Source organism: Strix uralensis, chromosome 3, assembly GCF_047716275.1.
Source record: "Strix uralensis isolate ZFMK-TIS-50842 chromosome 3, bStrUra1, whole genome shotgun sequence".
Taxonomy (NCBI): domain Eukaryota; kingdom Metazoa; phylum Chordata; class Aves; order Strigiformes; family Strigidae; genus Strix; species Strix uralensis.
The window spans coordinates 27,745,389-27,880,357 of record NC_133974.1 but is presented as its reverse complement, the minus strand read 5'-3'; the positions used below and the strand labels follow the sequence as shown (position 1 = coordinate 27,880,357).

Here is a 134,969-nt window from a genome sequence, read left to right as displayed (position 1 = left end):
GGCTAATTCTTAAGCAGAGGGTAAGATGCAAAAAGAATTTCTGGACTTTTTTTAGTAGCACCTTGCTGTGTGACCTTGCGTTAAAAAAATATACTTCCTGGTTGGTCTAGTGCCTGTTGGTGTCAGTAGAGGAACCACCATTCACTACGCTAAATTTTGAATGCAGTTTCAACTAACAAGATCTCTGTGTAAAATGGATTTAAAATTTATCACTTTACTATGGTCACTGATTACTATTGCCTGTTAGATACTGAGGCAGGTAGTTGGACGTAAAGATGCAGAATTGCAAAGTATTACTGAAGGAACTGAATTTCTTAATGAAGGCTTAGTGGTATATGGAGCTCATCAATTTGCACCTCCAAGAATCATGATCTTCTTAGGGAAGTTTGTAGTAAATACATATGGAGTGATGTCTCTATATATACATATAGAATTTAGTAAAAGACCAGATGTCACAGATGGTTTCCACATGTGCAGATTTATTTTGTGAATATATATTTATGTGTATATACAGTATGTGTGTGTATATATGTGTATATGTATAGTTTCCAGTTCTTCATTTGTTTAACTGAAAGATATCATAGTCTTCCAATGAAAAATGAAAAACTAAAAGAATAAAATCTAGTCTTCATGTAAGAACTGAACTATCACTGTCATTGTCAGCTTCAGGTGTAGCCAGTATATTTCAAGGTTTGTTGGCCTCTTAGAGAGGAGCTGAGAATTGTTAGCTCTGCATCTTTCAGAACTAGAGAATCTCATTCGTCAGAAAACTCAAGGTGCATTAAAGTGAAATTCCTTATCAGTGCATCTGATTGTCCTGGCAGTGCAACGCTGTCGGGATCTGTCATTATAGTTCACACAGATTGAATCAAATCCCTGTGAAAAGAGACTGTAATATTTTCCTGTAGGTGGAAAACATAGCTGATGAATCAAAATACGTCTTACTAATGCATATTCAGCAGAGACAGAAAAACATTTTAAGAACTATTGTCTTCTGGGATGCTACTGAAATGTTTAAAACTTGAATTAATATAAAAAAATATTTGTGGGTTATTTTCTTCTTGCATAAGTAAGATTTTCTCATAGAGGACATCATCTATATATCCTAAAGAATCTAAGACCATTTTTACAATGGGGAAATCATTGCTATGTGATTCCTGTTTTTTCTTTACAAACATCTTCCCCCTCCCAGTATTTACTATATTTGCATAAAGTGCTTTTTGGTAACAAAGAAATATTCTGGTGATGTTTCAATATATTGTATTATTCTGTGTTATTCTTTCCTTTCTTGGCAAAAGATGCAACCGTTAGATGTTTTTCCAGAAGTGGTGTCTGGCCACTTGGCTAGCTCTCCAGAAGGTATATTGGCAGGTTGGAGACTCCTTGGTTGTCTGCCATAGGCTTAAAGAACTATTTAAGTGCTCTGTATGTATTTTCTGACACTTTTTGACAAGTTTCCTCTTGTCACTGATAAAAGTACATAGTATTATTCCACTTAAGGAAAAGGTAGGTGAGAATTCATCAGAAGATTTAGCCATGTGACTGTTACATCATCATATGTCCATATTGCCTGCAAAAAGTATCTTTCTCATGTTGGAACCCCTTAAACTCCAGAGAGTGTTCCATTTGTTATTTTCAGTTTTTCCTTTTTTAATGCATGAAAAAAATTCATGGTATCTCTGTGACACATATTAATCACATATTAAATATAATGCAAAAAAGGCAATAATGCCTAGAAACGGTGTTTCAAAGAAATAACTTTCTTGAGCTGTTGAAAAATATGTTACCTGAGAGATGAAAGAAAAAAAAAAAAAAAAGCTCTCTTCTAACTGGGGCATGATTCTTCAAGGTATGTGAAGCTCTTATTGATGTGGGAGTGGATGCTTTAATGTAGACAAGAGAGAGCCTGAAGGAAAAGCTGGCTTAAACAGTACGGTGACCTGGATAGCAAATGAATGAGAAGGAAAAGGTCATTCACTTTATTTCTTCATTCTAATATAATATGTTTTGAATGAATTGTGCTTCTCCTTGTCCTCAAAAAAAATTACGAGAAAGTACACTGTGGGTGTAACACCCCCCCTTGATATGAAGTGACAGACCTCCCAGAGGTGAAAGTTCAAGATGAATGTGTCAGTGCTGAGCACCAGGAATCTCTGGCAGCTGGGACCAAAGTTCTGGATGAGAATCCAAGAGATCATAACAACTGTCCCACCCTGATATTATCTAACTTCTGCTCTGGAAATTGGCAAGCAAATACTAGTACTTAACAGTGTTTGTGTTATGAAAGTTTAAAGAGATTTTTTTGTACACACAGTAAGTCCTTTTACAATGCTGCTTAGAAGAAAACCCCAAACCTAGAACTGAAGAAAAAGAATCTGGCTTTGCGTGTTCTGGTCACATAAATCTTGTACTGAATATCCAAAGCCATCTGGGCCGGGGAACTGAGTTAGTTTGCTTTCACGAGGAAGGGGCTGAACTGGCATTCATAAAATCCCCTCTACTTTCTTTTTTGCCCCTGCACCAGAGCATCTGTTACAGCAGCCAGCAGCTTTCTCAAGGGTAGTTCATTCCTACTCAAGCTAGCAGAAACACAGAGTTCAGTATTCATTTACAGTATTCACTGTAAATAGATCGCTGCTAAATTATAAATCCAACCTTTTGTGTACACTAGTGTTTGTTGGAGGTGCCTGCCATATACCAACAGGCTGATTGATATATATATACACCTCTGAACTGATACACAGACAGCTACTGGCAATACCCACAAAGTACCAACGGACAAATTAAATAGCTATTAAATGTTACTATCAATGCTCCTTTAACAGGTAGTCAGTAATAAATAGGAAAACTCACTTGCTTGGTGGATAAACTCAGGCAGGATCTGCCATGAGAAAGTAAATTTTATAAAGCTTGACATAGAAGTAGATTAATATCATATTTCCTCGCAATTACGTCATTGCCTTAAGGATGCCTTTGCATTACATGCATACTGCCAAAAGCTTGAGAAACCTTGGAATAATACTTCAATAGTAACTCACTAGTGAACCATTATGATAAGTTTTACTGGTTGAAAAGTTGATAGCATAACCCTTACCACTGTAGCATAATTTATTAAAAGTTGGATGAAGAGTAAATGAGCCAATATTTAATGTTTACTTGGTGATCAGCTGACAAGAAGTAACTTGGAGCTATGCTTGTTAAGGAAGTGTGATGTCTGTGAATGTTCTGGTGACTCCTAGGGGTGAGAGTCCAGCTCCTGTCTGTCATGAGCTGGAGCCCTTACTTTCCAACAGTCTGAGGGCTGTTGCTGCTGAAGGTAATGTAGCTGAACTAAGTTCCCAGCCATAATGGAAAAAAGGAGAAAGCAGTAAACTGGAAAATAGGTATCAACTAAGCATTTTGTGATGTTAAACGTTTTTGACAACAAAGAATGGCTCTGTGACAAGGCTATATGTGGAGAGTTTTGATGCATATTTGGCTTATGACAGGTTTGCCTTCAACAAGTGTTCTCTTTGTGGAAGAGTTAGTTTTCACCTGAATTGTTAGCAAACTAGTTGACCTTGTAGACCAACTGAAAAATGGATAACAGCCAATAAATGGTGACTATCTTTCTGCCTCTGTATATATATATGTATTTTATAGATATATGTGTAGCTGGAACAGTAGGCTCTGTATATGTGGGAGTGCTGTGCAGCCATCTAGCCAGGAGCAAAATACCTGGTGTAGAAATGTATGTCCTGCTGACCAAAGTCAACTGGAGAAAAATAACTAAAGACTTCTCGTCTCCTGTCCTAGTTACATGTGGCATAGGAATATGATTAGAGAAGAAGCATTGATGTGATAAAAGAGAACTGCTACCTAGATCATCTCTTTCAGAGATTAACTCATAGCTTTTAAGCAGAGCAGAAGTCAGTAGGGACAATGTTAAAATGAGAGAGGCAAATTCTACTGAAATGATAAATTTAATCCAGTTAATACTGTTACAGTGTGAAGTCTAAGAAAATGGAGATACAGTCTGAATTTTGGGTTGGGATTTTTTTGTATTTTACAATTTAAAGGCTAGATGATATCTGTGTGGTGATCTCCTGCAAAGTGTAATCCATAGAAGTTTCATTATTTTTATTGGCTTTCTCTCTCTTTCTTTCTGCTCTCCTCCCCCAGGTCATACCCATGGCCTATCTACTTTGGCATACGTGTAACTTGTCCATTCACAAGATCCTACAATATATTCTTTCATTTCTTTCATGTGATAGATATTTCTTCTGGTTTTTTCCTCTATCTGCAAATTACTTTTTTTTTAATCTCACTTTCATTTTCTTTTTTTTTTTTAAATTATATTTCTGCCTTCCTTGTGTCACACTGTCTGTGTGTCTTCATCCACATCTTCCTTCTACCTCAGTCTCTTCTGCTGTGCTTACAATGGTCCTGTAGATAGGAGGTGCAAAAGCCAAGTATTTCCTTGGGTCCTGAGGTATAAAGTGAGTTACTGGAAGATGCACAGGCTGTAGCCTGGCTGTTGAGAGTTGCGTTACCATTACCACTATGTGATCGTTCTCCCTGTGACTCATCTGGTTGCTGAGTCGTGTGAGAAGGAGAGAACTGCTTGGACGAGGTGGCGGATGCTGAACAGATCTGCTAGCAGAAGGACTCATATATCCAGTGTTGTAGGGGATCTTTAGCTGTGTGGTGGGAAGGAGCTTTGAGATATCAACAGGGGAAATCTTCACCTTTCTGGGAGTTCTTTTCTACTTTGCAGCTGTTACCAGAGCTGGAAGAATTGGATAGTAAAAATAGTTACTCTCAGGAATAAACTTCTTGCCTGTTTGAACTCAGTTTCCTACATTGTGCATAGAGCGAACACAACTCAAAACCCTTACTGTGTATCCCCTCCTTTACTACTTAACATTTGAGGCTGGGTGTTTCTTTTATTAAGCAAGTTAGAGCTGGTTAGAGATAGAACTAGGTGCAATTTAATGGATTGCAATATATACAACATCCAACAGTGTGTTTATCACTTCAAATCTAAAGACTTTGGCTTGCCTATCTAGTGTAACAAAACAGATGGCGCAAAGAGCTGTAGTTGCCCTCTATAAATAAGATGAGGTAAACAGTAGGGAGGAAAAAGAAATACTTACATCAAAGGACAATGTCACTGTACGAGCTGGTGGCTATAATCTGACCACAGGTGAACTGCAATGGAAAGCAAGTGGAGAATGACAATAGCTTTGCCTCTGTTAGGCAGAAGAGCCTATGGCAGCTGCCGGCACCTCATGTATAACTGTTCTTGTGATGAACACTGCTTGTGGATCCACAAATGCCTGGAACAAACCCAGGAGTGTATGTCATGATCCTACTAATTCCTCGTAGCTCTTTGAGTAAGTCCTGAGCTCTTTGAGTAAATCCTGTGGTTATGTATACAAATACTTCTACTGGTTTTCTCCAGAACTTGTACATTTTGTTTCATTTCTTCTACTAATATTTGTTAACTGAGCTGTACCAAAGTAAACTCCTGAGCAGAGGTAGGCAAATATTTTCAAATGAAAGGTTTTTCTTTGTTTGTTCAAATAAACTCTCTTGTCAAAATGGAAACTGAATGGAAAGGTCTTCAGCAGTTGAAGAATGGTATTGTTCCTCTGTGTGTGTGAGAGAGAGAGAGAGAGAAAGAGAGAGAGCCAGCCACTCTCAGCTGTGTGGGAACTGAGTTCCCATGTGGGTTGTTGAAATTGATGATGATACTCAGTTGATGCAAGGTCTTCTCTGCTTCTCCGTGCCAGTTCCTGGAGTACTGATGAGGCTGCAGTAGGCAAAGGCTGGTGCTTTCAATTTGTAAACTCTTAACTTCAACCTGAAAATGAAACAATTTGTTTTTGAAATATTACATCTCTGTGAAATTAAAAATTTTCACATGCAATTCTATACCTAAGTTCTACTGCTTTTAAACAAATCTTTAGGAATGAGGTCCTAAAATGCTGTCATTTCTGATAATGCAGATGCCTTTCAGATACTGTGGGTTATCTGAGAGATAGTGGGGTGGTTGTTTCTTTTCTTGTCCTCAAATTAAAAAGTCACTATATCAAGCTACTCAAAAAGAGAGATTATTACCATGGGAATGATGGATCACCTGAGTGGAGATCCCAGGTTAAAGAACTCTATAGGTCAATCTCAGTAGTTAATTCTAATATTGAAATGCCTGGGAAGGAGAAACTTTTACTATGTCTGGAGAGTGCTCTGTTATACATCAGTGAAGATAATACGAACATTTATTCCTTGCATAATTATGCAGTGTATGCATTAATGGTATTACGTACCATTGACTTCAAGGAAGTAAAGCAGGAAGATCTTAACATCAGTTCCAAGCTCTTCAAAATTGAAAAGAACCTTTTCTCAGTGTTGTCGCAATTTCTCATATTTACTCCATCTGTTGTACCCATATGCCAAGTAGAGAAATACTGTGTTTGGAAGAAGTGAAATTTCAGTTTCCAGTAAAAATATTTGGATTCTGCAGAAACATATATATACATAACAAAATGTTCCTCTATCTAAATGCTTAAAACAAATGTTTAAACAAATTGTCGTCTGTTAAAGTGCCCTGAGAGCCCTGTGCACTGGTTGTTGACAAATGGAAATTCATTTTTATAGCAAGTATACTAATGGGAATTCCTTTATGGTTATGGGAGGTGTTCCAGAATATCCCTGATGGTCAGCAATCTCATTTTCCATGCTGGATCATCAGAAGAAAGACACATGCTTGTGCACTTCGGCACATTGATTTCAGACAACCTCATCTGCTCATTTTCCTTGTATGTATAATAACAAGGGGACATTTTCTCCACTTGCCCCCTGCTCCAGTTCTTCAGGGTCTTTCTGGAGTCATTTGCCTTAAGACTGTGGGAGAAATTCTAAGCCAAATGAAGGATTTCTCTACCTTCACATCTGTGTTAAAAGTGGGGTCAGCTGATCTGTCTTCTTTGTCAGTCTTAACTTGTTTTGCAATTCTTGTGTGTGTGGGGTGCACCAGCTTGACCTCCAGGAGGTCTTTCACATCTATTTAGCTTCAGAAAGCCATATAGTCCAGGATCCACCTGAGGTTCAATTCACTTGCTGGCATACAATGTCTATATGTATGTGGTATATTGTTGGCTTGCAGATACCTGGATATTGGCCAGTGTGCAGCTGTGTGAGAGGCTGGAACAAGGTCTGTCACTGAGCTATCAGATATGTGAGCCCTCAGAAATTACTTCATTTCCTTATTTTTGTTATTGCTCATCCATCAGATCACTGAATTGGTGAACCACATATGTACATGCAAGTAGTTGAGTAAAGTCCTTGGGGCTATTAGACCTGGAAGTAGTTGTGGGCTTCAAACTAGACGTGTAAGTGTTTTACTTATTTGTGGCCTTCTAAATAGTGGAAAAATATTGCCAAGAGTTGTACGTAGGAAGCAGTGTTTAATAACAGCTTTGTCAAACTTCCAAACTTCTGTGCTGGGATAAAATTATCATGTGATCTTCACTAATAAATTATATTCTATCCATATATAGGCCTTTCTTACATGAAAATATTTAGTTACAGATATAACTGAAACATCACATTTTGCATGAAAATATATTTTTCTTTCAAAATATCAATTTAGATAGCGCAGCTAAGTCCCAGGTCCTTTTCTAAAGGAAAAAAAAAAAAAGCCCTAAACAACCAACAAACATAAAACCATGAACTTCTGGTCAATATAGAGATCACTCAGATCGGTAACAGAAAACTAAATAATTCTAGAATTGAAAAAATCATTTTCAAATGCTTCCATCTTTTACAGATATAATAGCTGTGACCTAGAATATGAGGAGCTGATCTCATATATTTGTATATTAAGTGTTAATGTAAACTTTTACTGTGTTTTTTTTTTTTTAATTTATTTTTTTCAAATTTTGCTTTGAAAGAACTAGGACAAAGTTATTCAATCTTTTCTGAGGAAAGAGCAGTCACTGTCATACTCCTAGTGAACATGGTGCTCAGTAACAGGATTTCAGTGTTGAAGAAAGCTACAAATTCATCAGGCTTCAGTGGGCTTCAGACAAGGTTTCTGAAATAAGTATTGAAATGAAAGAATACAAAAGAGGCAAATAATTTTAGGAATGACTCAACCTTTAACCACCTTTTACTTCTTGCCATATTTATGTACTAATTTTTATAGAAAACACCCTGTATGATAGAACTAAGAATCAAAAAGGTCAGAAACAGTAGGTTTTGACGTTTTGTGAAGAATTTTGTTCATAGATTATTGACATCTGCCTTTGACAAGTTACTTGAAACTAAAGGAGTGAATTTGCGTTCCTACAACATTTCTAAAACAAAGGAAAACATCCTAATGCAGCTATCAGTACTATCTTTTAATGCCATCTTTTTTACTTTCTCACTCTGCCTAAGGCTTAATGTTGCAGGACAATATTCATAGCAAAAAAATTGGTATGGATAAGAAAAAGTGTCAGCGATTTAGATGTCTGAAGGAGCTGCAAAGTTGTTTGATGACATTCCTAGAGAAAGCTAGGAATAGCTTTCTAGTGAGCAATTTTCCATGCAATAGAGAGAAACAAGTTCCTTCCCCTTCTCCCAGAAGTGGTCATGATCTATCTGATTGTGGGGGAAATTCCTTCATGATCTAAACCATGATATTCTGTTTAAAAATACATTCAGACAAAATATAATTCAAGAGACTTTGGTACCATGAGGAGCACTTGTACACATTGCCTGAAAATGATATTTGATGAGGTGGACTTCACCTCTGTCTCCTCTTTACTGTGCTTAAGGTAGTGAATGAGTAGCTCAGCTTCAACTCTATTAAAAGTTCACCTCTTTGTGAATATTCAGCAAATTATGTACTTTGTACTGAAATTAACCTCTCAAACTGTTTAAGATGATTGAAGTTCAGTCCTGCACAGAAGTCAGACAGTATCCTGTGTTTGTACTTTATCTAAGAGTTGATTTCATTCAGAAGAGAAAACAGATTCAGCTCATTAAAGTGCAAGCATTTCTGAGCAGTTCAGCAGTGTTTATTCAGCTCTAAAAAGTATATATTCTGTGCTAATATACATGACCAAGTTCTCTCTGCAATATCTTTCTCGTTTGAAAGCTCATTTAACACAAGATGGCATCCAAATCATAGAATCCAGATTCTCTGGACTCACTCACCACACCACTCTGCGAGTGTGTATAACCATGCAGGGAGCTGACATGAAGGGGTTTTAGGGGTGGAAGGGAATTGAGCCAGATCCAGTATAGCCAGTGGCCTCTAGAGCTGGCTTCAGAGACCTTGGTGAGGTACCTGGATTTCCTGAACTAGTAAATAGCTGTTGAGAGTGAGCTGAGAGGGAAAGGTTTAGGAAGGGATCAGCCTTGGATTTTGCCCTGGAGGCATCTCTCTCAGTGCTGAGGAGGGAAGCAAAGCATCTATCCCATTAGCCACATCTGAAGGTAGGCACATGAAGATTTTCTCTTGATATATATCAACATGATTGTAATTTCCCTTTCCTATAAAGTGGGCTAGTTTTGAAAGCACTCATCCAAAATATAGGTGAGAGCATTTGATTCCTGCTCGAGACTGAAGGGTTTGATTGAGCTTCAAGGAACTGGAGGAAGAGAACTACTGTACACCTCAGGCTACAGGGCACCTACCCAGAAGTTGTGTGTGGGAAAGTGGATATCCTACTCCTGCTCCCAGAGAAGTTTACACATGTTTGAATGCCCGTTGCCTACAGAAACAGGTTTTGAAAGAGACCCGATTGCAGTACTTGCAGTCAAATGTCTTAAAAGTCACACCATGGTGTTGGGCTCCCACCCTGGTGCAAATGGTTACAGAGTAGCATGAGCTAGACAAGGAGTGACAGTGCTCTGGCATAGTCTTTAAGCTGGTGTTTTGGCTGGGACCTTGAGTGTCTTCAAGCCAAGAGGGTTGAAACTTCTTTCTGTTTTCTGGATGTTTCCCCCAGCACCTGGGCTGTGCTGGATGCTGCTGCAGACCTCTTGTAGATGGGCTGCCGCACTTTGAAGGAGATTGTGAGTGGCAGACCTGGCTGCAGTGGCGATCCTGGACTGAGAGTCAAGGCAGGATTTCTGCACAGGACAACCTAGCCCAGGAATCCTGCCTGGATGAGAAATAAGCCATGTGCCAAGTTTCTCTGCTTTGCTGGTGTCAGAGGGCTCCTGGTGTGTCCTCTGCCACTACTGCCCTGCATCCTGGAGCCTGCCGAGCCCTTTGGGCTGAGTCCGCTACTTTTATGCTCCCTCCCAGATGACCAGAATTTGAACTGACAACACATGCAGTCAAGGGGGGGGGAGTTTCTGCCCCACTCCTGAGGCAGAGTGGGGAACTCTGAGAGCATGGTAACCCCCCAGGTGCACCTGAGATGTTTGGAGGTAGCTGGGCCAGGCACAGAGCCTGCTGTGGGGCCAGCAAGGCTGTTTTTACCAAAACCTTCTTCTTGGTATGCCCATGCATGTATGGTGAAGATAGGACTTGAATTCGGGCACCAGATCAACTTCAAAAGAGAAGGTGTGGCAGCGCTGAGGCTGGTCTGGTCTCTGCACCAGGCAGTGGCTGGGGAAGGGTGATTTCAGGATTGTAGGTTTCGACTGAAACATTCAATTAGTTGTTTTGTGGGTTGGGCCAGCTGCAGTCCTGGTCCTGGGCCCAAATAAACTAAATTGTTATACACATAAAAGACAAAAACCTCCACCCTGAGGTTTATAATTGTCCTCCTATAAAATTCCTCCTACGATTTCATCCTGAAGGGCTATTAAATTGTTATGTTTCCTTTGGTTCACAACCTGGTATGTTTTTTCATTCCTGAAAAATCAAACAAAGCTTTTGTAGAAAAAAGATATCAAGGAAAAGGGGGGGTCGCGGGGAAAAGACAACAAGGCAGATAAATCCATTATAATCAAACAAATAAAATGCATAGGTGTATATAAATGGGAGATATTTAAAAAAGGCAGTCAGAAGGCCCAAAGCCTTATTTTTGTTAAATAACATAGCACAAAAACCTAGCTGAGAAATTACATAGATAAATACTTAATTATTACTTATAATGTAATTATGAGACAGAATCTACATGAAATGAAAAACAGTTGGGTTTAGTAGTTGGAGAGGGTTATTTTCTTCCCCTCTTTTTCTTTTCTTCTTTTTTTGGCGAAACGAGAGATGTATGACAATGAAACATATAATTTCTGTGATGTAAACTGCAAAGAGTGTTTTACTTGTGTCTGATTTCTCACTCAGCTGTTTCATTCCCTCATCTAGCTTCCAAATTTTCTCCAAACAGGATATGGATTCCTCATTGAACTTATCTTTTCTACAATCTGTGAGTTAAACTGCTCAACTTTTCCATACTCTTTATGATTTTGTAGATCACTACTACATCCTTCCTCATCTCTTTTTCAGGTTCTAATTTACTTAATGGTCTTTTGTACAGGAGTCTTTTCATATCATTCTCATTGCCTCCTTCCCTGAGCTTTTCCTAGTTGTATGATATCCTGAAAGGCATGATGTCATGGCATGATGCAGTGTTTTACATTTTCTATATTACGTTTACTGTTTTTCAATCTGTTTTCTTCGTTTATTTTAGTAATTCCAAATCATATTTGACTTTTGACTGTGGCTGAGCTTTGAGTTAATGTTTTCACAAATATATTCAAAATAACTATGAGGTCTTTGAGAAGTAATAAGAAATTCAGACGCACATTTCTGTATCTGTCCTTAGGAGTTTTTTCCCCCCTGCATACAGTTTTTCACTTTCTGGATAATGACTTTCATCTTCAGGCAATTTAATTGCCTGGTAACTCTTTCTAGTGAAAACTTTTTATTGCTCTATTCAGCCAGTTTTAGATTTGATGATCCTGAGTACATCTGTGTCATCTGTGAACTTGGCAATATTTGTGAACTCATTATTTATTCCATTTTCCACATAACTTCTGAAAATGTGGAGCAGGAAAAAAGACCTGAGAGCAGATTCTTCCCATTTCAGTGCTTGTTTATTTCTGCCTAGCTTTCTGTCTTAACTAATTTCAAATTTCCTAGAAGACTTTTTCTCTTAGTGCATGATAGTTTCTCTTCTTCAGCTTAGCAAGGAATTTTACTGAGAAGCTTTGAAAAATCAGACATACTACATTCCAATGATCATCCTTATCTGCTATTGATGATTTTTGTTTGCCTTGCTCTGGTTTTACATTTACAATTTAAATATTTTCCTCTGGTTAGATGTTGATTTAGTTATTTAAACTGCTTTCTTACTTTAATTATTTTTATTTTCTCCTTTTCTGCTATTTGTCTATACTTTTTTCTTTCTTTTGCTAAGTTCCTAACTTGCTGTTTAAAATGTCTCTATCATGCCTGCAAACCTCTTTAGTCATTTTTTTTTTTTTTTTTTTTTTTTTTTAGTGAGTCCTCCTGTTTAATTGTTCTCCTCAGTAAAGTTAAAGTAGAAGGAGATCTGGGGGAAAGGGAGAGGGATTTTTCCATTCTACAAGGATGCTGAGTGTACACTGTGCTTGTTACGTTTTTCTGTAGCTGCATTTTGATTTTTGTCCTCTTAATTACTCAGGAAACTCCATAGTTACTTCTTTATGGATTTTCTGCCTAGATTTTGGCAGTCGTGTAGTCATATCTTGTTTTGCTTGAAAGTTCATATTTTTTCTATTTCCTCCCAAAGCCATGCTTTAAGTTATACAAACTTGTTGAAAGCATGACAATAGTAAACAAGATTTTCTCCATGGAGTACTTTGAGACTTCTGTGTTACACAGTCCACATGTACTATAAAGTATTAATGTTATCATCCAAGTCAAACGCATTGAGAGTGTCTCAGAGAACATATTTGAACAATAAACCCTTCATATTTCTTCTGAATTTCAATGTACAGCATAAAATAGCTTAAATGATATATTTAAGACATGTCAATTTTATCTCTAAATATAAGAAGTTTTCTCTGTGCTTTGAAGATACGCCTAATAATATTCTGATGTAGAGGAAAAGGGGAAATATAGTAGGATACAAGAAATATAAAGTATTCTTCAATGACTGGAAAACTAAACAAATCCCACTGAAAGCAGGAACAGACATATTTCTGTGCTCTGAAATGGGGCATGTGTGAGGCATAAGTGTGCAGGTGTAGAATCAGAAAGATGAAGATTTAAATAGACTTAAAATTATCAAGAGACAAAAAGGAAAACTTAGATTAGTAGAAAATTTGGCTAAACCAAAATGTTTTATTACAATCCTTATTATCATTAATGTTAAGAATATGGGACAGGAAAGGAGAAAGGTCATTAGTGAATAGTTAGATAAATTAATATAGGATGATACAAGACTATGGAGTTTACTTAGGGAAAAACATGAATCAATTTCTGAATCATTGTGTGCTTGGGAAACTCATGGAAGGCTAGGGAATCCTTGAGAACTGGCAAAAGGCAAAGAAATTACATTTAACATAGAAGGAAAAGTAGTTTTGAGTGGGGCCTATTTGTTGAGAAAATAGTAAATTGATAAAAATGCAAATCATTGCTTGTCAATAAAATGTCTTCTCAAAGAAAATTAATATCCTTCCTTGTAAGAGCAAGTAGTCTAATGGAAATAGGGAAACAGCATTTATGATACGACTTGTCTTTTGTAGGCTTTTGGTCTGCCCCCCATGGGACTGTCATGAACAAATTAGGAAGTATAGTTGGCTGTGAGGTGGATACAAAACTGTACAGAGAGCTATAGTCAAACAAAAAAGTGTTTCTGGTAGCTGACTCTTAAGGTGACATATCAGTGAGGTGAAACCAGCCTCCCCTTCTAAAACAGCTGGTGCTCTTCTAAATTTTTATGTGTGCTCTGTACTTGGCACTGGAGAAAAACAAGATGTTTGCAGAAGACAGTCAACTGACAGACGTCAGAGAAAACATGACTGCAATTCAATGGCATTGCTAAATTGGAATAGTCTGAAATTGATACAATGAGTGATAACTTGATAATTTCATGGACACCCTAAGAATTGTTTTCTAGCTTCTCATCCTGACTCACTTCTGCCTGTTTTAGGAATCCAATATAAGAGAACAGTCATTCTCTTTTGTATCCAAGAATTGCTCATTACACTTTGATTGCTTCTCCTCTGTGTGAAATTCATGTGACCATATGTAGACATAAACATTGCAGACTTTTATATCTGAACTTGTAGTCCATAGTCAGGAGAGTGGAATAGGCTGTGATTTTTTCTCATTTTAAAGTAAATGTCCAAATTAGGCTAGATTACATCCTTTCTAAAAGTGCCTGGTTTTCTTTACTGAATACTAAGGATTACTATGTTGGGAGTAGCATCTACATTGGAGGTATATTAAAAACTGGCAAGATGAATCCTTCACTCTGGCTGAATCTGTACTAGAAAGTGAAGCAATGCCAGTGAATGTTTCTGTGTCAGTGAATTGTTGGAAAACTCTGTGGCATGATGACTGATCTTCTCCCAGATAATTGCCAGGTACAGTTCAGAAGTGAAAACACTCCAGAGACCTTCTCACTAAGCCGTGTGCATGTAGGCACCATGTTTTAGACACCAAGAGAGCTGATCACATTAGACACAGCCAACTCCATACTGGTTGACCTTGCTGTCTGGGGAAGTCACTAACTCATTTGCCTGGGAAAGTTAATAAGTCATTAGTTTACTAGTATAGAAGTGTTAATTTCCCCTTTCTAATTTAGAGCTCCCAACAGGACCAGCTTTTCTGCTCTGGATATTTATACTGGTTGCCCCCACAAAAGCTTTTGTCCACTTTCTGAACATGAGCCAGCAGTGTGCCCAGGTGGCCAAGAAGGCCAATGGCATCCTGGCTTGCATCAGAAATAGCATGGCCAGCAGGGACAGGGAAGTGATCTTGCCCCTGTACTCGGCACTGGTGAGGCCGCACCTCGATTACTGTGTTCAGTTTTGGGCCCCTCACTACAAAAAGGACATTGAATTACTCGAGCGTGTCCAGAGAAGGGCAACGAAGCTGGTGAAGGGTCTGGAGCACATGTCGTACGAGGAGCAGCTGAGGGAACTGGGGTTGTTTAGTCTGGAGAAGAGGAGGCTGAGGGGAGACCTCATCGCCCTCTACAACTACCTGAAAGGAGGTTGCAGAGAGCTGGGGATGAGTCTCTTTAACCAAGTAATAAGCGACAGAACAAGAGGTAATGGCCTCAAGTTGTGCCAGGGAAGGTTTAGACCAGATATTAAGAAGCATTTCTTTACAGAACGGGTTGTTAGGCGTTGGAATGGGCTGCCCAGGGCAGTGGTGGAGTCTCCATCCCTGGAGGTGTTCAAGAGTAGGATCGACATAGCGCTGAGGGATATGGTGTAGTTGGGAACTGTCAATGTGGGGTTAATGGTTGGACTGGATGATCTTCAATGTCTTTTCCAATCTAGACGATTCTGTGATTCTGTGATTCTTGTTACTGTTTTAGGTATCTATGGACAACCACTGTTGTCCTTACCAGCAGTGTGGTCACTGTTTCCCTCTACCCTAAATCCTACATGAATATGTATCAAGCCATGATTTCCAGGTAACACCTAAATGACCTTCCTACCATATTTTAGTTCTGAACAAGTAAAATCTTCGTGAAAGCTATATCCAGTAAATATCTGTTATTCCAACTGGGTCATAATTTTGATTATATGAAGGCTTCCAGATTTTGCTAGCACTCTTTGCTTTAGGATGAAGTCATGTAAGGTATTCAGCAAGTTGACAAGTGACCTTTTATGTTTTTTCTGATTCTCATGCCACCTTAATCAATAATCCTTAACAACTGGAATTTCTTCAAGAGTTTCAGATGACTATATCTAAAAAGTTTCTTTCCTTTCTTTTTGGGTGTCCCATCTCTATGCAGCAGTCTATCTGCAGCACAGAGAAGGAAGCCAAAGTATATATATCTCCCCTCTGCTAACTGCTTTTATTTTGTCCTTTTGTCCCTGAAAGTGTGTGTATACATCATATTATCCAAAGAGGTCAGTTGTTGTCTAGCTTTTTCATACTTATAAAAGAATTGAGGAGAATATAATCTGAACCTTTGGCTCTAGTAATTTCTGATCTGACCACTTTCAGTCCCAGAGGAACCATCAGTACATATGTGGGTTAGTAATGTGGTGGAGTATTCTGTGATTCAGATGAGGCCTGGCAGCTTTTCTGTAGTGGATTTGGGGCCCTTTGCAGTGGCACTTTCTGATACTTCACAAGTCAGCAGATCCATTCTTCCAGCTTCCTCAGTGCTGAGTCCCAGAAGCACTGCTCTTTGAAATGTATAAGCACTACTACAAAGAAGAAGCAGAGTCCTTAGGGCATTTATCTATTCTTTTTTAAATCTGTAGGGTAGATTCCTTGCCAGTTAGCAAGATAACAACCGGTTATTGGCCTTGACTTTTGGGGGTAAGCAAGCAGCATTTTCTGCCCCAGGAGCAGCCACATTCTCTCCTGGCAGAGTTGCTTCAGATTCCCTAGATAACCTAGAGCCTTCATGCTTCCAGATATCCTTCTGCTTCAGACAAATATGTATTTCTCATGTTTCAGTCTGCCTACTTCCTTCTCAAGCTTTTCTGCTGTTCTTGAGAGGGTCTGCTAACAGCAACTCTTGTAATGGATTTTTTATGTTATTTTCCTACCTACTTTCAGTAGATGTAAGACCCACTCTTTAAAAAATCCTGATCAGTACATGCTTATGTTTGTTGGAACTCCTGTTTGCACACAGCTTTCACAGAAGCAGTGGAAGATCTGCCAAGGGGATGTCTGCAATGAAACATAGAGGATGCATCATTTTTGTCCTTGCATATTACTGTGATCTTCATTTTCCTGTTCTGTAACTGTGACAGGAAACTCCTCTGCAGCTACCTCTTCACTTTCCTTTTTTCTATGGTTTTCTTTAGGTGATTACAGAGAGGGGAATGCTTATTGGAGTCTAGAGTATGTTCCTACAAGATAGTGATTATGGAAATGCATACAAATAAGTGGTTATTATAAATGGATCTCTCCTTTGGGATTTTTAGTGAATGTTAGTAGCCAGGATCTCTTTGCAGGATAGAGAAACATAGAATAATTTACACTAGAAAGGACCTCTGGAGGTCATCTGGTCTCTGCTCAAAGAAGGGCCAGGTTTGATGTTAAATCCACCTTTGAAGCTAGATCAAGTTGCTGATCCATAAGATCAGCATTTTTATTAGGGCCCTTTAGTTGTGGACAATGCTTCCTATTTCATGTGATGGCAGAAGCTATTCTTTCCTATTAATCTTCTGTACCCAAAAAGTATATTTTTATAGATGCTTTATAGATTCCTGTCATTTGATGAAGAGGCTGCAATACTGGGTATGTTAAAAGCATGATGTAGAAGGGACCAGAAACCAAAGCAAAAAAGATGCCCAGGAGCAACTGACAAGGGTAGGAACAGAAAAGCTGAGTTATTGTTATAAAACCACTCATCACCACTGCACCAATCAAAGCAGAAGTAATGGAGATGATAGACTGGGAAAGCTTCCCTTTATTGACCTTTTGCATTGTTGGAGGGCACAGTTCTTTTACACAAATCGAAGTTTCTAGGTGTGGTATTCTTGAGAGAATGGAGAGAAGAGGAAAATAGGAAAGGCTAGACTGAGCCTAGCTCTGGGCAAGTAATAAATAAATTAGAATGGTTCCATGCATGCTGTGCATTCCTGTACAAAATGTGCATCAAAACAGCCTTGGGGTATGTGATCTGCTACAAACATCTATATTTTGTGGCCTTGTACAAACTTATTTGGAGCATGCTCATGTTTGATACTGGTTGATCCAGTTATGCTTTTGGTTGCACTGAATTCTGTAGTTAGTTCCCTTCTACTTTAGCTTTGCTGTTGTCAGATCAGGACATCAAATGAAAATATAGTGGATACTCAGATCTACTTCTGAAACTAATAGCTATTGTTGTCCAAAGCAATAACCGGTATCCTAATAGTAAAATTATTTCCTGGTGACATGGCAGCAGAAAGCTTTGATTTGCTTTTGATACCTCTAATTATTAACCAAAGTGAATCCTACCTAATTTGCAAGAATTTGCATCATAGTCTAGTTCCATCATAGACTATTCCAAAATAACCATGAAGGAGCAAGACAATGTTGTAAGTCTATTGAAATCAAAAGGTGATCTCAGAACACCATTAGAGTCATAGAAGTACTCACAACTTGTAAATAACCTTACTCATCAGAATTGGTTATTAGCTATTACACTGAAAATAATTTTGTAATGTATTCTAATATTTGCTACTATTCCTCTTTTTTTTTTTTTTTCCTTTAATTGTTCAAATACATTGAAGGCAAAACAAACTAGAAAGTTACTTAGCATATGTTCTTCCAAGCACTTAAAATTGCCAGGAACCGTCTAATTTCTAGCCAAAGTATTTGCAGTTTGCTGAGTTGGAAAAAAGTACATGTAGCTGACACAAAATTAAGCAGCTCCTGTGCGCAGCCGATCTTTGGGGATTCTTGTTTGAAAACTCCGAGCTAATAGAAGTACCACATGTGTTGGCTACCAAAATGCATCTTGTTACTTGTTGCTATGGCCATTGCCTATGGAAACTAACTTTTCTGCTTAATGTTAAAATACAGCACTTCTTTCTGTAAACATGGTAAGAAAACCTGGAAATTTGCTTACTAAGATACATTATTATAGCCTTGGGCTGGACTTCAACATGATGTGCTCTAAGTTCACGTATACTGTCCTTTTTAAACATGTAATTATAAATATACTGCTTTGCAGTTGAAACACTCCCTGCAATAATGGTAATATGCAACAAAGTCTGTTTCTTCAGTTTTTTGGCACTCTCCAACATGCATCAGTATTTCATAAGTGTCATCAGGATCTTTGAGGAAAACTTGCTTTTAAAGAAAATTATTTGGATGATGCAATCCATAATGATATAGATAACTTGTCACATCCTTACTACTAGACTGAAAAATGCATACAATACTTTTGGAAGCTGATTATGTGGTATTAGGCAGAGAAATACATAGGTCATTTAAAATGTGCTGCTTCTGAGGAAAACCAATAGGAAAACTGTAACGAAGAAGAAAACTGGAACTCTTCACTCTTCTAGTCATGGTGTTCCAGGGAGCACCAGATCATCATTGTGCACCTCATATTGCCTTTTATCCAATTGGATTTATTTTTAATATTCTACCAAGTCAAAATGGCAATCACTCAGTATTTTCTTTCATATAAATAACAAGCAGAAAAGAACATAAGTAATGCCATACTGAATCAGATCATGTGTCCATCATTCCTGTTATTTTGTGCCTTGCAGTGACCAGTAACTTAATATAAATTTATAGAAATAGACTATGCTTAACCTGCTCGCTTCCCTGGAATGAGCTCTTCATTTATGGCTATCAGTGGTTGTAAGCATTTCCTGAACTGTGGGTCTCATCTGGAGTATCATGCTATGTGGCCTCTGACAGATCTATTCTCCATGAGAAATTTTTAATGCCTTTTAGACCTTTTGGACTTTTGACCTCCACAACATCCTGTGATAATGAGTTCCACAATTTAATTTTGCATGAGATTTAATTATGTGTGAAAAATTACTTCCTTTGTTTGTTTTAAACTTGCTGTCTAGTAAATAAATTGAGTACTCTCTGATTATTTTTCTAGGAAAACAGTGAATAGTGCACTATTCAATTTCTCCACATATTTCATGGTTTGTTGGACCTCTGGCACATCTCCCTTTTGCTATCTCTGTCCAAACTGAAGAGACTATGTCATCTCTTCTTGCATTAAAATGACTTCATATCTTTCTTCAAAGATGTGCAAGGATATATAATGAAGGAACAGTGAAGGTAATAATGCTCTTTATGATAATAATTCACACTAAAATGACTGTGACTCAATTCCTTTTCCAAATTAGTGGGACTTCTGACCAGCCAGTCCTTCTGACTACTGGGCTATGTTAAAGTGAGTCTCTGCTAATATATATACTTTTCTCAACATATCCATAACCATGATGGGTGACTAGCACATGACATTAAATTCAGAGATTCAGGTTAAATTTCCAATCTGGAATTACTCTGTCACCTTTACTTTCCCCTCTTCAGTCTAAAATCAGTGTACCTATCTATGATTTTTTTCTAATCTAAGAATTAAAAAGTGCCATTTAATTGCTAGGTATTCTAGACATCATCTGACCCAGTCACTATTAAAGCTACACTATGTCTTCATGACCTCCTTAGATATTAATGGGTTAGTAATGCAAGTACCTGATTAACAAAATTCACACCTACAGAAAATGAGTTTTCTACATCCGGCAGCTTTGTGTCACACCGCAAAGACATCTGAGTCATTGGATTTGCAGCAGGCAGCTGCTTTGGGCATTGCGGTCACTCAGAGGTGCATGCAGAAGGAGTTGTGGGAACTGATGGAACCAGAACTTCCATTAAAAGTGCTGTGCACAGAGAAGTAACTCAGATCCCAGATGTGCTGTGTTTTCTCGTATTTCCAAACATGGCACTTTCATTCGTAACCAAAATAGTCATAGCTGCAACAAACCCTATTTTTATCACATGAATACTTTTACCCTGTTTTGATTAAACATTATATTTTATGATAAGATTCAGTGATCCTTTTCCATTAATGTTTTTCAGGTGTATACAAATTGCAATCTGTTAAAGAAAGCAAGTATGTGGGGGAGCAGTCACTGTCTTGGTGACATTAAAATGTACTGACACCTTGTCAATGTGAACCTCTCTGGGCTTTGGCTTTTGTTATATTCTCAGGCCAGGTTCCCTAGGTTTTGCCAATCTTTTGGTGATTCTTGGTCATGTTCCATCGAGTTGGGGCCAAGTCTTAAGTACTCTGGAAACTGGACTTGGTTCAAAACTTAGAATAATTTATAGTTTGGGACAATATTTATATAAAACTTACTTTGATTCAGCCAGAAGTTGGTGGACTTCTATGAGTTTTATTTCTAGTTTTATATCCTATTTGAATGGATCTATGTAACTGGAATCTGAAGCTGATGAATGCATATGCTTATGGAAAAACAAAAAAGAAAAAATGCTTAGCTTAACTAAGAGTACTAGCTGGCTTTGCGTATTTCCGTGAAGCAAAGAGTGAGATGAGTAATTTTCTTCCATTCTACATGGTAAAATTAACAAGGTTCAGGGACCCATTGCAATATAATAGTTTTCTGGCAAACTGAGATGATGTTCTAATAAGATCACACTGTGATCTTAAATTGTTCTGTGCCTATAGGGGCAAACATATGTATTGTACACCTACCCTGTCAGTATGAATCTCTCCACGATCCTCCTACATTATCTAGAAATAATATAGCACACATGTTAGAAAACATCTGAGATCTATTTTGGAGTGGAACATGTAGTTCTCTCACACACAACATTTGGAATAGTTTACCTCTTGCATGTTAAAATGTTTCTCACTTAGAGAGGTCAGACCAGCAAAAGACAATTTAACTGAAGGCCTACATCTGAGGGAGGGTGTGCAATTGCAGAAGTTCACAATATTGTCACCTGTGGGTATGTTGCTGAATGACTTCTCACTGGAGGTTTTCAGCTCAGCCTGAAAACAGTTCCTGAAATAACAAATAGACCCCAGAAGTCTAAAATGTAGTCTGTGTAAAAGTCCATGACGTGCCTAGCTTAAGTGAGATGGAAGGGCTTGATGTGAGCAGGCACAAGGATCTGTGGAGCTGGTGCCAGCACACGCTAAAGGATGCTGCTAGTCTAGAGGGAAGACATCAGCTGGTCCAAAGAACGCATAAAGGATCATGAAGGTAGTATAGGCGTTAAGTGATAATTTAGTCCTTCTTTGCCAGTTTAAGTCAGTTTGCAAGATCAGGCTTCTTTGACTTAGCACAGTTTAATTCAGAAACAGACTTAAGACAATGGAAATTCCTCAATAATTTTTTTAAAATGCAAATTTTATCTCTCAGTTTGCTTTTTAAGTTGCCTGTGAAAAATTGTTTTCTCAGATGTAGATACAATACTTATTTAGTAATTTTGTAAAATTAATGTTGATCAGTGGCTTTTGCAAGAATGATTACATTGTGTGATACTAAGCTGCTTCAGTTTAAATTGAGAGGATGACAGGTCTGTTTCTCTGAAAATATATAATTGGATTTTGAGTATTTGGGATTGTAATTAATAAATGTTTTCAATGAATATTCTATAATATTTATTTAAAGTCAATCTTTGGGATGAAAACAAAAAAAAAGAATGCAAGCACAGTTGAAATGAACTGTTATGGTAATTGAAAATAACTATTTCCTTACAAGAGGGACATAAACATTTAGAAGCCTAAAATTCAATGGCATTTAATCTTAGGACAAATTTTGAAAGAGGTTTACATATGCATGCAGGGGTATATATAGGCTTGAATATTTGTATGGAGTCCCATCAGGCTGAAAAATTTCATAATTTATATTTCTTCGCTATTGGTGGAGATGACTTTCCCTTGTTATTCACATATTCATACCCAAACTGTACTTCAGATGACTTTGCCTCAACTGGGTCCTCAGTAATTAACTGAAGATTTCCTGAGGGTGAAATTAAATTGTATTGTAATTGTTGAAGGCATTATCTGATCTGCTGTTTTACGTGAACACAGAGACTAGTTGGGTAAAATTTAATACTTGGCCAGGTAAGTCCAGCAATGAGAGAAGTTTTCTATACTCTAAAACATAGTTTACAAAATCACCTCTGTTGAAATTATCTTTCAGGTTCAGCACTAATACGCTGGAAGGTACAGGTGGCTGGTACCTTCAGTTTTTCTCCGGCATGTGTCTCAGGAAGGTCAGTATTAAATTAATGGTACTTATGATTAGATTACCTATTTATGATAATGCTACTTACTTAAACATTACTCTGACATTTGTTCTTTGTAATTCAGAATTTGATTATCTTAAATGCATTATTTATGCCAAGAGGAACAATACTCCTCTGCTTCCAAGACTACACAATGACTTCTCCATATCCCAAATGGCACCAGATGCCTATGTGAGGACAAATGAATTGAACCATTTGTATTAGTGAAAAGAATGAGAATCTTTTCCTTTATTTTAGAGAGATGTCTTATTTGAGAAACAGAATTACATAAAACTTGTTTACTTTTTGACTTATATATTTTATTGCCATGTCTTCCTCTGCACACTTAACATAAGCCCCTGAAAAATAACTAAGCTGCTATCCTTCAAGCACTTATCAAAAGGAAGCCTTCAACTCACAGTATACACACAGTAGTTACAGCCTTATTGCTGTATCCAAAGTCAGTGGAGTATAGCTGTTGCGATTTCCTAACCAGAGAGCTCTTTGGGGAGAAGAGCTGTGGGAAACTGACTGGAAGCTCATCTGGAGTCCTAGGCAATCTGCCCTAGTGTTACTACCTAGTCACTTCAGTTGATATATTTCATCCCCAGACATATTAAAGCAGTTGGAAAGACTCCAGTAGACTCCAATGGGCTTACATCAGGCAATGATATGATTGTTGGAGAACTGGAAATTGATGGGCTTTTACTTTAAGTAGAAATTCTTTTGAAATCAATGTAAAATTATACAGGACTATTTTAGCAGATATTCATCTTGGCGACATATGTGTGGTTTCCCCTAAGTACTGCCATTGCTGAATATTAAGGAGTGAATAGACATAAGGTTTATTCAAATATTTCTTTCTAACCGAGTCAGACAGGGATGTAAGCTTGTCAGTGTAGAAGTGCGAGCGAGCTGGTACTGGCACAAGACTGCAGCTGTCTGCCCTCTGCACATGTAGTGATACGATCACTGAGCCCTCCAGGCACTGGGATGGTTATTTTCCTAAAATAGTTTCAGTATTGCATTTCCACTGAAAAAAGTTTCCTTTGTATTGACAAATTGGTTGTCTGACGTAGACAATTGCAGATGTAGTTTTCATTACTTTGTTAAAAAAATAATAATTTATTATCTCAAGCAAGTCTTAGCATTCCATATTCCCTGAATATCACATTAGTATCCAGACTCCTCACCTCTCTGTGTCTGAAGCCATGAATTAGTGCAGACTTCCCTGTGGTCAGTTGAGAATAGCCCATAACATGTAAATGATATGTTAGAAACAATTATCCACTCTTCATTTTCCCCAGGGTGTTCTGAGCCTTCGCACTTAAACATATGAACTGCCTTGTTTAAGTAAGTGAGACTACAAGCAAACGTTTCAGGGTTGAGCCGTTTGTAATAAGTTTGGTCTTCAGGGCTTTCTCATTGATTTATTTCCATTTATAAGGTACTGTAAGTTGGGCGGTATACAAAACACTTTTGATGTAATATTAAAAGATGAAATTGTGGTTTTGGACTATTACTGGCCAGAAATTTTCAGATTCAGAAATAAATGTACTGAAGTCAGATTCAATCCAAAAAGCAATCCCATAGGCATGCTTGTTTCCCGGCCAAGCATTGTAGTCTTTCTATACTGATGCTTTGTGTTCAGGTTTAGAGTTTCCCCAATGGGCAATAACTTCTAACAAGACAGATTTTTATTTCTATCCTTTATAGACTCTCTAGCTCTCTGAGGAATGCCATGAAGATTTTTTGCTGGATAAAAGGTTAAGTCATGAACCAGCATTGGCTTTTTCAAATGGTTTTGTCTGTAGTGGTCTGCCATATATATGGTACAACACACAAAGAGTTAATACAATTTCATATCATGTGTGCTGACTATAAGAAATCAGTGTTGACATATATGCATGCTTATTTCTATAAGGAAGTACTTCAGTTATTGCCTTTGTCTCCTATTAGTTTCCTTTCTTTTTTGCCAAGAAACATGTTTTTTTCAAATGAATCACTAATTTTTTTTCCAACACTATTATTTTGTTTAGCTAAATTTTGAGGCCCTCTTAATAATCTGGAAGGAAATCTTGGCAAGAAACAAAACAGATCTTGAATTAGTTGTCTGAGTCCACTTTTACACTCCTTTAAAAAGACCAAGGAAACATTTCAAACGAGTTCAAAGAGAGGGAGTAGAACATTTGGTGCAGATGTGACTTTATGGCACGTGACTAGAAATGAACGGTAATGCAAAATGTACATTTTGACTATCAAATGTAAACAACTTTGTTTCTTATTGGTTTTAAGGGTGGTTTTTCTCCTTTATTTATTTCATGGCATGTATTGATTGCATTTCAGCAGCTGGATTGACTCTGAGTTTTGGATTATTTAGGTTTTTTAATGTGACCTTAAATCTACATTGAGTGTAGATATCCATTATATGCTTCACTACAGTTTTCACTCAATTGCAATTACTTTAATGGGTTATTCAAAATTTATAAATGATAATAGCACATAGCTCTGTGAACAGAGTTTCAATGCAGTCAGATCTCCTACATACTTGTGTCTTGGGTAGATATTTAATAAAAGCTGAGATGATGCTGCAACTTTGAGGCATTAAAAAAACCTGTCTTCTGTTGATCTTCCTATTTCCACCAACTTCATGAGTTCTTTGCCAAATTGGGCTAACTTTTGGTTACCTTGAGATCAAAAGTTTGTGGGTAGGACTGACAGTATGCCATATAACACTGATTTCTTTCTTTTTTTTTTTTTTTTTTAAGTATCCAGACAAAAGAATGACACACCAGTACTGAGCCTTATCTTGCTGTTATATGTCCATTCCTCTCTCCTTGGCTTTTGGCAATCAGTGGCTTAGGGATTTCCTGAGCTAGAGGCAGCATCTGGACCGTCATATTTTAATAGCCACTGGTGGACCCCTTCTCCATGAATTTGTCTGGTCTCTTCTTTGACTCCATTTATGCTTTTGGCCTTAACAACATCCTGTGGCAATGAGTTCCAAAATGTAATTACGTGTTGTGTGAAAAAGTACTTCCTTTTGCTATTCTTAAATACTTGTTATGGGCAAAGTACATTCTCTGCTGAGTGATAACATGGATTTCTGTACTGCACTGGGAAGCAATCGCACCCCGGACAATAGGTGTTCCCAGCAGTAGGCCAATGTGGTTATATGTGGACATCAGTGAGAAGAGTGACAGCAGACAAGAGAAGTGTGTAGTGGCCCCAAGTTTATTTGACTTTGTTCTGTCAGGAGACTATGTGCAATAACATTATACCCTTAAATAGGAACTGCACTGCTGGGTCATTTATTGATGATGTTTAACAAAGTGGACAAGTGTTTATTGTAGGCTCTTCCTCTCCCCTTACTTTTCAAATGAACTGAAATATAAACTCTAATTTACCATACATGGTTAGATGCAAGTTTCCACTGCTCTGTGTTTAACAATGTACAGTTAATATATTATGCACTAAACACTTGTGTTTGCAACATAGAAACGTTGCTGTCTGACCCACAAGATGTACTTAATGTGTCGCAGATTTCAGGGTAATTTTTTTCTGGCCAAGAGTTCAGAACTAGCAGCTGCATCACGGGATGTTGTTATCAAACCATGCCCCTGCGCATCAGGATGAATACTTTTGTTACTAAAGATGTTTTATTTGTTAATAAAATCTTTACCAGATATGCTGATTTAATTGGGATTGCTAATTGCTTAGAATTTAGGCTTTTTACTTATGCAGCAAATTAAGGATATAGGGAACTGTAACCCAACATTACTAAAGAAATCAGTGCCTAAAAGGTAGGAAAAAATTTGGCCAGCTAGATCCTCTTATTCATGTCATCAATGTCCCAAAAGAAGATTAGGACAAATAGAGAGGTTTGGGGTTTTTTCTGTACCACAGTAAGTTAGGTTTTAATTATATCAAGTCATTTGTTGTTTGAGGTTATATCTGGAGAGCAATCCTAAACATTTTTAAGAGGAAGATTCAAGAACTAATATTATTGTAGAAGTAGACGAAGGTCACTCTTTTCACCTGGGTTTTGAAGACTAGAATGAAATTGTTATAGAGATATACCTGACTGCAGTATAATGTGACGTCTTCTTTCACTTTTCATTAAAATGAACATTTATTTAACAATTAATAAAGACAAAAGGTGACCAAAGAAATGCCTTATTTTACCTGTAAAGGGAAATGAGATATTGCTTTACATGATGGTGACAGAATGTCATAATATTTCTAACCAGTGAAAGTGTCTTGAGCTGAAGCCATGAAAATGCAACAGGTAGTCTAAATTACTAGAGTTTCGGGAGGGACATGTGGCTTGTTCCGTGTTGTCAAGTTGTAGGCGTCTAACTCAAATATCTAAGTAAGGGGCAGTCTCCTTATATTCCCATGTATAGGAAACCATAAGAGAAAGGAAGGAATTCAAAGAAAAGCTTAAATTAAATTCAACTCCTATGCCAAAAAAGAGACACTACTATAGGAGTCAGTCCATTGCGCCTATTCAGAACTATGCTGTGGAGGGCCCTGTTTATCTCTATTAGCTGTATACAGATGTTAGTGAAACTGAGATATTTGCTTGAAGTTTGGTGATGTGATTTTCCTCCCTGAAGGTCTCACTTCAGGAAAGCATCATGATCTCTTGCAGGTGCTAAAGGAACTCAGAATAGTGTAGAAATGAAAGGGAGGGAAATTACAACATTCACATGGACTGTGGGATTCAGTTAATGAAGAATTTCACTTCGTACTAGATGTTTTTCAAGCACTTGAATCTACTGCCATGATTTATGCAAACTTAGGAGGTCAGAGTGCAGTAAATTCAGTCAGTATCATTTAAGTTAAATTTCACATGCAAAATAATTTACAACAAAATGTTTTCTTGCTTTGCTTCAAAGGACACTAATAATTTTCTTGTTGGTAAAACATTCAGCAATAAAGTCAGTTGCTTACAGCCTTGCTTTCGAACTGTGCTTACAAACCTTCTCCTTGAAAACACAATGCTTAGAGGAACTGGGACAGATGAACTACAACTCACAGTGTGGTACAGCATAGTCCTCAAATAATTTCCTAAAATTTACTGGGAAAGTAACAGGCTTTCTTAGTGTTAAATATATGACATTGTCTTTCTTGAATATCTGATTTCTGAAATAAATAAAACCTTGCTAATCAGTTAGGAAATGTTACATTGTTTGATCTAAATGTAAATTGCTGAGTATTATTTTCCAGAACTGGCACTGCATACATAGGTCTATTCATTTACCTCATGGTAAACAATTTCACTCTAGTATTAAAATAATGTATTTTAATAATACAATGTTTTCTCTTTTTGCAGACCGTTATCTGATCACCATAAGCTGAGGTAAATTGCCAATTATTGTAATTGCTTTGGTACAGACTAATTACCTAATTACCATCTGCTATAAAATGAAGATACAGGCACGTTCTAAAGGGGCAGCTTCTACCTCTTCTGCAGAGTTTCTCTTTGGGATGACCTAGTAAAAAAAGCCCATATTCTCAGGAGTGATTCATAACCAATTTCAGATCCCTAAAAGGATTGACTTGCAGGGGGAAGAGTGGGTAACTGCACAAAATTTCTGAAAATCAGTATTTTATGATACTCTGCATTGGTTATTCACAAATGGAGGTTACCTGAGCCATAACTCTCTTTAATAATGTCAGCTCACAAGTTTATTTGCCAGAGTATTTTGCTATTTTTAGCAAAGCCTACTCACTGAGAAGAGCTAAATGGAGGAGGCCTGAGAATAAAGAGTGAAATTCAAAAAGGAGAAATGCTATAGCAGGTGGAAACCTGTCAATCTTAGCTTTCTGAAGTTCATTCATCAATTTCTTCAGTTATTCCCCAGTACTTCTAAAATACATGGTCAAACTATTAAAAATCCTCATGCAATTAAAATGTGACCCTATCTGTGCAGGCACAGCTGAGCTTGCTTAGACTAATTGACTTGGGTACTGTTAACAGCCTTAGAAGCAGCAGAGATGGCAGTATGAATCAGTACCAACATTTGTAGGCAGGTTCCCAGCCAGGTTTTGCTGTCTAAGTTAAGTTCCCTGTCTTTATCGTTGAGACTGTAATGAGTACGTGAGTGGTTAAGGTTCAGGAATGTACTACCTGTAGCTGTAAAGGTAGGCATAATAAAAATATACTGTGTGTTATATGGTATTTTTATCCCAATATACTTGCAGCATTGTCTCTGCTTGTTAGGGCTAGATGAAAACAGTTTTCAGGTCAGAAATGTTCCAAAATGGAGGAAAATGTCATTGGTTTGGACTCTGGCTTTTTTATGTAAGTGGTTAATTTTATTTTGGGCTGCTGCAAGTACATAAGGGCAAAGAAGTTAGAGCTGGGTTAAAAATAGTCACAGCTTTTATTTCTTTGACCTAAACTCTTTGTATGTCCTTCACAATCTGTGGAATTGTATTGAATTTGCACACAATGATCACTGTGTGTAACTTGTTTTTTCAGTCTCTGTTAATAGATGTTTATTTCCCTGTTTGGAAAATAACCTAGATAAGTGAATATTACAATGAGTATGATCCCATTAAAATCAAATCTTTGAATAATTGAACTTGTTATTCTGTGAAAACAGAAGCTAGACTCAAGTCTTGGTAGAGTTCTGATTGCCCACCTAAACCCAAAAATGTATCCAAAATCCCTTAAAAATATTGCAGCATAGAGGGACTGGTATGTAAAACTCACATTTAAAAAATATTTCACTTTTAAATAAAAATCAATAAATCCTTGTATCAGGAAGAGTAGGGAGGGTGAATAACACAGAGGATTTATTGGAAAATATTTGTAAGTGTTCAGGACAGGCTTAAAACTTCTAGCCATATGGACAACATATGTATACATTAACTAAAACCAATATGTAGTTTCCACTGTTCAGGCACACAGAATTTATTTCATAAATGCATTTTTAGATCAATAATTGTAAGACATAATTCCTTATATAAATGAAACCTATAGTTATTTGTTTATTGACTGAAATAAGCACGAAGAACCAGCACTTAGATTAGCGAAACTGAGATGGCATCCCATACAACTTGCTTACATAGCGTATAAAACATTGTGGGCAACCCAGAGAACAACCCCACACACAGCCTTAGAACCATGACTATCTACTTTTCGTTAAACATTTTTCTCAAGGGTTTTGGAAAAGAGGTAATTATACATTCTTAGATATAAGAACAGGCCTTGGGAACAAAAATCCAGGTCAATGCAAACACAGACCCATCGTCAGTGAAAGAAGAGTTGGTATGCAAACTATTACAGGAGATTGTCCCCTACAAATTGATAGGCCCTGATGTTACCCACATGAGGCTGTTGAGATCTGGCTGATGTTGTCGTGAGGCCACTCTCCATAATCTTCAAGGAGTCGTGGAGATTAGGGGATATCCCAGAAGACTAGAAGAAGGATAAAGTCACCCCCATCTACAAGAAGGGCATCTACAAGGAGGATCCAGGAAATTATAGGCCCATCAGTCTTACTTCCATCCCTGGAAAAGTTATGGAACGTATCCTCCTGGGGGCTGTCACAAGTCAAATGAAGCACGTGATTGGGAAGAGTCAGCATGGATTCACCAAAAGCAAATCATGTTTGACAAACCTGATCGACATCTATGATAAAGTAACCTGCTCGGTTAATGTCAGGCAAGCAGTGGACATTGTCTACCTGGATTTCTCCAAGGCTTTTGATATTGTCCCCCGCAGTCTCCTCCTAGAGAAACTGATGTGCTACAGTCTAGACAAGAGGTCTGTGTGGTGGGTGGGGAACTGGCTGACAGGCCAACCTGGGGGGTAGTGGTAAATAGCTCCTTTTCAAACTGGCAGCCTGTCACAAGCAGGGTCCCCCGGGGATCGATGTTGGGCCCAACACTATTTAATATCTTCTAAAGTTTGTGGTTTGAACTCGGCTGGCAGCCAAACACTGAAGTTTGCTGATGATACCAAACTGAGTGGGGAAGTGGACACTTTGGAAGGGAGAGCCACCCTGCAGGAAGACCTGAATAGGCTGGAGGAGTGGGCTAACAAAAACCTTATGAAATTCAACAAGGTCAAGTGTAAGGCCTTGTACCTGGGAAAACATAATCCAGGAGTGCAGCACAGACTGGGACCTCCCTGGCTGGGGAGCAGCTCTGTGGAAAGGGACCTGGGGGTCCTGGTGGACAACAAGCTTAATATGAGTGAACAGTGTGCTGCTGCATCAGTGACAGAGAAAGCCAACAGGATGCTGGGTTACATCAACAGGGGCATCAGCAGCAGAGATAAAGGAGTCATTGCCCCACTCTACTCAGCCCTTTTCAGGCCACACCTGAATACTGTGTTCAGTTTTGGTCCCTGCTATACAAAAAAATGTGGACAGACTGGAGAGGGTCCAGAGGAGGGCCACAAAGATGATCAAAGGACTAGGAAGCCTGCCATATGAGGAAAGACTGAGAGATTTGGGTTTGTTCAGCCATGAGAAGAGAAGGCTTAGGGGAGATCTCATCACCATGTTCTGCAATTTAAAGGATGGCTACAAAGAAGATGGAGACTCCCATTCTACAAGGAGTCACATGGAAAAGATGAGGGGTAAGGAGTACAAGTTACTCCTGGGGAGATTCTGATTGGACACAAGAGGAAAATTTTTCATAGTTCACTGGAATAATTTCACCAGGGATGTGGTAGATTCCTCAACATTGGACACTTTTAAGATTCAGCTGGACAGGGTTCTGGGCCATCTTGTCTAGACCATGCTTTTGCCAGAAATGTTGGACCAGATGATGCTTGAGGTCCCTTCCAATCTCGTGGTTCTATGATTCTATGAAGCTGCAAATCTGTGGCAAGCCAGGCTGTGGTCTACCTGGGTGGAGCTGATGAAAGGTAGTGAAAGGCAGGAACCTGAAATTGCACTGAAACAGAGCTGTTATGATAAGCAGGATTAATACTGGCTTCCAGCTGGATGACTAAGATGGGACCTTTGGAAAAGACCATCAGGAAGTTTCCCAGCCATCACTGTAGAAAGCTGAGATCTGACCAAGACCTTGGAAGGGAGGTTGGGTCCACACTGGATATCTGGTGACACATAAGTCCCTGCTACTGGGAGACAAAGATCACATAAACTGTAAGGGAATATTTGTGTCTGGGATGGTGAAACTTCGGTTGCTGGAACAAACATTTATTTGGATCTCTTTCCATGGGGAAGGGTGTAGTTTTTCTTACTATGTTTGAAGACTCATTTCAGTATTCTTCCCTACTGGAATAACAAGACTAAAACCAATTCACTGTATGGAGATGAAGAAAGGAATTTGTATGAGAAACAGTTTTAATTATTATGGTGGTATGCTAAATACTTATATGATTTTTAGGCTTCTATTTCTAGGATTTTAAAACACACAATCACCGTGCAAGTTGTGTGCCACTGTGGCTTAGCTGTTAGCTATGTTACTTCTCAGAAGAAAAGTCTAATAAATACATTCAAGATTTTTTTCTTTCTTACATAGATGGAGATTTTTAGGGTTTCACATATGCCTTGACCTCTTCTTCTATTGAATGTCTCTAGACACCTTTCTTTGACAACTTTATAGAGATGACAAGGTCTAGTACAAGGCTGAATGTTGTCAGATCAACCCCTGTAGACTTGCAGACTTGCACAGCTGAACACTAATGCTGTTTTGCTATGGCTTTTTGTTTTGAGCACACTTTATCATTAGACTGTTTTAGAAATTCTCAAATAAAAAAGTGCCTACAATACAACTATTCATACAAATCTGAAATCTCTACATAAGCTAATTGGAGTATATAATACTAAAAATTGCCCTTTAAAAAGGAAGTGGAAATTCTACCCTGTGGAAAAGAAGGTCTCTGCTGAGAGTTTCAGGTGGAGATTCAGATCTGCTCATCAGAGCAATTGTATCAGTGTCTTCTGGGTTGGTCTCACTTCCAGTGACAGGTTAATCAATACAGTCCTATAGATAAACTACTTGGAAATAAGAAGCAATGATCTAATGATCTCCGTGAAACAGTTCATTCAGCCATTTTTAAGAATACATTGCCATCTGGTGTACAAAATTTTGAATTTGTCTACTATTTAAAATCTAACAGCCCTGAGCAGAAAATCTTGCATCATTTGAAATGAAATTCCTGGAATCAACCTATTGATCTCAATGAACTGAAAACTATTGTACCTTTCAATACTAGTGTGTTATAAAGGTTTTCTGAACCTTTGTGAGTTCATGCAATGGAAATAATACATTTAAATTGTTACAGAGACTAGTCACATTTAGGGGCTATTGGCTCCCTGTGTGACTGAAATATCTCTCTTGTTTTATCTCTAAGCTAAGAGAGGAAAATGAACATAATCTTACAAAAATAAATTGTGCTTATATTAATAAGACAGACACTACACTGAGGTGAAATATCTTTATTGGTTGTACCTTGTGCAAAAACAAGTTTAAAAATCAAGGGGCAGACCTTCATACCAGATTTTATAGATTTTAGGGGACATTTCACTGATTTCAATCAAGTAAAAGTTTGATTTCTAATGTCTAGTTTGATTAAATTGCATCTGTGTCCAAAAAAGTGTGGTCAACAGCAGATTTTGATTACTTACTTTCATTTGGTCTCGTAAGAAGCAACTCTGAGTTTGTATTAGCTCTTTAGAATATGTCTTCAACTCTTCCATAAGGGTTGATCAAGGCTGATCATGGTATTATGAAAGCTAGTAAAACTGACTCTTCACATATTACATTTGTCACATGATAGACATCATACAATAATTTTCCTGCTAAAAATACAGTCAATCTGTTAAAAAAAAGAGGCTTGCTTAAATGCATACATTTTTCTGAAGTGTATATAAAAATCTCAAGTGTCTTAAAAGCAAACAAAAAAAACCACACCACCTCCCACAACCCAGTCTACACCCACCCACAATTACATCCAGTCTGATGAGAAATGGACCAGTCCCTATGTCCAAATTAATTTTGGGATTGGTTCTGAATTTTTAAAATTATGCTAATGAAGTTTTAAAAACTTGCCTTTTTTAAACAGATGATTCCTATTTTGGGTAAATTTTGGGTAAAGTAATAGAGTGACTTTCTGACAATGGTGTTATACTTGCTGCTCTGTGCCTCTGCAGTGTCTGGTACAATGGGGTCCAACTCTCCTTGGTCATGAAAGCCTGCCATGCTAATAAACATGTTTAATACTAATCTTTCTTATCTTGGGTTTCTGAGGACGTCTTTTTCTCTTCTCATGGAATCTGAGGAACAAATACATGAGGTTACCGGGTCAGGCTCTAGTCCTTCTAACAATGAACTTTGATTTGTTTAATTCCTCTGTCAGGATTTGTTTGGCTTTACATAATTACTTCCAGGCTTATCTGTGATAACTTAATGGCTTACTTTTGTTGTGACCTTTTTAGTAAGGTTGTATATAAAAAAAAAGCACTGATTGCTTAAGAGGATGTGGACAGTATTATAGAAGACATTTGTTTGATTAAATGGTAATTAAAAGGAGAATGTAATTAAACATACAGTTATGACCAGCTCTTGTTCAGTATGACTCTTGTGGAGCTTAAAGGTCAGTCTATGCTATTACTTAGAGTGGTTATTACTATTTATTACATGTATGCTAAAGTAAGCACTTCACAAATAAAAAAACTACAAAATATTTCTTGCAGTCCATTTACAAAAAAATATTGTCTAAAGTAAACTTGTAGTGAATTTCGTTTAAAAACTCTTCCTATTTTTCATTCTGAAGTTGTTAGCTGCAGTCAGGTTGAAATTCACCTTAGAAAGCTGACCCTTAAAAAGACAGTAATTTTCAACACAGATAAATATTTTGGCACATGCTGCAGAAAGCTAAGGTTGTTTTGATTTTTCTACATTCTATTTTGGGATATTAATACTTCAAGGGAAGCTAGTCCCTGCTGTGTATGACGATATAAAGATATGGTTGCACAAGTGTGGGAAGACAGTGAATACACCTCCTAATGAAAGAAGGAAGAGTCCCTAGATCCCCATCTCACTAGGACAGCTTTATCTTATCCGTATTAAACTATGCTTTGCACCTGATTGCTGCTGAGTCAGGAAAATAAGGAAAAGACCATGCTACAAATTTGAGAGTTGTTTAATTATAAATGTAAGTAAGAAAAAGCTAAAGCTGTCTGATTAGGCAAAAGAATCAAGAAAAAATGTCAGTTTTAAGATCAGCTATAGACCTTTATTTCTGCTTCTTCATCAGGATGATTTGCAACATTAATTCTATGATCACATTATAATTTTTAAACAAGACAGCAATCTGTGGTTTTCCAATACACCCATGCAGTCATAACAAATTAATCAAAGGATAAAATGATGCATTTTGTTTTCTTGCTGAACTGCCTTTTAGTCTGGGACAGAGGCTAAGGCTGGAAGCCATGAAGTCTTGATTTCTCTTTTGACCCTTTTCTTGTTGGTCAATTTTAATAAATTTTAAAATTATCTTATGAAGCTTTGCAACATATCAGAGATGGTCGCAACACCTATGTTTAACAATGGTCTCAGAGACATAGAAAATTGAAATGACATGTCCATCCAGAATCTTGATGAACACATTTGAAAAAAACATTCCGATCTTGGAATAAACTAGTTGTTTTTATTCTTCGTCTTTTTTTTTTTTTTTTCTTGTTATTATTTTGTTCCTACATAGTTTTCAGGGGGAAAAATATTTTTAATCTATTTGCTTCATTATGTTATCTGTAATAGTGACTGTTCTTCTCTGTCAAAGATTTGTAATCAGCCTTGAATGGCAAGGTGGTTCAGTTAATTTGTGTTTGGATTTTCAATCAAATAAAAGTCTTAATGAGTCTGATAATATTAAAAAGAAAATAATAGTAATTTTTCCTCAGGCTTAATGCTAAACTTGGATTCCCTTTCATGTTTTGCTAGTAGAGTTAGCTGTAAATTCATCTTGGTGTATGTTTTTAAAGAACTTTAATATTGCAGTGCAGTTCCTAATCTGCTGTGCTTGTGCCAGATCCAGATCTCTCGTCATCTATATTTCTTCTTCTGGAGTTAAAATCCTAATTCAGGCCAGCTGCTTAGGTAGCTGATGTCTAGTTTTTTCAGCCAGTGAAAAATGGCAAATACTAGTAAACACTCACTGTGGATGTGGAAGATCGGCAGCTGAGTCTCTGCTCTAAATCAAGCATGAGCTGTACCAGCTGTAGCAGGTATTCACATGCCAGATGCATCTCCCAAATATTTCTGTGCTGACCTTTGGCTGTAATTATGCTCTGAACAAGTCTGTAGGCTTGAGATCAACTAACAAATTGGGTGTTTTCTATGAAGTTACATCTGTAAATGACAGTAACTATAAATTGCTTGAGAAGCTCCTTAGTGGAAAGTGTACCTTCCTGTGTGACTTGAGAGGACAGCAGCTTTGAGACCTAAGCTAATACAACTTTGGCTGTCCCTTCCTTTCTCTCCTGCTCATTTTCTGTTAGGAGAAATATATGATGTGAAGTTCAGATGTGAACACCGAACAGTTTGTTTCATCTCTTTTTTCCGTTTGGCATGCAGGACAGTTGGCTAATCCTCAACTGAATGTTAACTGCTAGCTTTCGAAGCTAACCAAAGCCATCTTCTGGTGTGCCTCCAGTGAATCCGCTTGCCCCACAGCCCTACCTGGCCACCTGAAACAGGATTGCTCCTGGGAGGAACAGCTGTGGCATATACAGGGGAGTTAAGACAAAAGTTCATAAACGGGAGTTTCAGGTGTTTTCTTGTCTCTGTTTCAGGATTAGAGGGAGTTCACAAGATGGCCACAGAGGAGAGGGCTGGATACTGCTTTCATACCCAAGACAGAGATATTTTATCACCCAGTAGAAATTAGGTCAGTGAGTGTGTTTTATTTTGTTGTTGTTTTCACACTTGTTTGCTAGATTTAGTGTAAATGTTTAGACCATTGTGTCACTTGAAAAAGGGTGGGTTTGAGCCAGACAGGAACAGTAAATAAATATTTTCCTGATGCTTTTAGTTACTAGGGACCCTGTGGAGGGAAAACAAATAATGTAACAAACACATGCGTGATTAGCCTTACTCTAGTATTAATTTTATTTTTACTGTAATAAATAATCTTCCAATATAGGATGTATTATTTCCTTTACTGCTACTTTCAATATTATAAAAAATAACTAATTAAAACCTAGATTAATATTAATCTCTAGATCTCAAGCTATACTGGGTGGGGGGTGCCCTTGCGCTGGCAGCGTGGGCTGCAGGGCAGCCTCTGAGAAGCGGCCGGGGCTGCCCCGTGCCGGATACAGCCGGTTCCAGCCGGCTCCAACCCACCCACAGCAGGGCACGGTTGAGCCCCCCGGCCAAGGGGGTGGCGCCTCAGGGAAAATATATTTAAGAATGGGCAAAACCACTGGGGGACACACAGGTGAAGAGAGAGGGGGAGAGAGGAGGATGGAACTGAGTAAGGAACAACAGAGGGAACAGCAAGGTCAGAGGAGCAGAAGGTTCTCCATGGCAGAGCAGGCACACCCCCAGAGGGACTGCAGCCCATGGAGGACACATGCTGGAGCACAGGAAAAGTGAGAGAAGGAAGGAGTGTCAGAGAGAAACCACCATGCACTGACCCCCATCCCCTGTGCCACCCGTCACGTCACCAAAGGGAGTGTGACCTGTGGCAAGAACAAGGAGGGAGGAGAAGTGGCTGGAGGGAAAGAATGAAGTGGAGACCAGATTAAGGAGATGAGATGTGCCTGAAGTGAAGCTGAGCCTGGAAAAGGAGGAGGGGTGGTTTTTTCCCTAAGTGCTTTGGTGTTTATCTTTTTTGTTTCCCAATACCTGTACCAATAATTAAATATTTGTTTTAACTGACAATGAATTAAGTTCCCTAGGTTGTGTCTGTTTTGCCCATGACAGTGCTTGGTAATTGGTCTCCCTGTCTTCATCTCAACCCATGAGCTTTCTCACTTCTGTTTGTCCTCTTTTCTCCCTGGTCCCACTGGAGGGGCGGGGAGGGGGGGGGCGGGGCGGGGAATGATCGAGTGGCTGTGTGGGAGATTAGCTGATAGCAGGGGCCAGCCCACCACACATACCCTTTCCTGATGACCCTTACTGTGACACCAGGGTCTCTTACACCTTGATCCTGAACGTGAGTCCTTGTGGCCGGAATTTGGCCCAGTTCTGAGGTCAGTGAGGGATTTCAGAAGAGTAACACCTACCTAGTCAGTGACATAATGAGGATAAAATGTCCAATTTGGATAGGCCTGAACTGTGATTTTTCATATTCAATGTAGATCAGAACAACCTCTGCTGAATTCAGGGCTCCTGAATCTAGCATTGGCCCTTCTCTGTGCACAGTCTTTGTGAGTTTAAGCTGTAATATCCTTTATGGCTTGACTCTGGGAGTGTGGAGGAACATTGTAGGAGCTCTCTTGGATTCCTGTCACTTTCCTCCAACAAAAGTACCCAGCACAGCTTTCCAAGGTATACTTCAAGGTCAGGATTGTGACTGTGTCTGTAAATACAATAATATATTGCATTTTAGAACTGACAGTTCTGACTTGTTTATGTGAGGTATTAAATTCCTTTGAAGCCCAGCTAAGAGGAAAACCAATGATCAACTACAGTACTCTCAGAGCAGCATGGAAGAACCTTGCCTGAAGACAGCCTATGAGACATGTTGCCCACTAGATGGCAGAAGATACTTTGGACCAGAATATTCAGCCATTTATACAAAAATTACAATTACTGGATTTAAATACTGTGTTTTGCCCACAACTGCAGAGGTTTTATTTATTAAAAGTGTGTCTGGTCATACATTATCCAGATTCTTTTGAGTATGTAGGCCCACTCTCTCTACAAATAAATGTCAAAATTAAATCACAAAGGTTTGATTCCAAAATTCTCCTGTGCATAGGTGACATTGAAATTGTATACGGATTATAGAAATTTCCATGACATAAATACATAGAAAAATCTACTAACCCAAAAGAAGCTGCAAAGGTGAAATGAAACTGATGCAAATACTATTATTATAATATTTCCATTACAATGTGTATCATGTTTTGAGACTGTATGTATAATATACTATATGTATTTTAAGTGCTTTATATTAGGTAGCATATCGAATTGCTGTATGGCAAGCTTTTTACCTAGTAATAATTTTCACTAATATTTTCATGGATGCTCAATTTAATGTGGTTTTGGTACAACACCGTGACAAAGCAGTAATCTTTGTTTTGTCAGCTCTTGCTAGACCGTTTGCAGTTCCAGCAGCTGGAATCTTCACTGAATAATGCAGCAAGTATGCACTGCACATATACATAGAAATCCCCCTCTCTCTAGCGTACACACATGTATGTAAATATGTATCTATGCTTTGACTTATTTTTCCCTAAGTGCTTCTCTGACCATCAGGCAATGCTGCAGTTGCTAATGCCATTGTTTACTGCGAATGTTTTCCATACAAGTTTGGCTTCAATAACATCTGCAGACTGGAAACATTGAAAAACCCAGCTACCTCTCAGGTTGAGGGTGATATAATGTATTCTAAAACATTCAGTGGAAAGAAAAAGGGTGTCAAAGACTCCAGCAAAACTTAACCCTATTGTTTTATATCCACAGAACAGATGAACTGCTGAGTATCAGTAGAAAGTTTCCAAATAAAACAACACTTGGAGCTCAGTTAGTTTGCCTTAATTAGTTACACTTAGTTAACTTGTCCTTGTGACTTGAAATGTTTCCTAGATATTATGTAAATTGTATGTTATTGAGACTAAGAGAAACACCTCTACTTTTAATGTTGCCAGATCTAACCCCCAGTTTTTAGCCCCTTATGATTTTCTGAACTGTAACATTTCTTCAGGGTAGTATTTTATATCCTGGCTGTACCTCAGGCTGAACTTTTTGGAAATTTTTGGCTGAGAAGTTTCAGCCATTTCCAAGAAAGCCTAGAGAAAATGAGTTATTTATTCCATCTTTAAAAAAAAATCTGGGATCTTTTCTTTGAGTGACTCTTGCTGTCTGGTGTTCTGAAGTTAGAATATGAAATTACGCTGGGGAGAAATGGGTAAGAAAAGGCAATTTAGTCAGAATATGACCTTTGCTACTCATGGGAAAATCTGTTACAGACCTTTGCAAAATTGATCCTTGCACATAGGCAGTATGATCTCCCTTAATTTTTGTAGAGAATGTCTCCAGAGAGCACACTTATGCCAGGGAGGGCATGCAGCATCTCTGCATCGTGAATGAGAACGCTACCCTCTGTCACTGTTTCTTCACGTGTCAGGTTGGTCCGTGTAACGTTTCCCAGGTAACTGAGCACATGCCAGTCCACGGGACTGTGGCCAGAGATGGAAAAGGAGCCAGGTGAATTCATCACTTCCCATTTCAGATATCTGCATCTACGTCAGCTGCAGCATGCTGCTCCCTGTATAGGCTTTCTTAGGCACAGTTCTTACCACCTCTTTTAAACTCTTAAAATGAGCTGCTGCCATTGGGTGGGGTAACCTATCTGAGTTATATATATTTCTAGTCTGGATGAATCTGATCTGATGATTCCAGTGAAAGAATAGGATATGCAGTTCTGGAGAAGGAAATGGGCTGGCTGAGCATAAAGAGGGTGCATATTCTCAGCATAAATTGGTTTCAGATACCTTGTTTTGCTTGACAGAGGAGACTTTCTAACAGTACCCAAAAGCACCTCTGTACTTTTGGCATCAGGGACAGTCCCCAGAGTAGCTTCTGCAGCTTAGTAACAAGCCTGTCCCCCAGTTCCCAAAAAAAGCAATTTCCTTGGCATGCTTGGACTATGCTGGCCCACCATGAATAAGAATTCACTGTTCCTTAAGAAATCCTAAATTACCACAAATGTTTAAGAATGGAAGAAGTCTCTTTTATTCTGTTAAGATAAAGAGTTAGTGATTCATTTGGATGAAAGGAAACAGTTACCAAAAGACAGGACAGTGATATGCTGTTGGAATTCAATTAAACTGTTTTCTCTCTAGCTTGTGGTGAGCTTTAGGAAGGAGAATGTGTTCTTGCACAAATTGTCTTGTGCAGAATAAAGCTGAGAAAATTTACCCCAAAACTTCTAAATTCTTACCTTGCCTAAGGAAGAACAGAACACAAATGGTTTTTCAAAAGACACCCTTCTTTCTATTGCATAGTTTGAGGAAGTCTATTGAAACTACAGAAACCATGTGCTGATACAAGCAAATTATTTTTTAACTTATTAGAGCTTGCCCTTTATTTTGGATGTTTGGGGTTTTTTATGCTCTCCTTCATCCTTTTATTAGGCAGAAAGTATAAACATTGTGAAATTTGTTTCCCTTGTTTTAACTGATATCTCTTTTCTTTTATAGAAGCAATATGCTGTCTGTTAAGTATGTTTCTTAAATGAGCTCAACCTTGCCTTCTCAGATAGCATTTTTAGATCTACTGTTTCACAAAGCATATATCTCAAGAAATAATTATTATATTAGAATCTTAATAGCACTGTAGAAATCAACTTTTCCTCAACAGTTCATAGAGACCAATTAGTGTAAATAAACATATTTTATTCCAAAATTGGAAGAAGATTCTCTGGACAGTATAATGCTTCTCTCTACACTGCTTTAGGGAACTGTTCCAGTAGGATCTGTCACACAGAATGGTATCATGGTCTAGAAATATCCTTGTGTATGAAAAGTTGGTTTTATTTATTTATTTATTTACATATCTATCTCAAGAATTTCATTAAAATGATTGCCTAGATGGTTTTTTTTCTACTTTTCATAAAACATAAAACAGAGGGAAAGTTTTAAACAAAGGGAAGTGTTAGTAGTTTCTTCTGAGAAACAGCTTCTTCTTATGACATTTCCAACTGATCTGAGACCCGCTAGAATTCTGGCCAGGTTAGGGTAGCTGGTAATGCTGCTTTGTGGTTGTGGTTCTAAACAGGTTTTAATGCTCTTGCTGATACCATATAAATATTCCAAGAAGACTTACACTTGAAACCAGTTAAAAAATCAGCTGTGTCATTTGGCGGTATATTTGGGTCTATATTCCCTTTGTTGTTGCTGTAAAAGATAACACAGCACTCCTTTAAATATACGTTTCCTGCCTCCCATAAAAATCTTGGCTCTTAGTTTGCTTTCATGTTAACAGAAGAGATTAGTTCCAAATGACATTAAGAATCAAAGAAGCTCAGCAAATAAAGGTGTCTTGAAAAATCTGTCAAATAAATCCAATAAAATTGATTGTTTGGTCTTGATAGCAAAACAAACCAAACAAAAACAACATCCCGTGTCTTCTAAAATTTCAGTATGGTGCTGGAATGGAGGTCAGAGCTTCCTCGATATGAAAAGGAATCCTGTTACGGGGATAAGTAATCAACCACCTGGGAGAATATAAAACTAAAATGAGAGGTGTCCATGGAGACGCAGCAGTGCTGCCAAGTTAGAGATTTAAATCCAAATAAAATATTACAGTAGTCTCAGGTGATAGCATCCATAGAAGTTTGGACCTCATTAGGGGAATTGAAAAGCTTAGAGCTGTTTCCAGTAATAACACTCAATTTAGTTGGTTAAATTAAAGCCAAACTAATCTCCTTTCCATGAAGTGTTTGAGCAAGTTGTAGAAAACTCCCCCATCAGTTTTCTTGTAGAAGAGAAGTCTCATATAAATAGGGCTGCAAGACTGAACTCAAACTCTTTGCACCAACCTGGCAATTCCCATTTACACTTTGGTGTGGTCATATCTCTTCACCTATTAAACAAATCTAAGACCTCACTGTTTCATCCTTCATCAGATCTTATAAAATGAAACTTATGGAGAGTGTTTGGGTTCATGAGTGTCAGCTTTACTCTTGTAAAGAAAGTGGTGAGTTCATGATTTCAACAGAAGCTGATGGAATTTGATTTGAAAGAACTGAAGTAGAGTTTTCCTTTTCATGTGGCATCCTTGGTGTTTTTTCTGGTAGTCCTCAACTGCTTATAAAGATTCTTAGGAAACATTTATCTAGCCAGAATTAAAATGAAGAGATTACTTTAAAGGAACTATTGAAGTAAGAAACAAAACGTGTCCCATGCATTAGAAATCAGTATTAAGCTGAAAATTAACCAAACTAAGCAAAAGCTATACTTAATTCAAGGAATGGCGAATCCCAAAAATGACTCTGTACAGTGTATGTGAATATCCTTCAGCAAAGATTTTTCTATGAACCATGTTCACAATGTGTCAGTCAAGTTATAAATTCCAGTGTTTATCAGTGATTAAACTTAATTAGTGTCCATCTCAGTTTTGGTCTAGTCAGCCTTAAACAGTACTATTTCCTCTCACCCTTTGCAGTTTTCCATGACACTTCTGAAACAAGTGTCAGTGGTACAGCAAATTTGTTTTTCCAGTTTTCCTTGGCATTTTTGAATATATGTATAGCCAGACTGAAAAAATTGTGTGAAGAGCCATGAGCACATTGGAAGCTTAAGGGTAAGAATCAGTGACTGAGGCAACAAAGGGACCTTGTGGTTGGTGTCTACAACAGGCCACCCGATCAAGGGAAGCCTGTTTATGAAGCCTTCTTATTCCAGCTTCAGGAGGCATTGGGCCCACAGGTTCTCATTCAGCTGAAGGACTTTAACCACCCCAACAACTGCTGGAAAAGTATCACAACAAGCTCTAGGCAATCCAGGAGACTCCTTGAATGCATTGAGGATAACTTCTTAAGCCAGCTAATAGACAGACCTACTAGAGGGGATGTGATACTGGACCTACTGGTCACCAGTGCAAGTGAGCTAATCGGTGACATCAAGATTGGAGGCAGCCCGGGCTGCAGTGATCATGCACTGGTGGAGTTTGCAGTCCTGAGGGATATGAGTCAGACAAAGAGTAAAGTCAAGACCCTGAATTTTAGGAAAGCAAACTTCCAGCTCTTCAAGAAGTTAGTCAATAAGATCCCCTGGGAAACTGTCCTCAGGGACAAGGGAGGAGAACAGAACTGGCAGATCTTTAAGGGCACTTTCTCTAGAGTGCAAGAGCTCTCAATCCCTAGGTATAAGAAATCAGGAAAGAAAGACAAGGGACTGGCATGACTAAGTCGAGACTTGCTGGACAAACTAAAGGGCAAGAAGGAAATGCACAGGCAGTGGAAACAGGGACAGGTATCCTGGGAAGAGTATATGGACGCTGCCCAGTTGTGTAGGGGTGGGGTCAGGAAGGCCAAATGCACCGATGGAGGTGAACTTGGCAAGGGATGCAAAGAATAATAAGAAGGGCTTCTACAGGTATGTTAGACAGAAAAGGAAGGTCAAAGAAATCGTACCCCCCCGCCCCATGAGCAAGACTAGCAAACTGATAATAGATGATGAGAAGGCTGAGGTATTCAACAAGATTTTTGCCTCAGTCTTCACTGGAAATCTCTCTTCCCACATCTCTCGAGTGGATGGACTGAAAGACGGGGACTGGAGGAGCAATGTCCCTCCTATTGTAAGAGAAAATCAGGTTCATGACCACCTGAGGAACCTGAGCATATATGTCTATGGGACCTGATGAAATGCATCCCAAAGTCCTGAGAGAATTGGCTGATGTAGTTGCCAAGCCACTCTCCATGATATTTGAAAAGTCATGGCAGTCAGGTGAAGTCCCCTGTGACTGGAAAAAGGAAAACATTGCACCCATTTTCAGAAAGGGTAGAAAGGAGGACTCTGGGAACTACTGACCTGTCAGCCTCACCTCTGTGCCTGAGAAGATCATGGAACAGATCCTCCTAGAAGCTATGCTAAACCACATGGAGGACAGGGACGTGATTGGAGACAGCCAGCAGGGCTTCACCAAGGGTAAGTCCTCCCTGACCAACCTTGTGGCCTTCTATGATGGAGTGACTACATCAGTGGACAAGGGAAGAGCTATGGATGTTGTCTATCTGGACTTCTGTAAGGCCTTTGACATGGTTCCCCACATCATTCTCTCTAAACTGGGGAGATGGATTTGATGGGTGAACTGTTTAGGTGGATGAGGAATTGGTTGGATGGTTGCATCCAGAGGGTAGTGGTCAATGGCTTGATATCCAGATGGAGATTGGTGGCAAGTAGTGTCCCTCAGGGGTCTGTACTGCAACCAGTACTGTTTAATATCTTCATCAATGTCATAGACAGTGGGACTGAGTGCACCCTCAGCAGGTTTGCAGATGACACCAAGCTGAGTGGTGCAGTTGACATGCCTGAGGGATGGGATGGCATCCAGAGGGACCTGGACAAGCTCGAGAAGTGGGCCCATGTGAAGGTCTTGAGTTCAACAAGGCTAAGTGCAGGGTCCTGCACATGAATCGAGGCAACCCCCAGTATCAATACAGGCTGGGGAATGAAGGGTGGATGAAAAGCTTGACATGAGCCAACAATGTGAGCTCACAGCCCAGAAAGCCAACCGTGTCCTGGGCTGCCTGCAAAAGAAACATGACCAGCAGGTTGAGGGAGGTGATTCTGCCCCTCCATTCTGGTGAGAGTACCTGGACTACCTGGAGCACTGTGTTCAGCTCTGGAGCCCTCAGCACAGGAAAGACATGGACCTGTTAGAGCGGGTCCAGAAGAGGCCACAAAAAATATCAGAGGGATGGAATACTCTCCTATGAGGACAGGATGAGAGAGTTAAGGTTGTTCAGCCTGGAGAAGAGAAGGCTCTTGGAGACCTTATTGCAGCTTTTCGGTGCTTAAAGGGGGCTTATAAGAAAGATGGGACAAAGTTTTTAGCAGGGTCTGTTGCAGTAGAAAAAGGGGTAATGGTTTTAAACTAAAAGAGGGCAGATTTAGACTAGATATAAGGAAGAAATTTTTTACATTGAGGGTGGTGAAACACTGAAATAGGTTGCCCATCCCTGGAAACATTAAAGGTCAGGTTGGACGGGTCTCTGAGCAACCTGATCTAGTTGAAGATGTCCCTGCTCATTGCAGGGGGGTCAGACTAGATGACCTTTAAAGGTCCCTTCCAACCCAAACTATTCTATGATTCTATGGTTCTATGTCTATGTTTAGATTTATCAAGAATTTTACTCTAACTAAAATTAGAGCACTACAGCGAATGTGAGCTTGATATCATAATAAATTGAAAGTTGTGGACACCACGAAGGCAAAATCACCTTGTTTTGTATACAGTTTTAGTAAATGCATAGAAATAAATCTTGAAAACATGACATGTCTGTTGGCCTTTTTTGTTACTATATTCTACAACTTATCCTGGATCCAATAAAGTACTTAAGAGGAATTGGCCTCAGTATATTTCAGCATGTGTTTAAAGGTTAGCATATGCTGGAAGGCTTTGCTGAACTAGACATCTTGCTTGTGTCTTGTGATTTATCATGCTTTTATTATGCTTTCTAAGTTTTTCATGCTTGTCACCTTTGCTTTCACAGCTTAGATAATTTCTTACTTTAAAAATTCTCTTTGCTCTTGATAAGTAGTGTAAAATTTCACTTTTCAAAGCAAAAAGTGTCCCATGGAAGCAGTGTACAGCAGGAATGAGAAACAAAAGATGAGATCAATCAGAATTGTTGAATCAAGAGGACCAAAATCAAGAAACTGCTTTCTTACCATCTGAGGGAAGGAGGCATTTTACCATAAACTCTCTCTATCCCTCAGTGTGCTGCCACCATCATGTCAAAAACTCTCCACTGTGGTCCATTTGAAGCTTATTGGGTGGTTTTGGAAATGTGCTAAATGTGCTCAGGGATAAGGATAGAGTTCCACAGACATGCATAAATGAAGACACTGCACCATTAGGGATACAGACCCCCACTGGACTCTTCTTGGCCAAGTTATGGCTACTTTTCTTAGGAGAAATAGATGACATGCACAGAGCATGGGTGCTTCAGACTGATCTGTCCAAGTCTCTGCTCTGCATTTGTCTACAGGATCCACAGGTCATGAAGTTTAGCTAGACTATGTTGTTAATGAGGGCAAAACTGTTGACTTTAGGTTGCAAAACTTCAGCTTGACATGTCAGTCTTGCAGGTATGGTCATAGTCACTGAACAGTGACTTCTGAAAAAACTGCTTCTGCCTCAGATGGGCAACTAAACTGTTGGATTGTGCTGTACAGGTTGGTCATAGAAGCCTGGGGTGTCACAGGAGCAGAAAGACTGTTTCCCATGTCACGGATGTTTCCTTGCTAACCTATGCATGCAGAGCATCACCAAGACATTGCTAATAATATCCGAAGTCTTGAGTAACCTACACATGTGTTTAAAATTTATGATTATAAATGCCTTAATAGCTTGAAAAGTTGTAGAGAAGAAATAAATTAACAGCCTTGTTTAAAAATAAAATAGCAAAAACTAGTGCTAGAAAGTTCAAAGGTTAAGCTGATTTTTCATGTCAGATATACCCTGCTTTTGCAATAGTTGAGGCCATTTACAGTCTTCAAAGCACCTTGTGTAATCTATGTTACCTAACACAGCCTTAAAGAGACAATGATGCTCACCTCACACTGTGTTGTTGATTTAGTGGGGTGTTTAGTCAGTACTCTCTTCCTTTCCATGCCTTTTTCCTCCTTATTAAAGTCTCTTTTTGCCCTTTACTAAGTCCACTGACACACAAATCTAAGTACCATGAGTCAGTTAAATAGATTTTTCTTTCTAAAAAGCAGTTGATCCAACATCTTCTTCAACTCTCATTCTAGATAATAAATATTATAATTAAACTGTACCTATTTAAAAACCACCCTACAAAGAGCCCAAGATAACACTTCTTGTTGAGACAAAATCCAGTGGAAGCTGTGCTGTTGAAAGGAATGCACACTTGGACCTCAAATAATCACAGAATTATAATGTGATTTAATTTTATTCAGTGCTCATGAAATTGCTAATTGAAGAAATTAGATTATAGGAATAAATAGTGCTTGCTGAATACAGCACATTTGTGAAACTAATTTCTCATTTATGCTTTATTCCTATTGTATAGACAGTCTAGAGAGTTTTGGGGTTTTTTTTAATAACCATGTATAGCTCTCTTAAACTGCGAGAGTCTCTTTGGAATATAAGCCTGTTTATTTTATTGTGCTCTGTTTAGTTATTCTAAAAAAAAAAAAAAAGTTACAGACACATAATTGTAGCCATCTGTTGTGTTTTAAGTCCAATCTAGCCCAAAAGTCAAAAAAGTCATGGCAACAACTTATAAAAACAATGGCAATAATATGAACTCACTATGGTTACTGGTGAACCTTTATTTCTCCCCTCAAATGAAGTAAGTTTCCTCAGAGAATTATTTTAATGTTTGATTTATTTCTTTATTAAATTTGCCCACAGTATTACCAACTTCTTTATCAAGATTGTCATATAGCTGTCTTCTTGACAGTAAATCTGTGTTTCTTTAAAAAAGGTGAGTTCAGTTATTATAAAAAATCAAGCTCTAAGGGAAACCCCAGTGCTTGCCATATATTACTTTAGCAAAACCAGCAAGCAGGATTAAGATAGCTTAAGAAAATTTATTAGTGCGGTTGAATAATATTTATCATATAATATATTCAACCCTTAATCTGACAGATTTAAATTTCATTATTTATAGATTTTAGTTATTTCATGTATTTGGTTTAATAATTCACCGAGATATTTAGTGAATAGTTTCTTCAATTAATTTCATTAAAATGTCAGTGACTTTTATGAGAGATTGTTAATTTCCAGTATTATTCTGACTTCCGGACATACTCAGTTTGTAAGTGTACCACAGCTATTTTAGCTAAGCGTGATGCATTGATACTTGTACTGTGAGCAATAAATGGCACATGTGTGTTGAAAATGACCTCTAGATGTATTGGATAAAGTCAGATAGATAGATGCTTTCTGCTACTGCAAATTGTTGACATGGTGTATTTCATTTGTTCCCTTTTCTCTGTATTTATTGAAGAGTCACATGATAGAAATCCATGCACAACTGTTTTTACATAATCATTCACACACCTACCTCCTGTTAAACAAAAAAGCTGAAGAGTGTTTGGGGAGCAGTGCTATCCTTTTAGGAGAATTACAGAGCACAGATTTCTAGTGGCTTGTAATTTCTTGAGAAAGGTGAGGATGCTGGAGGCATGAAATGTATCCTGGTTAGACCTGTTTCTCTATTTTGATTGTGAAAAGCCTAGCCTTATGACAGTCATAATTTGGAGCCTCGTGCAGTGCTTGCCATTAGGCAGGGTGGATATGACTCCAGGCCATTGCCAGAGAGATGGTGGTCCAATGACAAGAATCATCTTTCCCCCAGGTAATGAAGCAGTGGGCATTGTTGTCTGACCTACAAAGTTCTCTAATAGTCACCAACAGGGAACTGGGTTGTTTCTGTCAAACCAAATCGGGCACTGTAATGGTGAAGTTAAGACAAAAAATAACAGAGATCCAATTCCAGTTGTTTAAGCCACCTCCATATGAAACGAGAGGAGATGCTTGTAGATTGCAGATTGGTTTATTTAGCTAACCTAAATAAAATGGCAGGTATTTCACAGTGCTGTAAATGGGAGGTGAAATAAGAAAAGTAAATGATGGTGTCTGTGCAAACTTCATTCACACATATAAATGTAAAAACCAATTGCTTTTCTTTCACTTCTCATTTATGGGGTTAATTAAGATTGTGTGTGGATGTCTTTGCTTTTACTCTTGGTTCTTTTCATAAATATGTCTAGTGAGCATGGAAGTGAACACACTCTCATTAGCATCTGCCTCATACTACCATTAAAAGTGATGGTGGGGACTTGCTTTTACAGGTTATTGCTAACTTTTTTTTTCAAGGGTGCACAAAAAATATTGGTTTGTAATCTAAAGATGACATATTTACAGAGTGATAGTAACCAGAAAGATCTGAGCCAAAAAATCAACTGTGATTTATTTTTTTCCTGAGAAACTTACACTGAACTATTATTTACACAGTCAGACTTTCCCTGTATTTTCTTGAGTTACAATGAAAAACTTTCTACACAATATCATCTTCTCATTTATGTGTCCTTGGAGTCCTTCCCCTTTTTTGCTCTCCTACTTCTGTTTTTATCAGACTTCTGATTCTCTCCCATTTGAGGTAATTTTCCAAGTATTTATCATTATTTCTTGTTTATGTGTGCATTTGTGCAACTGGAACTGTCTGTAGCTACTGTCTTTTGAGTCTTAATGCCTGAAGTTATCTGGTTTGATACATTTAAAAATCAACTTAGCTTATATCATCCATACAAAGCACTCATTTCTTTGCTACTTTATCATACAAATCTCTCTCAGGCTTCTTGTATTATTGCATTAGAAGAAGGTCAATGTGTAAAAGTATGGCATGCCCATGGCTCAGAAGACAGCATGTGGCTGCAAAAAAGAAGGTGTGCCAGACTGGAGTCTCATCAGTAGCGCTGCTGGTAACCTCCCTCAGTCATCACCCACAGGCAGCTGGGACTGCCTTATGCAACTGCAAGTGTTTCTGCTTTTTTGGATACTGTGTCACCCACAGCAAATAAGAGAAATAGTTTTAGAAAAAGGAAAGACCTTAGGACATTCTCAGTATGCAGGTCAGGAAGCTGAAATACTGATGACACCAATTTAAATGCAAGTGGGATGATTTGGGATGACTTAAACCCCAGGTTATTTAAAAAAAAAATAGTATACCTGAAGATCAGAGACTTAAGTTTTTAATCAGAGATCTTATCTGTTAAGCAGGTGGTTGTAGAAACCATTTCAAAAGTATTAGCAAAATCAAAATATCACATTTGTGTGTTGCAGTGCTTGGAATGTCAGTTCGTTCTAAACCTCTCTCCCCCATTTCATCTCTTTCAGTCTCTGCTTAATTTTAATTTGGGCTAAAGGTGCAAACATTTTGGGTGTGATGCAATAAGGCATAAAAGCGTGTTCATAATTTGCAGTAAAATTGAGTCATCCTTTTAACTGATAAGCATATGATTAAGTGTTCTGCTGGAATGGGACCAGAGTACCTTTTACTGCTAGCTAGAATGGGTTTTCTTGCACACTGTAACACACAAATTTAAATCTGACTCCATCCCTACACAGGATGGAGTTTGGTACATCATAGACTGAATTATTATCACATTAAACAGACAGGCAGTGTTCAAACCATTCTCCAGTACTGCACAAAAGAAAAAAAAAAAAAAAAAGATAGGAATCATAATCTGCGAGTGAATAAAGAAACCAGGCCCATTTCCACAGTTTGCATGAAGGGAAAATCTCCCACTGACTTAATTAGGTGCACTGCCTGACTAAAGGCTGCATGATTTGGCCAACATTTCCTATCATTCCAGTGTTATGACAGAAGTCACCACAACAATTCCAGCTGAGAAGCAGTCATGCTCCACAATTCGTTTGGAGAACAAATGGAGGATGACTGCAGAACCTGCACATGGATTGACAATAACTAATGATACCACATAATCCTGTTGCTCAGCTCCTGTTGAGCTCTTAGATTTAATGACCCTTCTATTTACACAATGACATGAGACAGAAAAGGTTTCCTGTCAGGTAAACAAAATTAAGCTTTTGCTCTTAGCTCTCGTTCATTTTGTATAGGAAGTTCTGTTTTGACAAATCCTGTAAAAGTAGCATTTTATTTCCAATAGAAACCCTTAATCTTTTATCCTACTTATTATATTTTTCTGTTATTGATATCTGGTGCAGAGATTTAGTTTCATTAGTTTCCTATTTGTGTATCATTCTTGTGAGACCTAGCAATCACTCCCCATAGTATTTTTGGTTATCTCTCTTTTCTTCTTGAATAGCCTAAATCTTGACAATAATGAGATGCTTCAAGTTGAAAAGCTCTTGGTTTTCAAGGACTTCTGTGTCTGTAGCTTGATCACAGAAGCTTAACCATGAAGTTTCTCCTGTTGACCGTAGAAGACAGAATCATCCTCTTTTATTTGCTTTTTCTTCCACACCTTTTTTGTAATTTTATTTCTGAAATACATCTTCTTTTTCATATTTTTGCTGTTTTAAAAAGGCCTTATTAACTTCCTTTCTACAGCACAGAATAGCAAAGTGCTGCAGTCAAAGACATACTCCTAGGAGATGGACTCCACTAGTTTCTGCTTTCATCTTCATAGGCATCCTTTTCCGGGAATTAGAAAAAGGTCCCAAACCCCCCAAAATATGTGGAATTGATAAGCATGATGTCAAGGCAATCAGTCTAGTCAGTTTGGATAAAAGAGTCAGATGATGGGCTGGTGTTTTCTCTTATTCATTGTCACACACAGTCTGTTTGTTGGTCCCTCTCATTTCCTGTGTGATGAAATATTGCTTGAGCTGTATTTGGAGGATCAGGTAAAGAGGTGTTTTAGCATATAGCCAAGCAGAGAATTTAGGGAACTGAACCTACAGTAGCACTTACTGCAATAATTCTTCATTCTTAGTCCTTTTCATTATCAGGTTTTTCTAAATCCCTGCTGTCGCATCCCACCCTGCTTCCTTGCTTTCACCTCCACAGCTCTGCTTGAGCAGCGCTGGGTACCTCTCCCCTTGGACAACCCGGCCAAGGGTGCTCCTTCCCTGGCATAGCATCAGCTGATTGGAACTTACTTGAAATCTCACCTTAAAAGCTTTTCTCTTTCTCATGATTAAAAGCAGAGTTCAAGTCAACATACAGAAAATGATCCATTGCTCCATCAATTGGATTTTGTTTTTCCTAGGGACTTCACTGGACCTTGGCTAGATGTGGGCATCCTAGGCTCAGACTCCAGCTTTTCTAGTCATCCTATAGATTATTGCTTGTTCACCAGTTTTTCTGCCTGAGCATTATCACTGAAGCATACCTTCCAGCCTTTTTTACTCATGCAGTTGAAATCAATGCCACTTAATAAATAGCTGGTGAAGAGTGATATTTGAGATATTTGAAACCTCAAATATAGATATTTGAGAAAGGCCTGTGGTATAATTTCTGTGAATTTTCTATCAATTTTCTTGCTGTGTATTTTTCCCTTCAATTTCTCTTCACTTTGCATTTGTTCTCCAGGGACACAAAATAAAAACAAATACCCTATTTCCATTTTCATTCAGCTGTTTGGCCATAATTATAACTCTTCACTAACGTAATACTGATAGCTGTTTCAGGACACAAAAGAAAATCACAAGACAATGCCATTATTTTCTTGCCTTTTTTTTTTTTCTGAAAACATGTAGTGGTAGATTGTCTCCTATGCTCTTTATCCTGTGCTCCACTTGGAAAATCCAGAGGCAGCAAAGACTTGATGAAGGTCCTCTTGGCAGGAGGCAAACTTCTGTAGGAGGAAGAAGGGAGAGATCTGCTGGTAAGGCTGACTCCTTTATCTCTTTTCTTAGCCTGGGAGTGTGTTGGAGAAGAGAGAGGAAGTGACATAATTAACTTTGATAATCTCTCCATTTGGTAGATAGTCCTGGGGGAAAATGACTGAATAGTGTTTGTTAGAACAGCATCATTCCAAGGCCAAACAGAGAGAAAGAAAGGGTCTGTGAGCAATGCTTTTAGCTGAGGCTTTGCTGTACCCAGTGCCAGCCAGCAGAGGAAAAAAAAAAAAATAATGAGAAACATATTCTTTTAGTCCTGGACTGCTTCAATTCATGTTTTATTTTTCAGTTAAAAATGTTAAACACTTCTATTGATCTCATTTGTGTATGTGCCTGTGTGGTACTAGTATTACAGTATGTTACATTACACATGTGCTGGTGTGACCTACTTAATTTTGTGCATATCAAGGTCCTTCTCTGAATATCTAATTACCGCCACAGTTTTCCTGTTAAAATTAGATACCCAATGCTTATAGAGCGTACACGTAAAGAGCTGATACCATTTGTCACTGTTGGCTATGGAAGGACACACACTCCAGCAACATGAAGAACAACTGAAAAGAAGTCAAGAAACAAAAGCAAAGCCCAAAAACTGACAGAGGATGTTGGTAGTAGCAACTGCTGCGGAGGGAAAGGGTGAGGGCAAGGCAGGTGGAGGGAGCTGGGAGGTGACAGCATCCCATGCAGCATCACCTCACTGCCCATCCGGCCCTCACCCCCACTGCTGGCTGATGTTTCTTGGGCTACTATGTGCTGTAGCTTTTATTCCAGCCACATATAAAAAAAGGAGCTTGTATGCAAATAGTAAATATGAAATGGTGTCCAGGAACAGAAATTCTCCATAGCATCTCAACAGAGATGTCACACGGCAGGAGCTGCGGTGATGCCTGTGTCAGAGCAGCATAGAGATGGTCTAAGTGTTTCGGTGTCACTGGGTAACAGAGTTGTGGTACCTGCCTAGGGCATTAGGAGAGCATAGCCAGAGAACATGCTTTCCTATGGAAGGCCTGAATGGTACAGATTAAGGCAGATAACAGAGATGCTATAGTGTTATACTTCTCAGAGACCTACACTGTAAACCTCTTCTGGTCACAGATGAGAGGAACAAAAATCTCCATTAAAAAATATAGAACAACTGAAGTCACCAAAAGACAGTTAATGATGACCTATAAAATGCATGTAATCTTCCAGTCAACAATATAAAATGTATTTGAAATATTTAACAAAGAAAGACTACTAGAGGCAAGAGTCTCTTTTACAAGAGTGTCCTGGCAAGAGGGGCGGCATAACAGTCAATTATTACAAACAAAATCCAGGTTTCTTAATTAAAATACAAATACTGGCTCTGCTGCGTAGCCTGTAATAAGTTATGTCTTGAGAAGACTGTAATTACACTGGCGCCTGCTAGTGCCGCCATAGTTAAATCTGTCACCATTTCCATTATAAACCCCATTTTTAAGCAATTTATAATGTAGCCATAAAAAATAATTTTAGATTGAAACTTGGCAAAGAAATTCTTAGACCAAAAAGTTTTGTTTCTTTTTTTTTTAATACAAATAATCTGTTTGGTCATCTTTATGTTTTTTAGGAGAGCACTAAACAAGCCAGAAGTTTTATGGTTTTCAAGCTTTCTGGCCATCTTGTAGTATAAACATATTTTCTTTTTTCGTCTGCTTCAAGAGGATCCTTCATTGCTTGGAAGCAGAGAATTTTAGCTCTTTGAAGGTCCATGAATACAGGAAAACAAACTTCATGATTCTTTACAGAAATAGTGAAGACTGATTAACTTTCACTTACAATGAAGTGAGAACAAATAGAAATTAGTTAACCTTGGGCCTCAGAATAAATCATTGCAAAATGCTTCTGCCATGAGACTGACCTCGGCTTTCCATCCCCCTTCTCATGCCAGGGGAAGATGTGGCCAGAGCTGGAGACAACACGTCTCAAAAGTGGATAACAAAGCTGAGGCCGAAGCTTTCCTGGCAGCCCTTTGTGTCTGCTTCTTCCAGTGACATTCACAGGAGCATACGGAAAATATCTGCCCAGAAGTCATAGAAAATTCTCATTGATTTGTCCCAGTGCACATTTTATCACCAAAGGGTGATAAAGAGGAGAAAATGAGCACAGAAAGTATTGGGCATTTGCTCTGAGAAATTGCCGTGAGGAGGTACACCTGTGTGCTTGGGCTATGCAGAAGTAAACTATACCTATTGACCACTATTGATACAACAGCTGAGTAAACTAAAGAGGTTCCCCATGTATCATCCTAATCTAAGATATGAATGAACAAAATCCAGTTTATTTTTATGATTCAATGTTGAGTTTCTAGAGAGGCAGATACATTTTTTGATGAGTAGCACTGAACAACAAATAATAAAACCTATGAAAATATCATTGAGAATCTGCTTCCCAAAGGAAAAGACTGTTCTGCAGTCCCAGTCTGCATCTGTGGCTGTTTTATAATTTACATGACTTAACTAGAATTCCTCCAGGAAATACCATTTGTTCCAAATTAAAGGTCTGAATGCTAAGGAAGGAGCACTGAAGGTAGTAAAGCTAAAGAATCAGAAATGAAGGACTGTGTGTCTCTGCCATGTTTAGATTACAATGCAGTTTCAGATGCAAAGGTTGCAATGTAAATCATGATCCTCTTGCCTAAGTTTGGTTCACAAGGAACATGGATTACTCTTTTTAACATCATGCAGATCGTGTTTTCAGACCTCTGGTTACATAAAGTTTAGGTTAGCAGCTAAAGTGATCTTTCAACTTCAACATACAGATTTTAGTGCAAAGTAGACATATACCTTCTCCAGTATTTCAGTCTTTCTCAACCACTGTAGTTCTGAAGGAAACAAATGGGTTTTCTAGGCCAGCAGTACAAACTGGCTTTTTGCTTTATTTCTTTGCTTTGCCAGCTTAACAAATTCTGTCTTGAACAGACTGTTGTATTAAATTTTGGCAATGATTACCCATTGTTGATTAAATAATTTTCATCAGCTGTGGCCAATTGTAATCATTTTGCAAGATAAAGGCATTACATGCTAGAAGGGAGTATGTCTAATGAGAGAAATTCAGGAAACCAATATTTTATTTTAAGGACTTTTCCTGACCTGTGTTATGACCATTGCCACCACTGCTACTGCATGTTGGCTAATTGAATAGACTCAGCCCTGGAGAGTTTAAATGATTTCTGTGATGTGTTCACACACTTGCCTGTCTCAATGCAGCTTGTTTGCTACCATCTTTAGGGTTCTTATGATGATAATTTAGTACAAACACACAGGACAAATAATGTCCTTTCTGACTGAGCTAGTATGGAAACAGTGCTAGCAGAACACCATTTGCTAATATTACTGGGCAGTCCACAAAATCCCTGGTTTCGTACTGCTGATTCTTAGCTGACTCTGATGTTGTCTGTTTTCCTGAAAATGCCTTGCGGTAAAAACTTTACAGTATTTTGTAGCTGGGTTGTTTCCAGTTCCTCAGCTGGGACTGGCCTGCCTCCCTGATGGATCCCCACACCTGAAAAAGTCAATATAGAAAGATCAGTCAGCACACATCGAAGATTTTAGGGTGTGCATAGTCTAGCAATGGTCCCATGCACATCTTTTTGTTTCACAATCCTCCTACAACAGCAAGAGATGACTGGTCTCTCAAGGACTGTGTGATTCATGGTAGTGCTCACTTAATTGAAAGTACTGGAGCAGCAGCTCCTCTTTTACTGCCCGAGAGGCCAGCTGATCTCTTACAAAAGGGGAAACTTTGTTAAACAAAGGAAGTAATTTTAAAAGAAGAAAATAACATCTGTCTACAGATATGTGGGGAGGGAAAGAAGAAATGTGAAAATGGAGATGGTGGGGGAAAAAAGTTTAAAAAGCTGAAAAGAAAGTCCATGCGGGATCAGAGACAGCACATCCAAGTGGTAGCCTAAATTATAGCCTCCCTATAATGGGAGGAAGTATAGGAAAGAGAGGGGGGGGGGGGTGTGTAACACAAAACACAGGAAAAAGGTGTAAAACCCCCCAAACTAATTTACAGAGATTGAGAGACTGCTGCATCATCCAGTTGCCAGTAGAGGTGCTAAAGCCACGGCTATAGAACTTAGTAGCAAAATGCTCAAGGGAAGAAATAATTCTTATATTTAGAGATGTACAGTATTTCACGACATGAACAATAGTGCAATGTAGCTACCTAGAAGGCATCCGTTTAGGAATGAATTTCTATACGTATCTGTGGTTGAAAACAAAAAGACGGCCAGCAAGAGGCAGAAGAGATTCCCTGAAAAAGCGCTGGGGCCAGCCCGGGAACACCACAAAATGCTTGAGGCCGTGCTGCAGCCAGAGAAGGAGACCAGCAGGTACCAGTCTGCAGCTGGGGCACAATAAAACCCTTCTACAAGCTGAGCCAAGAATAATCTTCTTAAAAAGTGCTATGCTTTGCTACTTACATATGTTGCTCTTGTCCAAGTGTTTTGTATTTGCCTCAGTTCCTTTTTCCTTTTTTTTTTTCTTTTAAACTAATTAGAATCTTATTGTAAACCAAGGGGGATTTCTGGGAGCTCTTTGGGTTTGTAAATTATGCAAATGACAGCACTCTGATGTTGGATTATATTATTAATTGTATATTTTGCGGTTCATGTATTCTGAGGAGTATGTGTGAAACAAGTTTTTCTTTTTTTTTTTTTCAGTCCTTCAATACAATAAGTTTTAAAAAAAGTCTTCAGGCAGATTACAAAATTATTTTTTCTCTATTTTCTTGATGTTAGAATATATTTTTAATGCTACAGACTATTCTGTGCTGATAGCTTTACAACATTGTGCGTGTACTATGAATAGAACAAACTTCACAGATGATTATACTTAAAGCTGGAGGTCTTTCTGTAAATTTTAAACAAAGTGTTCTATTAAATGCAATCTATAAAATGCTTGATGACTTACCTCCTAGGCTGATTTGTGACTTTGCCTGAGCTTTTGAAATCCTGGATGAAAAACTCTTTTGCTACAGGAAACTGATAGTAACTGAATAAATAGCACGGTAATCTAAGTATTGAACACTTCCACATAGCAAGTAGTATTTTGGAATGCATTCCTCTGCCTGCAGCATAAAATGGAAGTACTCTATATAATGCTTAACAATCCCCAGGAATATGTGTAAAGTGTATAGATGTCGGGTAAAACCCCAGTGGTTACCCTAAAATTTCCCTGTGTCTGAGGAGCACAGTCAGGACAGCTATCTTTCTGTCCTGATACAAAGTTAAATAAAATAATAACATTGAACTAATTTTCTGTTCCAAAAACCATAGTGTTTCTGCATCTGACATGATTCCTGTCTATCAATTGGCAAATGTTGTGAGATTATTCAGAATAAAAGGCGTTTATATGGATATGCAACATTTACAAATATCATACTCGGTTTATGTCTCAAAGGCCAGTTTCTGCAGCTAATTCTACCAATTTTCACATTGTATCCGTTACAAATGGAATTCCCTTTGTATTAGGAGACACATCTTTTATTGATACAGAAAAAGATTTTTGTGTTTCTTTCTTATGTTTGCAGAGTAATACAACTATCATACAACATCCAACTTGATAAAATTTAAAAAAAAAAGAGTGAAAGATGTCATACATGTTTTGTAGATTGGACATTTGGAACATATGAACATATACATACTTAGTCCAAAGGCTTGAATGTACGCCTCATGCAGTCTGTACCATTGTAAATATGACTTGGCTACAGGTATGCCGTGTCTGTGTAATGCTTCTGTCCCAGGAAGAGTTCAGACGACTTGCTTTCTTTTTGCTGGGCAATCTGTAGTTTTAACCTTTAATGATTTTCCTGATTTCATGAAACCTTTTCATAAAAGCATTTCTCCATGTACCTTTTGCAGCAATAGCCTTGCAGAGAGATAACAAGGACAGATTTACACATTTTTAGTGGTGGATCATCTATTTATGCATAATATTGATCTGAATGTCAAATTTAGCTGGTCATTAAAAGGAAAAGGGCCAGCAGAATCATTCAGTGTGCATGTGTAGGTTTCAGATTTAAGCTGAAAATATCTTGGAGATGGTCTGCATTTTAATCTATTTTGTCAGGCAGTTACAAAGAACCATTGTTGTGGAAAATCATTCTCAGTTGACGTGATATTGAGAACCCAGAGGGATTCTGCATTCAGTAGTCATTCACTGATTTTATATATTTTCAAGTAGTGGGCATTGCCCATAAAAACTATTGCAACCTCAGTGATTGCAGTGACCTGCTGGGTAGTTATAACTTTTTTCACTGTTGCAATGTTATGATCCATTGGAATCTGACGTTGGTGAGATCTGGATTCCTGGGTTTCATTACTTCCCTTATGATATTTGCTTTAACGTTGTTTAGGTTAGTACAAACAAAATGAGCCCTGAATTCACTCATCATGTACATATATGCCACAATGTTTAAGAAATTCTTGCAACTACTTCCTCTCTCGTGCTGCCAGGGGTGCCTGCACGGTGCTCTGCTGCTCTCCTGCCCCTGAGACCCTGCTCTCCAGGTGCTCCGCTGACTACATGTTCCACTGTCAGAAATCTGTCCCTAATGGGAGCTCACTTCTGGAGTTATTTCAGTTTTCCTTTTGTTTTTAAAGGACCGGATAAGGGCTGGTTAGGTAATTTCTTATGTTGCTTCCAGGTTAAGAACCTGGGGAAGAAAGAAGATCTATTTGTGTGCAGGTTTTATATTTCAAAATTTCAGTTTTAGAGGCAGGGTAAAACTGGAATCTCTGGGGCATCTTGTTCAAACCCCTGGTTTTGATTTTTGGTCAATACTTTATACTGACCTCAAATGTTATTTAGATTTGACTGCATCTAAAAATGGCATGAACGTGGCATTTCTTTTAAGTTTCAATGTTATGCAAACAGCTCGGAATAATTTTTTGTTGTAAAACTTGAAACTTAGATCTAAGGTGACTTTGAAACTAAACCCTAACCTAAACTACATCCAGATATCTGTGCCAATCTATTTTTATGTATTATCAAATAAAATATCTTGACATGCTGAAATTGTATGTGGTATTTTTTCTTTAGAAGTAAATTGATTCATATTGGAAATATGAAATGGGACCTATCAGATATTACAGATCCTTTTCATTTCTTTAGCAAAGACTTTCATTTTTAGAGCTAGCTATCTCTCCCATGTATGAGATATCCATGTTAACGATTGTTTATGGAACACAGGTTTATTACAAAAGGACATTGTGTTTATATTAATAAAAACTATTTTTATTTTTGTGTTCTAGTTAAGGATGTTTGGTGCCTCTGTGTAGGGTAGGTTAATGTAAAATAAATCCTTTGCATTTATGTTACATGCTTGGTTGTGACTCCATCTGAAAATAACAGAAGCTGTTTTCATCAAACATATGATTACTAGCTTATATGTTTTCTTACTCAGTTTCTGTCTGGAAAAATGTTTATTACATAGAAGCATCCTCAAACTTGAGGGCATTTTTTGCTTTTTAAATGCAAAAGATTAACTAAATGTGGAACTCCAGACACTCTGGTGGGATAATATAGGAAATTTCTATTGCTGGACATACTGATGGGCTGAGGACTTAAATCCCCTGAGCAATCAATCCACTGGCTTTTATGAATGCTTAGGGGAAAAAGGAAAATATATTGCTGGAAAAGAGAAATAAACCTTGTTGCAGGATACATGATGGCCAAATTCAAAAAAGACATATGTATGGTAAAGTCTCATGTATCATTGCAACTGTCTGAGCAGGACAAGTGAAAGAAAAACAAAACTGGGAAATAATGTTTTTCTTACAACAAATGGATTTTGAGGGAAAATCTCAATGACAAGAGAAAACATTCTGATTCTGACTGTTCTTCTGCTGAGAAGAACAGAACTTCTGTGAAATAGCCTCATAATTAATTTTAGTGTTAATTCAGCAGGTCTAGTATGATATAAATCTTTCCTTGAGAGAAGCATTGTCCATTACGTGTGCTGATTTATGAGAGAGAATCAGCTGCATTTTAATGATAGCTGGACTAGACTGTAAATATAGGCTAGGACTCACAATATATGAGAAAAGCTCATTTGCGCTTAATATACTAGATAAATTGTTCCTGCCTTCTTAGGGTGTGACTATACTTGCTGTCACACTCCCAAGCTTACGCAAGAACTGTGTGATTTGCTGAGTAGGTGCTAGTCATGTAAGGGAAAACCCGACAGGATGCATTTTATATACTTGTTTTTTTCCTCAGTGTCATGTATTAACTTTTTTGTCCTTTTTTTCTCCCCTTCATCAAAGGAAAGTCTCCTCAAGACCAAAAGCAAATCATAGGAGTGGTGAAAATGATCACCAGTAATCTGAACAATATGAAATTTAACACTGTGATTTTGTTTTAGTGAGAGGAAAACACCAGTTGCTGGCTGTCAGAAAATTCTAAGCTGAACCTTAACTTCATGGGCAGCAGCTTTAAAATCTATTTAATATTTCTTATTTCTTCAGTTAAGCTGTTTCTTTCTGCAGTTAATAATAGGCTGTGGGATTAAATTTTAGCTTTTGATATTTACTGAGGAATGTAGTATAGCAATTTATGAGTCAAAATGTACTTTGAATAAATTATCATTGCAAATTACAGTTTATGAAAGTTGTGATTATAACCATAATTACACCATTGGCTATGCACAACTTAAAATCTCACTTGCTGAATAAATTTGTTTTCACTCAGATTGCATTCCCAAAATTTTTAGAAGAGTGAATCAAGCCTCACAGACAAAATTTCCTACAGAGTTTATTAAAAAGGTCACCTTTGTTTGCTAAACTTACCTAAAATATAAACATTTCTTGAATTAATGAGATGCTATTTAAGTCTGTTATGAGAGTTTCCTATTCAAGTTTACTAAACCATAGACTCATAAGGAGACTCACAAGGGCTTCCACATTACGCCATGCCTTTAGCTATCTATATATCCTAAAATTGTTAAAGTTAAAATTAATTCTGCAAGCTGTTAGGAAAAAAACAGCCGACAGACAAAATTGGGTATATTACTGTAAATTGAGGGGGGGAGAGGTTTAAAGCTCTGTCTGGCAAGAGAAGGGTTAAGGACTTTTTTGCTATACCCGTTTCAAATTACAATGAGAAGCCTCTTCTTTCCCAGCAGGGTTGTGCTTACATTAGTCTTTAGATCTCTCTTGAAGAGAGCTGTTATATTTGTGCCTGCTAGAGTTGGAAATAACAGTTCAGAAGCTGAAAAGGGTTGAATGGATTTACAGAAGGTTTTTTTTGCGAGTAAATTCATGGCAACACATTAATTTGATTAGTACATGCTTTAGATTTACTTTACACTCAAGCGATTCAAAAGATGTTAAAGTTATCACCAGACTGCTGGACAAATATGTGTTACACCACCAAGGTACAGATCAAGACAAATCTGTGACTCAGGATTTTATCTTGGGAAGAGCGCAAGGTGTACGAAGAACTCAGAATAACGAGGGAAGATAACTCTGGGAACTACAATGTGTCAGAAGAACAGCTCTTGCTAATACAGCTCCCCACCAAAGACCTGGTTATCTAAGGTTTATATAGGAATGCCTAGGTCAGCTGACAAAATACTGGTCTTCTGCTCCATAAATGCAGAAAAAACGATAACAACAGTGGAAAATTGGAAGTCTGAATTTCAGCTTTCTTAGAAATAACTGCAACCTGACACATTCCATAATATTTAAACAGGGTGGGGGGAGAGAAATCACGAAAGATGTTACGTTTAGAGATGACATTGACATGAAGAATAGGTAAATTTTATTTTTCAGCCACTGGGAAAGCAGACCTCATAGGAACTCAGAACAAGTAGGAGAAAAGATTTTTTAAAATTTTTTTTTCCTTGTTCTTTTTCTTTTCAAAGATGAACCTAACTGTGCTCAAAGCTTTCATGGGCTTGCTCTGGAATTGCTGGGTTCTGGTGGGTCACGCACAGGGAGGTTTAGGAGACAATCATGTCCATTCGAGTTTTATTTACAGGAGGCTGCGGAACCATGAGAGAAGGGAGATTCAGAGAGAGATTCTCTCTATCCTGGGTTTACCTCACAGACCCAGACCATTTTCACCAGGAAAGCAGGCTTCTTCTGCACCCCTCTTCATGCTGGACCTGTACAATGCCATGACAAATGAAGAGGATACTGAGGAGCTGGAGTATTCACTAAAGGGATCAATGGCAGGGGAGAGCAGAGGGATGCGGAAAGGATACCCTGCCTCTCCAAATGGATATTCGCGGAGAATACAATTATCTCGCATGACCCCCCTGACCACACAGAATCCTCCCTTAGCCAGCCTGCATGACACCAACTTTCTGAATGATGCTGACATGGTCATGAGCTTTGTCAATTTAGGTACGTGGAAATTTTTTTTTTTTTTCTGCTCTCTCTGACAGACTGTTAGCCCGATCTTGCAAGGGGCAAACCTCCTCGGCCGGACTGTAACAGGTTCTAAAAGGGCAGGATCGGGCCCAGGCTGCTGTGCCACCGGTAAAAGAAAAGTCGCACTGATGGTAAAGTAGCTACGTTGTAGGTGGCCATGGAAAAAGATTTTTCTCACTGTTTATATAAAGTCAGTTTCTATAACTCCCCTCTGCTGGCTTCTGTTTTCTTTCTTTCATTGATGTAATGAAAATTCTAGCCTTAGGCCAACTAACTCCTTTTTTTTTTTAAATCTCAAAAATCAAACACTTATGCCTATTGCTTGGTTATTTCCCTCACTGTTTTGCTTAAAGCTCAGACATGAACAAACATCAGTTGTTAATATTTTAAAGCCTAGAATGTTATGAAAAGGGAAAAGTTAAGCCATTTCTGGAAAAAAAAAATTCTTAGGTTATTTAGGGTTTTTTTGCTGTTGGTAAGAGTCAGAGTTTTATTATCTTTTCAGCTGGATGGCTGGATTTTAAATAATCTGTTGCTGTTTCTTTGTTATTTCTATTTAATAACCACAGACTGTGTTTTATTATACTGCCATGGTGCTCAGAGTCTGCAATGGTTTTTATTTTGTGTCATAAATAAATTAAGTAACAAGTAGAGCATTAAACATCAGAAGCATACAAGCAAAGAATGCTTTTGAAACTGATATCAATTCAGACACAAAAACTGATACAACTAAATTATATTGGCTTCTGAGTATAATAAACATGTTTACCAGTTATGTTGTGGTTAAAAAAGCAGTTACAGATTTCTTTAATAGAAGGCAACTTAAATCTCATTAAGAAAGCTGCAAATAATTCATGGAATGTATTTACTATTTTTATAAGTATTTTAAATGCTGGAGGACTCATAAAGTTAGCTAAAACCCCCTTCTCATTTGATCCGAATAGCAAGAGATTTAATTGAAAACTTGAAGTTTCTCCATAAGCTGGTAGAAAATATGATGAACTCTTGCTTTCCAGGATAATACTTTCTATAGAAACTTTTTAAGCAACGGCATATGTTCCAAAATACCTTCAGATTTTCTCACACATTCTGTACCTTTTATGTCTACCAGGTCTTTAATACTTGCTGCAGGATTAAAAATGCTTCCAAACACTAAAATTCTCAACAACTCGAATTTCTAGGAAAATGACACCCTAGAATTTAGTTGTTGTAATAATAAAATTACTTTTCATTAATTATTTGGCAGATACTGAGGTGTTCATTCTGAGACCTTTTCCTTAAGAGCAACATACATCCACAACTCTAAATATATTTGCTTGTTGCTCTTGCTCCTGAAATAGCAGACTAGAAAAAAAAGAAACCTCTGTTTTTTGAAAATGTGTTCCTCATCCCTAAGGAGTTACATATTATACGTGTATTACTTTTAAGTTATCATTTTATGCCTCGATTTACCCAGAGTATCTGGAATCAGCTGAATTTAAAATGGCAATGTTATAGAGGAAAATAGGAAATTATCTGATCTCCTAAGCATTAGTCAAGGCCCTGATCCCGCAAAAATTTTCCTTGTGTGTCCTGAGAAATACCCTCAGTAAATATGTTGCAGACCACTTCATCAGTGGCTCTGAGGACTATTTAGCTGGGACCGAGCCTTTGATTTCTCAAAATGTCTTTGATTTCAAGAGGACTTCTTACAGTGTCTGAGTAGAAAACTCTTTGAAGGCTCAGTGTCAGATATGTCCTAGCCTGATCCTGCCGTGCTTCCCCAGACAAAAACCGTCTCTGGAAGCACGCAGGTTTCCACTGAATGTCTTACCTTGACTGGGAAGTTTCTAATATTTGTCTCATTCTGTTGGGAAGCCAGTGTTGCCTTAAGAAAGTAATTTTGAGAAGCTAAAGCGTATCCTGTGTTTCTAAACTGTGAAATCTGGGGGTAACATGCTTTATTTTTCTTGCGATTATGATTAATAGACACCATTAACATATAAAAGATTACTGTGTAAATACCAGGTTTTATTTGGCCTTTGTAAAATTAAAATGTGTCTCAGCATTAAGTGAGTCTAAATCCCAATTCACTTTAAATGCCCTTCCATACATGTTGGATATTGTGGTTTATCGCGCATTCCACCATGTAACATGCGTAAGAAATATTGATGACCAATATGGATTAGCTTCAACGTTTTTATTAAACAATCCTATGTTTCAGTATAATTAACATAAAAATGAAATAAATCATGGAAACAAGTAACCATTTTATATGATTTATGCAGTATAAAATCATGACAGATGAGGGCAAGCTCTTTTAATATACAATGGGGAAAAATATGCAGTGATAAGTGAATGCTAACACTGTACCTTAAAATCAATAAATGCTGATGCAGCACAGTAATAACTCAACTGGTTTTAGATTTGAAGCCTCAGTCAACCTGCATCAAATTAATCTGCTCTGGAAATAGTATTCACCATGTTCATACTTGCACACCATTAATTACATAAGGTGTAATTATAAAGCTTTATTAATCACCATGATATTTTAAATTGAGACTTTTGTATATAGTTGTAACCAGTTATAACAATTTAAGAGATATATATATATTAAAACAAGAAATATGTAGCTGAGATGTTGGTTAGGAATTACTAAGCATAAGATTGAAAAGGCTGAATAAGATTTAAAAGTAAAGTAAAAAAATAGACAAGGACAAGTAATTTTATATTAAAGAGTAAAATTTGAAACATATGCTAATTTTGATAAATATCAACCTGTAAGAGTTGCAAATACCTGACTTTCAAAAACATGTTTAAAAAATAATCAAGGGCACTGCAATTATAATTCTGTCAAGCAACCAAGGAGAAAAACAAGACAGCATTTACTTCTGAAATTAAAATTGTAAACACCTTCTCTTTATACTGGAATTTATACCAGAATTTCCATCTCTTTCTTTCTTCAAAGATACAACAAGACAAAAACTATGTCTTGTCCTGTATTTTGTATAAGACTGTGAGCGTTGGCAGCTCTCCATAAATATTGATGAGTGTAACAGAAGAGTTAACTGGGGTTGGTCCAGCAGTCAAAGAATAAATCCTCCACTAAATACACTGGGGTTTTCAAAGATCTAATTGTATCACCTACAAGTTCAGGACTTTGTTTTCCTCTCTGGGTGTTTTTTTATCCTGTTGTTATGTTTTATTATATTGTTGCAAAGCCCTGACTGTTTAGAGTTCTGGCATCTTCTTTTTGGCCGATCTCCCAAAATGACTTATATAGGATACCCTGTTCCTCAGAGAACAGACAAATAATACTCATGTAGTCCTACTCACTTTTCTGCTCACTGAAAATTTAGTTAGGGAAGGACTTTGTTAAGATAAATGTTAGTGTTCCCACTCTTCACCTTTCACTAAAAGAGGGGGATTGAATAAAAAAATATGTACATGACTGAGGCTTGGAGAAACAGCAGCACTTTTATAAACTACATTTAAAAATTTCAAGGGCTGAATTTTCCATTAGCATCAAAGTGATCATTAAATCCACTCTACTTAAGTGTTCCTTCTCATGCCATTCAAATGGTCTGTATTTTCATTTGTTTACAACACATCTGTAAGTTTTTCTCTAAATAGATTTGTGCATTTGTTTTCTTTCTCCATATTTTCCTATTAATTGATATGAAATTTCAATAAGATAGGGGATAAATATATACAAGTTTTGTGATTTTCTGTTATGTTTTCTTTCTTAGCATATAAAATTCATTTCAAAAACTCAGATGTGAAGATCACTATAAAATTTGTGACCCTGACCTACACATGCTAATTTAAAGAAGGATACAATATTATGGAGATTTTTAAAGTAACCAATATACCCCAGAAAGACAACTTATCTTGTCCACACACAATGTGATTCTGCAATCTTAATTATAATAATCCTCAAACTACATGTGTTGTGATCAGTTCTTAAATCAGATATTGAAATGAAAAGAAATTTTGCCTGTTTGATGCATAGAAGACTGTTCATATTTCTCCAGCTTCTCTACCCCAAGTTTGTACACTGTCTTGAAGATTATGTTCTTCTTAAAAACCTGAATCACTAAGCAAATACATAAATTCACAAGATTTACAGCCCATTGTCTTTATCGGAGAATGCTAACATGGCAGAGAACAACTTTTATACAACTACATTGAGAAACCTACAGTACATCAATCTACACTGCATATCTGTACAAATGTATTTTCGTTACACATGAAAAAGAAAGGATTCCTAACTGCAATCAGACCTTGAGCATATATAGTAGCTAGTTTCTTAAATTAAACTAATTCAGTTTCTACAGCCTTCCACTCACAGCTAACATATCATCGGCGAGGGATATGGAGTGCTAAGCTATAAAATGCCAGGAGCTGTGGAAAGGGAGCTGGGTTTGAAGGATACACACAAAAAGGCCTCAGGATCATTAACTTCTCTCCTGAAGGCTTAGGAATGAGCACACTTTCTTTCTTTCTTTTCCACTGGATTTCAGATGTTGCTGTCTTAATTTTAACCTTACGTGAATTTCCTTGGCTGTGGTACAGTTTTAGTCCATAAAATGCAGGCTTCTAATGAAAATATTGACACAGCCTTAACTGAAGTGATGGAAATACTTCTATTATCTTGCCTTGGACAGAGAGATGCTATTACAGAGATAAAACTTGTTAAATAACAAATAAAGCCCATGTCTTTATTTGTGGAGTTGGATCAATACTGAGAAAAAATGAGGAAACATTTGTAAAGTTCTTTTGAATGACAACCCCAAGTCAATAAGATGTTATTTTTCACTCTTTACATAAAATTTAAAACAAAATAGATCAAGCAGGTCTCATTTAATCTTGACCCAAAGTAGACCTCACTGGCATCTTGAAATCCTAATTTTTTTTCCCTTAATAAAATTTTAGTCACCCAGCTAGTGAGCTGAACTGATTTGTTGTGACCTAGGTATGCAATCAAGCTTTAAAAATAACTATTAATGATTAAATAATTTTCTACAGTCAATTTAAATATTAAGACAGCTTTTTGCAAAATAGGTTTATTTATTTCTAGAACAAAAGGACTTTACCCATGGGATGACATTCCCTAAAAATCCTCACTGAATCCTTACAATTCATTAGGCAGTTTTAACCAATTTTTGTGTGATGACAGAGCAGGTTGTTAAGGATTGGGTTTGATTTTGAGCAAGAAATATTCTCCATATTCCTTTTTGGAATTACACTACATTTGTTGTTTTATATTGAAATATTTTATACTTCCTTTGAAATCTCTCATGTTACATGAACCTTATGAACTACATAGCTCTACCTCAAAATAGGTTTGTGTGTGATCCATAAATATCATCTAACAAAATAATGTTTTTATAACTGTCAATTATTTTTTTTGCCAAAGTTAACACTTTAAATCCAAGTAAATTATTGTATCTACCCAGCCAAAAAAATGTCAAGCTCTCCATTAACTGGGGTATAAAACTGTCTGACTTTCCTTGCCGACAGATTTGAAAGAAATTGCAGATAACTGAAGAGAAACTGATTTAGCAGATGGTTAGACGTGCATGGTGAAAAGCTATATATATGTATGGATATATAAAAATATATATTATTATTAATATTTTTCCCATTGGGAAGAACGGCTGACCCAGTTCCGCTTCTTCTTTAGAAAGTGCTCCTTTCCAGACTAAACACAGACTTTGGGTGGGGTTGTGGGGATTGTATGTATTGTACAGTACATACTTTCCCAGGAAAACACAATCTTGGAGTGACTCTGACTAGCCATGAAAGACAGAGAGGGAGGCTTGTGGAGAGGCCTCTGTGCGGAGGATATTAGGGGAGGAATCCACTTGCCATGGAGTGGATGGAGAGCCTCTTGGTTGTCTTCCTAAACCCCAGGTTATTTGTGTAAATAACAGGACAAGTTTGGCACATACATGATCTCCCACACTTATTGCCCCTGTTATTATTTGCTCTGAATGTTAAATTATGCAAAGAATTTTACCATGGCTACCTGCCTACTTACTGCCTGAGTTATGGAGATAATTATGACATGGGCAGTTCCTTTTTCTTCTCTTTTTAACCATGGCAGTTCCTTTCAGCTTACCCACAAACTAATAGAGTTTCGCAGAAAATTGATTGATTACAGTCTGATCATTCTAGGTGTCATCTGGTGTTTCCACATAACAGAATGAACAGTTTATGAAGTGCCAATTGCAGCCTCAGCTAAAGAAAGGCTCCCCAGGGCTTCAGAAGAACTCTGGCTGCTACCAGACTTTATAATTATTTCCCACACTTTTCCCCATCCTCTTCTACTTGTCCTTTCCCTTGTCTCTAACCCCTGCCGTCTAGGCAGGGTCACTGAACTTTAATTTTCTGTCAGTGGCATTTGGCTGCAGAAGGGATTAAAGGCGGACAAGCAGTGAGACTAGGCGACAGGACAGGAGATGGAGAGGGAAGGAATGAGAGCAGGCATGAGAGAAAAATGGCAAAGCACAGACCAAGCCTTGCAGGGAGGATAGCCCTCTTCTTCTCAGTAGGCAACAGCCAACCTGTGGGGCTGGATACAGACCTGCTGGGCATGGGAAAAGTTCACAACAGAGAAACAACAGCCTCTGCAGGAACTGGTATTACTGGGATAGTTAGTCCCACTCCTCTGTGCCTTACATGGAGCATGATGTTGTAGCACTCAGAGCATTTCCCACGCCAGCAGAGTTACAAAAGCGGAGGAAAGTTCATCATGGTATGGAGAAGAAGGTGCATCCAGACAGAGAAAGGACAAATAACATAATAAAGATAGATAATGTGCAAATGAAAGAGAAAATGAGTCCCGTTATGGGTTTCTTCTCCTAGTAAGCCTTGCAGGTGATGGAAACTGTTTTCTTCTTAGTCCCTCATGGCAGAGCAACTACCTCAACCTCCCCAGGCACTTGGCTCCCCAGGCAAAAGTTTTCATCCTTGCAAAATAAAATGTAGCTCCCCCCACCCTTCAGTGTGTGTATGTGAGGAGTACACAGACTGGCTACTAACATTTGCAGCCATAAATAATGTAGAACCTAGCTTTTAAAAACCGCAGGTTAAAGGATGAGGGCTGCCATGACGCACACAGAGAGGTTGAGATCAGAGGAGCAGCTAAAAGGGGTCGGGAGAAACAATGAATCCCCTTGTTCTGAGTCATATTTATGAGTGCTCCATTGCACCTAAAGTTCATATTTTATTGGCTCCACCATGGGGTTTCCCCATTTGCTCATCTCTTAAAATAACACCCCTGGTTAAAATTTCCTATAAACCACAGAAATGCTACAGCAGGCAGAACTTGTCAACCCTGACAACTACATTATTTAAGTTTTTGGGTGGGGTACACCAAGCAGGAGCTGGTTTGTGTTTTGTACTAAATTATGAATTTGTTTCTGTACAGAAAATTACTATAAAGCAAGTAGAAAAGGAGAGCTCTTACAGCTCAGCTCTCCAATAAGAAACTTCTCACTATTACTGAGGGATGCTCCAAAAGGTGAATCTAAATGTTTAGTTACCAGCTCTTTTTCACCAACTGCTCCAGTGCAATAGAACTTGGCTTTATTGACCACTATCAGACAACTCAATGACATCTGCGGTACTTTGTCAGAATGTGGCTTTACTTTTTGTCCGGCTGTAATTCAGGGCAAACTGAGAAAACAATTATTAATGAGTCAGAACCTAGAAAACTAATCAGGACAGCTAGTGCTGGTACATGATATATATCCATAGCTGACAACCAGTGGCTTTGCAGAAGCAAAATTCCACCTAACTCTTTATGGAGGAGAATCAGGAGGAGGTAGGAATTCAAATAGCTGAAATTTCTGTTAGGTTTATCTTTATCTGATTTAGCAATATTACATTCAGACCCTATGAGAACCTAAGGGTCTTTTCCAACCCGAATGATACTGTGACTCTATCCCTTTGTAGACTGTCTATCAAATGAAATTATTGTTCTAATTCTCATGTATTTGACTGTAGTCAAATTAATGAAGCTATATTCATATTATGTGGAAAAGTTGTACCCATAATCCAGAGTAATTATTATAAATTGATAACAATTTGTCTAGGCATATCCATATAAATCATCCCTTTTTTAAAAGTGAGGGGGAAATACGGGTGGGGTATTCAACTATAAGGTACTGCAAAATAATTTCAGAATGATACTGTGTTGGACTTTTATGATATGGATGGCATCAGGTTTGGAGGTAGAGCTGTTAAATCCTGTCCTGGCAAACCTAGACTACAGAATATGAAAGAACAGAGACACAATGCTTTGTGAGTCTGATCTTGGAGCAGCGGGCAGACGGAACCTGATGGCACGCTGGAGCTGTGGGATTCTAGCTGTATGGTTTGCAAAAACGTTAGCTGAGAAATCAAAAGACTGGGTGAATAGTACCATGGATGATAAAGCCACGGGAGCAAAAGCAAGCCGCATGTACAACCCCATGACAGCTGCAGTCTTTGTGGTGATTTATGATGGCTGAGATCCAGCAGGAGCATAGCTTTGGGAAGGTTGTTCCCAAGGTTACCTCAGCTGGGGTATCTGTCAATAGCTACAAGTCTTAACATGTTAGTGATCCCGAAGGTTAATCTGCTACTCCTAACCAGGTTACCTTGCCACCTTGTACATGAAATGTGTGCAACTGTTTTACAGTGAGTCTGTCCCAGCCCAAGTCTAGCCTAAATATGAAAGTCAGAGGGTGAAATATCTGAGCAGCCAAATAGGAAAAACCTGAAGAGCCTCAGATCGAGAATGAAAATAGTGTGCCTGTTTTCCAATCCATAAAATGAGGATGGGCAAATACTTCTGTCTTCATTTTCCCTTCTCTGCACTCTTATTCTTTGAACTTGCAGAGTACTGGAATAGGTTTCTTACTGTGAAGCCTCTTTTTTATCTGGCTGTACGCTCTGTAAAATACCTCTCTTCTAAGAGCGTCGCAACACCTTGTGTTTCCTCATGGTGATCTCAAGTGTTATTTTAGAAAGGTCTAAAAAAAGCTTTTCTATAAGGGCAACAAGTCTATTTACTGTTATTAAAACAGACAGTTTTACAAAATAATGAAAAAGAAACACTGGAATAAAAGCACCAAAACTGAGATTTGAGATCTGGTGCAATGGAGTGAGGGTGTGTGGTTAGTTTAGCTCTCGCTTTCAGAATACAGATTTGTGCTTCTCCGAGGCATGTGTGCATGTGTATCAGTCTGTGTGCATAGCTTTGTGTATGTACTATAGAAAGCATGTAAATCTCTTCAGTTTTAGTCATTGGGATTTTTTCCCTCTTAAATCATAATATGCTTTCCCATCAATATTATGTAGCTTTAGCAGCCCTGACCTTTCAAGTTGCCTGTTTGGGCCAGTGTTTATCAGATGACCGTTTGACCTCCTTGTTAATTGTACTTAATTACATCCTGTTGTAACATTTTGAAATAAGGAGGAGAGTTTATGGATCTGCTCCAAAGAGCTGAAGACTAAAACAGCAGCAGAATTCAGTGGTATGAGGTGCTGAGTAATCTCGTTGTTAGGTCAATAAGAGCTGTGCCTTATCCAGTTGTTTGCAAAATTGGATCCTTAAACCAGTCCTTTTCCATTTAGGATCCTTGGTACTTCTGAGAATAAAATCACACAATTTTCTTTGTTCTGAGAAGGGCTTCTTCTCTCCGATCTCAGTTTGGAGTTTTCTCCAAAGAGATCAAGGAAGGAGTGAGAGGTCTATCAACAGTACTGCAAGAGCTGAAGCTCACAATATGAGGATATAAAAGAGACAAGCCTCTGTTGTTACAAATAATCTCTCTGTGATTTTCCAAAACTTCAGAGTTCCTTATGCATCCCTATAATTGCCAGTTCCCATGAGCTTTTTGAGACTTGTATAATATGTGCTATGAGATTTTCTGTGCATTGATGATTTATGGGCACATCTAAGTTTTCATTGAAGAGACACAGTTACCCCCTGTAGTTGCAGAAAGACAAAAATGAAAAAAATCAACATCCAGAAACAGATGCAGTTCTTGAAAACGGGCACTCTAAAGGCTTGGAAAGCAACTTCAAACACTTCTTATTTTATAATGTTTTTCATATAGCTGATAGTTTTTGAAACACATGGGTTTGACCATATTGCTCTCTTCTCACTAAAGATGATATACATATATATATATATGCTTCCTTTACTGTTGTTGTTCCATAGTTCACTTTCCACAAACTTGATTTATAAGAATACAGTAAACTTGATTTCCTAAAATGAATGAAGGCAAAAAGGAATAGAAATATAAAACTATTAATACCAGGTGAAAATCTAGTCCCAAGACTTTAAGGGTCACAAGACAAAAGAATACACCTTCAATTTTATTTTATTAAAACACCGATAGTTAGAGTTATTGGGAAATTAAGTGCCATGAAGAATTAATTGTCTGCAGTAGTAAACTACACACGATTATGGCATTATTGTAAATAGTTTATCATCCAGCATGCATCATGTTCTAGATATAAAAGACAAGTGCTGTGCTGTGAGACTACGCTGACACAGTACTGCGTATGATTATCACCATGAACTGAACAGTATTGTTGTGAAAGCTAAAAGTCTGTACTATGTCTTTCAGGTACCAAAGGTTAAACCTACAGTTCAACTACAGACAATTGCATTTACATAATTAAAAGGTTTTTACATGTTGATTTAAGTTAAAACTTATATGATTACAAATAAAACACACAATTTGCTCAATATCATAGTAAGGTATTCAAAAGATCATAATGTTTAAATCCTCTTTGGTGCTAAACAATGGTAAGTATAAATGAAATCATAAAATTAAATATGATGACTTTCAGGGAGGGCTAGTTTATTTTTCAGAATTTTGAGTGATATATGTAGTGTGACACAATATTGTTTTGCTTATCAAAGTAGTTTAAAATTAGGTATTATTTCAGAATAAATTTCTTTCTTTTATTTGGTTCCTTGGTGTGCTCCTTTATTAATGTCATCTTATAGCTATCAACTATGGGTCTTCAAAAAGTAATATTGTTTTTCATCACCTCATAAACTGTTGAATTTATAATTGTGTTTACTGAGGCTATATATCATAATGAGATCACATTTACAAGGAGATTAATTTTTATATATATAAAAAAATTAATTTAAGGAAATATATTTAAATAATATTTTATAAAGTGTATGTACATATATATTTCTATATATAGTAATGGAAAATCCAGAGACATTTTATGCTATGAAGTGAATACCAAGTAGATCGAGTTCATGTTGCACTCACTAGGTCAGAATGGAGGGAGTACTGTCATTAAAATTAACAATATATTGCCCCCATTTTGGTTTCCCAACAGTTGAGGTTTGCTTTCTCCATATTTGTACGTATTCCTTAGAAATGGAAAAATGCAAAGGATGTGCTTACTAGCACATGGGTGTGTACAGGAGACATCTAATGTGAAAGGGGTTCATCACAGGACTCGAGTCAATGAAACAGGCACATGTGTGAATTGAAAACTTGGCTCTATGGGCACAGCTGCCAAATAAGTTATGACCTGTTCATCCTGTGTTTACATTACCATCTACTGTTGGACAGTAATGAAGCTTCTTTTATTAACATTATATCACCTTGGGTCAATGAGATTTACCATGGACTCCATTGAATCATGCTGCAATAATGTAGGGAGTGTGCTCTCATCAAAATGGGAATGAAAGCAAGTCCCCAAAAGAAGAGACTGTTATGCTTCCAGTTTTGGGGATGGGCAGCAGATGGTTTTAAATTACTGGAAAAAGAAAACCAGACCTATCACCAAAGATTAAGGCAGTAGTCACTTCTAGCCCTAGTAGAAACAAAGGTTTGGCACAAACATCTGCAAAGGCTGATCAAATGCTGTAAAATGCATGCCAAATATTCTTAATGGTGTTGTACCAAAGAGATTGCATTTAAAATAAAAGCATTATGTTACTGGTCAGGTTCCCACTCCCTGCTCATTCTTACACTCTGCTCAGAAAGAAACCCAAATTTTGTCAGAGACACATCAGCCCAACTATTGAGAGTGAAGAGAAGCCAGTATTATAACATGTAATACAAGCTTTAGAACATCTTTGCTGTTCTAGAGATGTGTTACACCTATAGATACCTGTACAATCAACCTGGATATTGTGTTTGTAAGTAATTTGGTGAGGAACATGAGAAATGCAGTTCCAGATGGAATAACAGCGAAAATGCAAGAATGATACAAGCATGTTCACGGTCCTGGGCGACCAGCTCTAGGTTGAAGCAGATGACCTCCTGAGGTCCCTCCCAACCTCAGCCGTTCTGTGACTGTGGTAGAGTGGTTACAGAGAAGGAGGATCTTACTCTTGTCTTATACATTGACATCAATCATTGCTACTTTTTTTTTGGAGTGGAGTGATAATCTTGCTCAGACAATTGTTGCACAAACAGTTTCGTGTGTTCAAAGTGTCATGCTTTTTCTTTCTACTTTGGAAATTGTTTTATTGCTTTTTATATAATTTTGAGACTCCTGTGTATCTCTCCTCAAGTCTGTCCAAAGTAAACTACTGTGAGGGATCACCACCTATTTTTCTGTTACCTGGAGCTAATCTCAGATCTTTTATGGCATAAATATTTTTTTGAAGACTGCTTTTCCTTTCCTCTGGCAGTGCAGGTGTAATTCTGGATGGCCAATCCAGAGATCTTTTAATTCACTAACAGTCAGTGAGTTTCTGCCCTGAAAGAGGATCTAAATATTCATTAACTTTGGTAAGATTTAAGTTTCATTCAGGAAAAAAAAAGTCCAGGTGTTTTTTCCTTCTTGTTGAGGGGACTTATTCCATATGGAGGTTTATATGTGGGTGAAATAATCTCTGTGAGAATAAATCATGATCAGATTAGACTACCAGAGCTGCAGAGGAGAGGGTGAGGTTTGAATCAGTATAAAAAGCTGTTAAAGTCACAGCCAGCTCCTAAACTGGCTGTTAAAACCTGCTGTCTGAAAGTGTCACTCCTCACCATGGCTGCCCAGTCTCCTAGCTGCTCTTCCTCCTCATCTTCCTCCTGTTTGCCCCCAGGTATAATGTCTGGGAGGGCCTGTCTCTGCTGTGCTTCTGGCCCCATAACTCTGTTTCTCAGCACCACTGCTTAGGCTCTCCTAGGTGGGTCCTTGGTGTTGGCCAGTAGCAAGCAAGCACAGAGCAAACCTTCAAAATTAGGGCTAAAAATTTATATAAAATGAAATTCCAATCTCTTTTTAATTTTTAAGGGATGACTCAGTTACTACAGCAATTAGTTCAGAATATATTTGTGCACACAAAGTATAAATCTGAGGAATTCTGAATTTATTTGAGCCATGAGCTTTTGAATTCATTTGAGCACATGGTCTGTGATCAGCTATTTTTTATAAATGTATTTAACATCCTATCTATAATATAGCATATCAAAATAATTTTTAATTTATTTTATGTAATAAAACATTTTTCTGCTCTCTAAGCAAGATGTTCTTGAGGGTTTTCTTCCTCATTGTTTTTACAGCTAGACTGTTCTTTGTGGACTGTCTGGTCAGTGTTAATGGGTATGGGTAATACTAAAATACTAAGATGTGAGCACAGGATAAGCAGAAAATAGTGCCTATCCAGTTTTATCCAGTTTGGCATGCAGAAACAATTCATATGGAAGCTTTTCTGACAAAGTCCACAGCAGGAAATGGATGGAGTTTATTAGATGACATGTGTGAATGCTAAATGGTGGAGTGACTTGCCACCTCTGGGTGGAAGTGAGCAGAGGGTTAACATGAGCAGGAACTAAGGGGATGTGGGAAGATAGAATGGGCTTTAATGTTTAGCTTTTACTCCCCTGCCAGTTGCCCTATGATGATATATGCCCTTTCACCCTCCTGAAAAGTTATGTTCCATCTGTATACTTTTACAGTGTCAAAACAGTTATAACTTACACCTATTTTCTGACCATTGGATCTCAGAGGTATAACTTTTGTTCCTATTCAGTTGCAGCTGAACCCAAGAGGGATCTTTTTTTTCTGTCATTTGTTAACCTTGAGGTTGTGTTGATCTGACATCCTGACTTTCACACACAGTCAGAAACCTGGGAATAATTGTTAGTTTTCTTTGTGATGATCTGTGATTAGAGAAAAAACAAAACTAAATATGAGAAAAAAATTGACAGATGGTATCAAAATGTACTGGCTTTGCCAAAGCCCAAGCAAATTAGACATCATTGAAAATGAAGACAAAATTAACAACCTCAAGCATGGTGGTGTAAGTATTAGCTGATTTATCTATGCATTAGCTCAGAACTACATAATACAGTGATCTTTGATCTGTTCTATTCTTTCAAGTAAAGATTTATCATTGATGAAAATTAACCAAAAAACTAGCAGATATGTATTTTTAACATAGGTATTTGTGATTGGAATGCCTTTGTAATACAGTGTGACTTAAAACAACGAAGAAATCCAGGGTTCTTACTTATCACATTCAAAATAGTAAACTGCATGTGATTTTTAGTTCATTGCCTCCTCCCAGACCCTTGGTTACGATGCTTCCCTCTTTTGTCACACTCTACTACTGAAAGCACAAAGTAGGTCCAAATACAACCTGTTACTGTTAATCCTAGAAGCTGTGACCAGCTGGACTTTCAACTTTAAAATGTATGGAAGAAGATTCAGCTGAGATTAATTCTACCACTGTTGGTAGAATTAAAAAGCACATGTATGCAGTTTATCTTTTGTTGTGATTCGTGATACAGCTGAACAACTGTAGTGAAAGTTTTGCATTTGGGAGACTGAAGGATACAGTGCTTTATACTGTTGAAACCAGAAGAAAAATTAGACTTTGAGGAATCACTTTGTAAACTACCTTTTGTATTAAGATCATGATAATACCCAGACTTATACTCTCGTAATTCTGGTCACTTCCAGAACTCAATCTTTTTATTGTGGCAACTTCCTCCTACTCTTGCATTGGCCAGGATCAAACCAGCATAAGAAAAGCAGGGTGTTGCTTTTCCACTTGTTTTGTATCAACAACAGAAAGCCTTCCAGCATTTAGTTATTACTGGAGCAGCTGCAGTGTAGCACTTGTTTTGACTTGTTGAGCAAGTGCATTTGTCTTGGAAGAAGAGTAAATCGAATGAATAACACATGTTTACCAATGAAATTTTCAACAAAATATTGGCTATTGAATGAAGACCAGCAATGTCATTAAAACATCTATTACATCCCATATTTTAGTGTGAAGTAACAAGAAGGCATCGTAGGTAATCTCATGGTGTACAGAACACCTGGGAGATTATGCATGAAAAAGCCAAGCACAGTTGTGTCTGTGGTCGAGGCGTTTCTTTAGGTCTGTGCTTATAAAAGTTGCTGGCAGGCACTGTTATACAGTCCCTGGGAACTCTTTCCTGCTCAGGTTTTTTTCATTGACATTATCTTGACTTGAATTACTTTGCAATTCATACAGTTCAGTAATTCTGTGCAATTATGGAAGGGATGTTCTTCCATTAAAAGTCTGGATTCAATAAACAATGGATGATTTTTCATTTATTGAAACTGCCACTAACTGCACAGTATTTCATCAAACAATTTTCAAACTGTCCCTAATTTAGTTAAGCAAAATAGCCAAATGTTGGTCATTGATGTCAGTAGCTGAACTGAAAATAAAGAATTTAGTGAAATAACTCTAAATTTACATCAGTATAACTTGCTTCAGAATATGACCTATCAAGTTTTCTGCTTTGTGTTTTAATAAGAAAGTATATTTTATGTAAAAGCAATTTACATCATTCTTTCAAAACCACATCTGTAAATCTATAATTACTTTAAAGACAGCCAGTCTAATAATAATAAATACAGAGAAACTCAAATATACAGTACTGCAATAAAGTAGTTCTTAAGAAACAGAACTGTTTCAATGAAAAAAGAAGTAATTTTTCTACAGACTTACCCTCTTTAATTAAGCAAAATTCTCACTGATTACAGAAATAGTTTTGCATCGTTTGGAAGTGTATCAGAATTTGAGTTAAGTTTCTGACAATGATTTTCATGTTTAAGACAGGATATGTGTGGAATGTAATTTTGGGGATACCTGTTTTCAAACTCTGCCTACCTTTTTGACTTAAAGGATCAGAGAATCATAGAATCATTTAGGTTGGAAGAGACCTTTAAGATCATTGAGTCCAACCTAGCACTGACAAGTCTATCACTAAAACATGTCCCGAAGTGCCACATCTACATGTCTTTTAAATACCTCCAGGGATGGTGACTCAACCACTTCCCTGGGCAGCCTGTTCCAATGTTTGACAACCCATTTAGTGAAGAAATTTTTCCTAATACCCAATTTAAACTTTCCCTGGTGCAACCCGAGTCCAATTCCTCTTGTCCAAATCGTTTGTTACTTGGGAGAAGAGACCAACAGCCACCTTGCTACAACCTCCTTTCAGGTAGTTGTAGAGGGCGATGAGGTCTCCCCTGAGCCTCCTCTTCTCTAGACTAAACAACCCCAGTTCCCTCAGCCGCTCCTCATAAGACTTGTGCCAGCTTCATTGCCCTTCTCTGGACACGATCCAGCACCTCAATGCCTTTCTTCTAGCAAGGGGCCCAAATCTGAACATGGTATTTGAGGTGTGGCCTTGCCAGTGCCGAGTACAGGAGGACAGTCACTTCCCTCCCTCTGCTGGCCATGCTATTTCTGATACAAGCCAGGATACCATTGGCCTTCTTGGCCACCTGGGCACACTGCTGGCTCATGTTCAGCTGGCTGTGACAAACACCCCTAGATCCTTTTCCACTGGGCAGCTTTTCAGACACTCTTCTCCACACCTGTAACATTGCATGGGGTTGTTGTGACCCAAGTGCAGGACTGGCACTTAGCCTTGTTGAACCTCATAAAATTGGCCTTGGGCCACTGATCCAGCCTGCCCAGATCCCTCTGTAGAGCCTTCCTACCCTCAAGCAGATCAACACTCCCACCCAACTTGGTGTCATCTGCAAACTTACTGAGGGTGCACCCAATCTCATCGTCCAGATCATCAAAAAAGATATTAAACAGAATTTGGCCCATTACTGAGCCCTGGGGAACAGCACTTCTCACTGGCCGCCAACTGGATTTAACTCCATTCACCGCAACTCTTTGGGCTCAATGACACAGCCAGTTTTGTACCCGTCAAAGAGTACACCTGTCCAAGCTGTGAGCAGCCAGATCCTCCAGGAGAATGCTGTGGGAAACAGTGTCAAAGGCTTTACTAAAGTCTAGGTAGACAACATCCACAGCCTTTCCCTCATCCACTAAACAGGTCACCTTGTCATAGAAGGAGATCAGGTTAGTCAGCAGGACCTGCCTTTCATAAACCCATGCTGACTGGGCCTGATCACCTGATTGTCCTGTATGTGCCATGTGATGGCACTCAAGATGATCTGCTCCATAACCTTCCTGGGTACTGCGGTCATGCTGACAGGCCTGTAGTTACATGGATCCTTCTTCCGGTCTTTCCTGTAGATGGGTGTCACATTTGCTAACTTCCGGTCAACTGGAACCTCCCTGGTTAGCCAGGACTGCTGATAAATGACTGAAAGTGTCTTGGTGAGCACTTCTTCCAGTTCTCTCAGTACCCTTGAGTGGATCCCATCTGGCCCCACAGAATTGAGTGTCCTAGTGATGTAGCAGGTCACTAACCATTACCCCTTGGATTATGGGGGCTTCATTCTGCTTCCTGTTCCTGTCTTCCAGCTCAGGGGGCTGGGTACCTGGAGAAGAATTGGTCTTACTATTAAAGACTGAGGCAAAGAAGGCATTAAGTACCTCAACCTTTTCCTCAGCCTTTGTCACTCTGTTTCCCCCCACATCCAATAAAAGATCAGATCCTAAGATTCTCCTTAGCCCTCTTTTTGTTGCTAATGTATATATAGAAACATTTTTTATTGTCTTTTATGGCAGTAGCCAGATTAAGTTCTAGCTGGGCTTTGGCCCTTCTAATTTTTTCCCTGCATGACCTCCCAACATCCTTGTAGTCTGCCTGAGTTGCCTGCCCCTTCTTCCAAAGGTTATAAACTCTCCTTTTTTCCCTGAGTTCCAGCCAAATCTCTCTGTTGAGCCAGGCCGGGGTCTTATTCTCCATCGGCTCATCTTTTGGCATATGGGGATGGACTGCTCCTGCACCTTTAAGATTTCCTTCTTGAAGAACATCCAGCCTTTCTGGACTTCTCTGCCCTTCAGGACTGCCTCCCAAGAGACTCTCTTAACCAGTTTCCTAAACAGGTCAAAGTCTGCCCTCCAGAAGTCCCAAGGTGGCAGTTCTGCTGACCCTTCTTACTTCTCCAAGAATTGAAAACTCTGTCATTTTGTGATTGCTATGCCCCAGATGGCCTCCAACCATCACATCACCCACAAGTACTTCTCCCTTCACAAATGACAGGTCCAGTGGGACACCTTCCCTAGTTGACTCACTCACCAGCTGTAACAGGAAGTTATCTTCCACACACTCGAGGAACCTCCTGGACTGTTTCCTCTCTGCTGTATTGGATTTCCAGCAGACATCTAGTAAGTTGAAGTCCCCCATGAGAACAGGGGTAGTGATTGTGAGACTTCTCCCAGCTGCTTATAGAATATTTCATCTGCCTCTTCATCTTGGTTGGGTGGTCTATAACAGACTTCCACCATGATATCTGCCTTGTTGGCTGAGGGAAGGCGCCATTCTTACCCATAAACACTCAACCCTATTGTCACCATCATTAAGCTCTAGACAATCAAAACACTCCCTAACATACGGGGCTACCCCACCCCCTCTTTTTCCTTGCCTATCTCTTCTGAAGATTTTATAGCCATCCACTGCAGCACTCCAGTTGTGTGAGTCATCCCACCATGTTTCTGTGATGGCAACTATGTCATAGTTTTCCTGTTGCACAATGGCTTCCAGCTCCTCCTGTTTGTTGTCCATGCTGCATGCATTGGTGTGTATGTACTCCAGCTGGGCTATTGATCCCACCACCTTTTTGGGGAGACAAGTCCTAATTCCTACATGACCATTCCCAGGTGCTTCCACAGTTTCTAACACATCAATAACCCTTGGCATGGATCTCCATTCTCTACCTCCACTGAGCTGGCAGATCAAAGGACCTCGCCAGCACACTGTTGCACAAGCATTGGTCTGCTGTCCCCAGGCTTATCTCTAGTGAGTCTGGTTTTATCCCTTTCCATCTTCAAATCTAGTTTAAAGCTCTTTCAATGAGTCTTGCTAACTCCTGTGCAAAGAACCTGTTTCCCCTTTGAGACAGGTGTAACCCCGTCTGTTGCTAGCAGGTCTGGTGTAAACTGACCCATGATCAAAAACCCCAAAATTCTGCCAGTGACACCAGGCTTGGAGACAGGTATTAATCTGCTGGCTCTTCCTGTTTCTTCCCTCATCGTTCCCTGCAACTGGAAAGATAGAGGATAATATTATTTGTGCTCCTGATCCTTTAACCAGTGGTCCCAAAGCCCTGAAGTCTCTCAATTGCCCTTGGACTTCTTGTTGCAACTTCATTGGTGTACTCAATCCCACTGTCCATGTCCCCAACAAAGATGTTAAACAACACTGGTCCCACCACTAACCCCAGAGAAATGCCACTTGTCACTGCTCTCCACTTGGACATTGAGCCATTGACTGCAACTCTTTGAATGAGACCATACAGCCAGTTCCTTATACACTGAGTGGTTCATCCATGAAATCCACGTCTCTCCAATTTACAGACAAGGATGTCATGCGGGACAGTGTCAAAAGCTTTGCACAAGTCCAAGTAGATGACATCAGTTGCTCTTCCCTTATCTGCCAGCACTGTAACCCTGTCATAGAAGGCCACCAAATACGTCAGGCATGATTTGCCCTTAGTGAAGCTATGTTGGCTGTCACCAATCACCTCATTTTCCATGTGTCTTAGTGTATTTTTCAGGAGGATCAGCTCCATGATCTTACCAGGCACAGAGGTGAGACTGATGGGCCTGTAGCTCCCCGGGTCTTCCTTTTTTACCTTTTTAAAAATGGAGGTTATGTTTCCCCTTTTCCAGTCAGCAGAAACTTCACTGGACTGCCACAACTTCTCAAATATGACAGATAGTGGCTTAGCCACTTCACCTGCCATTCCCTCAGGACCCATCGATGCATCTCATCAGGTCCCATGGACTAGTGCACCTTCAGGTTCCTTAGATGGTCTGGAATCTTATCTTCTCCTACACTGGGCTGTTCTTCCTTCTCCCAGTCCTTGCCTTTACATTCTGCATCTTGGGTGGTGTGGCTGGAGCCCTTGCCAGTGAAGACTGAAGCAAAAAAGTCGTACCTCAGCCTTCTCAAGTCTCCCTTTTCCTTCCAGAGAAGGTCCACATTTTCCCTAGTCTTCCTTTTATCACCAACTTACATGTAAAAGCTTTTTTTGTTGTCCTTGACATCCCTGGCCAGTTTTAATTTTACCAGTGCTTTGGCCTTCCTAACCTGATCTCACTTTCCCTTACTACTGTCTATAGAATATGCATGGGGGCACCAGCCCTCTCTCACCCTGATGGTGAAAACTGGTAAAAAGAAATGCAGAAGACTTGGTACTAAAAGGAGAGCAAGCAAATGAGTGTATGACTCTGAAGCTTTGTAGTTAAAACACTTAGCTGAATGATTATCTAGGAAATGCCTAATGTCAAATGAATAAAAAAATCAGATGTGGAAACAAAAACTTATTTTGTTCTCATTTTGACCCTCAATCCCTGCATTTCTTCTGTGCAGTGGCACAGGATGTCCCACTACTGAGCTACTCAGCATCCTAGCAGTTAGGATACAGTCATTGAAAGCAGCTGATAGGGATTGAAATGTCCTTTGACTAAGCAACAGCTATCTCTTAGTCCTATTCTCTGGAGCTGCAGATGACTAAAGAGGAAATGTAGATAAACTCCTGTTCTTCTGGCTGGTGCAAGACAGCTGACCCTTAACAAACAGAAGTGTCTCTCCACTGACTGTATCAGGCAGCCGTCTCTGGTGTCTGAAACAATCCTTTCAGGACAGGTGATTATTTTTATCAATTTCAATGTCTAACTCAAAATAGATTTCTTGAGTCTAGATCAGGTTTCTTACCATTCTATAAAACAGATTAAACCTATTAAAGAAGTAGTGCTTAGACAATTATTTACATTGTCTGCTTCTTTTTTTTTTTTTTTTAATAATCACTTTGGAAAAGTATTTTTCATCACATGTGGACTTTAAAATTCCACTTGATTTAAAACCTTTTTAGAAGACTCTAGTTCTCTTTCAGAGGCCAATGGGCAGAATGAAAAGGTTGCCATTTACTTCAACAAACTTTGAATTAGATTTTGCATTTTTAGGACTTCCAGAATAAAAAGATGAAAGATATACTTGCTGAGATAAGCTTAATCTGTTTCTAAACTTAATGTTTATTTTCTACAGTGTTAACAGCATAAACAAAGTTACAAAGCTTTAAAATATATTTTTAAAGATCTGTTATCTGGTCTCCTCAACTAAGAATGATATTCAAATGAATATGCTTCTTAACTTCTCTTCGATACACTTCATTAAAATATTTACATCTAGTGTAGCTTTTTTTTAAAAAAAACCCCTTAATTCTGCTCTAGGATCACATCTTTTCTTCTATCCACATGCCCTACAAAACATTTGTTGCCTTGTTTTCTAAAAAGTGAGTCACTTTAAACAGTCTAATTGTGGAACAAAGAACATGTTTCTAGAATTTGAATGTTGGAGAGAGGAGCAAGAATGAGGTAAACAGCTATTTGATGTCTGTCTTTTCACAGTAGCACAATAGCTAATTCCTAGGGCCTCTGACCTTTTAGTGTCCTGTAACAGAGTACTTGCATTAATCTGTTGCTTATCTGTCACCTACCACATTCGATATTTCCAGCCTCTGCTTTCAATTATCAGTCATTAGAGGCAGCACTGAGTAATTTCAGGAGAAAACGCCTGGAACCTTTGACCTGTTTTTGTCAGATAACCACAAGTGTTCACTGTAGATAAACTATCATTTCATTATATTCAAGATGTAAACGAGTGTCGTTTGTAGTGTATCAGCTTACTGTAACCTTTATCACCTTGAAGTGATTAAAACTGACTGGTTTACTTAGTGCTTATACAAAGAATTCAGAGTCAAACAGTGAAACTCAGTGAGATTAGTGCAAATGGCCCCTTATAGTTACGCATGGTCTGTAAGACCCTCCATTTTGCCTTGGCATGTATATTTAGTAGTTAAACAGCATCATTAAGTTGATTAGTGAGGCTTCGCTATTTGTGAATCCAGTTGGGATCTTGGGATTTTTCATTGTAAAATCAGCTTATTACAACGTACCTTTGGTTTGTTCCCCAGTTTGCCAAAGAAGCTTTCGCTTTCCCTACACGTCACCACATACCAACCTCTTCAGCAAAAGCAAAGCACATGTCAGTGGGGAGCTAAGCACTAATGAAAGAGTACATCTAATAGTCCCTCATGCACTATGACCTAAAGCCATTGCTACCACTTTTGGCATTTTTTAAGCTCAGTCAACAGTTAAGCAGACATTTGTAGTTGAATTTGTAAAATATCGGTTACTTATTATAGTGTCCATCCATATATGTGCTTTGTATGTTTTTCCAGAAGACAAATACTTTTTAAAATGAAAATTGGTGCATGATATTTTCTCTTAGTGTAAAAGATGACCCCTTTTCCAAAATATCTTTTTGGTGTAAATTTGTCTTCATTCTTCTTAGAGTTGGTCTTAGTGTTAATACAGTATAAATATTTCATCGGTTTGCCACATGGGTGGAAAATATCATTCTTTCCCATCTTACACACAGGTGTTTGTGATATTCCCCTGACCCATGATTTGTCTGATGTAACCATAGTGCTGAACATATTAGTTTCAGGTGGTATAAAAATAACATTTTAAAAAGTTGATGCTAAGAATCCTGATTAATGAGAGCAAATGAAGAATTTAGTTGTAATCAGCATTGACCCTAATATTCTAGTTATTTTTATTTAGAAAAATTATATTCCTCCAACGGTTAAAAAAGGACTTCCTGATTTTCTGGTCAACCAGTTTTTAGATGCTTTGATCGGTCCCACAGAGATGCATTTTGGCAGATGACCTGAGCAGAGCTGGAATGACATGTGAATGCTCTGGAAGAACTCAATACTTAAAAATCTTAACTTCTATTTTCTGGGCTGCCAGTGTTGAAAAGCTCTCGTATGTGAAATAAAAATATTTGAGACATGGTGTCCCCCTTGTACTTTGTGCCATTTCATCAGGACAAAGGACCTGAGAGATACCCTGCCGAGCATTCACAGTCTTCCTTGACAAGGCATTTATTGTCGGGGCAGAGGGGATCAAAACTTGTGTATTATTTTCAGTATTAAAATACTCAATATCATTAAATAACATTTCACTTTCATAACTTGGCTATCATTCTAGCCATTAGTCACTATTGCAACATCACCATCACTGCTTTTTTTACAGTCTACTATATAATTAACTTGTCTAAATTTGTAAAAGTTGTTTTTATATTTTGTGCATTGGCCAACAGAAATTTGCAGTTTGAACTTCTGGCTTCATTGTGGAGAGTGGGACCTCCCTGGATTCAGGTGTTCAGTGGCTGTTTCCTACAACCCTTCATTTCTGCAGGCTTTTGCAGCTCCCAAGTCCTGGCCTGTCTGTAAATGCTGTCTTGACACAAGGAAATTTTGAACTTGTGTCTCTTTCGGATGGCAGTGTTGTCTCTTCCTTGGGTATACATGGAATCACAGATAAGTACTATCTGTGTGAGCTCTAATAATTAATTTTGGGCCTGTCAAGATGTGGCTATCAGTATTCTTTCAGCAGCTATGAGTGGTCCTGGGAGAACTCCACAGATGCTGTCTCAGGGTATTGTAGAGTTTTTGTCCAAACTATAACATATAGGGAGAGAACTGCTGTTTCCAAACTAATAGCACTAAATAGAAGATACTTGTAAGAAACTAGACAAAAGGAAACCTCAAACCCAAATAAAAATGAAACAGGCCAGGAGTACTGGCATTTAAACCTTTTGTTCAGCATCTAATTCTCAATGCTTACTCATAGTGAGTAGTGCTTAGTTACTCTTTCATGCTGGTAAATACTTGTTGAATAAAAACTAACCAGAGATATCAGAAAGGGTTGCTACATTGTCTGCCTTTAACATATTTTTCATTTGAAGGTTATTGACATATCTATTCCACATCAGCTTTGAAATGCTCAGTTATAACCTTAGAAACTTGCAGCAGACTCTCCACTCGAAAAAATCCTCCCCTCTTCAGTGCATTTGCATATGCTAATCTCTGCCAAGTTCTCTCTGAAATGAAAGGCTTTACATGGACATTAAAAAAAAAACAAACAAACAAGCCCCAAACCTCAAGTCAGATGTCTGTATATATCTCACAGTTTAGAACCGGGCAGTGGAGCTGCTAAATAGACTGTATCCTGTTTCTCTTCAGTAGCGGCCCATTCATCTTCAGGTACAGAGCAGCCAGTTTACATGCTTCTGTCTCTTTTCTGCTTTACTTTTTTCTACATAGTGTATGATGGCAAACCCATGTAAGCTAAATACGCACTCGAGCCAAGTAAACCTCAGAGTTAGCAGACAATTTTCCTTTTGTCAGCCAGGAGAAAATTAATTTTCACAGAAGATAAAGTGTTCTTATAGCCTATATATTTTATTTTTTGTGATTCTTAAGGCAACATAGATTTGTACATTTTTAAAAAATATATGCTAATGAAAACAAGGATAGTTTAAATTTTGAAAGGGTAAAAGGGAAGTACACTATAAGGGACTAGTTACATGGCCACAGGTGATTTAACTAGTAACTACTGCTCTGAAAAGAATGTAAATACTTTTTCTTCAATAGCTATCTCTTTAATATGTTGGAACTGTACCCTTGTATGGCAAGCCCAAAGCATTTTTTTTTCTTTTAGTGCATTTCTATTTTGTAAGACCCCATATACGGTACAATAGTACACATATGCAGGTTTATATATAAATATATATATTTATACACACATACAAACATACACATTGTGTATGTAGACAAAATTTCTTGGGTGTACACATATACATGAGCATTTACATATAAATATACATATATATTGTAATAACATACACATTTTATTCTTTATAAATGTAATATTTAGTAATCTAAATATGCTCTTTTTCAGAACTGACATTGTTCCTCCCTCAGATCTGAGGACTGTTAATACTAAAATGCAATAAAAGAGCAGGGATTGTAGGAGGGAGCATTTAGTGGAGCTGGGTGCAGTCATAAATGTTTAGCTGGTTATCTAAACTGAATTCCAGCTCTGAATGTTTTAGGCTTTGTCCACCATCAGTAAAACAAAACACCTATCTCACAAGGCAGGTAGACTTTCTTTTAAGTGAGTTGTCTCTTCTCACAAAGCACAGCTTCTTCACAGGTCAATGACACGTTGTACTCTGTGGCAGTGGAAACCATGGATCATTTTCCTTTCCACACCCGTAAAATCTGAAGTATTAATCCCATAAAATGGTCATCAGCCAGTATTATGGCCTGTAGGTTCCCTTGCCACATCAAAACATGTATTCCATTGAAAAAGTCTCTCATAACTCAGGGTCAGAACTGCAGCAGACAGTGGAATTAGCTCCAAATCAGTTGTAAACTCAAACTAAAATCCTCTGTTTACTCCCCCTTAAAATTCCGTGCAATCCTGAATTAAGCAATGTTGAGGTTAACTTTCTTGGTTTTAAACTGTGGCAGTGTCAGAGCAGTGGGAACTGCACCTGCCCACCCACAACAGGTTTGAGGGGACTTCTCAAGCCAGGAGTGTGCTCCCTTTGCTGCCGGGGTGCCAGAACCACTCAGCCCTGATTCATGGCTCCTTCTTCTGACCACTGGCAAGATGATGCTTTATACCATTAGAGTACAACATGTGTTAATTTATATGATGCAATTGCTTCTTAAATATATAGTTGTTGCAGTGCACTTTAGTACCACCTCAGAATTTATTACCTTGAGTGGAAATGAGCAACTTTCTGCTCATCTGCCTGGTTATTAGCAGCAATTAGTGTTTTCCAAAGTCATCTATGGCTCTGACATTACTACTGCTGTGCTTATGACTACACTGAAGTCCTAAATCCTTTCACAGCTTTTAGTTTGTCCATATTTCTAGTTACTTTACAATATGACTCCTTTCAGCTTTTTTTGATATTCTTTCCACTCCAGCTTCTGGAATTTGTATAAAAGCCACTGAGGTTTTTTTTTCTTTTGAACTGAAGACACTGGGCTGGTGGAATTTCCTTTAACTGGAAATATGTCTGGGCTTGTGGTTTTATTATTTGCACAGTTTTATATTGTCCTGTTTGTTTACTCCCAAGCACAGGGAACGCTTCATTAATCATGGGAAATGGGCATTCATTTCACCTCTTTAATTTACATTCAACTCTTTTTCTCACAGTTGAAAGGGACAAAGACTTCTCCCACCAGCGAAGGCACTACAAAGAGTTTCGCTTTGACCTTACTCAGATCCCGCATGGAGAGGCAGTGACAGCAGCCGAATTCCGGATATACAAAGATCGAAGCAACAGCCGCTTTGAGAATGAAACCATTCAGATTAGCATATATCAGATCATCAAGGAGTATCCAAACAGGTATCCTGTTGGCATGAACATGTCACATGTTGAATAATGTCTCATGTTTCTATCTTAATTAAGGAGAAAATAACTGATCATAAGTGTACCCTCGGCAAAGCATCATTGCTATCACTGTGACTTCTGCAGTATTAATTCCTAGGCAACGACAACAAATACTGAGCAAGAATAAAAATTATCTTCAGTGTAATTTATTCTAGGTTTATGGAGAGTTACATGTCCAATGTCACCAAATAATTTGCCCATGCACAGAGGGGGTGAGGGACTGTGTTCTCAGTGAGCAAATGGTGGAGTTGTATGCAGAGTCTAAGTGTCTGGATTTGGGAAATGCACCATTTGCTGACACTGAGGTACTACAAGCCAAGATTCACTTAGCTCATTAAAGACAGATAGATTGTTCAACTTCGTTTACTTTTGAAGGAGCATGGCTTTTCTGCATGTGTTTTAATACTCTGCAAAATGTAATTAAAAGATAAAGTCATACACTAATTTTAAGATGACTATGCACACTTAACACATGCTGCTCACCATAACTGAAAATTAAAACAAATCATAGAATCATCAAATCATTTAGGTTGGAAAAGATCTTTAAGATCGTCAGATGTAACCATAAACCTAACACTGGCAAAGCCACCACTAAATCATGTCCCCACATATGATGCTACACATGAGGAAATCTCTGATTCTGAGTTTGTAGAGCTCTGTGTGTGACAGATTTCCAAGACTCTATAAGACCTGAGTAAATGACCAGATTTCACCAGGCAAAGTAGCTAAATACCTGAAAATTCCCATCAAAAACTATTAACAATTCCAAGATGCTTCTGGGAAAAGCTACATATGCCCAAAATTTGGGTTTTGAAATTAAATTAGTTTATGTCTTTTTTCAGAAAAGTGGGGGGGGGGGAAGTTTTGTTTTGAGATAAAAAAAACTTCTCCCTCATCTTGGAACAGATAAAATGTTTCTATCCTGGCATGTTTAGCAAAAGCAAAGACAATGGTAGCCTAAAATTGCAGAAGAAAAATGCCCCATCACCAGTTAGCTTGAAGGCTGGGCCAGAGTTCAAATATCTTTTCTGCCCACAGAAGCATGAGCTTGCACAAGCTTCCAGATGAGATCTCTGACAAGTTATAAAATATTTATGGCTATAAACAGGGAGTCATTTTATATCAGTGGTGCAGAATCAACAGGAGGGAAAGCACTTATCCTTCCAGAATAACTTCTGCTTTCTTAGTAAATCTATGGATGAACAAAACAGTGCAGGACTTTTTTTTTTTACCTCTCTCTTCAGCTTGCAAATTCTTTTGACATAGGTTCTAAAAGAAACTTTTTGGAGGAAGGAATGAAACAGGAAGGAACAAAACATATCTTTTTAAAAAGCACTGGTCAAGGCTAGGGTGATGAAACCTCTTCACCTGAAAACACAACAGATTTTGTTAAGAACTACTGGGAAAAGTTAGTTTTTCTAAGCCATTTGATGTTTTCTTTTTTGTTGTGTTTTGTTTTTTTTAATGTTTTCCCAGTAGGTGGTTTCTATTCTATTTTAGAGAAAGTAAAACTTGCTTACTATTCTGAAGCAAGATCACAATTTAATATTATCTGACTTGTTACAATGACAACTGTCTTTGTGAATCCATTAAAGAATGCTCTTGATTTCTTTCAATACATAAACATAAATTTATATTTTATATTTCCATTTATAAACATAAAAGTGCCATGTCCTCTACTGGAAGCATGATGCTGGCAAGGGGGACATGCAACGACATGCCACCCATTTGGTTTCACCAGTATAATTACAGAAGCTTCAGATGTAGACTCTGTTTCCTTCCTATTGTTGATCTTGCTAGTTTCTACTCATATATGGAGTATATAGAGGCAAAAGCCTCAGTGGGACAGGATGAGAGAAGACCACAAGCTCTCCACTTTTCAAATTAGAAACAAGGAACTTTCTCACTAGCTTCTTGATACCTCCAGACAGAAGAGCTCCCAATAATATTTCCTTTTTTTTTTTTTTCTTTTTTCTTTTTTTTTCCAAGAAAGCTTTTGTATAGCTTTTGCTTTGGGGCCCAGACTTCATTAGTGTTATTCTTGACTTTGTCACCTCAGGTTTGTCCTACATACATACATGACATTTTAGGTGAAAAATTTTCAGAAGCTGCAACTGCAGAATGTGAGGGTGAGAGAACAGTGAGGGTGGTGAGGCACTGGAACAGGTTGCCCAGAGAAGTTGTGGATGCCCCCTCCCTGGAAGTGTTCAAGGCCAGGTTGGACGGGGCTTTGAGCAACTTGACCTAGTGTAAGGTGTCCCTGCCCATGGCAGGGGGGTTGGAACTAGATGGTCCCTTCCACCCAAACCATTCAACAAATCTAGGATTCTATATTGTCCCACCCTTATTACCAGTGCCATACCACAGCAGAACTGCTGAGTTTGACCCTGCTCCTTCACCCTTCTTTGCTTTGAACAGGAAACATGGGTGTCTGACAGGGCTCTGCAGTCCCAAATACAGTCCTGCTATGCTTTCAGGCAAGGAGTGGTTAGGGTTTAGGGTTTTTGAGTTGCAGACTAAGGACTATGTTGTAGTCTCAGGCATTTTTCTGTCTCTGTGGCAGCATGGCTGCTGAAGTGTTTGTGTATTGAATTCACTAGGAGTTTGCTGAAATTACAGTCTTTGGGATTTAAGTTTTCTATTTGTTCTAAGGAAGCATATAAAGCACAGCCCATGGCAAGGCAAACTTTCCTATGCAGTCCTGCCAATGTACTCCTACCCGGATCTTTTCTCATGACGAAAGTCATGTAGTCCAACAGGCTAAATCCTTGTTCATGATCTGGTGGCAGCTAGCCACTAATTTAACTAAACCCCAAGGATTCTTCCCACATTAGGGAATCCTCAGGTGGCATTAAGATACTAAAGCAGCTTTCTGGAATGAGGCGAGAGGTGAAGCAGTATTATGGGGATGGCCTATTACAAATCAAATCGTGATTTGATCTGGTCGAAAACTTTGCTGGGTTTCAAGGAACATGTAGATGGTTTATTCCACCTTTACTTCCTTAAGTGACCCAGGAGATGTGGGGCTTCTTAGATGTTCTGCCCACAGCCTCTTTGCTGAAATTCTTGACTGTGGTAGCATTTCTGCTGTAGACAACTGGCCACTTGGGACCAGACTGAGATCACTAAACTTAAACTGCCTCCATAAAGGTAAAGCCAATCAGCTGTATTCTGCCTGAATGTGTTCACTGTTGGGTTTCAGGCCATTTAAGACATAATGCCTTACTTTTTTATTATGTGTTGTGGGCTATTTTTTAAATAGAAATATTTTTTAAGATTAGAGCCAAAATTTGCAGCTGTTTTTCATTTTTAGAGTGATCTTTTTTTCTTTTTACAGAATAAAGGAGAATTTTAAAAATAAAAATGTCACAAAATGTGATGAGTGAATGACACCAGCTAATGGGGGAATCCTGATCCCAGAGCTCTTACTGCCTTCTCAGGGATCAGGTTTTCACCCTATGTTTGTATCAACTGTGAAAAAAGTTGGATTTATTCCTGACAAATACTTCGAATTTCTGTAGTAAATTGCTGTTGTGTGGGCTAAATCATTAGCATTAGTCTGGAGACATTTTCTCTATTCTACTATGTGTTCTCGAGAATCAGCTCTAGTTTTCTCTAGGTACCCACAACTAATTTTTGGTTCATTTGCTGAATTAATGGGTAAGAACAATCTGTCTCTGAGTTTATTACCTTAACCAGATCACTATGTTTGTAGGAAGGTAGACAAGAAGATTGACCTATCGATGCCAAAGACACTTCTGTGTGAGATTCTGCTGCAGTACAAAGTAATAAAGTCACATTGAGGAGAGATCCACGGGGAAACTTTGTTCTTTATAGGGATTTCTGGACTGTATCATTAGAAGCGCCCTATTCTGATTTGGCATATGAGACATTGTGCATCCTAAATTTTGAGAACATTTCGTATCAGTCCCAGCAATGGTTGGAGCTGAAAGAACCTATATGGGAAAACAGTTATGTATTCTAGGAGGAGACAAGACAAATGTGAAATTATAATATTGTGATATTGTAATATTTTATATTGCAAAAAATTTTACAGTTTTCTATTAAATCTATGAAATGATACAAGAAATCTTTATAAATAAACATCTTAAAGGCTGTCACATTCAGAATTAAAACTTTCAGCTTTAAAGTTCTGATAAAACTGCTTATTAGAGGAAAAAGTTGGTATTTAAGACTCCAGAGACTACTATTTATGAGCTAGTGGTACGTTGTTAATTTGTTCAGTGCTAGCATAGCAGGTCAAGCTCTTTTGAATTGTAAGACTGTTTTCATGTTAGCTCCAGAGGGACAATCTATGTTTTCTTCTTGTGTGGTCATTAGCACGATTCTACTAGAATGGAAGTGATGAGAGCCCAGAAAAAGATTATCCTTTAACAGAAGGAAAAAAGGTGACTTGAAAGAAAGCCCTTTCAATTTTCTTTTTTCTTCTTTTTTTTTTTTTTTTTTTTTTTTAAAAAAAAACCTCCTTTATAATTTCTGAGCTCTTTAACCTAATTCTGTAGATATTTCCCACAGGTAAGTAAACATATGCTAGTCATAGCTCATTTGGTCTTACTTTCCTAAGTGTTGAACAACCACAGTCTTAAGAGCTACACAAGATGTTTTTTTCAGTATCAGATGTTCTAGGTGCATTTACAGTGTTTAGACTAGATAAGACAGTAACTTCTTATGATGTCATTACGATTAAGCAACATAAGAATGCAGTGACAGGACCGTCGTAAATTTAAATCCCCTTTTTATACACAAAACCTATTATTTCTGTCTGTCTGTCTTCTTTAAACATATATTCATGCTGTCTGTAAGGTAATAGTATGATTCCAAGGTCTGTGTAAGCCAAGTCTGTCTTTAGTTGACTTGTACAGTCAAAATCTACAATAAAATATTTTTTCTTGCTTATTATTGTTTTGGTTACTATTTATGGCAGAAAAGAAATAGGTTTCTATAAGTATAGATTTAAGTTTAAAAGGCTAGATGGTGAAAACAGTTTTTAATAACACATGCTACTTTGTAGAAGCATGGAAAATGAAACTGATGAGAGTTAAATATCTTAGGTTTAGTGTGGCCATTGTAGTAAATTATTTGTGATACAGATGTGGTTCTGGAAACAATTGTGTCAGGAGATATGTGAAAACAGAACAAATAAATGATCCATGCTAAACATTTAGTAACACAATTATACTAACTCCCCTGAGCAGCCCTTCTGAATTACTAGAAGATTTCATGGGAAAAAAATTGAGAATATTCCAGGAAACTGAGGGTTAAAATGTAATAATTACCTTATTGAATAGATATATAATTTCTAATTTGATATAAAGACTTATTTTCTAAACATTTGTACTAATATGAAGCTGTCTGAACTGTCATCTATTCATGTTTTGTCATAAGATATAGTTGCTGTCATATGTTATTAATAACAGGTTTTAGTAACACTATGTCTTTGCATTTTATTTGAAATTGAAATGTGATTTTGACATTTTTTGGTTTTTACACTGAATGGTTTATAAAAGTTATTCTTCCTGAGACATTCTAGTGCTGAAAGATGAATACTTTATAAACAGCCTCAATTATATTTTTTGTGTACTTATATCAGGAATCTGGATTTTTTAGATTTTCCAGAGCTGTAGTTTTTACATGCTAAGACTAATTTCAGAAAGGTGTCTCAGGGGAAATACCTGTATTATACCTAACAATTACATGTTAGCTATAGCACATGCTGTACTGTGTCATGACGAGGATATGTCAAACTGTTATTCATTTGGACTCCAGGAAGTTATTGTCAGCAAGGAAATTAAGGTCAAAAAATAAAAATTTTTGAATGCCTTAACTCTCTATTTTCTTTAACTTAGGGATGCAGACTTGTTCCTGTTAGACACAAGAAAGGCTCAAGCTTCTGATGTGGGCTGGTTTGTGTTTGACATTACCGTGACCAGCAATCACTGGGTGATTAATCCACAGAACAATCTGGGCTTGCAACTCTGTGCTGAAACTGGGGACGGTAAGATCATAATTGTAGATCATAACTCTATATATGTTCTTGCCATCTCTTGCTAGGAAACTTTTCTGAACAGTTGTTTTTTAACTTGACTGGGTGACAATTCACTGAGAGTTTATAAGCAAAGAACACAAGTCTTATCCTGCCATAGCTATAGTTTGCAAACTTTCTGTTATTCTTAAGTCCATAGAATATGGCAATTAAAAAGCTAATTGAATCAAGTTAAATTAAACTAAGTTTAGGATAAAAGTTCCTACATACAAAATGCAAAATTAAGTTCCATTTTAATGTTCTTCCACTGATGATTAGATTCAGGAAACTCAAGATTTGCAAAATTTTTGTTTTAGAAAGTTTCTAAAGAACTTTCTGGGCTGAAGCACAGGAGAAAGGTTTAAACATACCTCAGGACAGTTCAGGAGGTATCTCATGGCTGCTGGTACTGATGTTGGAGAATGGTTAACAATAGGGTAATGTGGGAATTAGTTTACTATCACTTTGGAACAAAAATTAATTTCAAAACTTTTTATCTTGAAATGGGTTAAAAATTTGGAATCTTGAAAATTTTAATAAGATGAAAATTAGAAAGAACACTGTCAAAACTGAAATCAGAGCTGTCGGTTTTTAGTACAAATTTACCGGGCTACTACATTATCCACAGTTATGCTCTTCATTAAAAAGTGAAAATGCATCTCAATGCAAAATAATATTTTTGGAAGAAATGTTCTTTACCTAGACTTCTTTAGAAACTAATAAAAAGAGACTTATATACTGTTTTTTCTGTGATGGTTCACTTAATCCATACTACTTTACAAGCAAACTTTCAGATTTAGCTCTTTTTGTGTCAAAAAGCTTTTTATGTCAGAGGTCAAGGGATCTATGATGCCAGTTAATCTAAACCTTAGCTGACATAATGTTAATGAGTAGCAGAAGAAACCCCGGTGTAAGGATTAATATTTTTTTCTTCTTTCTTTGTTCTGGCTACATTTTCTCATTGTTTTTGATCTGAATTCTCCCTCAGGCTCAGCTGGGCTGTGAACAAAGCCTCTCATACTTTTTCAGCAAGTGTTTCGGCTGCTGGAGTGTTATGCAAAAACTGTCCTTTAGGCATGATGCTTAAAAAGGGAGTTGGCAGGCTTGAACCAGGGCAGTCGACCATTTCACCTAATGCCGTCTATATGGTCAGAGTACAGTCAGTGGGAAAAGGAGGCAGCAATGCAAAGTAGACCACGTTGTTGCTGTGCTCAACCAGCCTTCAAAGGCACCACACCTGAGCTCGGGCTGTATGGGGAGTGGCTCTGTTAGGCAGCCTGGTTCTGTGAGGCCATGTTTAAGCCCTTAAAATTCTGGAGAGGTGACACCTCCGTCAGGCATCCAAATTAGGTGGACTGGCTTCTGGCCAGCTTTCCTGCTCCAGAATAAACTCCATCCTTGACTTTTTTTCTGGGAGATTCAAATACAGAAATTCTTAAAAATTAAATATCCATGAAAGGCATTCATTAAGAAGCCCTGGAACCAGGAATTTGTTGGTTCTAGCCTCAAAATTATATCTGTTCAGTAAACAGCAGGAAAGTTTGTATGGGTAAAAGGAAACCTTTAGGTTAACACACAGAAAAAATTGTAAAAGAATAGTTTATGTAAATATTTCCCCTGTCCTACTCCCAAGATCAGAAAGGTGATAGATAATTTTCTATTTTAAATTCCAAAGACACAGCAGATTTACTTTCTGCACCTCACTCATTTGAATTTCTCAACACAGCTCCTTGAGTGAAGAGGGAATTCCCCTCTTCCCTCACTGTCTGTTTCTTTTTCAGTTTATTCATGCAAGAAGAGTGCCCTTCTAGGGACTACATTTTTCAAAATTATAGAGAAGACCTGTACTATACCACTTCAGCTTAGCATAAGGAAAATCATCCTTTCGTGCTCTTACAATTTTGCTCTTAAGGCTTTGATTATTTTTATTGGGTTGCTGTTACTTCTGGAAGCTATTAGAAACACCAGCAGTTGAATGACACGTTTGTGTACAGATGGAACATGAATTTTTATACATGACTCAGTATGTAGTGGACTCAGTTTGTAGCCCAGAGAACCCCACCCGCCTTCCCTCCAACCAGTTTTCTATGAAAGCTCAGAGACTGGTTCAAATCAACCAAAAAACCTTCCCTTGGCTTGAGTGAACTTTAGGCCATGCAGGTCTGAAGCACATTTCTTCATGCCTCCAGCTGTCCATTGAGTTTTTGGAAGGTAGAGGAGTTCTGCCGCCGTAAGTGGAGGACATTTATGGCAGGACCTGAACCTTTCTGTGGCAACAGACCATTAAACTAAATGGCATTCTATTAAGTCAGAAGATCCCCGTTTGAGGTATTTAGGTGCTGCACCGGGGCGCTGGATAATCAAGTCTGTAAATACATACTAATTTTTAGATTTATTCATACAGCACCTTTAAAATGGGGTGCCATTAATTACTGAGACTCTGGGGTGCTACTATGTTGTTATCACTACCATTAACAATAATCTTTCTTATAGTTATCTTTCAGTGACTTTTTAGGCAATTACTTCTGTAGATATACTTCTTTGGTGATCCCTGAAGATGGTGCATATATAATAATAATGTCTACATGAGGAATAAAAAAATTTGTAGCTATTTAATATAACAGTGTGATAAAAACAACTTTGAAAGAATGTCTGGTTGTTGTAATTCATATTTTTCCCCCTTTGAAAATGCTGAAAAAGTACAAAAAGCCACATGACATTGGAATGTGTTTTCTTTTTTCTTTAAGACAGTATTTGGTATCATACGTCTCATTTTAGCATGAAATGTAGACTTTTTCTCTTAATGGGACATTTTATTTTGAACAGTAAGAATAAAGGTTTGCATGACACATATGGAAGCTGTCAACATATAATGCACTGTTTCCCTGGGGCTGTGGTAAATTAAGGATCAGGTTTTTTTGATTCTCTTTTTTAATGTCTCCTCAACATTCTGCAGCATCCCCCTTTTGGCCAATTCCCTCCTTTTGACACCAAAACTCTCCATGGTGTTCAAAATGAGAGGTGATCATTTTCACACTGATGGAAGTGCGGGTGTTAGATGAATTGCAGCATAAAATCAATACAGATGCAGAAACAATTCGAAAAGCTCCATGCAACGCTTTTCCTGTATATATGCCATATGTCTCCTAAGACTTAAAACATGTTCCAGTGAATCAACACCTTTGTATTAACATTTAACATTTTTATAATTGGAAGTTAGCAATGGTTTGAACATCACTTGTACTGGAGGAGTGTAAATAGCTGCAAAAGCATTCCTCTTGCTGTTTATATCATTGCTGAAGAGAATCTAGTGTTATCCACAAAAAATGGGAGAGGGAGATAATACGTAACAATGACTATTAGTGATCCACAGTATAAAGCATGTTCCAAGTACACAGCTCTAAATACAACATCCTGGGTAGCCCCCACAGCCATGTAGTTCTGTGCCTTTTCTTAGATTACTGCAGCTCCATTATTTTCCATCTGCCTGAACATCAGAGAGGAAGAAACTGGTGGTAACTTTGAAAAGCCCAGGGTGATTAAGGTGATATCTATTACCACATAGTCCTATGGAAGGTTTCTTTGGGCTTTCCTGCTGTTTGAGGTGGGCAGGCAGCAGGAATCTTCAGCTCCTCAACTCCGACTCTTATTTCAGGTTTTTTTTTTCCTCAGAACAAAGGGAAACTTGAAATAGATAGGTTCCCTGATCCAAGTGAAGTCTGGGGAAGGCCAATTCTCTCTCCAGCACGTATTTGGGTACACTCTGAAATATGTTGCCTGGAAGGAGGTTTGGCTCCTAATCCTACATGCTGCAGGAAGGATTGGTGAGGTCCTTCTCCAGCAATGATGGGGGAGATATTAAGAGACACATGATCTCTTTTTTAGGCTCTCCTCCTTTCAGCCCAGGCCTTCCAAGGTCTCTTTCTCCTACGAAGCCTTCAAAGAGGCAACATGGCCACATTCTCTGAGTTGCAAAGGGTGGCTGGCTTGTTTTCAACCCACAGCAACCTGTGGCAGCACCCTGGCTTCTTCAGGTAGTTGGCTGCATACTTCATATTGGCCTTGGCCTCACCTTTACGACATTAAATGTTATCAATCTCAGCCCAAGGTTACCCCCAGTCAATCTTGGCACCTAACTTACATGACCATGGTAGCCATCAAGTACTCTGGAGGATGCTGCTGAGTTGTTACATTTAAGTCTCTTGGTGGATCTGGTATTTACAAGGCAAAGTATCAGGAGTGAGTTCACCTTCATTAGTGTCCTTACAGTGGGGGAATTTAGGATATATATATTTATATTGATATATATATGGACTTTGGCAGGCAATAGCTCTGCCTAAATTCTGAGCCATCTGGAAGCCATATAGCCATGTTAGCACAGCACTGAACCCAAGCTAATATATCCTGCCCCTCAGCAGGTTTTATTAGCTTGGGCTCAAGCACTGCCTAAGTACAGCTACATGAGTTCTAGTTCAGAGCTGTCTTTGGCCAAAGTTACACTAGTAAATTAAACATGATCAGGAATACTGTGGTGTGAAATGAGCTGGATGGATGACTCTCTCAGTCTCTGAAACAGGGTAACATCATGGCAGCTGCCCCTCTGGGAGAGATCCCTGCAGCACTGCCTTGAGGTGCTGGGGACTCTGTGGTGGAGCTGGTGTAGGACATAAGTGGACCAGGAGCACCTTCCCACCCTGAGCAGAGCAGATGATCCTGCTCCAGTACCTGGGAATGCTCCTAGGCACTCTTTAATTTATTCAGATAGGTGTAACCCCCGTTTCCAGCTGGATCAAAAATACAGTCAGAATTTTCTTGTGTCTGCTTGTAGCAAGCAGGAGGGTCAGGGAGGTGAGATGGGTTCCTGCCCCTTCTCCTGCCACCACTGCATACTGGTACATACAGGTCCTGGTTGTACAACTGTATGACTACCCCTTCACCCTGTTCCTCAGACAGATGAAGGATACATCTGCTTCTTAGCACCAGTCTTTTAAAGATAATGGCATTTGTCTTTCATTTCATTCAGAAGGCTTTTATGCATTTTATTATTTGGTGGATGACCAATTAATCTAATGTCTGGTTGTTTTATCGTCTTCCTGAACACATTTTTAACTGTGCAGAAAAGTCCTAGGACTCCCACAAACCATTCACAGTTTAAGTACATTAAATTGAAAGGATAAATCAAGTACTTAGAAGCATATTTGTATATGATTACATCTGATTTTCTGTGTAAGCATACATGGTACTGCCACAGTATACAACATACCATGGTTCCTAACATGTTCCCAAGTGCTTTCTTTAAGAGCTTTATGAAGATCAAAATCAACACAAAAAGATACACAAAATTCCTTCAACTGAACTGAATAAAAACAACAAAATGTAAGATTTTAAAAACAAAAGCTGAATCTTTATTTTTTAACTAAAGCTGTGAAGCCTAGGAAATGCAGAGCAGACCATCCAAGACCACCTATATTTCAGAATCCCTTAAAGACTCCAGGGAGCAGAAGAGTTAATAAAACACATGAAGCTTGTGTCAAAAGTATATTTTGTGTTGATATAGATAAATGTATCCACCAAAAGAAAAGTTTGCATAACAGTCTATGTAGCTGACACAATAAGGATAGTATAAAATACTTTGGAGTTAGAGCATTGAGGATGTCTTATATATGGACCATCACATTTGTGTTAAGTTTTCTCTTTTATTTTATTTAATAGGCCTTCATTTAAGCTTTGGTAGCCAAACTATACCTCAATTCTTTTGTTTCAGTGAAGTCCCATTGCTCTCAGGAGCACTGTCCAGACATGAGAAACCACACAAGTTTCTATCTAATTTTGAAAACTACATTGTAAGATTTCAGACTCAGAGCCTCAGGACAGTTTTTGCTCAAATATTAGATGTTATTGGACCTTGTATACGCAGGGTCTTTCTCGAAAAGGCCTTTCCCAATCCTTATTTCAGATACCACTCCCCATGAGGAGGAAACCATAGGTGTGGCATCGGAAATTTTTTTTTCAACAAACCAGAAATGAATTCTCAGCATCACTAAAGTTTTCATTTCTATCTACAAATGCATAAAATTATTACCAAAATAACTACTGTGACCTAGCAGTAGTGGTTAATCTGTAAAATGTGTTTTGTGGCTTGTTGAACATTTTTGAAAGTAAATAAGTGCTTGTTTTTCATAACAAAATGAGTGGTTTGCTGCAGTTTGATGACTCAGGACAAAATAATGGATCTTGGAATCACTTATTGTCCCGTGTTGCCAGTGTAAATCTGGCCAAGATGCATAATGGCTGAAAGCTCTTGCAAAATTAGTGTCTGCTCAATGCCTTACATAAAATATATACTGCCCGAGGAGAGACAGCCAAGTCACAAATCTTACCACTGTCATTGGCATCCATGCTGGCGATCTCAGAAGAAGTCAGCTTTCTGAATGTCGTGAAAAAGGAGGCGAGGTCTCCAGGTCCAGATTGTGAGACAGATTGTTATTGAAAGCTTGAAGGGCTCTTGCATTTCCATTTGGAGCAGCTGGGGGGGTGGGGGGGGGGTGGAAATGAACTTTTAAGATGGAACTTGATCAGTGAAAAGAATTGTATGACATAACTGCATGTGACAGCAGAAAAGAGGACATAGTACAGCAAATAGTTCAGTTATTCCTATCTTGTGGATTAAAAGAAAAAGAACAAAATCATCAGGATTGTCGAGGTAGGACCTTTTTATAAACTGAACTTCACAGTTATTTTTGCAACAGTGATTCCTTTATTATAAGGACAGAATGTGAAAAGGCAAGTAATATTCATTCAGTTCAGCCAGTCAAACCGGCACTTCCATACAGGCTTTTATGCGAACCTGCTAAGGGCACTTTACTATCAAATAGAATAAAAGCCAAAAATAAGTTTAAATGCCAAGTCAAACAAATGCATCTTGCCAAAGACTCAAAATCATATGAATAAGAACTATGGAGTTCAGCAGATTTGGAATATAATGCTTTACATAAGTCTTGGTCTCCAAATATATGGAGAAGAGATAATAAATTATAATAGGAGGACTGAGAAGCGCATGCGAGAATGTGAGGAATATAAAGGCTCTGGACTGTCCCCACCCAGAGTAGGTTCAACTGTTATGCTTATTTGTTTTTGTTAGGTGTAGGGGCAATTGCAGTGGCTAGGTTCAGTGGAGCAGGTAGGTGACTGCTGGTTTCTTGTAGTTTCTTCTTCTTCTCTTCTAAAGGCTGCAGAAAAGGCTTTGAAATCCTCAAGATTAAAAATATGATGGAAGGATAAAACCAAACCCATTTTTCAGAATGCTTGACCACGTTCAATTCTTGTTCAAGAGAAGCAGAGAGAGACACCTTGCTGTTTTGGTTTTACCAGTTTCATGTGGGTCAATTTCCAAGGGAAGGTGGAGTTAAGCAGGTCAGCCTGAGTCATTCAGCTGATTTTAGAAAATATTGCTCTAATACCACAGTATGGAACAAATGCATGCTGGAGAGACCTGGCTTTTCAGTTGTCATCGAAGCCAAGAGTTTTCTAAATGCTTACAAGAAATGATAGACTAAAACTGCTTACTAAAAATGAAGCCCATGAATGTTTCTTGCTATAAGGCCAATTCAGGTTAGGGAAAGGTTTTTCTTACTGTATTATGAAATCCACACTGTGGACAAAGGTGAGGACTACCTAACAAGACCATGGCACACAGATGGAGCTACTGCTGTGGCAGAAAACAATGCATTTCAGAAGCAGGATACTTTGAAATACCTCCTGTTCAGGAAGGGGCAAAGCTTTGTGTTCTTAGAGAAGGAAATCTCCCACATGCATCCCTTTTATTTTTTTTTTTAAATAAAGGGTAATAGAAGTTCTGTAAATGCAAACTTTCTTTTGCACAGAAGCAACCTAAAATGGAGACAACATATGTGGTTTGAATTTCCTAACCAAACAGTTCATAGATCCTCCTCGGAAGAAATATAGTGTCTCAAGGGCAGTGTATATTTTGATTGCTTCGTCTTCTGAAATTTGCAGTTAAGCTAAGGCATATGATAAACCGAGAGAGAAAAGTTTAATGATGAACTCACAGAAATCAATAAAAGTTTTCCTGTTGACTGCACTAGAAGCAGAGCCAGTGCATATACCATTCATAAATTGAACAAATGGATCCTAAAAACTCAGGTTGGCTGCTTAAAAGATCAAGCAAATCAAGGAATAAAGTCACATAAGATGTCTCTGTGTGTAAAAAGGCTGTGGGTTACAGGATTAATTTTTTATCATATATCTCTATACTGTGAATAACCAAGTAAGCCTTAACTTGTGGAATCTTAATAGCCATCTCATTGCTGAAGTCTAAAGGAAACCCAGAGGAAACTTAATAATATTAAAAGTTATTTTAAAGGGAGTTCACATTAGTTTGAAGGATATTTAGCTTCGCACACAATATCCACCATTGTAAATTCAGAGAACCTAGATTTAAATTCAGAAAACCTCCACACATCTTTACAGCCCTCAGTATATAAATCTAATAGTATTCTTAAAATGTCCACTAGTAAAGTATTAATCTTTTACAGATAAAATTAAAATTCTGAAAGTCATTGGAACAAAAACTAAAGAAAAATAGTAAAAATATTCCCTCTAGAAATGAGGGGAAACTTGGAACTTTGTGGTAAGAGGCTAGTTTGTCCATGTTGCAATGAATAGAGAATAGTCTGTACAGTTTTTCATATCTGACTTGCAACAGAAGATTGGAACATATAGAAATTAATGTAACTGAATTATTTAATAGTAACTCAATCACATGAAAAGAAGAATTAAAGAAACACAGGACTAAAAAACCATTTAAAATGAAATCAGAAGCTTCAACAAATATATTTTTCCCTTGCAGTCAAAAAAGTAATTATCAAAATTGTTCAGAGTATGCTGCCAATTACTCTGCTCCATAACTGCTAACTTTCTCAGTTCTTCTCTTGCTTTTGCTGGGCTCTCTGTCACTGGAAACATCTTAAACCAATTTAAAGTGCTACACCTGAATAAACATGTTGTAAAAGTGTTTATGTATTGAAGTGGGTCAGTTCAAGGTATGGTATTTGGCTGGAACTTCTAATTTCTCTTTTTACTGCAAAAGGGCTGCCAGAAGGAGGAAGTCTGAGCTGAATTAATACATTTGTTACAGTGGAAGTAGAATGGAAACTACTTTAACCACAAATCAAACTGCCTCTTTCATTTACGCCAGTGATAGAGTTTTTCTAAGAAATATAGACTCTGGCGTACAGCCACTGTAAGTTTGTGTTTGAAAAGGAAACCTATATGCTTATTTCTATAAGGTTTACTCCTATGCTTATTTGCAAGTTCTTTTTCAGGATCATTGAGTTAATGGCATTATATGTTTGTGAGGCAGATGCTCCTTTGTCGCCCATGTAGCAAACTTTTCCAGTTGGTGTAGAGGGATCCCCAGGCGGCCTGATGCTGCACAGCACAAGTGGTGCCTGTGCCTGTACCTTCCTGCTGAAGGACCTCTGTGTCCCCCACCCAGCACAGCTGCACAGCTTCACATGACACTGTCTCATTTTCTGACGGTTGAAGGGCTCTGCATAATACACGTACGCACAAAAGTGTTTATGCTGCCAAAATAAATTCTGTTAAGAGCAAGGGTTTATTTGCTAAAATGTCACTGATGCAGTTCAAGTGACTTGTTTTGCTTTCTTTTCTTTCAGTGAGGTTTAGATCCTATAATATAGCGAGGTTACCACACAGTACTGACTGAACAAATATTTTAAAGAAATATGCACATCCCCTGGGAACAGAACCAGAGTCAATAATGTACATATTTCAGACTCTGTTCTCTTGAACAACTAAATGCCTTCCTACCTTTACTAGTGAATGAACATCAGTTTGAGTAACACTGCACAATATTTATTTTTAAAGCAGAAGTATATTTATTATCTACACTTCTACTTGCTACTGATTTGCTTTGGGTATATAAGGTTCCACATCTCACACTCAAGTGACATAAAAATTAGATGACCGCATTACATTATCCTTTCTATAGCCTATAGACTTTAATGGGGCTCATTTATTTTTCAGTTCTATAAATGTGTACATGAGATTGAATTAAGATATCTGTGTAATGAATATGTTATATAGTGCACAAGAGACAACAATTTTATGCAATGACAAACTAACGCTGTCGAAACTTTCGTAAATTGTTGAATTTTTTGTCTTTTTAGTTCCATTCAACAAAATGTGGTCAGGATTCTTAATCATGTAAATTGAGGATTATGGGCAAAATCCTTGCCATGCTTCAGTCAGCAGTTGAACTCCCACTGTGGCTTCAGGAGGGGTAGAAGTTCACCTTTTAACTTAACATTTCCATTACTTTATAGGTCGAAGTATCAATGTTAAATCTGCTGGCCTGATTGGAAGACATGGGCCTCAGTCAAAGCAACCATTCATGGTTGCATTCTTCAAGGCAAGTGAAGTGCTTTTCCGTTCTGTCCGAGCAGCCAACAATAAAAGGAAAAATCAGAATCGCAACAAATCCAGTAGTCATCAGGAGTCTTCTAGGATGCCAAGTGTTGGGGGTAAGATGAAGCTATGATTTACTAGCCTGCTTATAGGAATTATGGGCACCTGCTCAAATGCAGTGGAGCCACAGCAGCTCAACAAGATACTGCTCATTGGCTGAACTGTCAAAAACTGTGTTACCACTCCATTTCTACCTGCCCCTCTAGCTTTGCTTAAGCATCTTTTGTTATGTTGATCCTGAGCATGATTTACATTCTGTGAGTCAGGTCACTTACAGGTATAATGGTCGTGAAAGTGTCAACCCTTTATGAATTTAGATCAGCTGACACGTACTGATGTAAATACACAGTGTATCCCTTAATGGAGTGAATTCAATCCCTTATTTACCTGAAAGGTACTGACAATAATGCATGTAAAAATGTTTTCAGTCCCGTTAGAGCCTGGAATAAATTTTGCTCCCGTTCTTTTCTGAAATGTTCCTTTCAGCTGGAGTCAAAGTCACTTCTAAATATTCTCACTTTTGAACAAACATTTCTACTTTTCAGGGACAGTGTGTGAACATGCATCTTTCTAAAAGTATGGCACATCTAGTATCAGCACATGAAAACCTCAATATAGATGTTATTCTTAAGCCCCATGGATGTCTACAAGTAAGCAAATTAGTATTTAGTGTAAAGAATTCAGCCCTGGAGTAGAATTCATCTATTATGTATTACTTATATCCATCTCAAGAACCTTTACAGTGGCAGATTAGAGACCTCTCTGATGTAATGCATAAGCTTTTCCCTGATCTTCTGCACAAGGATGAATTTTACCTTAACAACCACAAACTGTTACTGAGTTGCTAAAGAAATCATAGAAATTAGTTTAATAACTTATCTTTCTAAACTTTTTTAAAGTTTACCTGATGATCTGCTGGAATAACATTCCACTTTAAGGTTAAAAATTAGTATGAAAACATACCTGGAAAAAAAGTTTTTTATTCACAGCAATAGTTATTACTACTTCAGTAGTGGGCTCAATTTTATTTGTATATGGTGTATAGGTAGAAAAACCACTGAGCTATTTCTCTAGTTTCCACAGAGGACCTGGAGCATAGTTCTTTCTGAGGTACATGACTTAGAGATGTATGTTCCTTCGGAGCTTATGAAAAGCCCCTGACATTTCTTAAGCCACCAGGGATCTCTGTTTACAACTGGTTTTTGTTTGGGGTTTTCTTGAGTGTTCTAAAATTTTCTGATAGTCTGTATGACTACACAACAAAAGCTCATCTGCACAATTAACTTCTAACCTGTTATTAGTCAATATTGCAGGGAAGTAGTTATAAATAAATAATGAAGTCCCAAAATGGACAATTTCAGCTTTTTATTAGTAAAAAAAGAAATTAAAAATCTATAGCAGAACAGCATTTTTTAAATTATTCATTATTTATGAAGTTATATTGACTAAACACTCCATTAACTGCTTAAAGTTCTTCAGATTTTTTTGAAATAATGTAAGTTAAAAATTGACTTAACATCTTGTAATTCAGATGTGGTTTAAACGTGCACATCAGTTAAGCTTGCTAGCTGGTGCTCGCTCTAAATTCATTTACTTCAGTAGACGAATCAAATATGCATTTTGTGTTGTTCCAGAATGACCAGCTTTTTTTCTGCAGAAACTGTTCCTTCTATTTTTCTGGTACCATATGATGCATGTCCCTATTTTCATAAAAGGGCTTTGGATTGAATGACATAACATGAGCATTTTCTTGTGGGTTTTTCTGGTTTTGGTTTTGATTGTTTTTTGGTTTTTTTTACATATGGTCAAACATGATCTGTGCAACTGCATTAACTCCAAAATACAATCTCTTATCTCAAGGCTAAGTAATGTCTCTGCACAAAAAATACTAAAAAAAGATTTTTCATATTTCCTTGAAAATGTCTACTAGTTTTGAGAATCATATTATTTTGGGGGAACGGAAAATCATCTAAGTACATGGTACACAGAGGATACCTAAATATAAATATCATACTTTCAGATTGAATCTTATGATTCTAGTCCATGAGGAAATAAGAATTGAACAGATTTGTTAAGCCACCTTCATTACAGCAGGAAAGCTGAACACAAGCTCCCTGATGGTTTAACCAGGGAAAAACTCACACTTAACACATGCCAGCAAGTTGCATCATCATGAGAACTACCTCAGGAATAGCTGTCTATATGTTTCAAAAGACCAGTCAGCCTCATCTGTGCATTCAGTCGTGCTCCAGAGCTGTTGCAAAACAACAAAAATCAGAACATCTCTAGTGAAATGTGCATTATGAAACAAATTTTCTCCTAACCTCTTGAAGTACGTGCAGTTGCATCAAAGGTAGGGGCATTGACCTCTGGCTGGAGATGAAGGCATCAAGATATGGGCAGGCTGGAACAGGTGGCAAAGCTGAAGGCAGACGAGTAACCTCAACCTCACACAGCAATGTTCTCTGTAGCAAAAGAGGAGTAGTTCCCACACCATGGCAAATCAGTTTCCATGCTCTTGTCTTGCAGTTTGCCTCAACAGTTCCCATATAACAAATAAAAAACCTCCTTTTATTTGGGTGCCATTAATGATCAGTGATGGGACTCTTCATGCTATAAGTGATTCAAAAACACATTTTCTTTTAATAACTATTGCAACAATACTCATTAAAATCTGCAGATGAACATGCTGATGGCTACAAAGGCAATGTGCAGATTCTATCCAGATGCTCCAGTGTGCAAAAAAACACATGGAAGAGGGAACACATCCTTATTTCTCATATCTTTGCGTCTTTGCAGAATATAGTCCTTCCATGGGGAGATCCTGTTATCACGGAAAAGCTATGCCCTTTTCCTCCTGTTCACCAGTTCCAGGAACTGGGGAATATGCTGAAATCCTGCAGGCTTGTGGGAGAAGGCTGATTCTCCTAGTTCTCTACAGCTTCCCAGTAATGAGCAGTGCTTTAAAAGTATAATTCATCTCATCATATTTAAACCACAGAAAAACCCTAAGAATACTGCCTATCATCTTCCGCATAGCAGACTGTCAGTGGACCATACTCAGTTCTCATTCAACCCCTGATGCAAGACAGTGTTGACGTAAATGACACAGCGATGGGCAAATGCCATTGTGTGATGTAGGTCCTTGTTTCTGAACTTGTAACATAATCTTGTATCTACAACACCTACATCACACATTGACTGTGAAAAATGCTCATCTACATAGCCAGAGATTATGTAGTCAGACCCAGATAGGTATGCTGTCATTTCTATGTCACAGTCTTTGATTATACTTCTCTTTGCATATCAATCCCAGCTTTACTACAGTCATGCCTTCCTTTTCTCCTTGCTTTTTTCTTCTTCCTTTTCTGTTTCTTTTTCCCCCCTTTTTTCCCTTTTTTCCTTTTTTCTCTTTCTCCTTCCATTTGCCCTTGCTTTTTGTCATATTTCTTTTGCCTCTTGCCTTTTGTCTTTTGCCTTATTCGTTTTTCCTTCTTTTTTAAGTTCTTGGACCTCAGCGATTAGCTTTACTGTATTCTCAGCACATCAAAAAGGAAAGCCCCACTGGCCAACTCAGTTCTTCCCTTCCAATGGACAATACAATTTTATCCATGAAGATATACATAAACACAATGTGAAGAAAATAAAATCTATATCTGTCAGTTATTATAACAGCTGGGCAACTGTTGACAGATTTGGGGTCAGCATCCCTGTGTTGCTAAGATCTTCAAGAGAAGATGACCTCAATGCAGTGTGAAGGCAGACAGAATTAAACTTAGCATTCAGACTCCACCTGCCTGCTATGCACAGAGGATTGAACTGTTTATTACTTACCCAGTTGTATTTTTGTCAAACTGTAGATAAAAGGAAAAATAATTAAAACAAATCAAAACAAGACAACATTTCCCAAAGTACATCACGTAACTCTTCCTTAAAACAAAGGCTGGCTTAATTTATTTTTTTTTTTTAACATCATCTAAAAAGAGTTACAGTGTAACTGGGCACTAGAATATATTCACATTTAAATAGTGAATAGTGACATACACCAGGAAGCTCGAAAACAAAGCTACATATTTTTTGTTCATAATGTAGTGAGATAAAAACAAAAACAATAGTTAACTCTGCATTTCCTGAATTTTACTGGTTGGTGTCCCACTAATTAAAAACATAGCACTTTGTGATAGTATATATAGACATGTCTAAATAACTTTATTTCCCTTGCAAAAAAAAAAAAAAAAAATCCTCATTAAATCTCTTATATTTTCTTACCCTCTTTTCACAGCTCTTTCTGCTACGTAGGGGTTTGGACCCCAACTGCAGTCCCTGAATATCTGAGGAACAATGTTTTCTTAGTCACAATAGCCTATGGTTTTGGTTCTTAACAGAATAAGCATATGGGTCTTGAAGCTACAGTATGTGAAATTGAATCCTTGGCACCAGATCTTATAAATGTCACATTTGATACTTATATGAAATTTTACATTACACACAACATTTGTCTCATATAAAAGATAGAATTCAAAGAAGAAATACAGACTTGCCTGAGTCTCACTTTCTTTGTAGGTGTATGGGCTAGGTGGCTTGCATATGAAATGCAGACCATCTTATCAGGTGTTCTGGTGTGACTGTTCATCATCCACCTGTTAGTCTATATTCAAATAATACAGAGTATCGAGACAATGAAGGCATCTATTATTCAGCCTCTCTCCTTTAACTGTAGGGACTTCTGCTACATTCTGGTGCTAAAACTTCTGTAGATATTCTTAAATATGAAAATGTCACAACTGAGGGAAAACTGGCAGAAGAACAGTCTTCAGCTTTCATTTGTTTGCCTGCTTGGGTGCTATTTAAAACCAGATTGTGACTTTCTCATATGCATATCTTTCCACATTTTTCAGTCATGTTTTTTCTGCAAAGTGACTTGCATTCTACATGACTGAATTTGAAATTCCCACTAACAGCTAAAACAGAAAAGTTCAATATTTAGCTCCTATGAGCACTGTTATCAGTCAAAATCAGTATATAGATCCTTGTGAAGAGTGATCAGTGAAACATAGTTCAACTTTTTTGATGCTAAAGTTCCTTTACTTTCCACTACCTTCACCTTACTTCTAACATGTGTGCAGAACATACTAGATTATCACAGACAACTCAGCACAAAGTATGACTAAGTGGTTTCCGTTATATTAAAGGCATAGAGATTTTTGAAAACTTGTGATGTTTTAGGGTATCCTGCCTTGCTTCTAGTGGCTATTCCAGAAAGACACAGGACTCCCATCAGATGTGGGTATATATTTTGACCCTACATGCCCTGGGGCAACTGAGAATATCTGAGATGGCAGCAGGTAACTAACTGCTTGTGGAGAATCTTTAACGACCATCATTGAGAATCAGCCCATGAAGGGCCAGGAAAATACCATAGGAAAGAAGGTAGTATTCACCTCTAAAAAGGAATGAGGATTTGAGGTATTATAGTTTAGAAAGCCTAACTTAACATCTCTGGTGGTACTAGAACAAGTTATTTAGTACTGCAAATGGATATATCTTGACTTGGGCAGTTTTTGACACAGTATCAGGAGACATATGGGGCCCCAGGTCTGTTCAACAGAAAGTAGGTACATAGCCTGTTAAAAGAAAAAATAAAAGCATATTCAAAGAACATGTTACCAATAAGAGTAAAATTTGGGTGGGTATTTTGAATGACATCTCATTGAGTCTCTTCTGGATCTGATTCAGACGAATATTTTATTAGTAATTTGGATGATTGATCATTCCTCCTGGATCTGGTATCCTCTGTGAATTTGCAGAGAGCACACTCTGTTCTATTGTCCAGATTACTAACAAAGAAATTAATCAGTATTGGCACCAGTACTGATCCTTTAGGGACATCCCTAGTAACCAGATGCCAGCTGGAATTTGTACCACTGATCACAACCCTTTAAGCCCAGCAGCCCAGCCAGGTTTCCACCCATTATATTCTTTACCTATCTAAACCATATCTGACCAATCTGGCTCTAAGAATACTATAGGACACTGTATCAAAAACCTTCTTAAAAGCAACATGAACAATGCCCAGTGCTCTTCAAAACCCCACAAAGCTCATCATCACAGAAAACAATCAAGTTGGTTAGGTACAGTTTGAAGTAGTAAATCTGTGCTGACTGTTCCCAAACACCTTCTTGTTCTTCATGTGCCTGGACACATCTTCCAGGAGAATTTGCTCCACAGACTTCCCAGAAACTGAGGTTAAGCTGATTGCCCTTCTTGAAGATTGGTGTGACATTTTCCACTTTTGAATCATCAGAAATATCTTCCAGTCACTGTGAACATTCAAAAATGGCAATTGCAATGGTGTTGGTTAGCTCATTCCCCACCCTGAAATTCATCCCTCCTGCTCACATGGACTTGTTTATCTTCAATTTGCTTAAGTGGTTCCTAACTCTATTTATTTTAATGTGGGTAGAGATTCAGTCACTAGGCCTGGGGACTTTGGAGTCCCGAGGGTAAATCTTGCCAGTAAAACACAAGATGAAGAAGTCATTGAGTACCTTAACCTATTCTGAGACCTTGCCACTAGGTTCTCTGCCCCACTGAACAATGAATCTATATTTTTCTTTTTTTTTCTTTTGCTATGGATATGCCTATAGAAGTCCTTCTTGTTGACCTTCACATTCCTTACAAGTTTCAATTCCAGATAAGCTTTGGCTTTCCTAACATCCATCCCTGCATGCTTAAGCAATGTGTTTATATTATTTCCATGTAGCTCATCTCAGTTCTACATTACGTTTACTTCTTAGTTGAATTTGAGTTCAGTCAGGAGTTTCCTATTCAGTCACAGTGGCTTTGTGCCATACTTGCTTGACCTGCACAGGAGAGTGGACTTATCTTGTGCTTCTCTCAGAGGTTGTCCTGGTAGATCAGCCAGATCACCTGGTCTCCTTTGCCCTCCAGGCCAGTCTGCCACAAGATCATGTGAAGATCTCTGAACAAGATGAAAACTGTTCTCCTGAAGTCCAGGGTTGCAATGTTGTGATTAATCTTTGTCATCTCTCAGAACCTTTTAACTCCACCATATCATGGTTGCTGCAGCTCCATCACTCTGCAGTTCTCATCAACATCCTCACCCCCAACCTGTTCTTTATTCATTGATTTTTATAAATACAACATAATCCTAAAGACACTAGGCAGGACTATAAGAAAAAGGATCTGAAACTGATCATTTGACAGTGTGGTTTTGCTGCAAAACTCCTGTTCTGGGATATACTCTTTGAATATAATCCGGAAATTGTAGGAAATAATTATTTTACTTTATTTGGCATTGTGTTCAGTTTTGGTCATCACATCTTCAGAAAGACACAGATAAATTGGAGAGAACCCAAAGAAGCAATGATAGCACAGATCAGGACAACTGACAAGAAGCAGTTGACAAATTTGCAGAAAAGCTCCTTTAGGCCAACTATTTGAAGAGTTTTCTGCAAGGATAGTGAAGTACTACAGAGAGTTCTCTCACAGTCTGTAGAACTTCCTTTGATTTTATGTGAAAAAGGCCTCTCTCTTAATTTTCCAGGAATTTTTCAACAGAGACCCTCCCATCCCAGCCTCAAGTCTGGGCTTAATGTTAAAAAACTGTTCCTAAAAAAATTCTATTCCTGAAAATGAAGATTTTGTTTCTTTTTCAATGTCTTCCTTGTTTGTTCGGGTGGTTTTTTTGTTGCTATTGTGAATTTTAGCCAATTTTTTTTTTTTTTCCTGCCAGAATGGTTATTTTTGTCTGAAAAAGCTACTTTAAGCATTTTTGAAATGGAACAGAGGAGACAGCCTGACCTTCCTGCATGCCTCACTGATAGCATCACTTGAATAGCACTATAAACCAACTCTGGGGTGCTAATGTGGTGAAGGCATGACCGTATTCCCTTCCTTTCCTGTTACTCAGGAGCAGTAAGGAACAAGTACTAGATTTTCTCCAAGATAAAGATTGCTCTAGAGAAGCATGTATGGAAGGTTCTCTGTGTCCTTCTATCCTGACACGTCAAACAGTGCGAAAACATCCAGGCCTTTAAAAAGCATCTCTTAGTCTACTTGTTTACATTAGTATTACCAACTAAAGATCATCAACTGGTGAATATTTCCAGAAAATATGGTAAAAAATGGAGGAGTACAAAATGTGCTAATGTTTAACAGACTTGGAAATTCTGTTGTTTCAGGACAATTTTTATCATTGTTAATTTATCTTTTGAATTGGGTTACTTTCTTTACCTGGTAATTAAACCTGCACCATCATACAGATGACTTCTCCATATCTTGGATCAGGGTCTTATTTGTCCTTCTTTGATTACCTGTGTGTATATTATCAGAGTTGTTACCTAGCTAGCCAGCAAACAGACATCTTGTAAACCTGTTTCCCCTAACGCTGTATGCATTGTCTTGTCTGTGTACACCAATTTTATCAGGCTGACACTGCTGATTCTGCATTTTCAAGTTCACATTGCCTTTATGACCAACCCTAGGAATATAAATGACAGTGTGTTTGTTTCTTTCCTTTGTACAGCTTGGTCAGGAGCTCAAAAATACCTATTTGTTGTCAGTTCTAGCAATGCTTCTAAATATTTTATTATTATTTTCTTCTTGTAGATTATAACACAAGTGAGCAAAAGCAAGCATGTAAGAAACATGAACTTTATGTGAGTTTTCGAGACTTAGGATGGCAGGTATGATTATAAATGCTGTTTCCTATCAATTCAAATCGGGACAATCTATTTTACAGTACCCTGTTATTTACAGTCTGTTTTCTTCATGGTAATTGGTATTTGATGACAGACAAATTCTTTAGATGCATGTTGTAATTAATCCCTATCACTATCGCTTTACCATTTTGTCTGCTATTCTCTCAAAGATTTTGCATACATTAATGGCTCTATGATCTGGGTTTATTCACAAAAAGATAAATCTGACCTATTACTCAGATATTAATAGATCTGCAGTAAGTGAAAACAAAATCCCCACACTGACCAATGGAACTTTAGAAATTTGCACTTGAATTCTCCCTGGTTCAATGATGTCTACTGCAGGTCAGAGAGATTTCACTGGAGTAGGGTTCTTAGGTACCTAGAGCTTGGATCACTGGTCAGTGGTCTTTATAACACCATAGCTAAATTTATATAATTTCTGGAAAAACCTCATCCTGCCATACAGCAACAAAAAAAGAAGGTAAAAGGTCATAAAGAGAGAGGCAAGGCATTATGAGAAAATAGAGATCAATGTAGGTTTTTTTTCCAGAAAGCAAGGAGCTCTCTATAAAGAAAGAACAAGAAGGCCATCAGCAACCTATAACCTAGAAATATTGCATAGGTAGGTAAGAACTCAGAGATGGCTGTCTGTGCATTTCGCATTTCTCTGAATTATTTCAAAACAATTGTCCATGAGCAGAACAAGTCTATGAGGAGAAAAAGTGTGCTATTATCTCTTTAGTGACAGCTCATCCTTTACATATCTAGCTTAGATTCTCATACGGCCTCATTAGTCTGCCTGGTATTTTGTAGTATACTTATCCTCACAGCAGTCTGAAGAAGTAGGCAGAGACTGTTTTCCCAAGTCTGCAGAGCATAATCACCCTGTCCATGGCCACAGACCAGACTTGTGGTATTGACTTGAACTCAGGCTACTGAACAAGTGAGCCATTGTCTCTCTGTAGATCACAGGTTTTTCCAGGTATCAATCATTTTTTTCATTTTTTGAAACAGTAAATTCTGACATGTCCCAAGATGTGCAAGGCTCTCAGATCAGTCACTCAAGGTGATCATAGAGAAAAGAAAATCAAGGTTTTTACAAAAAATACTTGAAGAATTCAAAGTTTCAGTTGGAAATCCAAAGGTACCCTGTACAATATTTGATCAGTGAAATTCAGGGTGAAATGAGATAAAAAGAAACAAAGCCCAAGAAGTAGGCACTTCATCCTGTCTGCCCTTCCTACAGCACCTCCATTACCTTTGCCTGTCAAAGGAGGAATTCAGCAAACTAAACACATAGCTTTCATTAACATTTTAAAATATTTTCCCTCTTGTGGTGTTTTCCCCATGCTGTGTTGCTAGAAATACTCAAAATGCATGATTCGGCAACATTCCAACTGGTAATCTCTAGCAACCCTCAGTCTCACGCAATAATACAATTAATGGTATTGAGTATGCTGAAGAAAGAGGATTCATTTTAATTACTTTTGCACCAAGAAGTGCTCAAGATTTTTGGTTTGGGAACAAAAGTATTCTGACAAATATATTTGGACCTTTAATTTTCCTTATAGTTTCATTAGTTGGTATTCAGTACAGATTTCTAAATTTAATTTAATTTTCATCTGAGTTTTGCATGAACAAAGCAAATACTTCTTTTATTTTTTTGGCAAAAAAAGTAATTTAACATGCCACATTCTGAAGTTCATTTTGTCCTTGGACAAGTCTTAGTTAGTTTGATATAGTTTTAAATTCTCTGAGAGATGAAATAAAAAAAAAAAAAAAAAAAGATTGAGTGGGTTTATTTGTTCTTGTTTTAGGATTGGATTATTGCACCGGAGGGCTATGCTGCATTTTACTGCGATGGAGAGTGTTCCTTCCCCCTCAATGCCCACATGAATGCAACAAATCACGCCATTGTTCAGACTCTGGTATGCCTCTGCCTCTGTTGTAGTTGCCTATTTTGCAGTTGTAAGTGTCTTGGCGCGGAGCTGTCTCTTTGTCTCTGTTTACTAGTATTAGATTTTGGTTGTTTCTGGGTAAATGATAACCTGTTTCAAAGACATGTTTTGATGATTATGCTGGAGAGAGGATGAACTGCCCAGAGTGGCCTCTGTGGTAGGTTTCCCTTCCATTTCAAATGCAAGAACCCATGAGAAGACTGTCATATTACTGGAGAGCTGTGTAGACAGGAACCAAAGGGGCCCCCTGGTCCCACTTCCAAGAGTTTTTTGCAGCTTATTGAAGCTCCATGTTAACATCTACATGCTATACCTTCCAGAAATGTTGACACTTGGCCACTCTGTGGACCTCTGTTGTCAACTGTTGGCAGAGATACTTAAAATGTAATTCAATGTGAAGCTTTGCAAGCAGATGCGTTTGCATGTAAGAAACGGTGTTCAGTCATGCCTGGCTAACAAATGCAATTTATAAATAAGTGGATCTGTTGCTCTGCCTGGTACATGTAAAAAGGGATTTGCAGCCAGCTTTCTGCCTCTGCTAGTTCTTATGTTAGTCTTGTGCATCAACTGGAGCAGCCAAAAAGATGATCTTAGTTGAAGCAGCTGGCTAAGCCTCCTATACATCAGCAGCATTCAGCTACAGAAATCAAGACCTTTAGACCATGCCTAAATGTAATGCTGTGAGTCTGATGTCTGGTCAGGATTTTTCACCTGTGCCAGCTGAAGCACTGACTCTGAACAGCATCAGTATTAGCAGAATGATTAAGAAGAGGAGGAATGAGAGACACACAAGGAGGGAGCAGGAGTACAAAAGCAGAACAGGAAAGGGTTGCCATCCCTGATTAGTTCCTGGAAAAGGTCAAGGAATTCGACTGCAATTAAAGAAACATGGGTTTAAAGCTTCCTCTGTTTTAAACCGATGATAGGAAAGTATCCTGACCATCAGAATACGCTGATGAGTCTGTCCATGAATGATGATCTCTTTGTTGATTTTAACATTAAAAATCTGAGCCTGAAAAACATTTCCTCTTTCAGAAATGAGTGCAGCTACTACCCTCCTGGGAAACCACCCCCTCCAAACCAAAACCCCACACCAAAGAAAAAAAACAGAAACAAACAAACAAACAAAGTTTGATTTCTTTCTGATAGAAAACAAATTCTGCTTGTGAAAATTGCCAAGTATTTCTGCATGAGAGGGGTATTTTAAACCCTCAGTATGTGCAGAGACCTTTTCCTTTCCGTTCAACTTTTAATTTATGCACCTTCTCCAAGTCCAGCCACCAATGCCACATTATTCCTCTATACCAGAATTCGAGTCAGCAAGATTTACAAAAAGAAGGGAAAATGTCAGAGGTTGGAAATAAATAGGGGTGTGGTAAGGGGTTCAGGTGGAAAGGAAGAGCAAGTGCCAGTTGGCAAGGAATATAGCAATGTGCCTGGGAGACAATGAAGAACAGCATATATGCAATCATGAGCTGAAAAGAAATAGGTCAGCAAAGCAATAGTTTAACATTATGCAAACATTGTCCAGAAAAGTTGCCAGTTTCAGTGAGATCCCCAGGTCAGAGTTCCCTCCTGCAATTATGGACTGTTGAATAAGACGTGGTCCAGTGCTACTTTCTCTTGTGTGTCTATCCCTTCCAGAAATGGTTAATTTTCCATTATTAAGAAATTTGTAGTTTGTCCTATTTTTTAAATTGAATACTTAAATTTTCCCTCCTTTTCATGGCCGCTTTTGGAATTGTGTGTCTCCCTCTGCATGTACTGTACATGCATTCAATTGTGCAGCCAAAAAATCATGAGGCTAATTAAATTTTAACTGCACATAAATTAGATGAGATAACAGTAGTTGAATGCTTTCTGGTTTAAATTATACAAAATTCAGATTTACACAAGGTGTGCACATGGGGATGGCTTGGGAAACAACTATTCATGCACCCCACCCTAATCCATATGTAATCATCTCCCAGCCATACTGATTACACCATTCTAAAAAAGCCCACTCTTTGGGATGGGAAGTGATTTTTCCTTGGTACCCCTCCAAACTGTAATGACTCATTTTTTTTTTCTTTTGTAACAAGAATAGGAGAAATGCTGGGCCAGTACCTCTCTCTCTCTTCTTTTTCTGAAACTGAACTTAGGCAGACAGATGATACATATAAATACAAGACAGACTGCATTTAATGAATTATATAAGCTTTGTTCTCCTCTCTCTCTTCCCATCACCCTGAGAACAGGCGCTGGAGTAGCATTGACTTCCTGGTCATGCGAGTCAGTGGATCAGCAGGTTGGCTTGCACTGACTTCCAGGCTCACTCTTGAAAATGCTGTGAGCATCGCTGTTGTGCAGGGCTAGCAGGGCCATGGAGCTCCCAGCTGGGGTGGCAGGGGCTGGTGGGACCAGGAGTTATGGCAGGGCAAACATCTGCCTAGACAAGGCACAATCATTCTTTTCTTTAGTGCTTTGCTATTCATTTGTTAAACTGTTTTTAAATGTGTGTCTAAACCCTTACTAAACTGCTACTTCAGGATTTATTATTGTTCATTTCAAAAGACCTTCTCATGGTAACAGTTATGTAAAAATCGTTTCCTGATAGACTGTTCTCTGTTGTCTGGCAAAGGCTCTGGGCTTATATCAACTGCAAGACAGATGGCTCTAACAGATTTACAAAGACTTAACGTACAAACGAAACCTATTACTGCTGAAGTCTTCATCCATGCCTTAATAATCTCTTGCCCTCTCTATTACAACTCCCTCTTTTATGGCCTCCCCAGTTTCCAAGTCTTCAGCATGTGTAGAATATTACATCCAACCTTCTTTCAAGTATAAAGAACTTGTATTTCCCCCATTTTCAGATATTTCCACTAGATCTTGTTCATTCTGGGATGATGTTCAAAACTCTTTTCATTCTCTTTAACCTTTCATTGATATATTTCAGCCCAGTGAACATAAAGCCTTCTCTGCCTCAGCCTTTCCCCAAACCTTCTGTCCAGCTGCCACCGACCTTTAGAATTGATTTTGATTTCAGTGGAAGTAAAATTGGATCCATGAATGCCTAGATAAGACTTTAAAATGCACTCATGCTATTTGAAAACCCACATCTTACCATTTCATAGGCTGAAAACGGTTTCAGTACGAGCCTTTGCCTGCACAGCCTTTGCTGTCTGAAACAGACTTTCCTCCATGCTGAGACCCTGACACAAGAAAGCATTTTAGCACATGCTGGGGTCCCAGTGAGACGGGGACTTCAGCCTGTGCTTCATGTTAAGTACTGTCCTTAGCAGAGATGGCACTGACTATGTTTAAGTGTTTTCCTGAGCAGCTGCCTAACTCTTTTCTAAATTTCATCTGAAAACCAACTTTCTTTCTTGGCTGCTCCTCCTCATTTATCTCTCCATCTGCTATTATTGTATAACTCTGCCTGCACAATTGAAATTGGAGCAATGTTCTGGAGGTAAGCTGTGCTTTAAAGTTGCTAACCAAGGAAAATCTGTGACCACAGCACTCTCTGAATTGCAAAGACATGTTTTGCATTGACGTTGCCCTTGTACCTCTCTGTTTGATATATGAGCTATGTATTTATCTGTCTTTCAGGTTCACTTGATGTTCCCTGATCATGTACCAAAGCCATGCTGTGCACCAACAAAACTGAATGCAATCTCCGTGCTCTACTTTGATGACAGTTCCAATGTTATTTTAAAAAAATACAGGAATATGGTGGTGCGTTCATGTGGCTGTCACTAGAATAAAAAAAATAATCTAAAGCAGAGGGTTTTATTCAGAATTGTAATAAAGTCAAGATAGGAACCTTGCTGATGAAAAGGCAGTCCTAAATTTATTCCATTTCATGTCATCTCTCATTTAAATGTACAGTATAATGTGTATAGTAGCTTTTATTTATTTAAAAGTATAGTTTCTTTTGTATGAGCAAAATTTCAGAACCATTTATTTTATGGGTCACCTGACTACACAGTAGAACTTCCCAAACTAATTTTTCAATTGACCATACTGGAATCTATTTCATTCCATTTCAGTATTTTAAAGTAAAGCCTTTGTATAGATTTTTTTAAAGCTAGAAACTCCAGAACTCCTGTAACTGCTTCGTATTGTTAAAGGAACTAAAATACATTTGGTCATATTGTGCCAATGAAAACTGTGGCGGAGTATTTATTTAGAAAAAGGCACAGAAAAAAAACTAAACAAAACTGCTTGGCTAAACGTATTTTTTCTTTTAGAAGTTCTGCTCCATTAGAAAAAGTGAAATGTTGAACAGTGCTTAAGTAAATAAATAGTAGATAGAAAATAGAAGTGAAAAGATTGCACATAATTGTTCTAACTATTTTCTTTAACAAGATGACTGTAACTGGAGTAGTATGTTACTTCTTGGCTTGTGGGCTGCAGAGTTTGCAAAAGGATCAAGAGCTTCGTGAATTCTGTGGAGACACTCTCATCTCTATCTTTGACTTTTCAAGTTAACACTAAAAATTGAACTACAACATTCTTACCTCAAATCATACCAGTCTATTATCTATTACATTGCTCTGGCAAATATTTTTATAACAGCACAAGGTAAAATCAAACAAAAAAAATCACACAAGCCTTCCCATTATATACACAAGTTACTATATACACAAAATATACACAAGACAGGCTACGGAAGAGCTTTGCTTTACTTAGCTCCCACTTTTGGATGGGTTTTCTGAGTGTGCAAGGGACGGCACAGGGGATGCATCAGTTGTCACCTGTTGAATTGAAAATCTTGTCCCTGATGGTGACTTTTCAGGCAAAGATGAAAAACACATTTGGTAATGAGCCATTGGGTAATTTGCAGCCTACTTTTGGTCTCATCTGTTTTTCTGTCTGGTGGAGATTGGTTTAAATCATGAGACTTAAGATGGGATATCTTTCCCTTTTTTTAGCATTAACTATTGGAACTTTGAAAATTCTTAAAACCATATAAATAATTTTTAATCTCCCTAAATTTTTGGCCTCAAAGGAAATCCTGTGGTTGTGAATTGCACAATTAATTACAGATTATAATTCCCACCACCACTACCCATATTCTTATTTTGAATTAAGCTAATTTAATATCTTTGGACAGCCCTTTGTTTTAGTGTTATGAAAATGGGAAAATAGAAACTCTGTTTCCTCTTTATTACATGGTGGATTATAATATATGCTTTTATCATGAATTGTCTTGATTAAAAATGCTTCATTTAAACAGTTCTCAGAGAGTTGTTAAAAAATGAATAGGACGTATCAATTTCTTCTTAGACAGTCTATTCATATAAACTCTGACTTCTCTGGTTATTTAAAGCATATTTCAGAAAACTCAGATTATTACAGACCGATAACATCAGCATGTGCGTGTGACTGTGTGTACATGTGAATAAGCAACTGTCTTTTTTGCAGAAAATAATTTATTTTGTCTTGCTATTGGAGTAATACATAAATCCTTTTTATGGATGCACTCTGTTTTTTTAAAAAAATAACAGTTCTGTTTTCAGTCTTGGGAGCTATTTCACCTTAATACACCAGTTCCACTTTACACTTGCATTTCTATTTTATACTGACATTACTTACATATCTATGGTTAGTTGCAGTTCATGCACAAGGTTGTGTAGCAAAATATAATGTCTCCAACTGAATTACCATTTTGGAACAGTTAAAATCCTGGGTTGTCTTAAAAATTTACTGGTTTCTGTATAAATTGGTAAGTAGATATGCTTATCTGAACTCAATTTATTCTAAATGGAATTTGATGGAAACTAAATTTTGGGTACATTAAGTAATATATTTTTTATTAATGGTGTACCATTTTGAGAATAAGAAACTGAAGATTATTGTTATTTTATTCTTAAAAATATGCTGTTGGAATATATTTCTATATTTTGAGACATAATAAACATGTAATACTATTTTTTTCTGCTGTGATTTTGTTTCTGAGACACATGGTAAAATGACACTGATTTCGTATATTCTTTTAAAGGTAGGTAAAAGCAATCACCAATAATTATGGATAGGTTTTGTTGCAGTTCATTTTTGCAAAATTAGTTTTATTTTGCTACTACTTAAACTGCAGCTTTCGAACTATCTACAATATTAATAAAAATCATGCCCTCAAATCATGCCTCCAAATGCTAATACTCTACTCAAAATAGGAGAAACAAAAATAGTTCTCAAAACAAAGGAGAAATAGTTCTTAAAAATCTCCATAAATGCCTAACTGTTCATTCCTCTGTCTGAAAGGAAGGATAGTGGCGCCACACCTTCTGCATGCTCTGGATAAGTGTTTATATGTGTGTTTTCATGTAAACTTGTTCAGTAGTTCTTAATACAGGGCTTTTTGTTCTTTTGCTTGGTCCTATCAAATACCTGTTATTTTATGTATATTTATACATAATATATGCACACATATCTATAACAGAATGTTTATGTAATTATATTAAATTATATTAAATATATACCCATATCTATATCTATATCTATTTCTACAGTGACAAAGACCATTCCGTTCAGGACACAAGAGCTTTGTTCTTTTTAAAGTTGTTCAAGTTTTCTGCATCCTTAACAACTGGAAAGAGTCTAAAGGGATGAAAACCAGAAAACCAGAAGCAGCTCTGTACAGAATTAATGTTATGTTATGGCTTAGAGCTTCTTAGTCTTTAACTAACTCATAATGTTAATACCATTGCTACATATTCTGATCCAAAACTAAATGTTTACAGGATGTTACTAGTGACCACTTCTATTGCTTAGGAGTATTCACCCAGTGGAAGTCAGAGTTGAAAGGTGAATAGTATTGCAACAGGGATTTCATTTCCCTTTGGAAGCGCGTTGTTCTCCAAGTGTGATTTTGATGTCCAAGACAAGGTGAGCTCTGACTGGCTGAAGAATGGAGCATTTATAAATTCTCTGATGTGCTAAGCTGTGAACCCACATAACAGCCTTCATTCAGTTAGACCACTTGATGGGCATCTCTCTTTTATCTGGATGCCCTTTTCCACAAAGTGTCTACAGAGTCAAGTTTTTCTGATTTTTGGCTAAAGTTTTCAAATTCATTAATTAGGGAGCAGGGGTGGGAGATGTTTTCTGATAGTTGAAAACATACTTGTTTGGATAGATCAAGCTAAAAATTAAATTCCTGTAAAGCTGTCTGGTAGCTGACAACACAGCAATACATCCAATTTCAGCTAGAGATATCTTGGGCAAAAAAAATTCAGCTAGAGATATCTGAGGCAGATAGCAGCATGGATGTCTTCAAACAAAAAGGATGACCATTCTTTGTTCTGTAGTGTATCTGTCTGAAGGGCTGTCCTGACTGACATGTCCTTTACAACCCCATGACTCTTCCTTCTGCAGTGGCCTGTTTAGGCTTTTAGGTAAATATGCATTTGTGTTGAGTGATTAGGTAGGTAATATAAATGGAGCCGTATGAGGAGCTCAGGTATCTTCAGAAACAAGAAACCAGTCCTTTATAGCTGCACAGGAGAATGCAGCTGTTTATTTCGCATACTGGCACCTACAGAACTATAGAACAGTAGTTGGTCTTTATATTATGATAGGAGTCAATTGTCAGACAATTTGGGGCTTCGTTTTAGTAAACGGTATATACATGAGTGTTGTGGGTTACGTCTATACTGTAGACACCCAAACTGAGACTTTCTTTAGGGACAAGATAGAGAGATTACTCTTTTGGATTGCGATTCCCTTATTTCTCTCCAAAGACCTCAAAGTGGGTTTGGGGCAATGGCTCTGCTACAGACCTTATCTGAGCAACTGTAGTCAATGACAATTCCTGACACCTTTAAAATAAAGTTACATTGTTGAAAAAGTTTTACTGGGATGTCTAATTGGGATGTGAAACTTTGAGAAATCTTCTGTTATCATGATGGGATGTCAGACACTTCAATTTCAGAATATAATTTTCTCTGCCTTTTACTTGGAAAAGGTTGGATTGCTGACTGCGTATTTCTTTTGGTTTGTCAGCTTGTCTTTTGAAACAGTTTCATGTTAAATTGATTTTGACTCAAAGATGTTTAAAAAATGGTTTAGGCTTGTACTCATAAGTTTCTGAATTGTTTCAGCAATAACTAAAGGATTCTAACAACCAGGACTTTAAAATTATGTACTTTGCAATCTCTACCAACATTTCTGCTCACAGTCAGCTGTGCATAGGGAGAATCTGACATGTGGTGCCTGAATGACGAAGAAGCCACATGTGAATTATACAGCATTATCTTTTACTATCTCATCTGCAGTCACAGAACTTGCAAACTGTGATTTACAATGTGTTACTGAATTCTTACTCACATGGCTTGAGCAAGAGCTTGATTAAAAACAAAAGAAAACTAAACTAAAAATCCAACAGAAAACAGAGAGAGGAGGTTTTCTTGCCATCTTAATTCAAATAAATCAGCACCAAACGTGGTACATGAGGAATCAGTAATCTCATGTGAATTAAATGGGCCTTTTGTATTCTGTTTTCCATATTTATAACACATGACACAGACACTTCTCCTGACTGCTATATTTCCATCCACATACTTTCTGTTCTGTTCCTGCACTTTTTTGCTTCCAGATGGGCACCATCAATTATTATTATTAATATGAATGAAGATACTTTCATTGCTTTAGCAGATGTTAATGCTTTTCAGAAGAGGTATTTGTTATTAGTATCGTTAATTTACAGGTACAGAAAAGTGGAGAGACATGTCGAAGAGAAGAGCAGATGAGAGGCAGCACAGGGGAGACAACAAGATCTCCAATATCCTAGTGCTCTAACCCCTATCCCACACTCTTGGTGGAGTGATCCATACATTCGTGTCCCTGAAGCTTATAACTTTAATGAATGATAGGCAATCTTCGGGGTTACCTATACTTTGCATTTACTAAGTAGTTTTCTAGTTTCATAACTGTGGAAATCTGGGCAGTTACTGGTAAAACTGGGAATGTGCCAGGTGCAGACCACACCTTTTCTATGTGGGGTTGGTTATATTTTAAAGCTACTTCTCGGGAACCAACCAAGATCTCCTTGAAGCTGATCTTGGGGCACTTTTTCAACTGCGTTGTAAATCTGCACCAGTAGAGTTGAAGGCAGTGATGCATCCCTCCCTTTTCTTCCTTACATTTTCCTCCTGCTCAGTGGGAAGTTCAGCAATGCGTTAAGACTGAGACTGTGTTAATATCTGTGTAGCAGGGGGTCTCAGGGCAGATGTTGGCTGGAGATATGAGAGCAACATATTTCCTAGGGAACAGCTCTCTCAGAGAATAATATTGAAGCAGAGATGTGGGAGCAGGATCTTCTCTCTATAACTTGTCCTGGTCTCTTCTGGACTTGTGAGCAGAAACATTTGTAAACATGAGAAAGCTCTTTAATTAAATTGTGAAGAGAAAACTTGGAGGGGGCTCTTTCTGGCATCTTTGCCCCTGATAAGTCCTTCCACAAAGGAGAAATCCAGGCTCAACCCTGGAGCTACTCAACTGCAGAGACCAAAAGTTGGACAAGATGTGGTGGAGAAACATGACACATATATCAAACTCCCTAAACTGATCTAATCGGAAAACAAAGCTTTTCACACCTGATTACTTTCTTGGTTGCTGAACTGTCTCGCATTAACTTGCCACAAGAAAGTGTGTTCCCTTTTATTCAGGCAAATTATACATCCACCACTGGGATTCCTTTTCAAAATTAGTGTTTCTCCCTTAACCTCTGCAATGGCTCTTTTCAGCCTTCTCTGCATGTTATCTGTTTTATTATTCAAGACTAACAGCTCCCACAGGGAATGCTCTTTCCTCAACTGTGCTGCAGGGATGGAACAAAGACAAGACCTGCCAAGTCAGTTACTTGTTTAATTGGGATGTGAATCTTTGAGAAATCTTTTTGCTCACTTTTGCTTTCTTTTTCACACACGTTTGGGATTTTTCTTTGCTTATTATCTTAGTATGAATTTTTGTGGATAAAGATATGTAGGTAATGCATAGAGTTTCACGAAACCTTCCTGTGAAAAATATTTATGCATTTATCAAGAAACAAAATACCATAGTTGGTTTCCTCTTTAACAATATAATTGATTTAGCTAGTAAAATACTTGGATTCCCATTAAGGTAACAATTTTTAGAAAACTACTGAGCCTGGTTAAATTTCATGTTTTGAAATCTATTAATTTAGTCAATGTTAAAGAGTGGCCAACTAGCAGGACCTATGTTGTGTACCTCAGGACATATATCCAAGGACCAGATTTTTATTCTTGGGTACACTGATGTAAATACAAAATCTATTAAAGTTAACAGTGCCCTTGAAATACTTGTAGACATATTTCTGATTCTTTCTGTTTATCCATATTGGACAGTGAGGTAATGAGAACATTATTCATGTCAGAATACAATTAACTGCTTAATTCTCATTTTTTTCCTCCGTATAACCAAGCCCTTATGCTTTTACCCTTTCACCCATCTACAACAAAAAATGGCTGAAAGTCATGGCTTAAAGTTCTGGGGAAAGAATTTCATGCTTCAGAATTGAACTGAATGTGGAAATTCCCAAACTTCAATTAGAAGTTTTAAAAAAGATCACATAAACACTTTTAAAAACTTTTTTAAAATATCATTGCTGATATGCACAGCCCACACCAGTGCTGTGGAAGTGGCCACTCGGGCAGGGGAGCCCGGGCTGTGTCCATATCTTGCAGAAGCCCCGTCAGCCTGGCAGGGGCTGGAACCATGGGGTGCTGACATACCTGGACGAGGAGCCAGCGGCCCAGGGGACTGCAAGGTCCCACATTTGTGGAAAGGAGCCTGGAAGCTGCAGGGTTCCCTTCTCTGACACAGCCCAGACATGGGGGTTCTCCGGGAGCTCTGCATCTTTGTACCTAAGGCAGGGAAACAGCAGAGGTGTCTTGCAGAACGGTGCATGGTAGAGCCCTCTGAACATGCCTGCATTTAATCAGAAAAGTGCTTAAAGATATGGCTCTATTTCAAAGACAGAAAAGTATTCATTGTGAAATTCCCACACTGGCTAAAATTTCTCCTGACGTTTCTGAGTGAAGCTTCACTGACATTTTCACGGAGGTTTGCTCATTTTTGGCAGGAAAGAATTTGACCCCTCTCCTCAATCATGTTACACCCCATTTCCAATGACTGTCTCTAAGTCTTTTACCATTCTCTTAGTTTTTCCCATGATGTAAATACACACTGCATTAGAAGCAGTAGTCTTTCTCTAGATTTACTTTAGAATAACTAAGCAGCATTGCAAACTGCTTCCTACAATGTTTTCCTCTCACTTCTCTGAATCTTTCCCCTTAACTGACTTCTGCTGTTGAAAAAGCTATGAGTGAGCCAAATAATAATTGTAAAGGCAGGAATCAGCTGACATGCATGTATTTACATTTTTTAAATTACATAACTAAATGTAATACACAGATATTATATCCTTCTCCTTACAGTCATTAGTTACACTGCCCTGACTCCAAGCACTATGGCCTATCAAGCCTTCCAGGAGAGTGGTCTGCTTGAGCATTCAATCAATGTCAGGCTAACCAAGCTGTTTCAGCTCACAAATATGATTTTTGCAATTTTTTAAACAGATTGCTCTCCTAGAAGTTTACTCGATACAGTAACATCCTTCAGAAGAAGTGCAGCCAGGAATAGTAACCCCTTAACATACCTGAATGATGATGAGGACACCTGTCCCCAGTTGGATTTTCATTATGTAAATGTACATTCATTGTATTCTAGATATTAAAAATTACACTATGGCTTTTCTAACAAGGAAGATAACTGTCAGACAGTAAAACCCATCTGTGGTGTTTTCTGCTTAATGGTTCTGCCTTTCTGTCTATAATCTAATTTCCACAATTGCCCAAAGCCAGCAGAATCCATCTCACTCATCATATCAATTAACGCAATTAGTTTTCCTGTGGACTACTCTAATTTCATGCATTTCTAATCACCCATTTGCTATGTGGGTAATTACCGCACTCATTTACATGCAACCAGATGTTTCAGTAATTATATTCTTTTTGCTCATTTTCACACCAACATCAGCTTTTTCTCCTTCACAGTCACACTTTAATCTTTTTAAATTGCATAAAATTTAGTATTCTGTTTATGAAAAGTTGGGCAACCTCCATTTTTTCCCTTTGAAAGAGAAAAGGAAGTGCTTCTAAGGTTACTTCTATGTGACACAGCAGTTCTATGTGGATACTTGAGCTAGTCCTACTCCAGAGGAGTGCAATTGTATTACTGCATATTTCCAGGTTGTTTGCAATACCAGCAGCAATTTAGTCAGAACCTATATCTTGATATAGAAGTACACTATATGGTGTAGAAATACATAGGAATGTTGCTGATCATTCGAGGGTCTCTGAAGTGAGCTGCTAAGATCCAAGTGAGTTTGCAAAAGGTTGTGAATGGCAGTTTAAAGTGTATGTTTTTCTGTGCATTTCCTTTTTGATGTGAACAGTGCAAGCAAGCCAAGGCATACAATCAAAGGGTCTTTCAGTGAGTACATTTCTGTAAAGTGTATTCAGTGATATGCTAAGCATCAACTTGCATTGAAATCAACTTTCAATTTACACTTGGGGTTTACTTTCTCTTGAGACTGACTTCTGTGCTTTAGTTTCCTGTAGAGCTCCAGCTGCCTTGTAAGTTCTATTATAATAGCACCATCTTCTGACTAACGTCCTGTCAGAAGTACTTCTAAGTATTTTTATCTTTGGTTCATTGCATCTCTGAGGGTCCTACTTCTACAAAAAGGTGACTGCTCCCCTGCTTCATGCAGTGCTCCAAAGACATAGTGAAATGGTTAACTGCACTAGATACTGAGCAGTACAATCATTTGTGTAGAACTGAGAATTCCTTAACTCTGGCAGCGTGATATTGAAATGTACACACATTTCCAATGAAAATGACGAGAGAATTAAATGAAAATAGAAAATATTCCACTGACATTTTTGATGCTGGCTCAGTGTTTTAGAGCCACTGACAGCACTTGTCTTCTCAGCCTCTTCCAAGGTCAAGATTGTATGCTAGATATTTTGAAGAGTCTACTACAGTATAAATACAGTCCACCTAGTAAAGTTTCAACCTTATTTAACCTTTGCTTTGTAATGCACAAAGATGTAGATCTTCAAATCAACAAAAAAGTTTGCAACTATGGTCCTGAATGAGTTCATCTGTATAATTTTCATATCTACTTTAAGTCTTGGCTATGTTCTAGTACATATGGGTCTTCCCATTTTTGTCTGAACAGTAAAGAAAAAAAAGTAGTGACTGGCAGCTGACTATAAAATTAGTTAGTCAATTAATTTTGGAAAGGCTGTGGATTGATATTTAAAGTCACATATCCATTTCATATAAAGTAGTAAAACTTAAGGTACAGTTTCAAGGGCATAAAACCAAAGTTGAGGGCTCAGAAGTTCTGGATTGTTCCCCTGTTTCTGTCACTGATTCACTATGAAACTTTGGAAAACAAATATTCCATATCTACATGCATTTGTCATGCATTTATAAAGGACAAGTAAAATTAATTAGTTTGTGAGACATTTTGACATTCAAATCTGTTGAGAAGAGCAGAAATAGTGCTGTCATTGGTTTGTTTCTGAATTCTAGTCTACTATACGTTTCTTTTTACGAAAGGTCAAAATTTTCAAATATATGTTTACCTCATCCAGTTCTCATTTGTAATACAATAATAACATTTATCAATATCACAGGAGAATTAAGAGGATAAATACCCTAATAATAATGAGGACTCAGATACATCTGTAGTCAGGTAATTGCATATATGTTATTCGCATATATACACCATCTGATATATTTCCTCATTAGAAAATTGTACATGTCACTCATCTGGGCCCTTCTTTTCCAATTTTTCTCTGATGTGCTCACTTGAATTCAAGGTAACAGTTTGCTCCATCTTAAAGAACTCCTTTAGTCATTACCAAAGGAGGTTATTTGCTCAGGCTATCCATTTTTTTGGTATTGATTCCTTTCAAGTGACTTTCTTCAGTCTTTGAAATGTTAATGTTTTGTTCTCTGAATTTTCTACATATTGTGAAAAAATCTGAGAAAAACAATGTGCAGAGCTGATGGCTCACTGGAACTGAGAGGATTTTTCTCTAATTAGTGACATAGTGGGATGATTCATTGCATTATAGAACTCTTTACAAGAGGCTCACATGCTAATGCAAGATGCAGAGCCGTAGAGAACTGAAATAAATGCCTAAATACACGTTGCAGTTGTGTTGATCTTTATTTCCCTGATGACATTGATCTATGAGTGAATAAACCAGACAAGTACAGGTATTTACAGTAATATTCTTTGCTGTATAACTCCATTGGGATATTTGTTGAGTGTCACTAGAAACTGAAGGGTTTGGGGCTTACACACACTCAGTGCCATCTACAATTTTTCACTTTGAAAGCATATCTCCAAAATCATGGTGAACTTGCTGGATCAGAATACTCCCTGCTACCATTTCTTCATATATTTTCAGACCAAAAGAAAGGTAGGTTTAACTGTAGACCTCATCCAAAAGGTCATGAGAAAGAGGAGAACTATCTTTAAATATCTTGGAGCAAGAAGACTGTGCATTCAATTAAAATATTGGTGAGGTGATATCCCCAGATGTGTTTAGTTCTTGTTTTGCTTTCTAGCTATACATATTTGTTTCATCTCCTACACAATAAATGGTAAACTCAGAACATCCTGAGGGACCAAAAGCCCTTAAGGAAGAACATAGATGCCCTGAGAAACATTTCTGTATTAATTTTCTTCTTAACTTTCTAGGCTCTAACCCTGTTTACACTGATGAACTGTAATCTATATTCAATACATCTACATTAGGGATTCTGTCATGCATATCCCCTTGATTTCTAAACACTTGAAGTGCAACCCCACCACCACCACCATCAAGGTCTCCAATCTGCACCTCTGTTTATTGCACTAGCACACATTAAGTCACTTTCTTGATGAACTGGTGATCAAAAATCACCACCTTCCATATTAAAGCCTGTTTGAACAGATATTTGTCTGGCCAGTCTCTTCTTGTTTCTTAGCACATCTCTCATGCTAGCTGTTAAGATGCCAACCTTGCAGGCAACCTTGTTTGACTGCCTGCTTTTCATACAAATATCTCTGTACCTTTTCTAATCATAGTTCTCCATGACCTGATCCACAAATCTGCCTCCCATTTCCTTTAAATTGTTCTTCAAGCTAAGCTTTGTAGAGAGAAAAGGTAAGGCAAACCTGGTGAGTTTTGGGCAGTAGAAAGTTCAACAGAGGATGAAGCTGAGGAAATGCATCATCTCTCATTATATACAGAGTGGCAATGCAGATGTCCATTTCGCTACAGTACCATCTGTTCTTTCAGATCAATGAATGACAAAATACCCCAGAATATTTATGAAAATCTATTTCTGTATTTATGCTACTTTAAGCCATGAGATGTGGTAGATGTTCTAAGTCATGATAATTCTCCCTTTACTGATTTTACCCTTCCTAGAACCACCATTTGTTCTGCCATCTTTCATTTTCCTCTTTACACGCTATTGTTGCAAAATGGTTTTAGATAACTGTTAGCATATATTCTCAGTATTGCATATCTGTGTGTCTTCCCATGTGATGTTTATTCTTCTTGTGCTGTATTTGCATGTATAAATAAAGAAAATGTCTCCTGTTGGGATACAGAGTGGCCTTTGAAAAGTATGTTAGCCCTTTTTTCACTCAATCTATTTCAAATAAGCAATGCACTGCTGAGTGCAACAAATTGGTTTATGGACTCAACATACCGCTGGAAAAGCCAGAACACAACGCGATGGTCCCAAGCTCTACATTTTGCTTTCAGCTTTTTGAATTCCTTGGAAAACAGATAAAAGTCAGATGAAAAAAACCCACGTCTCTGGGCGATGCATCTGTGCTTGGCTGATTTGTGGCTTCTCCCAGACAGTGTATGCAGCATAGTGTCTTCAAAAGTACAAGACTTCTCTCTGAAGGACTGTACACATAGTGCATGGTTTAGAGCTCCCCTGTCCTCCCTCAGACAAGTTTTGCTCTTATTTTGGGACTTTTGAGCACAGGCATTCGGTCCACATGCATCAGTTCCAAGTGACATTGTCAAAAGGCAGCAGTGTCTTTGCATGAAAACAATAGTGCTTGGGCTTGTATGTGTTACTACTGTATATTACTTTGCTTTGAGATGTTGTGCATAAGACTCTAAGTTTCCTTGGGCTAGATCTGCAGCTGGTGCATTTTAGATCAGCTTTATTATATTTGACTGGTATGACCTGGAGATTTGACACTCTCATCTCACTGCAGCAGTGAAAAATGAAGCTTTCTCATGTCACAGTACACTATGACAGTGCTGTACACACAGAAGGGAAACATGGATCTGGAGTTTATCCAACAGCTAGCATATATCTCAATGACAAATAATGGAAAGATGCAAAAAGCCCAGATTTTAGTCCCATGGGCTGTACTGGCAACTGAAAAGTCTTTAATTTCTATGATTTCTAAACTTCTGTTGTCTGATAAAAAGCTATATATAAGTTCACACTTTTACTAGGTGATGGAAATCTGATTAGAATCCCAGTATAAACTCTTTTCCTTCTTTGGCTCCCATGAATTTTTCTGTTTTACTGCTGTTGAAATAGATTTTGAGATGGTAGAATCCTTCCTATTTAGGATTTTTCTCACTTCTCAGGGCTCAGACACCCCCAGGAAGATGTGGTTAATAGCAAATTACAATGCATGAAAATGCATAAAGATATGATCCTCTATTGCCCTTCTGGCTACCACATTTGTGCTGTGACTGCTGTACTTGCATTTTAAACTTCTTCATGAAGGTCTGAAGTATAGGTAAAAGTATGAGAATGGCAGACTGCTAACTTTGCTGGATGCTCCTTGGGGCCTTTGCCTTAAGGAGGATCTCAGAAACTGAGAGAAATCTACTCAAGATTTGTATGAAAGTGTCTTATGGACAATGAGACATTACAGATTGAGTTTTTTATAATTTATTTCTTAAGAAACAGGAAACAAGATTGTATGAGAGCAAGTTAATAAAGTAAGCACTATGATTTATATAATTAAAAAATTATTCATAGAACAATCTTTTTCAGCCACTTCTTCTAGCACTATAGTAGTAATAGTTATCAGAAAAGACTGCTCTGAGAGAACTTGTGACAATCGTAGTGATAATCAGTCTTCCAAGACAGCTCTACCTGAGTACTACATAATATGTTACGTAGTACTATGCTGCAGTTGGAGTCAGGAGTCACTTGTAAAACACAGAAGTTATTACAGCATTTACAATTATCCTTGAATGGTTTGAAAATATAGTGGCTAAAATCCTCAAAGATACCTGGGCATATTAGGGACTTTCATCACATTTTCTAAAGTAGCTTTGATTCCAGGAGTTAGAAATCTTAAATTGATCTAGGAAACCAAATGTTATTTAACTGCTACAAAAAACATCTTTGTCCAAACATAAATTGAGAAAAATGTTAACTTAGGCATCATTGAATCCTCAAGTTGCCTAAAGTCTAATTTC

At 37.9% G+C, this 134,969-nt stretch overlaps 1 protein-coding gene across 2 annotated transcripts; it reads left to right on the top strand.

The window, feature by feature from the left end:
• The first annotated feature begins 62,360 nt into the window (after positions 1 to 62,360).
• On the top strand, positions 62,361 to 123,338 carry BMP5 (bone morphogenetic protein 5). Of its 2 annotated transcripts, XM_074861753.1 has the most exons (8): positions 62,429 to 62,491; positions 63,097 to 63,464; positions 89,947 to 90,139; positions 96,052 to 96,200; positions 106,595 to 106,792; positions 115,368 to 115,444; positions 117,280 to 117,390; positions 121,015 to 123,338. In XM_074861753.1, the coding sequence occupies exons 2-8, from the start codon at positions 63,215 to 63,217 to the stop codon at positions 121,162 to 121,164; spliced, it is 1,128 nt and encodes a 375-aa protein (XP_074717854.1). In that variant the 5' UTR covers positions 62,429 to 62,491; positions 63,097 to 63,214; the 3' UTR covers positions 121,165 to 123,338. The 2 variants fall into 2 exon arrangements, with proteins under 2 accessions (XP_074717853.1, XP_074717854.1); XM_074861752.1 differs by having other exon boundaries at positions 62,361 to 63,464.
• Positions 123,339 to 134,969: the final 11,631 nt, after the last annotated feature.

What these genes read in the sequence shown, in the direction of transcription:
- BMP5 (XM_074861752.1), top strand. Translation starts at nt 62,981, where the DNA reads ATGAACCTAACTGTGCTCAAAGCTTTCATGGGCTTGCTCTGGAATTGC. An exon ending in TAGGATGCCAAGTGTTGGGG is followed by an intron (nt 106,793 to 115,367) that starts GTAAGATGAAGC and finishes TTCTTCTTGTAG; the next exon opens with ATTATAACACAAGTGAGCAA. An exon ending in TTCGAGACTTAGGATGGCAG is followed by an intron (nt 115,445 to 117,279) that starts GTATGATTATAA and finishes TTCTTGTTTTAG; the next exon opens with GATTGGATTATTGCACCGGA.